Source organism: Capricornis sumatraensis, chromosome 1 (genome assembly GCF_032405125.1).
Source record: "Capricornis sumatraensis isolate serow.1 chromosome 1, serow.2, whole genome shotgun sequence".
NCBI classification, from domain to species: domain Eukaryota; kingdom Metazoa; phylum Chordata; class Mammalia; order Artiodactyla; family Bovidae; genus Capricornis; species Capricornis sumatraensis.
Window position 1 is genome coordinate 248,867,152 of NC_091069.1, and position 142,839 is coordinate 249,009,990.

Sequence of the window (142,839 nt, forward strand, 5' to 3'; positions counted from 1 at the left end):
GATAAATCATAATGGAAAAGAATATGAAAAAGAATGTATATATATGGATAATTGAGTCACTTTGCTGCATTAGGGGACATTAAACGCAACATTGTAAATGAACTATACTTCAATAAAAATTTTTTTAAAAAGAAGAATGTGCTCATATCTGTTCGTTAATTGTGACAAGTGTAACCCGTCCCTTGGACTGCAAGGAGATCCAACCAGTCCATCCTAAAGGAGATCAGTCCTGGGTGTTCTTTGGAAGGACTGATGCTAAAGCTGAAACTCCAGTACTTTGGCCACCTCATGCAAAGAGTTGACTCATTGGAAAAGACTGATGCTGGGAGGGATTAGGGGCAGGAGGAGAAGGGGACAACAGAGGATGAGATGGCTGGATGGCATCACTGACTCGATGGACACGAGTTTGAGTGAACTCTGGGAGTTGGTGATGAACAGGGAGGCCTGGCATGCTGCAATTCAAGGGGTCACAAAGAGTCAGACGCGACTGAACAACTGAACTGAGCTGAACTGAACCCACTAATGTAGGATGTTGATCACAGGGGAAATCAGTGCTGGGTCCATAAGAACTCTGTGTACTACGCCTGTCATCTCTCTGTAAATCTAAAACAGATCTAAAGTAAAATTTTATTTAAGAACATATAATGAGCATATTAAGCCTGTGACTCATAGATGTTATGAAGCGACCAGGGTACTGCAGTCAAAGCACCCGGCTCCTGCTGAAATGACTCATGATGGACCCAGGGTGGCCCCATGGGGTTCTCTCTCCAGCTCATTTCCCACCAAGATCTCGTTCTACGTGGGTGACAGGACTGGTAGGATATGAGCTCTTGGCTGCCAGGCAACCACAACACCAGCCACGTGGGAAAAGGCCACTGGAGAAGGGGATTGGCAGAGACAGACAGACAGACGTGGATGGAGACCCTGGATCCACGGCTGCCTCTAACGCCATAACAGCTCCCGGAAGTTTTATTTATGATTAAAGCAACACCTTTGCTTATATTCAAGTTGAGATTCTGTCACTTGCAAATGAAGCATCTAATGAGCCCTGGACAGGACCCATATTTTGCTGGTCTTATGTTTTAGAAAGAAAAGATATTTGGGGAACCATGTCTTTGCTCTTGTTCAGTCGTTCAGTCATTTCCAACTCTTTGTGACCCCATGGACTGCGGCACACCAGGCTTCCCTGTCCTTCATCATCTCCCAGAGCTTGCTCAAACTCATGTCCATCAAGTCAGTGAGGTGATCCAATCATCTCGTCCTCTGTCGTCCCCTTCTCCTCCTGCCTTCAATCTTTCCCAGCATCAGGATCTTTTCTAAGGAGTTGACTCTTAGCATCAGGTCGCCAAAGTATTGGAGCTTCAGCTTCATCATCAGTCCTTGCAATGAATATTCAGGGTTGATTTTCTTTAGGATTGACTGGTTTGATCTCCTTGCAGGCCAAGGGACTCTTAAGAGTCTTCTCCAACACCACAGTTCAAAAGCATCAGTTCTTTGGTGCTCAGCCTTCTTTGTTGAATTCTCGCATCCATACATGACTACTGGAAAAACTATAGCTTTGAGTATACGGACCTTTGTCAGGAACCACATCTTACGTCATCAAAAAATTAACATTTTTATGGGACGCCTCACAGATCAAAAGCTCAAATCTATTTTCTTCTGAAGCAGCAAAGTTCCCGTACACAAGGGCTCAGCACCTGTGTTCTCTCACCCTGTTTAGGATGTGGGGAGCAGCAGCTTGCCTAAGATGAAGACAATTTGAAATTTGGCTGGCAGGCTGTTAGGCTCTCTTCTACCTTTGTGCTTAAAAGGAGGGGGGGGCAGCAAATTTATGTTGAAAGAGCAATAGCAGTGACACCCTGGGCGTGTTTCATCACCCAGTGCAGAGCTGCTGCTGCACAAATGTCGCGTGAATGTGGACGGCTGGTCGCCAAGGAGATAGCCTTGAAGCAGGTGGCTCTGGGCACACACAGAGCCCCACACGTGCTCTGGCTGATGGTCAGCAGGACCGGCTCCTTGCTGGAAGGCAGGAAGGAGAGATGCAGGGGAGGTCAGGTGACTCCCATGAGAGATGGAAGCTGGCCCGGACCCCCAGCCCCAAAGCTGGATGCTGTGACCATCTCAGGGAGGAAAAGCATTGCCAACCACCCCAACACAGGAGCGGAAATTTTCTTGAGAGTATTCAATGCTCTGAAGGGGCTTCTTCAGCAGTTCTTAAATCTACACTCCCAAAGGGGAAGAAAAAATGACAACTGCCATAGCAACAGTGATCTGATGCTTGTTTTACAGAAAGCAGAACAGAGAGGTAAGAAGAAGAAGGCGTGGATGAAGTCATGCTACGCGGGGCCAAAGGCGTCTCACGTATTACACCGCTGATACTTGCAAATGCCCTACACGCCCATTTCACAGAGAAGAAAACTAAGGCTCAGGAAGGGTGAGTAATCTATCCAAGGTGGCCCAGCAAGAAAGAGCTGGACTCTAACCCCAGCTGACCACATCCAGCTGACCCAGCCTTCTCACACACATGCCTCCTGCATCTAAGTCAGCTCAGGTCACTTCACAGCTGTCTATCCTCCCGTGGCTCTGGTTACACCTAGATTAAACCCCAAACCCTGCAAGGCCATCCTATTCTGATCTCCGTCTGTCCGTCTGTCCTTCTGTCCCTGCTCCACCAACTCTCCCCGCAGCTGCCTCCAGCCTTTCCTCCCTCCTCCTGTACAGTCTCCCTTCTAACCAGTCTTCTCCTTCATTTGATTTATGTCTCTGCTGAAAGGTCATCTCCTCCGTGGTGACTTCCCTGCGCACAACATCTAAACTATCAGCCTAAGGAATCCTCTATCCTCCTTCTTGGTTTTATTTTTTCCTTTATAGGTCTTATCTTTGTCCATAATATATTTATTATTCACTTATTGTCTATCTCCCCACCAGAATATAAGTCCCAGGTACGTGTTTGTTGTCTGTCTTCCCACTAGAATTAAAGTCCCAGATCGATAGAATTTTGCCTGTCTTATACACGGATAGAGATTTTGGCAAACGTCTACTAGAAATGGCGTTTATCATACTGTTTGTATGTCCAGGGTAGGAATGAGGGGAGATGTGTACTAGCTCTTGCTTACGAATCTTCCTCTTCTGTCTTCCTGTGAGTTTGTCAGAGAGCAGGACCCAACCACACATATCTTTGCCCCGATCCCTGCTCCCGGCTCCCAGAGCCTCTCTCCTGGCCCAGTGCTTCAGCCTGATCTGTGCTCAGTGAGCATCTGTTTGCAACCATCTAAATTTGGGTCAGGTTCAGAGGTAGGGAGACCTGACAAGTCCTGCCCATCCACCCACTTCAAGGTTGGCCTTCACAAAGTTCTGATCAGAAACAGGCCACTGTAGTTTCCAATCTCTTGCAAATTCTTTTTTCTTCGCAGTTTCTTTTCAAAACTCCAGCCTCTTCTGTCGTTAAGAAAAGCATTTCCCCTCATATAAGGGTGTCACGGTGGTACGAACAGGCTCACCCTGAAGGCCAGGGCACTGGGGTTCTGGGTATGAATCCACAGCCTTTCCCCGGGGCAGGAGGCAGGGCAGGAGCACAAAAGGTGAAGCCCGGGTTAGATGGAGTTTACAGAACTAAATCAAAAGAGAGCAGAGTGTAAGACGGGTGGAGTCATAGAGCTGTGGGCTGAAGGATGTATAGACAGGGAAGCCCTACGGAGGGGACATGGCTGACAGCTGGTCTCCCAGAAGCTGCCATCAGGAAGATGCTCAGAGGATCATCCACGTGGCATGGCTCTCAGACCCAAAATATTTAAATGAGAAAATGTCAGTCACGGCTCAACTGCTAAGAAAGAAAAACCACCACCACCAACAGGAATTCTCTACTGTTAAGGTCTCTGTCTACCATTCTGTAACTTTCCAAATCTAACCTCTCTCACGTGCTAGAGGAGGGGCACTCTTGGTCTGTTCGCTGGCTTCAGCAGGAGGCAACAGAAGAAGTGGGTCGATGACGCCCTGCCCTCTCCCTTAGGGAAAGACAGAGGCCCTTCCCTTTGACCTTGGTAAACCCTTGAGGTTTGGGACACTGGGGAGGGAGAAGGACACTCTCGGGACACAGGACAGGGACTTCCTGCTGATTGGACAGGTGGCTGCTTAGGAAATTAGTCACAGATTTACAAGAGGCATGGCCCCCATCCAACTTTGAGTTTACAGAAAAGTCTCTTCCCCTGAAGGATACACCAGCTCTGGCCCCTAAACTAGCATTTTGAATAATTTTAAAGCTTTCCTAGGCACTGTGGAAGCCACCCAAAATAAATGGGAGTGTCCTCCTTGCAAAGGGCTTGCAGTGAAGTCAGAACAGTGGGATCTACATGTGTTTGCTGCTACAGGTCTGCATACGAATTAGGCTGTTGTGTCCTATTTCTGGAACTGAGATCATCAGTTTGCAGGGGAATCTACTCACAAAGGCAGACTTACTACTGAGTCACACCAAGCCAGGAGGTCATTTGAGTGCGTGAATCAGCTCCGTATTGACTTAGGTTCCCGATGCTACCAGGGCAGTCACCTTGAGACCCCTGGATGAGAACACACTCTGATACCCACCCAGAGGCCCACACAAAAAGAAACCAACTTGTTGGGCTGGTGTCTGGCGGGCGGCCATTCCCATTCACCAAAGAACTGGGGTGAGGATAGAATGAGAGTCTCACAGGAGTGAGGTGGTAAGCAGCCTCTCCCTGTGGCAGGTCTTAGCATCGTCACGAGTGAAAGTGAAAGTCGGTCAGTTTTTCCAACTTTTTGCAACCCCATGGACTATACAGTTCATGGAATTCTCCAGGCCAGAACACTGGAGTGGGTAGTCTTTCCCTTCTCCAGGGGATCTTCCTGACCCAGGAATCAAACCAGGGTCTGCTGCTTTGCAGGCAGATTTTTTCCCAGCCAAGCTACATGGGAAGCCCCATCATCGCAGGTGGCTGGACCTAAAGCACGCAAACCCCCACCTCACCCCACACTGTCCTACTCAGAGCATCCCCAGCTCTGATTCCATCGCTCCATTCCTCTTTCAATTGGGCCTGTGCACCAGGACGACCTCTGAGAACGAGGAACGTGTGGTCTAGACAGAGCCAGGGTCCTGGTGCAGCAAAAGGGCCCGAGTCCCCCAGGGCATGTGTCAGTCACTGGGAGCCCTTACCAGGTGAGTGACCTTGAGGAGCCAGCCCGGGTCACTCAAAACCTTGTAAGTGGAAGATGGGTTAGAGGACAGGAAGTTTGACAGCAGCCACGGTCCTGCGGGAGAGACAGGTTAGAGGTGGCAAGAGGTCTGTCCCCTTGAGAGGGGACAGGAAGGGCCCAGCCTCAGAACCCTGGTCGCTCCTGTTCCTGGGGTGGGTCTGGCCTCCAGCGCTGAGCCAGATCCCCAGGGCTGCAGAGCCGACTGCTGGTGGCTGCATGGGGCAGAGGCCTCCTAGGGTCAGCCCGAGGCAGCCCTTGCCTCAGAAAAACCATTTCAGCAGCCCAGCAAGACTCTTAGTACCTCTTTTCATGCTAATTAAGCCAAGGTCAAAATTTCAATACAGGCCACCAGCTTTTTAAAGGAGAATGGGACTGCCAGGTCACAGAAAAGCATTCACCCCCTGAAGACTGTTGAATGTCCTCTCGGCTCCAGGGGGAGGGGCACCCTGCTGAAGATCCCCACAATCCCCTCTTTCCCCCAAAACGGCATCACATAGTGGGCAGACGGCAGCAGCAACAGGGCACAGGGGAGCGAGGGTCACAGCAGTGCTGCTCCTCCTCAGGGAACGAGACAGCCCCGAGCTCTGACGATGGGCCAGACCCCGGAGGACTCGCCAGGCCTGGGCTAACCGTTGCTCTCGTGTTCTCATATGCTCCCGTCAGTCTTCAGAATGTCTCGGGCCAGGGGTTGCCACTCTTTTTGATCAACAAGGAGGCAGGCTCGGGAGGACATGCAAATCACCCAGGTCTGCACAGCAGGAATCACAGAGGATCCGGGGGTTCCGGGACTCTGGGGAGGAGCTCCCCACCCCTGGTCCAGAGATCCAGGGATTCAGGAAGAAGTTGTAGGTGACACCTGAATGGATGGTATGTAAGAGCCGATCTGGGGAGGACAGAGGGAGGGACGTTCTTGGCTGAAACGAGGAGCAGTCACAGCAGAGTGTCTGGTGTCTTTGGGGGATGTGGGTGGAGAAGGACAGGACAGATGGTAGATGCCCGGTGTGCCACCCTGGAGGTGGCGGGAAGTCCCCAAGGAGGCCAGCCAGGGAACTGATGGGGGCAGATGGGCCTGATAGAAAGATCCAGAAACCCACACTCAGGAAGGATCGGGAAGAGAAGGGAGGCAGGGGACCAAGTAGGAGGCCACTAAAATGGACAAGAGAGGACGGAAGCACAGCTTGACCCACCAAGACAGTCAGTGTCCATGAGAAGGTGACAGGGGAGGCCAGCTGAGGACCCTGGAGAGCAGGGTGACTCTGCACCACCGAGGAAGCAGACCTGAGTGTCTGTGTGGGCCCCGAGGGCTCCCGGCACCACACCCAGGAGGAAGACCTGCTCCTCCCCATCCAGCCACTTCGAAAGCAGGAGAATTGCTGTCCCTTGCACACGACTTACCATTTAACTCTTCCTCTGTTCCCCATTTTATGGCAAAAATACCATCACAGCATTTGAAAAACACTTAAAAAAAAATGCTTAGAACCCTACCACCCTAAGCAAACCATTTCGCCTTCTCTTCCTGAATCGGTTCAACCCTCTGCTAGGTTTCACAGAGCTTAACATGGCATGTAAACCCTGCAGAGCAGGAGCCGGTTCCGTCCACAGCCAGGCCGGTAGCACTGGGTATGCGATTCATGCCGACAAACAGGTCGGGCCTGGAACGAAGGGCCAGTGTGTCCTGACCCACCGCCTCCGCAGATCCTGCTCTGACACTGGTGGGCTCGTAACTTCCCTCGGCCTCTGCAAACTCGTCATCACTGTCGGCCTGGATATTCCCTCGGCAAATGTGCCACAATCTACTTAGCTGTCCCGATCTTTGGAAATTCAGGTCACATCTTTATTTCTTTTTTTAACCTTTCTATTATAATACATACCTCCTTTCTAAGCCGACAAGAAATCCAGAAAGCTGGTGGGAAAAGCAGAAGAGTTTTGATTACTTAAATGTGTAAAACCACATTCGGAAGATGTTACAAATGAAGAGAAAAGCTTGTAGAAAATATCTGTAAAATATACGATAGTCAAAGGGTTACTATCCTTTGTATATAAGGAGCCAGTGGAAATCGATGATGAGGAAAATCTCAGCGCCCAGCTCGTAGGCAACAAGATAACAGGTAAGAGCAGATGAGGGCACCTGTGTCTCCGCAACCCCCCTGGGATGACCATCGCGAAGGCGTGGATCTCCACCTTCTGACCTGGTGGGGCTGCGCCTTCTCTCCTGTGCCACTTGAAATATTTACAACTAGTAATAATTTTGTAATTAACAAAGCCATAAAAAGAAGTAAGTCAATATGTGCATAAATCAAATATTGTACCACCAAAACTGACACTGCCTGTGCATGAAAGCTTCAGACAGGCTAAAGGGCATATCCTTTCTCTCACTCTAGGTGCCTCCTGGCAGATGGCTTTCCCAGAAGGTGAGAGCAATTTTTGTGCGGGGGGAGGAGTCCATTTGTTATACAGACGGAAAGCAGGCTGATTCCTCCAAAAGCATCCTGTGTGTGTGTGTGTGTGTGTGTGTGTGTGTGTGTGTGTGTGCACTTGCTCAGTTGTGTTCGACTCTTTGTGATCCCCTGGACTGTAACCTGCCAAGCTCCTCTGTCCACGGAATTCTCCATGCAAGAATACTGGAGTGGGTTGCCATTTCCTTCTCCCAGGGATCTTCCCAACCCAGGGATCGAAACCGAGTCTCCTTCGTCTCCTGCACTGGGAGGCGGATTCTCTACCATGGCGCCACCTGGGAAGTAAAGCATCTTACCCTTGACCTGCTGGTTGATGTTAGTCCTCTCCCATAGTGCGTCCAGACCCCTTTTAACATGCTCCAATCCCTTGAACAAGGCCTGCCCGATGCCTTGTATGCAGTAATCACTAATGCATGTTGCTTGTTTGACAAATTCACTTTGTGGTCCCTACACGCCCGGATCAGAAGAATCAGCACAGGAAGTGGTTGGATTATTTTCAGAATAGTCATTAAAAACACCAGTTAGAGCCAAGAGAGAACAGGCAGAGGCTGCCCTTGGAGCTTGTTCCAGCAACAGCCCGCTGACCCACCCAGTCCGGGGGCACGGCTTGATCTGGCCTGGCCACACTAGACAGACGCCTCCTCCCACTGACAGCTACCCGCTCTGGACTTTTCCTGAGGACTCCGAATTTCCTTCTCCATCTCTCCATCCTTCTTGAAGGTCACCTTCCCTGGGGAGACAGAGCAGACCCTCCACTTTCTCCTCACTGTGGCTCAGCTCCCTCTCGCCAGGGATGAAGGGCTGGTGTGGGACCCTGAGACCAGCATCCAGCTCCTCAGGCCACAGTCTTGGCCCTTCTAATCTGTAGTAAGTCTCTGATACCTTAACTTGAAGTTCTTTTTTTTGATGAGGTTCTTATCACAATTAGGGGTGAGCTCTGCATACAACGGCAACCCACTCCAGTATTCTTGCCTAGGAAATCCTACGGACAGAGGAGCCTGGCAGGCCACAGTCCATGGGGTCACAAAGAGTTGGACATGACTGAGTGACTAATACTTTCTGCATACAAGGATGGGTCCTGTGCAAGCTGGGTGACACTACAAGATGTTTCAGCACACTTGGGGGCCAGAGATGGAGGCTAGACCTCCCGAGGGGCTGGCTTTTCACCTGCATGAGCTCCTTGACTTCTGCCCCGTCCCTGGGAGATTCAGGCATGATCTGACACCGCAGACAGTTGGAAATGTCCCTCCCTGTGGCTCCCCCAGGACTCTGAACTCAGTGGCCAAGTTCCCACGAGACCCCCCCAGGCCTCCAGCTCCACCCCGGCTCCTCATCCCAGCCCCCGGACCACCTGGCAGAAGCAGGCACTTCCTTGGGCTCTACCTTGATTCTGGGAACTTTCATTTACTACAATTATGGTGGCCACGCCAGGATCAGGAATAGAGGTCAAGAATACCCCGCGACAGATGTGGTGTATGCAGAGGGGAGGGCTAGCTCCTGGACCCTTACACCAGGGGCCGTGCAGGGTGAAAGAGTATGAATTTAGGTAGAATCCCATTTTTACGGAAGGAAAGGGAGACAAAACACAGATATAATGTCACTGTAAGCACTGACCCTTAATGAAAGAGTGAAAAGATCTCCAAACTGAATGCAGAATCCAACCACTTCTTGGGACTTCCCTGGTGGCTCAGCAGATAAAAATCCAGCTGCCAGTGCAGGGGACATGAGTGCAATTCCTGGTCCGGAAAGATTGTACGTGCTGTGGAGCAACTAAGCCCGTGTACCACAACTATTGAGCCTACACCCCCGAGCCTGTGCTTCACAACAAGGGAAGCCACTGCAATGAAAAGCCCACACACGGCAAAAGGAGTGGCCCCCGCTAGCTGCAACTAGAGGAAAACTAGAGGAAGCCCATGTGCAGCAATGAAGACCCAGTACAACCAAAAATGAATGAATAAAAATAAAAAAATATCCAACCACTTCTCATCCCCGTGGCCCAAACCACTGCCACTCTTCCAAAGATTATGGTCTCCCCTTGGTCCTTCCCATCAGGACATCTCCACCCAGCAGCGGCTAAACCCAAGAGGACCACCTTCCTCCTCTGCTCAGCCTCCTGCACGGCTCTATCCAGGATAGTGGAACCACGCCCCTGGTATGGCCCAGCCAAAGGCCTGCCACTTCCTGGCTCTCTGACCCCACACCCCCTGCAGGCCCCACTCCACCACCCCCACCCTTCACGCCTATGGGACAGGCCTCTGCCTGGGTCTGCTCCCTTTGCTGAAAGCCTATTTCCTCTGGTGGAAATGGACGCCCTGCTCCCTCTCTAAGCCTGTGTGCTCCTGCCCAGCCACCCTCCCAGTGTCAGCTCTGCACACCCCACAGCACACCCCTTCCCCACGTGACGTTCCCCTTTGTACTAGTTATTATCCAACATGCTACATGTTGCATTTATTTACACTGTCTCCTCTGTTTCCCACTAAGACGCCAGCTACTCCAGGCCTGGGATTTCTGTTTATTCTCCACTGAATGCCCAGGGCCTCAATCAGCGCCCACACACAGCAAGGGCACCACTGATAGATGAAGGAACCTTGGCTCCCAGGGGGCTCAGGGATGGAGTAACTGGACACAGCCTAGTCAGTCAGATACTTATGGGGCAATTACTATTCTGAATATAGAATCAGCCAGGCAGTATAAGGACCCCACCACCACCAGTGGTGTCACAGGACCTCAACCTCTGATCAGTGCTTGTGACCCTACAGAGCTGCATCCAGCCTTTGGGCTCTAGAATAATATTGTCTGGGTGAGCAAGGTCAGATGACAGTAAGACATGGAGGATAGATAAGTACCAGGCTAATGAGCCATCTGCCGGGCGATAAGGTTTCCATGCCAGGCAGCACAATAGCTCTGCAGATCAGTCTCCAGATAAATCCAGAGAACATCAGAACGTTTGACAACAAAACTAAGCTGTAATAACAGCACTCACTCCAATCTTTGGGGATGCTCATGTGTATGCTAAGTCACTCAGTCGTGTCTGACTCTGTTCGACTCCATGGACTGTAGCCCACCAGGCTCCTCTGTCCAGGGGATTCTCCAGGCAAGAATACTGGACAGGGTTACCGTACCATCCTCCAGGGGATCTGATACATTTCATAACTGTGAGTCAAGTGGCCAGCTGTGACCACCCAGGGGGTTTGATCCTCCAACCTAAAGTCCTCCTAGTTCCTCCTCTCATCCTCAGCCATGTCTAAAGCAAACCATGTGGTGCCCAGGCTCTGACATGGTCCCGTCACTGCACTGGAGACAAGAGCAAAACCATCATCATTCCTTGAGAGCCAATCGGCCCTCCCACCTCACCCCAGAGCAGGCAGGGGACATGAAGTGACATATGCTGGACCATCCAAATCTGAAGATGATGACCCCCATGCTGCACAGGGCTCCAGTCTGGCCAACTCCCCAGACTGCCAGGAGGAGTCTGGAAAGCCAGTGACCATCCACTAGGTGAGGGCCAAATGGTCAGGAAAGGAAAAGCAAAGACCACTGGTTGTGGCCATGGTCAGCCTAGCCCAGGCAGACAGGCAGGGAGGAAGGAGACCATGTGCCCCAGACACTCTCTCAGTAAGCAAACCCCAGACATTCAACAGATGGAAAGCAGTGGCTTGGAATTCTCTTAAAATGAAACAATAATTGCATTCTCTGTCTGCTTTTTACACTGGCTTCCAAAAGCAACAGGCGCTGAAAGCCCTTCAGCATCACCGCCCTCCCCCAAACTTGTTCCCACCCCCAAGAGAACTGGGGAGCCGCAGAGGCAGTCCCCACTGGGATCTGCAGGTCAAGAGCTGCCTGTAATCCCTCCCTTTTCCCCCCTACACTCCCTGTAGCAATTAACAAGGGGGGTGGCGACCAGAACAGTGCTGAAGCCAGCAAATAGCGGGTGGCTACACGAGGACAGAAATAAAATTGCCATTTCAGCTCTGGGTGCAGCTGGAAGAGGCGATCACTCTCGAGGGTGTACACAAACTTAGGGGAAGGAGGTACCTGAAGGAGAAGGAACTTTTCCCATCTCCTACTGAAATTAAATAAGGATGGCTCTCACAGCAGGGAAAGATGGATCCAGGGGATTCCCCCAGGCTTAAGTGGTCCTTGGGTCACAAATAGCTTAGGGGCCCATGCCAGCCAGGTGCCTGCTGATGGATGATGGAGCATCCACTGGCAGCAAAAGGGTCCTAATGGGGCACTGTCTTTGCAGGGAGGTGACCAGCCCTGCAGCCAGAGGGGGTCGCTATGGGAATCTAGTCACCTGAGAGGTGACCAGCCCTGCAGCCAGAGGGGGTCGCTATGGGAATCTGGTCACGTGGGCAAGCGACTAGCTTTGCAGTCAGAGGGAGTCACTCACTATGAGCACCCGTCCAGAGGGCAATCGGAGACTGGCTACCCACTTGGCCCTGATTCCCAAGGCGGCTGGAGTCAAAGGGACGATGAGGGGGCGTGCCTTAAAGTGGGAGGGGAGGAGAACGGAGTGTAAACCGGGGAGAGAGGAGAGAGGGGGCGGGAAGGAAAAGGAGGGGAGGCGGAGGAGGAGGAGCCGAGCCCGCGGCCCCGCCCGGCGGCGCGCTGGTTGGCTGGCCCCCGCGTCCGCCCGCCGCCCGCCCCCTCCTCCCACGCCCCGCCCTCCCCGCGGCGGCTGGCGTCGAGAAAGTACAGTAAAAAGTCCAAGTGCAGCGCTCGGCAAGATGGGAACCGGCTCCTCCAGCTACCGGCCCAAGGCCATCTACTTGGACATCGATGGACGCATTCAGAAGGTAGCCCCCTCCCCAGCCTCCCGCGCCGGGCTGCGAGCGCCCTCCCCGCGCGCCCCTCGCCGTGCCCGCCCGCAGGCAGCTCCTCCCCGGTGACCGCGCGGGGTCGCGGTGGCGGGTGGGGGCCGGCCAGGGGGCGCCGGCGGGGGAGGGGTCCGCGGTCCAGCGCCCGCGCGTCCGCGGAGGCGGCTGCGGCCTCCGACAACTTGGGCGGGGGGCGGCGGGGCTCCGCGGGGCAGGTGTCCCCACGCGTGGCCCGGTGGAAAGGGGCGACCGCAAGGGGAGTATTTTTTCCTTTCCTTGGGCAGAGCTTTCTTTGTAACAGATCTGGTTAGGCTGAGTTCCGACGTTCCGAGGCTGGCCCATTAAGCCTTTCATTTCCGGTGGAAGGACCCTGGAACAGTCGCCCCAGGAGCCGGTGGGCAGACCCGCGGGACGGACACCCCGGACAGGGGGGGCGGGTGGTGCCTGGAGCTCGAAGCCCCTGCGGGGGCCGGGCACCGCTTCCTGCCTAGCGGGGAGCAGGTTGGGGCGGGTGTCGCTGGAGGCTGGCACGGCAGGGGCTGTCATCTCCCACCCCTTCGGTTCCCCATCCCAGCAGGTGGGCAGCCCTGAGCCTGGAGGGGGTGACCCGGGCTGCTTCACCTCCTGGGGACTGCGGAGAGACCTGATGACCCTCCGGATGAGCTCTGCATTCAGACCATCTCCTGCTTCTGATTGGCAGAGAGGGACAAAAAGAGAGCTGGCTTGGAGGACGCTTCCCTAAGCCCCCTCTGAGGTCCTGGGGGGTGGGGGAGAGGAAGGCCACAGTGAGGGAAATGCTCCAGCTGGACACCAGGGAAGCCGTGCATCCGCCACGGCTCACTTTGCTCTTCTCAAGGCGCACCCAGAGCCGGGAAGCAGGAGGAGATGCCCCAGCCGGGCACAGAGCAGGCGCCAGGGCTTGGGTGTCTGGGGTTCTCAGACACCCTCTGCCAGCAGCCTCACTCTCGCCCCACCCCCTGCTTGATCCCAAGAAAGGAGAAGTATGGGCTCCCCTTCCCCCCCCCATAGCCCGCTTCATTGGAACCAGATAACGTGGAGCAGGGGCTCTGAAGCGAGGGCAAGTGGTCACCAGGCGCAGGACTCCCCCAGGTCCCCTGGCTTCCAGGACTGGACATCTGTGACTGCACAGGAATTTAACAGCCTCCCCAGAGGGAGAAAGGGCCCTCCGCTGAGTACTCCCATGCTCCACCATGGGCACGTGTGCACAGACATGTGCACATGGACACACACGTGTGCACATGCATCCACACACAGTGTGCACATAAAATGTGTCCACACACATACACACAGGCACACACACGTGCACACACCGCATATAGACACACAAGCGCACACAGGCAAACATACACACATACACACAAGCACACACAGGCGTGCACCACATATAGACACACATACACACAGGCAGACATACACACAGGCACACACACAAGCACAAACACACACACATGCACACACACAAAGATGCACACATACAAGCACACACATGCACACACATGCACACACCACATATAGACACACATACATATACACACAGGCAAACATACACACAGGCGCACACACACAAGCACAAACACACACGCATGCACACACACAGGCAAAGATGCACACATACAAACACACTCATGTACACACACAGGCAAAGACACACACATACACACAAGCACACACACTTTTTCTATCCCAACAGAGGAAAATTATCGAAGCTCGACCCCTTTTATCTTTTGAAAGAGGTGAGATGAGATGCTGTCAGCATCAGAAGTGACAGTTCCCTCCCAAGAATGTCCTGAAGGTTTCCTGGAGAAGTCCAGTGGGATGTGGGTGCCAAGTGGAAGACAGGCTCCTGAGGGAGGGGAGTGCTGAGTGGTGGGCTTGACTCGGCTGTACTTGGGGACATTTTGCTGCTGAGATACTCGAGGTTCTGGTGATCTCCACAAAAGCAGCCAGGCAGGCAGTCCTGGGAGACAGTGAGCACCTGTGTTCAGGAGCGGCCAGATCTGATATGGAGTGCCAACTCCACCGCTTTCTGTTATCCTGGACACCTAACCCTGAGCTCTCCTGAGCTGGCCTCCAGGCCAGTAAGGTGGGACAAGAGCGTTGTCTTTGTAGACTGTTGTGAACAGTGAAGGAGGCCAAGTAGACTGAGTGCCTGGAACCCTCTGGAACACAGCAGGTGTGATGTTCTCTGTGGTTGGTCCATGCCCTTTGATACAAACGAGAGGAGGCAGACCATGGTCCTCAGACCTCAGCCATCACTTTCACTGCTTCTTGACCTTGCTCTGTGTCCTCTGCCTTTGCTGCTGGTGCTAGGGGGCTGTGGGGTAGGGCTCCTGGCTGCACCTTTAGCCCTGGGGAGAGCTGGATCATCTGGGGTTCCGAGGGTGTGCTAGAAGTCCTAACCCCCAGCCTACCTCACACTGACACCCAGCAGCTCAGTTGGGAATTTAAATCCTGGGCTGAGAGCGCCTACAGAAACATTTTCAGTGGCCGCGGTTTCTTAAAGTCCCAGGCGCTGGATTAATTCCCAAAGTTCCCGGCATGCCGTCGTGCTCTGTCTTCCTTTCATCCATCCCTTCTCCTTTCTGGGGAAGTCACTCTTGAGGGGAGAGCCTGGGGAGGCGGGGTGGGGGGGGGGGAACCGTCGGCCCTCGGCGGCTCCCACGTTATTTCTGCACTCCGTTATTTCTGCACTCCGTCCCTCCAGTTCTCCGGCTCCTGGTCCTTCCTGTTCCCCCCAGGGAGGGCCCCAAAGGGGAGGAAGAAGGTAACATTCAGAGCAGCGGCTTCTCAGACAGTATCTGCTCCAGCACGGCCTGGGGGCAGATCTAAAGTTGTCCGAAGGGATGGCCTGCCAGTGTCCCCTCTGAGGATGTACCCTAGGGATAATGCTGTACGTGTTCCAGATTCTTAGAGAAACTGGTGGCTCCCCGGTGACTGGTTCCCTGCTTCCTTGGTATGAAGGAGACTCGAGCATACAGGTCACATCACCCGCCCAGGTACCCAGTGCGGGGCCGCCACAGGGGTCTGGGGTTCCCTTGAAGGATCCATATTCCATCTGCGGGCTTTTCCTGCAGAGGTTGTGCATAGGTGGCTTGGGGGCGGGGTGGGCAGACAGGGCTAATCTTCCCGGGTCTGGGTCCTTTCTGGGTATACCCGGAAGTGGCCTCCAAGGGGACGGAGAGGCATGCAGGGAGACAGTCCCTCCTTGGGGCCTCCACTTCCAGCCCCTCAGATCTGGATTAGTTCCCTAACCTCCCTCAGTCACGTTTCTCCACTGCCGCGTGGGGGTGCTCCTCGTCCTGCTTGTTGCAGGAATCAGAGTGGACAGGGCAAATCACTCAGTTATCCCACGTGTTCACTGAGCAGCTGCTCCTTGCTGAGGGCTGGGGTCCAGGGTGAATGGGGCATTCATGGCGCTCGGTGAGACCCACCAAGCCATGGCCCCTTTGCATAACCCCCCCCATCCTGCTTCCCCCGGGAGGGACAGACTGAACTGCTGCTGTTGCAGGGCGCCCGGTGAGGGACGGGACACAGCAGGACCCAGCTGGTGGAATGGGCTGATGCTGGCTACGTGTGGGTTTCCATGAAGAGGCTTCCTTTCTTAGGGAAGACCAGCCTGGTTGGGAAGGGGCCCTCTTCCCAGGCCAGGCAGCCTCAGGAGGACCCGGCCTGTGACTGTCGAAAGGCCAGGGCGGCAACCTTGCGCAGCCAGCTGCATCTCCGCACACCCGTCCATGTCTCCTGGTCCATGACTTGTCGGGGGCACGGGTGGGACCTGGTACCGCTCAGCACCAGCTGAAGGAGGAGGGAGTGGGAGCCGGGAACCCTCCTGTCCGGACTCCTCTCTGGAGCTGATGCATCTTACCCCCACCCAGAGGGCTTGCTGTTTCTCTCCAAGGTTTCCCCCACCTCAGAATCTGCTCCTTTCTCCCATCCGCCTCCGGAGGAGGGTTGGGCTTGGCTGGGTTGCTTGGGGCAAGACAGATGATGCCACTGGCATCAGGGAGCTTGAGGGACTCCTGCCTGGTGGCACATCTGGGTGTGGGTTTGCCCACCTTCTGAGGGAGGCCGAGTGAGGCCTTTGTGGGATCCCTGGCCCTGGGCTTGGGCTTAGTGAGAAGCCTTATCTGGGCAAGAGCAGTCATTCTGGGGACCATCGTAAGTGGCGCTGAAAGGGACCTGTTGGTGCATTGCCTGTCTAGCGATGTCCCCCCACCCCACCACCGCCGCGGGAGAGCCCCTCACCAGGTGCTCTTGGCCGCTCTGAGCTGCATCCCTGCCTCGCTCTGTAGCTGGAATCCAGGTCTCAATGGGCATCGGCCGCTTGAGTTCTGCTTGGTTGTTTCTGCCGTGAAATAATGGAACAAATGAGAAAAGCCTGGAAGGAAGAGCAGACAGAGCCCTGGGAAGTTGTTGAAATGTCAGCAGAAGGCTGTTCCCAGTTCCCGACGGTTGGTTGTGGTTGGGTCCCCCCACCTCCGCACTGGGACTGCTCCCCCTCTTGCCCCCTGGAGCTAAGCCCTCCTCTGCCGAGGCTCCTCTCCATGTGGTGCCTTCCTCTCAACCTGGCTCTGTTGCCACGTGGGGCCCCGGGCCCTGCCATGGATTCCTCGGGAGCCAGCAGTTAGCCCCTGTGGACCTTCAGGGCCAGGCCGCCATCCCCTCCCCAGTGGCTTCCCTGGGACTCAGGCCCTCCTCCCTGCTCTGGGGGCCCTGGCTCTGCCTGCCCTGCTACAGGCTCCCCATGTTCCCCGTCCTGCTCCAGCCCTGCTCCCTCCAAGGATGTCAGCCTCGCCGGCCTTTGGCACAGACACAGGCTTTGGCCTTTCAGGCTGGCTGCTCATCTTCAGGGCAGTCCTGTCCTCTGTTTGTTGAAGGGTGCCCCTGCCACAGTCTTGTCCAGTGTGATCAGTGTGGCGAGGCCTGGAGTCCTTCCCTGGCTCATGAAATGTCTCCCCTCCTGGGATGTCTGTCCGGCCACCTGGCCAAGCCCAGTGGAGGGTCCCTTTCAACCTCAGACGTGTGCTGGCTCGCCCCTCACTCAGACCCTCCCTTCCCTGCCCATCGGCAGGGTCTTGGCTCATCTGTGCAGGGATCGTCCAAAAAACCCTCCACAGTTCTCTGGGCTTTGCTGCTGTCTGGGTCCTCACATAACCACCAGGTGGACGGCGGCTCCCCTTGGTCACCCTCCAAAGGAAGTCCCAGCAAAGTCATTTCAGTTCAGTTCAGTTCAGTCGCTCAGTCGTGTCCAACTCTTTGCAACCCCATGCAGCACTCCAGGCCTCCCTGTCCATCACCAACTCCTGGAGTTCTCAGACTCACGTCCATCGAGTCAGTGATGCCATCCAGCCATCTCATCCTCTGTCGTCCCCTTCTCCTCCTGCCTCCAATCCCTCCCAGCATCAGAGTCTTTTCCAATGAGTCAACTCTTTGCATGAGGTGGCCAAAGTACTGGAGTTTCAGCTTTAGCATTATTCCTTCCAAAGAAATCTCAGGGCTGATCTCCTTCAGAATGGATTGGTTGGATCTCCTTGCAGTCCAAGGGACTCTCAAGAGTCTTCTCCAACAGCACAGTTCAAAAGCATCCATTCTTCGGCGCTCGGCCTTCTTCACAGTCCAATTCTCACATCCATACATGACCACAGGAAAAACCATAGCCTTGACTAGATGGACCTTTGTTGGCAAAGTCATTTATCTTCCTTTAAATGTTCATAATGGAAGAGCTTTAAAAGGATATTTTGAAATGGTAACACAAGCTATGGAGAAGGCAATGGCACCCCACTCCAGTACTCTTGCCTGGAAAATCCCATGGACGGAGGAGCCTGGTAGGCTGCAGTCCATGGGGTCGATGAGAGTTGGACACGACTCAGTGACTTCACTTTCACTTTTCACTTTTGTGCATTGGAGAAGGAAATGGCAACCCACTCCAGTGTTCTTGCCTGGAGAATCCCAGGGACGGGGGAGCCTGGTGGGCTGCCGTCTATGGGGTCCCACAGAGTCAGACACGACTGAAGCGACTTAGCAGCAGCAGCAGCAACAGCAGCAACACAAGCTAATTGCAGCCAAGGAAGCTGGAGAAAGGGGGTCATTCCACACCCTCTCGGGGTTTCAGTGTAAATGGAGGCAGCCCCAGTCATCATGGGGCAGAGACCCTGCCCCTCGCCCGCAATGACCCTGTCTCCAGCTGGGCTGTGAACATTGGCGCATCTCCATTTTCAGTCTCTCTTCACCACATAGATCAGACGCTAGAGTGCAGCCACCTGACTCCAGAGGGACGTACTGGTGCTCCCCAACACAGCCTCTCAGGCGCACGGTCTCATGCGTTCTAGCCCGAGGCCACAGGGGACCCAGGAGGCTGCAGATCTTCCTCCTTCTTCCCACGGGCTATGGTTGGAGGCCTCTTAAGCCAGACAGTGCCTGACACCTGGAGGCCCTGGGAGGGGGTTGGCTGGGGGCCCGAAACCCGCTAATGCCATTGGGGTTGACGGATAATGATGTGGAGACCTTGTAGGCCGAGTGCAGGGGGCAGGGCTGCTCTCCGCAGTCACCTACTTGGTGGGTGGAGGCCCTGGTGCTGGACACAGCATCTCAGTGCCCGGCTCTGCCAGGGGAAGCCCCCAGGGAGGTCACCTTCTCCTCGATGAGGTGGGTGTGATGCTGGAGCCCCGCCCCCCATGGGGTGATGCAGATGGCTCTGAAAACCACCCACATGGAGCCCAGGGCAGAGCTGGCCCCCTGCAGAGGCTCAGTGAAGTGCATCTTGTCCCCTGGCCCCCCTCCCTGTGCCCGGGACCTATCCCCTCGCAGACTCTGGAAGGAGCCTGGCAGTGCCTCGGTGTCAGTTCCGTATCTGTGAGCCCACTACGACAGATAATCACAAAGAGGGGGCAGTGCCAAGGCCCTGAGGCCCCAGGGCCCACTGCCCAGGCAGCTCCTTCTCCAGCCTGGCAGAGGCGATGCCTATTGGCAGCAGGGCTACCTCATGCCCTGAGCGAAGGCACCAGTGGTCTCGCCAGAGCCCTTATAGGCTGAGGGGCTGCTTGGCCTCAGAAACATGCAGAATACAGCCCCGGGCATCAGGGAAGAGGAGCACGGGCAGAGCGCCCCGTCAGAACCAACGTGCAGATAAGAGGTGAAAGGGATGCCTCCAGGATGCTGAGCCCTGTGCCAGCCATGGGGGCCCAGACACCAGCCCGGCTGTGGGCAGCGGGAGCTGAGTGGACAGGTAGCCTCGAGTCACTACAGGCTGGGACCCTGCACCTTTGTCCTGGGTTTACTGTCTATGATTGGCAGGCTGCACTCCTGGGGCCTGGGGGGGCAGACTTTGGCAAGAAGGTCTAAGAGGGTCCCCAGAGGACTCAGAGGGACCTCAGGTGTCCTTGTGACAAGTAGCCCAGTCCCACCCCACTGAAGGATTTCTCCATGCTCCATCTCCACCCCTCCCCTCTCAGAACAGACAGGCCATGAGATGGAAGAGGGGCCCCACAGCCCTTGCCTGGGTGGGACAGAGGCCTGGGCTCCAGGCGGGGATGGCTCACAGCCAATGGAAGGGGCACGTCAGTGGTCCAGCTCGAAAGGCGTTGACATGGAGCCTCTTGCTTGGCTCACCGGGCTGTTTCCTCATGCTTTTGTGGCTATTTGCATTTCCAGGGTTGTGAGTCTTTCTGAGAAAAGTGTATTCTAAGACCATGCACACCTGAAGATACAGCTGCAGGAGTCTAAAAAGTGCACGCATGTCTCCCTGGGCACCAGTTTACAGCTGTGCTGTGGATCACTGCACAGTGCGTTCAGCTGCCTTGGAGATGGCACCAAGCATTTTCAGTCTCAGAAAAGTAATGTCTGCAGTTGATGGTGTGGTCGCGTGCCTTGGCCCTGCTCCTGCCTGCCTGTCCCCTGCACCGGCTCCATCACCTCCGCCAGGTGCCACATCTCCTTGATTCCCAGAGCTCTTCACCCAGTGGGAACTTTTGCCCAAACAGAAACTTTCAGCACCTGACTCTGTCTGTTGGTGCTCAGTTGCCAAGTCCTGCCTGACTCTTTGTGACCCCATGGATTGCAGCACGCCAGGCTTCCCTGTGCATCACCAACTCGCGGAGCTTGCTCAAACTCATGTCCATTGAGTTGGTGATGCCATCCAACCATCTCATCCCCTGTCACCCTCTTCTCCTGCCCTCAATCTTTCCCAGCATCGGGGTCTTTTCCGGTGAGTCAGCTCTTAGCAAAAGGTGGCCAAAGTATTGGAGCTTCACCTTCAGCAGCCGACCTTCCAGTGAATGTTCACAGTTGATTTCCTTTAGGATTGACTGGTTTGATCTCCTTGCAGTCCAAGGGCCTCTCAAGAGTCTTCTCCAACACCAGAGTTTGAAAGCATCAGTTCTTCAGCACTCAGCCTTCTTTATGGTCCAACTCTCACATCCATATATGACTACTGGAAAAACCATAGCTTTGACTGTATAGACCTTTGTCGGAAGAGTGATGTGTCTGCTTTTTAACTCAGTCTAGACACGATTAAAGAAGACCCTGAATGTTCTGTTCATCTGGGTTCAGATTCCCTGCCTAATATTTTTTTTTTAATTTTTAAAAATTGTAGTAAAATACGCATAACATACAATGTTACCATCTTCACCATTTTACGTGTACCATTCAGAGGCGTTAATTCATTCGCACTGTTGTGCAACCATCCCCACCATCCATCTCCAGAACTTCTGCATTTCCCCAAATGAAACTCTGTCCCCACTAAACACTGCCTTTCTGTCCCCGTCCACAGACCCTGGCACCAGTGACTCTGTCTACTGTCTCTGTAAATCTGAACCTCTCTGGGGACCCCCTGTAGAAGGGGGAGTCGTATAGTATTTGTCCTTTCATGGCTGGCTTCTTTCCCTGCGTATCACATCCTTGAGGCTAATCCAAGTTGTGGCAGGTGTCAGAATGCTCTTCCTCTTTAAGGCTGAGTCAGATTGCCCTGTGTGGATGGACCACATCTTGCTGACCCATTTATTCATCAGTGAATCTGCCTGCTATCTTGTAAACCTGAATCATTTCCCCTCTTCTCTCCTCAGTTTGCAAAGAGTAGGTCTGTTGCAGTGGTGCATTATTGTGTCTTCTGGAAAACGTTGTGTTCCCAGAGTCCTCCCGTTTTCCAGACCTGGTTGTGTTCATCTCCGGCGGGTGTTTGCAGCGTGGTCCATGAAGTGTGATGTATTGCAGGCGGGGATGAGAGTAAACTGTTCAGGGAAGACAGATGCTTTTCTGATTGCGATTACACTCAGTCCGTTTACCGGCAGCATGACATCAGCATCAAGAGCATCAATTCAGGGAGGGGTGCAGTTTGTGTGCGTTTGTACCCGTGAGTGTGCAGGCAGGTTACGTGCCTCAGTGTCTTCATCTGTGTGCTGGGGGGAAGCAAGCGTCCACCTTGCAGGGTGGCTGTGATGAAATTCAAGTGTGTATGCCGTGTGCTGAAATGGGGTGGCGCGTGGTGTGTGCTCTGTAAGGTCACGTGGTTTTTATTTTTATTCATCTGTGTCACGGATTTGAATTGCCAGATCTCTGTGTCTTGTTGGGGGAGCCTTCCCGAGACCCCTGGCCTTGTGCGTCTCCCCATCGTTCCAGGCCCAGGGCCATATCCAGGCATGCCCCATGGAACGAAGGGCCGGGCCAGCCCCACGAGTGCGTCCCGCTCAATGACGCTGGTGACTGTGTTCCCCAGATTGGCCCCCAGGCCACACTCCCCCCATTCTTTCCAGGAAAGACGAGACCGGGAATGCCTTTCATTTATCCTCCGACTGTTTCTGAGGCGGCGCTCTGTGGGGACTGCAGTGAGGAGGGAGGGTGGGAAGAGGGCACATGACCCCCCAGTGCAGGCTCTCGGCTTGGATGCACCGGGACCACCAGCCCGGGTAGTGACGCGGGGCAGCCTGCGTGTCTGCACACGCTCCAGCTGCATTAGCGTTTCTAGGCCTCTGGTTCATTTATTCTGCTGGAAGGAGTTGTAGAGATACTCACAAACACTTAACAGTAATTTTATAGGCGGAAGAAGCCTTTTTGTGGAAGCGAGCTGTGTGTGGAGCATGCTTGGCCAGTCACTGGCCCCTGTAGCCTGGCGGGACTCGCTGTCTTCCTTTGTCCACTGACTATACCCCCCAAACCCAGGCCCTCTGCCCCTCGAGTGCAGCCTGGGAGAGCTGCCTGGTCCTATGGGGGTTCGGGGTAGGGGAGCTTCAGGGAGACAAAGTCAGAACCCACCTGTGGATGGTGGGAGTTAGGACCATTTGTCACAGGCAGATCCTCCTCAGTTTAGCCCAGAGAGAACACAGCCGCAAGGCAAGCGGCCACCACCCTCCCATCACCACGCCCAGCCCCGCAGGCTCCGGGTACCCAGCTGATGTCCAGGGGACTCAGGCATCCCTGAGACCGGCTGCACATCATATTGATTCATTCTGTAAGCAGAACATTTAGCGGAACCCAGTGACTCAGGCTGCCTTTATCCTCACAGCTTCTGCCTTGGGGATTTTTTGTTGTTGTTTTTAGTTTCACAGCGTTACAAATCACAGAAAAAGAGGCCATGCATTTGACATGATCATCTAGAGATCTTCAACAATCTCTCCACCTGCAGTTTACATTTGCAAAAGCAGCTCACGCTGAGCGTCGTTCCTTGTTACGTAAAGGCTGACTGTCAGCCGCAGCAGCCGGGTGTGGCTGGTGGCTTGTCTGGAGCCTGTCTGTTGCACGCCCCAGTTCCAGAGTGCTTTGGGGAGCAGCCCCCAAGATGTTTTTGCTCAGAGTTGTGTTATGTAAGCTTCACAGGGGGAAAACTTGAGATATGGGCAGTGCTTAAAGACTCAAAATTAATGGTCATACATACTCTAAAAAAAAATCTCTCAATGAAGCTTCTTATGTAAGCCTCAAATGTCTTACCGTTGCTGTTAATAACAGAAAAATTGAAAGCTGGAAGCAAATACAAGGAGCACTGAAACGCGTGACTCCAGGGATGGCCCAGGACGCCCCCTGGAGCCGCCAGGATGTGCAGCCGTGGCCCAGCATGCATGGGAGATCGATTCTGCATGTGGTGTTTTGAAGGCTGAGCCACAAAGAGCAGAGATGAGAGATGGCATCTGTGCCCTCTGGGCAGAGACGCACAGAATGTTCCAAGGAATGAGGGTGTGGAGGGCACTTCTGGTGGCCAAGTTATAATGGGGAAACGTGTAGAAGCAGTGAATTCCCTCCAGGAATGTTTCTTGAAGCAGTGCTGGTGGCACTGATGGAAAAGGTGGATGAGACGGGTCACGGCCTCGGGGAGTGGAGAGCACACACCTGTGCAGGTGACGCCTGGGTGGCGGAGGAGCAGCAGCCTTGTGGGTGGGTGGAGGCCGAGGGCGGCCCTTCTCAGCGCGAGACTCAGGTGCCCATCCCAGGCGCCTAGGGTGTTAAGCTCTGATCATCGGGATCCGAGTCTGTGGGCTTCGGTAAACAAGTCTGGAGGGTGTGGGCTTCATGAACTGCCAGACGCAGCTGATGTTCTGAACTACGGACATGTGGAGACTTCCTTCCACCTGACCCCTGCTCCCTGCGCCCCCATATTTCCCCCCCGGAATGTGACGGAGTGTGGAGCTCCACACCCTGGTTTTCCCAACTCATCTTATGCCCAGTTGCTCTCCTTCCAGTCCCTTCCCCGAAGCCCAGGGCCTCTCTTGGGATGGAGGACCCTGGGTCTCTCATGTTGGTGCTGTAGCCGGGGCCCTCTCTGGGTCTGGGGTCTCTGACTCTGTCTCCAGCCCTGCGGTGACCCCTCCAGCTCCCACCCTCCTCTGCAACACCAGGCTTGGCTTCTGGAAGAAGGAGCCATGGGGGTATCAGCTTTCAACCAAGTGCCGTGAGCCCCAGGCATTAGACTTTAGGAGCAGTGTACCCGAGAGGAACTGTTTGGTTCGGTGCAGAGGCTGCTCGGGTCACACGGCCTCCACATGCTGGTTGACATGGGTGCCGTGCAACCTGGGACAATGTGGGTCTCAGTGTGGCCCGGGAGACACTGCCCGGCCGATGTTACCTCAAGGACAAGCACCCCTGAAAGTCCAGCAGCACCGAGCAGAAACCCTGATCTTTGGAGGCACTTATAGCACCTGTAGGGGGGCCCTTTGGGGTTTTCTCTGGGTGGTGGACACTGGCCTCTGGCTGGGTAAGAAGCTGGACAGTGGGGTTGGAGGCTACCATTGCCCATGCCCAGAGACGTTTGTTTTCTCGCACGAAAACTATTTTTTCTTTTTCTTTCTTTTTATTTTGTATTGGAGGCTAGCTGATTAACAATGTTGTGATAGTTTCAGGTGAACAGCCAAGGGACTCAGTCATACACATACGTGTATCCATTCTCCTCCCCACGCCCCTCCCATCCAGGCGGCACATAACGTTGCATGCTCAATTTTTCTAATGAAATTTCAAACAATAAAAAGAAAAGGAAATGCAGCAGGGGATGGAGGGAAGAAGGAAGGCCTCTCTCCACTGCACTTGGAAGCTCGTCGGCTCCCCCATGCCCCACGGCCAGCTCTGTTCAGCAGCCTTCCTTCCCCGCCTCCCATCTCGATGTGATCACCGTTGCTCACCAGGGTGTCTGTTTGATGGCCCAGGTTCCTCTGGCCAGTTCCTGTCTGCCCACGTTGTCACCTCATCTTGCCTTGTTCCTGGGGGTTCCCAATGTTTTTGGTGAATTGTGTCAAAAGATAGGCCATGTTCTGACCGCACCCGCCCCCCCAACAACCTGTGAATGGACTATGTTTGGAAATAGGTTATTTGCTGATGTAAGCAAGATGAGATGAGATGGGGCTGGACTTGACTGTCCTTGAAGAAGAGGGAGATGTGCCCGTTCAGAGAACAGATGGTGGAGGCAAAGCCTGGGCTGATGCGTCCACAAGCCAAGGAGCCCCGGCGGTGCTGGCCACTGTCCAAACTGCAGAGAGACAGCATGGATCCTCCCTGAGAGTTTTCAGAAGGACCCAAACCCACCGCCACCTCTACTGCAGACTTCAGCCTCCAGAGCTGAGGATGAACTTCTGTGGGTTTAAGCTGCCCTTTTGTGGTATCTTGTTATTGGGTTGACCAAAGATTTCCTCCTGGTTTTTCACATCATTGTACAAAAAAACCCAAAAGGTCTTGGCCAATGAATACAACAGCCCCAGGAAACTCATACAGTTGCCTAATTTTAACTTAATTACCTCCTTAAAGACTTTTCTCCAAATACAGCCCGGAAAGCCTGGACCCTTCTCTGGAAAAGGCTGAAAGGCACAGCTTCCCTAGACACCCCAGATCCCCGGATCCCCGATTCATTCCTGCCAGGAAGTGATGATGGAACCGGATGCCTGCTTCCCAGGTCTGCTGAGGTCTGACCTGAGCTGGAGGGAGGGGTCCGTCCCACCTTCCAGTCCTAGGTCTCACTTTCACGTGGTTTCTTCTTGTCTTTTGCCCTTGCCCAACCCCCACCTTCTTCATCTGCTTTGAGACAGGGTGGGAGAGGCTGCGTGTTGGAACCAGGCTCCTCGTGGATGGTCCCCAGGGCCCCAGGTCCTCCCCGGCACCTTCCCTTTTGCACTCTTCCCTGCCCTGGGACACCCAGGAGCCCTGAGCCTGGAGTGGATCCCCGGGACCACATTCAGAGTTCTGCTGCAGCAGAGCACTGGGCTCTGGGTCACAAGCTGCCTCTCACTGGGGTTAGAGCTCGAGAAGGAGAGCAGATTCGAAACCTTGGGAAACGTCCTCACCTCCAGCCCTGTCTCAGCACATTTGTTATTCTTTTAGTTCGTCGCTTTCTGCATTTTCAGTCGCCTGTGATCCATTATTTATAACAATGAAGACACCAGAAGTGAAAAAAAAACACAGAGTAACCCAGAGAGATGGCAAGAGTGCTGAGTGGCTCAGCCGTGACAAATGGGTTTCGTGGGGAGAAGGCGGCTGCCGACTGGGTGGGAAATGGGCCCTGAGATCCCACTGAGCCCGAGGAGGCGGGGGTTTACAGCGTCTGGGTGGCCTAGTCCTGCTGGTGAACATCCCTAACCAGGACGGAATTCCTCCAACTGGGCACTGTTCCCTCCAGCCTCTCCACCTCCCTGCCCCACACCCACAGCAGCTCTTACGGAAGGTGGGGAAATCACAGCCTTTGACCCTCCAAGCCATCAGTGTCTCCTCTCTTCAACCTGTCCTTCCCTGGTCCAGTCCTGAAGCTTTATCCCAGTCCTGTATGCACTCCACACTTCACATAGCATCAAGGACTCCTCACTGTTGTTCAATCGCTCAGTCGTGTCCCACTCTTTGCAACCCTATGGACTACAGCACACCAGCATTCCCTGTCCTTCACCATCTCCTGGAGTTTGCTCAGACTCATATCCATTGAGTCGATGATGCCATCCAACCACCTCATCCTCTTGCCTTCAGTCTTTCCCAGCATCAGGATCTTTTCCATTGAGTCAGCTCTTTGCATCAGGTGGCCAAAGTATTGGAGCTTCGGCTTCAGCGTCAGTCCTTCCAATGAATACTCAGGGTTGATTTCCTTTAGGATTGACTGACTTGATCTCCTTGCAGTCCAAGGGACTCTCAAGAGTCTTCTCCAACACCACAGTTCCAAGGCATCAGTTCGGCACTCAGCCTTCTTTATGGTCCAGCTCTCTAAAGAACTCCTATCACCTGCAAAAGAGATTCCAGCCATCCCAGAATGAAGGTCAAGGGTGCCAGATCCCTGGGGCGTCTGTAGCAAATTGCCACAAACAGAATAACCAAGAAGAACAGAAATGTATTCTTTCTCAGTGCTAGAGGCTGAAAGTCCTAAATGAGCTTCACTGGGGTCAGAGTCAAGGTGTTGGCAGAGGCCCTGGGGGAGCATCCGTTCCCTGCCTCTTCCCGCATCTGGGGCTGCCGGCAGATCTCCGCTTGTGGCCATAGCCCTCCAGTCTTCAAGGCCAGTATCCTCCAGGTCGTGTTTGCCTCACACTCTTCACATCACCGTCTCCTCTGTGTGTTGTTAGCTCTCACCCCGCCTCCCTGGTGACTGTGATTTCACTTAGGCCCACCTACATCATCCAGCAGAGAAGGCAGTGGCACCCCACTCCAGTACTCTTGCCTGGAAAATCCCATGGACGGAGGAGCCTGGTAGGCTGCAGTCCGTGGGGTCGCCAAGAGTCGGACACGACTGAGCGACTTCACTTTCACTTTTCACTTTCATGCATTGGAGAAGGAGATGGCAACCCACTCCAGTGTGCTTGCCTGGAGAATCCCAGGGACGGGGGAGCCTGGTGGGCTGCTGTCTATAGGGTCGCACAGAGTCGGACACGACTGAAGCAACTTAGCAGCAGCAACACATCATCCAGGATTGTCTCAGGAGCCTTGATCTAAGCACACCTGCAGAGACTATAGGGCAGTATTCACAGGTTCCTGGGGTTGGGGGGAGGGTAACTCTCAGGGGCATGGGCTTTCCAGGTGGCTCAGCAATAAAGACTCCGCCTGCCAATGTCGTAGAGTCAGCTTTGATCCCTGGGTCAGGAAAATCTCCTGGAGAAGGAAATGGCTACCCATTCTGGCGTTCTTGCCTGGAGAATCCCATGGACAGAGGAGCCTGGCAGGCCACAGTCCATGGGATGATAAAGACTCGACTTAGCAACTAAACAACAACAATCTGTGGGGTGTGTTCAGTTGCTCAGTCATGTCCGATTCTTTGCGACCCTATGGACTATAGCCCACCAGGCTCCTCTGTCCATGGGATTCTCCAGGCAGGAATACTGGAGGGAGTGGGCCATTATTCAGGGACTGCAGGGATGTCAGCTACATGGTTGTAAACACATTCCAGCTTCAGCTGGCCCCACGTTTCCTGGGCTCCACAGGCTCTCTGCATGTGGTCGCTGTGCCCTAAACCCCACGGGATCGCTGGTCTGGAGTGTGCATGGGGCAGAGCGAGGGGGTCGCATCTTCCCTGCAGCCCCAGCCCGTGCCCGTGCTCCTGTGGTCCACCCGACCCTCCCGGCCGACCCTCTTTCACAGACATGTCCCGTCTGCCCTTAGTTTCATGTGTGATGTGAACATCACCGCATCCCCTGCCCCTGGCAACAGGTGACAGGACGGGCTTAGATGTCTCTCTGCTTCCCCAGCAGATCTTGCTCTGCATTTGATTGTATTAACTCATGCCATGCGAGACCAATGTGCCTCTCAAATGCTCTTGCCTAACAGACGTTTATTGAAGGCCTCCTGTGTGTTGGACCCCAGAGAAGGTGATGCTAGAGAGGTGATGTGCTTCAGAACATCAGCCTCAAGTCACCCTCCCACCCGCTGGGTTGCTTTTCCCATGGCCCAGGTTTCAGCAGAATGGAGTTTGCCTCCACCAGTGTCCCATGCTGCTTGTATGATCTTGGGCCTCAGTTTTCACATCTGTAAATGGGGCTGGTACCTGCCTGGCACACGTTTGGATCATGCTTAACACATCCCAGAAGTCTTGGGAAGTGTTCTGTAGAGGCTGTGTATCTTCCCTATGTAGCAGATGAGGAAGGTATGCATTGAAGAGGGTAAGGCATTTGCCCATGACCCTAGAGTCCATGAGAAGCAGAGCCGGTAAACCAGGAGGGCGGGCTTCAGGCCCGTGTGGCGACTGTGCCTCTCGGGGAGAAGGAATCTCACCCATGGGGTGAGGTGGTCATCCCAGCATGTGGGGCTTAGGGCAGAGGCTGCCCAAGGGAGCCCCCCAACACCCTGAAGCAGGTGGAGCTGGTGTTGTCCACTCTGAGGATGAGATGTCGGAGACTAGAGATGTTGGGAGACTTGCCTGCAGTACACAGTTTATTCAAGAAGGAACAGAGTCAGGTCCCGATGCCCAGCCTGGAGGCGTTTCCTCGGCGGGTTCCTCCCGACCTTGCAGGCTCTGCAACGAGGTTGGGATTTGGGGCCTATCTCTGCATTCACCCCAGGCTCACCCTGTCACAGCTCCAGGAGGCTTTGCACGGCGTATGCTGCCTCCCAAGTGCATCCATGATTCCTGGCCTCACCCACCGCTGGTCTCCGTCATCTGAGATGGTTTATCACACTGAGCCGCCAGCTCCTCCCCGCTCCCTCGCTCTGACCATCACCTGCCGCTGGACTGGCAGCTGCCCTTCCTTTTCAACCCTGCTCACTTGCTATGTGACCTCGGAAGAAGGGCTCCTCCCCTCTCTGAACCTTAGTATCTGCAACATAGGAATAACAGTCCCCACCATTAAAGCTTGCTTTAAGAATTGAAGACAAATAAGTGGCAAGAAAAGGGGACCATTCTCTCTTTCTTACACACACACACGTATATGCACACACTTGTTTTCAAGTCAGGATCCACAGGGTGCATTTACTTGCCATCACCCTTGGCCTCTTTCTATCCATTTTTTTCATCCCCTTTGCGTTCCTTGTCATTTATTTGTCAGGGAAGACATATTACTTATGGTCCTCAAAACATGCCCTAAAGATAGATCTCTGACATCTGAGAAATAATAAGGGAAATTGTCAGTTTTCTTTGCATCTGACAGTAGTACTGTGGCTTATCTTAAACCCTAAGAAAGAGATCTTATATTTTAGAGACCCACGCTGAAACACGAGCACGAAATAATATGTCTAAAATGAGCTTTCAGATAACCCTGATGGAGGGAGAAGCTGGGAGACAGAGAAGGCAGGATGGATCTCGTGTTGCTAATGTGGAAGTTGGGAGGTGGGCACTGAGGTTCCGTTATGCCAGGCCTTTGGCTTTTGTAGTAACAGAGCATTTCCATTATGGATAAAAGTTCTCTCTTTTTTTTTTCTTTTCAGGGAACGTACGTAATGTGTCTGGTTCAGAGTAATAAATGGTAGTTTTTTGTTTTTATTTTATATGTTTTCAAATGACAGGGCCGGAAAAATACCTCTTAAATTGGAAAGAGAAATGAGGCCTAATTCAGATTTTATCTTAGACAAAGAAGCTGTGATTGCCTGCCTGGTGGTTAGTAGTGATCCATTCTGAATGTGACACTATTGTAACATGTTCTAGAAACAAGGGGCAGGATGGAATGAACATTATACTCACCTTTATGTATGTAATTTATAATTTGAGGTAGACGGCAGAGGAATTGCAGATATACATGGTTGAATGGGGAGATGGCCTACAATCTCTCCTCTGGTGAAAATGTGTATTTCTTGAGGGAAGGTAAAAAGAAAGTTAAATGTGGGATTTGGGTCTTGGTCTCTTTGTAGCTTGTTTTATATATTAAACACTCATAATTCCCAGGTGCTGAAAAAGCAATAGAAATTCAGCTTTCAATTCCCCCAGAGATAGCAAAACCACCACTGAGTTGGCGTTCAGCTCTCCTGACAGCTGGCCTGGTGAGTGCTAACTCGTGGAGCTGGAGCATGGGCATCGGGGCCAGACTGAAATACTCTGGTTTGCTTTGAGGGAAGACAGAGCCCTATAAAAGCTTAATAGTTTATAAAAGCTATAAAAATGAATCATGGTCTGATAGACAAAGGGAAGGAATTTGGATTGGTTTGTCTTCTTCCAAGAGTGGGATCCAAATCAATATTCACTCCAAGTAGGTGATTAGAAATATCAGTAATTTAAGAACAAGGCAGACAGAATATAGATACCGCTAAGGGGGAGTGACAGCAGAAAAGAGGCCAAGTGACCACCTCTGCTTCCCATTAGGACCAATGTTAAAGTCTCATTTCAGCACTGCACGCATCTCTGGACTTGGAGCCAGGTGGCCAAGTTTATATCCAGGACCACACAGACCTGGCCAGGCCAGGTTCTCTCTGTGTCAGAGCTCTCATGTGAGAGCTGAGGGGATGATGATGCTCCAAGGACCCAGGGTCACAGGATGTAAGACGCTTGGCTCAGGTTTTGGCCAGAGTGTGAACTCAGCCACATTAGATGTTGTTGTTGGTGTTGGTGGTGATGATGATGGAGTAAGAGATGGTGGTCACGGTGGGGATGGTGGTGGTGACGGTGGAGGTGGGGGTTGGTGATGATTCAGGTGATTGCAGTGGTGGTGTTTAACCTAAAACCAGCAGGTGCAGAGTTTGTTCTTAGCATGTTGACATAGGCAGATGCTTGGGCACCGATATCCCAACATAGAAACCACCCAGAGATGCTGACATGTTGACATCAAGGCTGTGTGTCCTCGGCGCCTCTTGCTTGGGGAAGTGGCCTTGGCACGGTCAAGGGGGTGCCTCTCCATCTCCAGGGAAGATATCTGTGAATTTCAAGGGGCCCTCCTGTAATCACAGCTGCCGCTTAGCTGAGCACTTACTGTGTACTGGGCCCTCTGTATGTCATGATGAAGCCTTCACCCTGGTATGACAATGCTCACTCTGCAGGGGAAGAGTCAGAGCCTCAAGGTTAAGAATCCTGCCCTGGGCCAAGCTGGAAAAGGAGAAGCTGGGCCTGTAGTCACTCCTCTGACTCCTCCCCATCCACCCCTCTGCTCTGCATGTGTCTGGAGCAGTACGCGACCCTGGCACCAGCTCAGGGTGATCCTGGGATGTGAGACTCTGGGAACCTCAGGGGCTGCAGCCAATCCAGGGCCTACTCCGTCAGAGGGAGCCAGCTAAGGGCAGTCACTCACTTACTGTCCTTGCTCTAAGGTGCCCCCTCTGCCCTAAGGGCCAACAGTCAGTGCAGTGATTTGTATAACTTTAGCAACAGAACTGTTTTTTTTCTCAAAAACTTTACATATAGTCCTATAATATAAAGCTTATACAAACAGTTAACTGACTGTATTCAGTTCAGTTCAGTCGCTCAGTCGTGTCCAACTCTTTGTGACCCCATGTATCGCAGCACACCAGGCCTCCCTGTCCATCACCAACTCCCGGAGTTCACTCAGACTCACGTCCACCAAGTCCGTGATGCCATCCAGCCATCTCATCCTCTGTCATCCCCTTCTCCTCCTGCCCCCAAACCCTCCCAGCATCAGAGTCTTTTCCAATGAGTCAACTCTTTGCATGAGGTGGCCAAAGTACTGGAGTTTCAGCTTTAGCATCATTCCTTCCAAAGAAATCCCAGGGCTGATCTCCTTCAGAATGGACTGGTTGGATCTCCTTGCAGTCCAAGGGACTCTCAAGAGTCTTCTGCAACGCCACAGTTCAAAAGCATCAATTCTTTGGCGCTCAGCCTTCTTCACAGTCCAACTCTCACATCCATACATGACCACAGGAAAAACCATAGCCTTGACTAGACGGACCTTAGTCAGCAAAGTAATGTCTCTGCTTTCGAATATACTATCTAGGTTGGTCATACCTTTTCTTCCAAGGAGTAAGCGTTTTTTAATTTCATGGCTGCAGTCACCATCTGCAGTGATTTTGGAGCCCAAAAAATAAAGTCTGCCACTGTTTCCACTGTTTCCCCATCTATTTCCCATGAAGTGATGGGACCAGATGCCATGATCTCCGTTTTCTGAATGTTGAGCTTTAAGCCAACTTTTTCACTCTCCTGTTTCACTTTCATCAAGAGGCTTTTTAGTTCCTCTTCACTCTCTGCCATAAGAGTGGTGTCATCTGCATATCTGAGGTTATTGATATTTCTTCCGGCAGTCTTGATTCCAGCTTGTGTTTCTTCCAGTCCAGCGTTTCTCATGATGTACTCTGCATAGAAGTTAAATAAGCAGGGTGACAATATACAGCCTTGACGTACTCCTTTTCCTATTTGGAACCAGTCTGTTGTTCCATGTCCAGTTCTAACTGTTGCTTCCTGGCCTGCATACAGATTTCTCCAGAGGCAGGTCAGGTAGTCTGGTATTCCCATCTCTTTCAGAATTTTCCACAGTTGATTGTGATCCACACAGTCAAAGGCTTTGGCATAGTCAATAAAGCAGAAATAGATGTTTTTCTGGAACTGTAAAAAGCAGAAATAGATGTTTTTCTGGAACTGTATTAGTACTCATTTATTCTGTAAATTCAAATGTACAGCCCCCACTGGAGAATTACTGGGAACAGAAAGGTTCCTTGTGTGAGCCCTGAGTTTGGAATTGGGGTTTAGGCCGGCAGCCGCAGGCTTACATTGGCGTCAGCACCAGTGAGCTTCAGCTCATTTCACTGACCCCCAGAAGTCTGCATGAGGAGGGCCCTGGCCTGACCATCCTGCAGCCATGGCCAGGCCTGAAAACCCCAGCAGGGCGGCCCTACAGCTCTCTGGCCAGGAGGCATGTAGATCCGAGCCACTAGGGTCTCAGGACAGCAGTCGTGGGCAGCCTCGCGGGTGCTGACTGTGTGGACCTGACACCCAGGATGACATCTCCCTCCCCAGATGTGTTGGTATTTAAGTTATTACAGCTGCGTAACTTGCTTTAGAGGGGCTTCCCTAATGGCTCAAATGGTAAAGAATCCATCACAATGCAGGGTCCCTGGGCAGGAAGATCCGCTGCAGAAGGGAATGGCAATCCATTCTAGTATTCTTGCCTGCAAAATCCCGTGGACAGAGGAGGATGTGGGCTACATCCATGGGATTGCAAAGAGCTGAGCATGACTGAGTGACTAATACACACACACGCACACACACACACACACACATACACACACACACAGTTCAGTTCAGTTCAGTCGCTCAGTCATGTCTGACTCTTTGCAACCCCATGGACTGCAGCACACCAGGGTTCCCTGTCCATCACCAACTCCAGGAGCTTGCTCAAACTCATGTCCATCGCGTCGGTGATGCCATCCAACCATCTTATTCTCTGTCGTCCCCTTCTCCTCCCACCTTCAGTCTATCCCAGCATCAGGGTCTTTTCCAATGAGTCGGTTCTTCACATCAGGTGGCCAAAGTATTGGAGCTTCAGCTTCAGCATCAGTCCTTCCTATGAGTATTCAGGACTGATTTCCTTTAGGATTGACTGGTTGGATCTCCTTGCAGTTCAAGGGACTCTCAAGAGACTTCTCTAAAACCGCAGTCCAAAAGCATCAATTCTTTAGCGCTCAGCCTTCTTTATGGTCCAACTCTCACATCCACACATGACTACTGGAAAATCCATAGCTTTGACTAGACACTTCTTTGTTGGCAAAGTAATATTTCTGCTTTCTAATATGCTGTCTAGGTTGGTCATAGCTTTTCTTCCAAGGAGCAAGCGTCTTTTAATTTCGTGGCTGCAGTCACCATCTGCAGTGATTTTGGAGCCCCAAAAATAGTCTGTCACTGTTTCCATTGCTTCCCCATCTATTTGCCATGAAGTGATGGGACCAGATGCCATGATCTTACTTTTCTGAATGTTGAGTTTTAAGCCAACTTTTTCATTCTCCTCCCTCTCTTTCATCAAGAAGCTTTTTAGTTCCTCCTCACTTACTGTCTTTAGGGTGGTGTCATCTGCATATCTGAGGTTATTGACATTTCTCCCGGCTATCTTGATTCCAGCTTGTGCTTCATCCAGCCCAGCGTTTTGCGTGATGTTCTCTGCATATAAGGCTTCCCTTGTGGCTCAGCTGGTACAGAATCCGCCTGCAATGCTGGAGACCTGAGTTCAATCCCTGGGTTGGGAAGATTCCCTGGAGAAGGGAAAGGCTAAGCAGGGTGACACTATACAGCCTTGACATACTCCTTTCCCTTTTTGGAACCAGTCTATTGTTGCATGTCCAGTTCTAACTGTTGCTTCTTGACCTGCATACAGATAGGTCAGGTGGTCTGGGATTCCCATCTCTTAAAGAATTTTACACAGTTTGTTGTGATCCACACAGTCAAAGGCTTTGGCATAGTCAATAAAGCAAAAGTAGATGTTTTTCTGGATCTCCCTTGCTTTTTCGATGATCCAGCGGATGTTGGCAATTTGATCTCTGGTTCCTCTGCCTTTTCTAAATCCAGCCTGAACATCTGGAAGTTCACGGTTCACACACACACAGTTGCTTTATAATTTGTGTCTAAAGGAGTTTACATAGACCTACTTAAAGAAAGGAAACCTGTCACAGCGCTGGCAGACCAACGCCCCCTGTCCTCACTCCAGAGCAGTGCTGCTCAATCAGCCCCCTTCCCAAATCTGGGACACAGCTCCCGGGAGATGGTCTTGCCCCACCTGCTGATCTGGACCCCTAGGGGACCCGCCCAGGCTCCCTGCAACCCCCTAGGAGGACTCTACCTACACCCATCCTGGTCACTGAAAACCTCACTTGGGTGGGGTCTGGAAGATGCATGGGTGTGACGGGCATTAGGTTAGGGTCTGACGCTGTAGAGATTCTTCACCAGGAAGTCCCGCTGTGTGGGCGGTGAGTCTTAACTGGAACTGGTGGGGAGTGGTGGTGAGGGTGGTGGGAACCACCTTCTCTGCAGCCCCTTCTGTCTGCATGGCCTCGGGTCCCCCAGGGGCCATGGCCAGTCCCTCCAGCCCCATCTCAGCCTGGGTCCCTGCAGCTGGCACAGAACCCTGGGACCTGCTTCTTTGTCCATCCCCGGAGGTGCCTGGCTTCATCCTCCCCACCCTGTCCCCCCACCCACAGGGTCCCTGCCTCTCCCTCCCTTCTGGTTTTCTCCGGTGCTTCCGGCTCACACAGCAGCTCCCCCCATTCCTCTCCAAATGCTATTTAAATTCTGAATTTTGTCCTCTGGCTAACTGTCATTTAATTTTCTCATCCTCTTGGCTTAAAGCCAGAGTATTCTTTCCAAATAAAAATGGTAAAGACCTTTTTTTTCCCCTCTCCCAAGATTCTTATGTAAATGCAGCGCAGCCTGCTGTTAGCAGGGAATATTCATAAGTCAGGTCTGTTATTGATTATTAACATCAGCTTCTAGATCTAGGTCCCTTTTGGTTACAAAAACCCCACGTATTCATTGTAGAGTATTTGAGAACTACAGAGCAGTATAAAAAAGAAAAGAGAAGAACCCTTTCGCTCACCAGAGAGGAGAAACTGCTGCGAACATTTCAGGACCTCTCCTGCTGGTGTTGTCAGCAAGATGGAGAGGGACAGGGTCATCTTCTTTAACATAATTTTTTCTTTTGATCATTGTCACTCAGCATGACAGAAGCAGCAGTGTTCAAAATCATGATTTTAATGTCTGTATAATGTTCCATCGTGGAGACTTAGTTAAGATGCAATTGTTTTGTTGTTTTGAGACGTTTAGCTTAATTCCATTTCTCAGCAGTAGTGAACACGAAAGGAACACCTCCACTAGCTCTTCGATTGTGAAGGACCCGTGCAGGGCAGTGGTTTGGACCCAAGCCTGGGAAGTGACTAGAACACTGTCTAGCACTTCATAAATGTGTGGGTTTTTCTTTTTCTTTTTTTTTTTTTGGCCACACAGCCCAGCATGTGGGATCTTAGTTCCCTGACTAGGGATCGAACCCATGGCCCCAGCATTGGAAGTGTGGAGTCTTAACTACCAGACCACCAGGGATGTCCCCATAAATGCTCTTATTATTATTAAAGTTTGCTGTTAGTTTTAGTTTTAGATTAAAATTAAAATTTAGATTAAAATCTGTTTCTGGAAACGAGATTCTGGGTCAGAGGGCACACATGTGGCCACAGTTCTTCCCAGCAGGGCCACCTGGGCACGTATTCCTCAAAGGGTGTCCCTCTCTCCACCCCCAGCCAGAGCTGGTGTCTTCACTTTATTCGGATAAGCCCTTGGGGAAACGTGGAGATTAGCGTGTAGCTGTAAGCGATACCACGGAGGGATCTGTGTGCCCTTCGCCCCGTTTCCCCCCAGTGTGACGTCCTACACAGTTACAGTCTGGCGTCATGGCCAGGATATTACAGTGGGACAGTCCCCCGCCTTATTCAGACTTCCTCATTTCCTTGTGCTCATTTGAGGGCGTATATGGAGTTGTACAATTTAATCACATGCGTAGGGTCTGGTATCCTCCCCCAAAGTCACGGCAGAAGACAGTCCAGCCCTTTCATGACCACACCCACCTCCTTCCTCCACCCCAGCCCCTACCCCACCCCAGCGCTGTCTGTTCTAACTTTGTCATAGCAGGAATGTCATATGAGTGGAGCCATCCAGTATGTAAGCTTTGGGGGTTAACTTTTATTCACATAGCATACATCCCTTGGGATCCATCTCAGCTGTCTAGATCAATAATTCATCCACGGTGCGGATGGACCAGAGTTTGTTTAACATCCACCCGTTGAAGGGCATCTGGGTTGCTTCCAGATTTGGGCTCTCCGTCCCTTTGTCGTTCTTGCCAGTGTGATGATTTTCCTTCCATTTCGTGGAGGCCAGTGTGGATATTTTTAGAAGTCAGTACCCTCGTTTGGTTGGGTGGAGATTTCTGATGTCAGTGGGACATGCATAATTCGTCTTCATCAAGATACAAGAGTAAATACAGCTGTGGTGAAGTGTTAAATTTAAGATGCTGGGGGCTGAGATCCATAGTCCACGTGGATGGAGCAAGGAGGGGACCAGAGCCTCCAGGTCTGATCAACAGAGGAGGAAACAGAGCTGGGAACCACCTGGAGCAGCAGAGCTCGCCATGTGCCCTCGGGAAGGACAACCTGCCTTTCTCCCCTCCCTCCTTCAGGACCTCACATCCTGGTGTCTGCAGACTCCCCACCCCAACCACTCTCTTCTTCAGCTGTAGCCATTTAAAATCACTTCAGAAAAAAAAAAAAAAAACTGCACAAGAATTATAATTAGGAAGATTTTGCTCAAGATTCGTTACTCCAAGTTCAAAGATGCTCTGTGAAATTTGTTGCTAAGGCAGTTGATAAAAAATTTCACATTCAGCGTGAGCGTCACAGCAAGACAATGAACGTAATTGCATGTTTTACAGCCAACCCCAAAAGCACAACTTACCTGACACAGATAATGTTTAATGACTTTGAAAGGGAAGTAATGCCATCCTGGTTTATGAGCCCTGTGAGATGTCTCTCTCAAGAAAAAAACTGTAGCCGGCCTCGCAGAGAGAATTCCCAGGGACACACTACTCTCTCAGGAGGTCTCCGACCAGCCCTCGTCCTGCCTGGTGCCTGGTCCCTGTCCAACATCCACACACTGAACTTCTCTTTAGTGATTGCAGTGGGTTTTGGCTTTCCCAGACTGCAAAACTCAGCCCAAACCTAAATTGCCACTTGGTTATCTCATTTGTCCAGGACTGGGAGCATTTCACAGCATGGAGCCACAAATGTCGAGTGAGAAACCCACAGCTTCCAGTGGTCACTGACTTTAAGCCAACCCAAACTAGAGTTTGACAAACCCAGCAAGAAATGTTCTCAGCAGCTGCAAGGAAGTGCCTCAGATAGAGTTAGGAAACCAAGCTCAGGGCACCAAGATGTGGAAGGGCGATCATCGCAGCCCCTGAGGGTGCTCAGAGGTTGTCTTGGCTCTCTCTCAGCTTTCTAGGTTGCTCTGCTCTCTTAACCACTGCCCCTCCCATGTGGGCTCCCAGTTACTCAGCAGGGAAATAGTGTCCTCGGCAGCCACATTTGGGCCGAGTAGATGCTGAAATGGCCAGAGTTAATGGGGCAGGGACCATGACAAGTCATTTTCACCTGTGGAGCCCAAAGGGAAGGATGCTACACCCAATCTTTCTTGTGTTTGAACGCCCCAGCCACTGCCTCCAGGCTCGTTCTGTGCCGGGACTGCCGGGAGCCAGCCCTGGACTCCTCCATCTGCCACCTTAAAGAGGGGGAAGCAAAAAGACAGAGGAGAGCAGGTGATGGACATTAATACCAGCATTTTGGGAAACTTTCTTTTAAGAAGTTCCCCTGTGTGAGTCTCACATGTGGATTTCAGGTTGTGTGTGTCGGGGCCATAACCCTCAAGTGCGTACTGCAAAAATCAGAGCTGACACTGGCCAAGACGGAACACAGCATCTTTTCGTAGCAGACAAGACTGTCATGGGGCTGGCCGGCCATGTACCGACAGACAGGGGCAGGGAGTGGAGTCAGAGACCCAGCGGACAGCGTCTGAGCTGCATAAAACCCTGTGTGTCACAGTCCAGGAGGCTTCCCCACAGCAGAGTCCATTGCTGAACTGATGGCCTGGTCACTGCACAGCCACTCCAGACTGGAAGATAGGACTGCTGCTGCCGCTGCTGTTTAGTCACTCAGTCACCTCTGACTCTTTGTGGCCCCATGGACTGTAGCCCACCAGGCTCTTCTGTTCATGGGATTCCCCAGGCAAGAATACTGGAGTGGGTTGCCGTTCCTTTCTCTGGGAGATCTTCCTGATCCAGGGGTTGAACCCAGGTCTCCTGTGTCTCCTGCACTGACAGGCAGATTCTTTACCACTGAGCCACCAGGGGAACCCGAAAAATAATACACTTTGGGCTTAATTCTGCACCCTTCAGATTCACACACATGCACGCACACGCACACACATACGCAGACACAGCAGGTGAGCCAGATCACAGCCTGAATGGAGAGGCAGACTCGGGAGCCCTGGAGGGGTCCATGACCCAAGGTGGGGAAGTGGACGCAGGGCCCTCTCAGGAGGTGGAAGACCCTCCCTGTTGGGACAGGTCCTACACGCATGGGTGGGGCTGCCCCCGTCTGTGGGTGAACCTCAGGGCCTGTGCAGCTCCCTCTGAGGCCTAGAGTCCCACCCCTCCCCATTGCTGGGTGACCTGTGTCCTGCTTCTTGCCCACCCCATCAGAATCGGTTTCCACTCCGGGTCATCTCAGCCACTTTATAGTCACGCAGGTCCCCTCTCCCGTACAGTGTCCCAGTGCTGAAACACGTAGCAGTGTCTCCCGGCAAGAAGTCCTGGTTGGAACCTCTCCCGAGGAACGTGAAACCCCTTCTTGCTGGCTTGTTTGTAGGAAGACCACAGAGTGCCCGCCAGGAGCCCCGCTGGGCAATGATTAAATCTCCATCCTCCTAACCTCGAAACCAGAAACTCGATTATCTAAGCTGCCTGGGGGCTTGGACACCATCCGTCCACCTGCTTTTCAACACATGGACAGCAGTGTGTGGCTGGAACACGGGAACTTGGGGGCTGCTTTCTGCATCCTCCCCTCCATGAACCTCTGAAGGGGGTCTCCCAGGGGACAGAGAGGAAAACACAATAGGATCCCGTCCCTGGAGGAGACCTCCAGACTCAGAATGAACAAGAAGTCACCCCCAAGCCTTTAGAAACTGCCGTCCTGTCTCTCTAACCCCGAGGCCACCTGGACACGGGTTGGCAGCGCTCTGACCATCTGTCGCACAGTTGCCAGTGCTGGTTTCTAAGTGTGTTGGTGAAGGTGCTGTTGGCACCAAGAAACAGAGCCGTGCTGGTGCCAACTCGAGACACTGGGCTCTCCTGCCGCTCCCCCCGCCCCCTGTGATCTGGCCTCCCTCCCCTCTCTCTCCAGAGCCATTCCCGCAGTGATCTCACGGGTGGCCGGTGTGGTCGGCCTGGGTCCCTTACCCTGGGACTCACCTCAATTGCCACCAGCTCCAAATTGCTTAGTAAAGTCGGAAAGATCCCCTGGAGGAGGCAATGGCAACCCACTCCAGTATTCTTGCCTAGAGAATCCCATGGACAGAGGAGCCTGGCGGGCTACAGTCTGTGGGTCGCAAAGAGTTGGATACGACTGAGCAACTAAACACACACACACACACACACACAAAGAGCCTGTGTTTGGGTCACGTGTGCACTGACCAGAGGGAGGCCTGGGCTGTGGTCCTGGCTCCCTGACCGCTTGCTGGCTGGACCCAAGAGACCCTTGTCCACCTCTGTGTGTTGCTTCCCATGGGGATCCCTTGGAATGGGGCTTGGCAGGTGGTTGGCGCTCCCTGAGTGCCCATTTCCTGACTCGGCAGGCAACCAGTAGGTTCCAGCACCAGAGTTCCCTGTGACCTTCACAGGTCCCAGCTGAATACACAGAACGATCAGCGTTCTGCAGACAAGAGGCCTCTGGGTTCTCATTTGTTTCTCTTGTCTTGTGTTCATATTGCGGAGCTGCCAGTCAAACCCCATGGAAGGGTTGGGGTGATCTGTCGTGCTTACTGATGAACGGCAGCCGGTTCTGCCTCTAGTAGGATTATTCCTCTGTTAATCTTGCTGTCTCCACATCTCACTTAAAAGTTTCATTTCACCAACACTTTTTTTTTTTTAAACTGCTGTTTATTTCTGGATCGAGGATAAAGGATTTGCAGAATGATTCAGCGTGGGAACAGAGAGCCTTGTGCCCCCCTGACCAGGCTGCCTGGGGGATCTTCCCACGACAGCCACTCATTTGTGGAGCACAGGCTGCTTTCCCACGCCAGGAACAATCCGTCTAGGCCAGAAGCTTCTCCTGGCACCTGGCAAAGAGTTGGGCTGTCCGGGCGTGTCCCACGTTAGATTCGCGTGATGCTGATGTTAGGGTTCATGTGATGTTCCACCCCTAGCTTCTTACCGGTGTTGTCCCCACTAAAGGCTTCTCAACTCTTAATAATAAGGTGAAAGCCTGATCAAACACACATGTAAAGTGGCCACACATCAAAGAATTTTACCCTAACAAAGTCTTAGCTGAAGGAGGAAACTGGTAAGATGTCACAACTGGTTCAAAAGAGAAAACAAAGAACCAGGCATTTCTGTACAGTAGAGGCATGCTGAAATGGATTTACAAATGGACACAGCATGGTTTTCCATTGCAGTGGAAGACACCCAATGCGTCTTTTCTGCTTATTCCTGATTTCCTTCCAGCCCCCCACCCCCCAGCCCGGTGTAAAAAATAATCTCTAAGCCTGTTCTGGACACAGGAGAAGGCTGTTCTCCCTCCCTGGGTTGAGCTGAATCGGTCACAAGGGGCAGCGAGAAAGGCAATGTGCCCTGTGGGCGCTCCTGGACCTGTTTTGCTTCATAATTGGGCTTTTTACAGCTTCTATTATTTGCTATCCCGAGGCTAGGAAACCATCACAAAAGACTCTCGCCTCTAGATTTCAACAACAGTGCTTATAAAGTTGGGCAAACTCACTTCTTGCCGAGGTCCCCTGGATATTCCAGGCTCTGGGTCTGTCTTCCCTGGGGAGGGCCTGCTCAGCCATGACTTCCTGGAGCCACACTACACTCCTGACCAGCAGCTGGTCATGACCTGCAAGCCAGCTCGCCCCTTTCTGGAATCTTTGATCAAATCGGATGTTCACAGGCAAAGCTGCCCTATCCTCCACCCCTGCCCTTTACTGGGGTCTGGAGAAAACCCACAAAGTCAGTCTGCACCAGACGGACATGAACTTCAGAAAGGTTCAAACGGGAAAGTCAGAAATGTCCCCTCGTCAGTAGTGGGGTGGCCGGACTCCATACCTCACCCGGCACGGGCGCAGCCCTAAAGCCAAGGCATGAATGAAAGCCTGTGCCGGGGGCCCTGGAGGTGTGCTGTCCTGAGAACACGGTGGATGAGGCAAGACCCTGCTGGCAGTGGAGCTGGGAGGCCCCATGGAGAAGGTGCGCCAAGTCCTGATGGCTGGGAGGAAGAGAGGGGAGGAGAGCCACCGGGAAGCGGGCCCCCAGAACCAGAGAGGGCGGTGGGGTGGGGAGGTGCCCGTGGACTAGAGTGAAGGGGGGCTGAGAGCTTGGCCAGGACACAGGCTCCAGGGACCCACTCCAGAACCTCAGGAGCCCAGCGGGGAGATGGACCTTCCTTCTACCGTGGACGCACAGGGCAGCAGAGGCTTCTGCCCAGAAAGGCAGCACCACCAGGCCTGAGTTCTAGAAACTGAGGCAGGGTGCTGGGGCGGGAGCCTGCAGGGCCAATGCAGGGGTGCTGCGGGGGTCCTGGTGGACCTGCTCTGAGCCAGGACTGTGGCCGCTGGGTGGACAGTGCCCATCAGTGGCCCCGTCACTGGGGAGTGCAAACACCGCCTGGGATGTGGGGTGGAGTGGGCAGCCTGGATGGCAGTGCTGGCTGTGTCTCAGCATTGCCAGGCCAGTGGCACACAGGAGCTGTGGTAGTCAGGGAACGGCCACGTTTGTGGGGAAAATATCTGCTTGCTCTATTTCACTCTTTCCAATTAAAAAAAGATGCAGATTGATCTGGCTAAACGGTGCTCTGGGCACTGAAAAATCCCCACTCTGTTCAGCGTGACTCTGCCCACGTTCAGTGGAGTGGCTCTGCCCGCTCCTTTTGGTGAGCAGAGGGGCCTTACAGCCATTCCCAGGGAGAACACTGAAGGAAAACAGCTATTGTGATGAAAACAGGAGCCTTGGCAGGGACTGTCCATGCACCATCCAGGCTGTACTTGAAGCCCCCTATCCCAGGGAGCGATTCTGGAGCCCACACTCACAGTCGAGACCCCTCGGACAAAAGGTGCAGGTGTGAACGTGTTTCCTGTCCAGCGGGGACTGGACACCCAGGCCGGGTGCAGCTTTAATTGCATTGCCTGAAATTTGTTCCCTGTGTGGACCCACGGTTCCAACCACATCCTTTCTCATTGTGATTCCCTGTCTGGTTTAGTCCTGCAGCCCCAGTCCCCAAATCCTAAAAGGCAATCTTTTATTTTTAAGCTAATGACCTTAAAATTGTTTTTTAACATAATGGCCCCAGAGGTCGTTGGAGCTTCCCGCACCCACCCTGCAAGATGGGGTATCATTAAGCCGAGGTTGTGATGGTCCATCAAACGTCACCAGTGGGGCGCAGGGCAGCATGTCACCTGTAAGTGAGTTTACCTGGGTGACAGCATTGTTTCTCACAGTTCTGCAACGAACAAGAGAGTCATGTTTTTCTCAACTTGTATAAGTCAATGAGATGTGCATGTAGCATTCCAGAGCCCACGGTGATTTTGGTTTTTCTTTGTAAGATTAACCTGCAGGTCGGGAGCAGAGAGGACCCCCTGGAATCTGACATCACTGTGGAAATCAGCTGCCCACTCTGCCCACTCCTCACAGCCGTGTGCTTCTGTTTTTGCAGGTGGTCTTTAGCAAGTATTGCAACTCCAGTGATATTATGGACCTGTTCTGCATCGCTACCGGCCTGCCTCGGTGAGTGACTCAGAGTCACCCCACCAGAGGGTTGCCTTTAAATTCACCTGGAGGGGCAGGTACCTGGGAGGCCGAGTGGCCGAGTGTAGGGGATGGGAGGCCTGGAAAGGTTGATGGACTCACCTTGCACGTTGCACATGGGACCTTTCAAATCAATGGATGAGTCCCTGGAGGTTTCGGCCACCGTTGCTGGCTGCCCACCAACAACCTTAGCTGTGTTAGCGGAGTGAACCATTGGGCAGGATTAGGCAGAAACTGCTATTTTAAAAGTTTCTTTTTTTCTTTCTTTCATTTATTCTTTTGTTTTGGGAGAAAGGATAAAGAAGAGTGATAGTGTTCAGGCTGTGGTCCCCCAGATCAACGTTTAAGAAAAAAGCTGATGTGAGAAATAAGTTGAAAAGACCAGAAACCTACCCTTGAGAACCACAATCAGCAATTTGTTCTAGCAAGTGAATTTTCTGTCCTAACTTCTTGACTATAGAAAGTAATCAGGAATAACTTTGGCCTGCAATTAACTTTAAAGTTACGACTCAGGTCAAGGAGGGTGAGAAGGAAGGACAGTCAGGACCTTCCAGAGTCAGCTGAGAAAAGGAGAGTCAGATGATAGGTTACATGCCTGATATTACAGCAAGTGGCAGCTTGGAGCAGCAAGAAATGGCCCACAGTTTGGGGCATCTTTTGATAAGCAGTATGCTAAGAAATAAATATATATTTCTTTTTAGAACAATCCTGGGATTCAGGTGTCACTGCCATGGCACAAATTTTAAAAATACACAACTGAAAACCAGAGTTAAGTCATGTGATTAAGCCAACACCTTGGGTGAGAGGCCCCCCAGAGATGGAGGTTAGAGGAAGATTCAACTTATCCTCTTAAGACTGTTTAGTACGAGAGCTTTTTGCCTGTTTAGATGGACTCCCCCAGGAAATAAAAGGGAAAAGGAAACCCTGAATTCATCACCAGCTGATATAAATGTTCATTTCTACTTTACCACAGTTTTATTGAGCCTCCTAACTCAACAAATTAGACTCTCTCCAATTCCCATTTCAAATGACTTACACATCTGCTGAGCACTTAAAACTGCACGCGCAAACCGTAGTTCTGCTACCCAGCTGAGGGCCAGAGTCTCGGGGCTGAGCACTCAGAGTGCCTTGGGCAGGACCGCCTGGTGCTCAGGTTCCTACCTCAAGGGAGGCCCAAATTCAAGTGTGCACCTAGGAGACAGCATCGGGGTGAAGACAATGGCTTCTCCTGTCTTCCAGGAACACCACCATCTCCCTCCTGACCACGGATGATGCCATGGTCTCCATTGACCCCACCATGCCCGCCAATTCAGAACGGTAAGTGGCTGGCAGCCTTCATCAGCTCTTTCTCGCCATGACTGACAGCTCTCTGCAGGCACGGCAGGGTCTCCAGGGTTGTTTTCTTAATGTGCGGATGCAGGGAAATCCGCGTTTAAACCAAAGATGGGAGAGTCTGGGTAGGAGACTTCTGGTTACTGTGCAGAACTTGTCACTTTCCGGGAAAGCAGCAGCTCTAAGCGTGGCCAGGGACCTTGCTGAGGGTCCACAGGCGCCCTCTGAGGGGGTAGCTACACGTGGGGAAGCCGAGAACTAAGTGACAGCGTCAGAGCCGGCCCCTGTCCACCAGAGCAGGAGATTCCCTGACCAGAGCCCCTGGTGACACTGGGCATTGACCCCTTGAGCAAGTCCTGGAGTTGTCAAGTGCTGCCCACCGACTACTCTGCCCATGAGGGGAGGAAGCCTGGGCGCTGGAGGAACGGAACCAGGAGACGCCGGAGAGGTAGAGGCTCGGGCAGTAAACACATCTGTGAACATCAGTAGAACAGCCTGGCCGCTTGTGGCCAGAGGGAAGACGAGGACTGAGCAGGGCCACCCACTCGCGCCCCGCCCTCTGCCCAGCAACCGGAGTCCCCGGTGGTCCCCACTTTATATTTTCAGTGGGGCCAGGCAGAATCCAAACTGTGTTCCATGCGAGGCTGGGAGCAGGAGCGAGATTGGGCATGGGATGCCCCTGGGGACCCCTGCCTGTCGCTCCTGCTGCTCACTGCATCCCCCTCTGAGCGACACGGGTCAACCCAGCCATCTGGGTGGACTGATATAGCTGCTCCAGCCTGCAGGAGGGGGCATACCCAGGCAGACCTTCTCACGTCCCAGCCACCGGAGGGCCCCTGGCTGCCTGATGGCAGTCTGGAAATATTTAGGCTCCAGGGATGCAGTCCCTGGGACCTCCGATATAAGTGCCCTAAAGTTTCCCCCGACCCAAGGTGTGTGCACATCTGAGCTGAGCAAACGTCAGTTATCATTCGGGCCTGGGTGCAGGGCGCCCAGTGGCTGGCAAGGACTGCCAGTGAGAACTGCCAGGCTTTGGTGCAGAAAGCCGAGGCAGTAACAAACCCCGGGAAGTACAAAGTCCTAGAACGTTCGAACCACCTCCACTGTCCTTTGAGCTCAGTAGTGGCCGGCCAGTACTGTCCTGCCCTGAGCACTGGGTGCTTCTGCCAGGTCTCCCCTCCCCCTCCTGCTGTGTCCATCAGTCTCCTGAATTTTTAATTTCATCATCAGGAGTTTCTGCTCCCACGTGCTCTGGTGCTGATTACGCTCTGATTATCGGCTCCGGGCTCCCCGGAAGGAAGAATGCTAATTGAATCCCCAAAGACTCCAAGGACATTGTTGTAAATTGCAGCACCAGCTCCAGCCTGACCCAGATCTGTATTCATGAGGAAAGGCACGAGTGATCTGTCACCCCCGACGTCCACAAGATAAAATGATGTCATCAGAGGGGAAGTGTCCTGTCCGTGCGCTCTGGTCTCTGATGGAGCAAAGCTGCGTGTTTTCCTGAGTTAGTTAAAGCAGTTTGTAGGTTGTCTATTCTGTTTTGTCACTTCATCGTATCTCGTTTGGCACTTTATTCTGTGCCAGCCCTTGTCAATGGAGTGCAGTTTTGTTCCCCAGGAGATGCTGGGGGAAGTCTAATGTTTTGGCTGCCATAGCGGGGACAGGTGTCTAGCACCCAGAGGGCAGAGACCAGGGCTGCTGCTCCATGTCCCCGAGCCCAGGGCCAGGCCCACCCCCCACCCCAGACTCACCTGCCTGAAGGTTAATGGCGCAGAGGCTGGGAACTGGTATTAGTGGTCCCCACAGCTTTCTCTTTGCAGACCTATGCGTTGCCCCCAGGCCACCAGCCTCATGTGCATCCCCAGGAGCTGGTTGAAGCAGAGCCCCTTCCCTCCTGCTCCCCAACCCCTCCATCTGGTTCCCTAGGTCTGAGGTGGGCCCCCAGAGCTGGCATTTCCGCAGGTTCCCAGGTGGTGGTGATGTTGGCCGGGACCCCTTTGATCACCGTTCTGACCACTGAGCATCTCTGTCTACTGCCTTCACCCACTCCCTGCACGTGGGGTTGTGGACCTTTTCCATTTTTTGGAGCTTCCCCCTCCAGCTTTTCCCCGTCTGTGCTTGTTTTCTTGCTCTCAGCCCTGAAGAGGCAGTATTCCCAAGGTTTCACACCCGAGCCCCCACCCAGGCCTCCCATCTGCTCCTTTGCCTCCTGCTCTCCAGTGCCACCGTTCCAGCTGCCCCTGGGCGGTCCTGCCCATTTTATATATGCGCAGTGTGATCTAGCCCAACAGAACAGTGACCATCAGCCCTGCCTAAAGGTTTAAACCACCAGGGATCTTCAAAAAGGTGCTGATGACCAGTCCCCCACTAGGACCTAGTGCATTCAGATTTGTGAGGGATTTATTTTTAAAGCTCACCTGGTGATTCCAGGGTTTCCCTGGTGGCTCAGTGGTCAAGAATCGGCCTACAGTGCAGGAGGCCCACGTTCGATCCCTGGGTTGGGAAGACCTTCTGGAGAAGGAAATGGCAACCCACTCCCGTATTCTTGCTTGGAGAATCCCATGGTACAGTCCCTGGGGTCGCGAAGAGTCAGACAGGACTGAGGGACTAAACCACAACCACAAAGGTGATTCGAACATGCAACACCAGAATCACGGATGTAAAGTGTGGGAAACCTAAGGAACTACCCTTGACCCCGGGTGGGGGCTTAGCCCAGCGGTGACCAGAAGGTCATGTCCAGACACAGGGTTTCCCTTTTTGGAAAGTGCTGGATGAATTTTGCTCCTTCCCAGAAGATAGTCACATCAGGTTGTGTCCCTCCAGCTTCCTCCGTCTCTGAAGACCCTGCAGCCCCTCGGCCTTGCCAGCCTGGTCAGTGCCTGTCCACCCCCCACCCCCACCCCCGCCAGCCTCAAGACTCAGGAACCGTCTTGCAAGAGGGGCTCCCTGGGGGCACCAGATGATCCACCTCACCTGCCTTCTGTCCAGTTCATGCTCTCATGGGGCGTTTTCACAGCCTTTTCTCCAAATTCCAAGGACTCTTGACGGTGATCAGCTGGATACCAATCAGGAATCAGGGTCCCAGTTGCCCCGTCTCTTATACTAATCTTTTCAGCTCATTTCAAGCCAAATTTCATGACCTTCTGACTCTCTTCAAAATACTTCTTGCCTTAATGATCAGCAAATGTTTCAGACTAGCAATATAAATAACCTGGCATATATTCACCTAAGTCTGAGGGGCTCTTATCAAATAGTGGCCTGAGTGGCTTCCTCTTTCTTTCAGAAATGGTAAGAAAGCTGATTGCTAACCACCCGATTCCTGAAAGCCAGCAAACGCAAGTAGACACGTCCCAACTTTGCTCAGATCCTGCTGAGAGGGACCGAGCATCTGGTCCTTGCTGGACTGGGGACATTCTGGGTCCCATGATGTCCCACTGACAGGCATGTTGCCTCCTGAGAACACCTTCTGTTTCTGCCACTAATGCTTCAAGACCCTCATCAAAGGAGAGAAACAGGCGCTTAAATAGTTCAGGGAAAGATGGGGTGCAGGGCAGGGCATGTGGAGAGAGGGAAGAGCCAGGAGGGCACAGCAGGCGTGTGACACAATCGCTCCTTTAGGTCCAGTTTTAGCCAAGCTGTGATGCGCAAGGTGTCCACTGCATGGAATGGCTGAGCACTTGCATGGGTGGCGTATGGGACCACCTACGCCAGCTGGGAAAACGCCTCCTGGATTCCATCCTGGCTCCCACTAAACGTGTTTGAAAAGACACAGTTACATTTCAGAAAAAGACAAATACAAGTTCAAGGCAAGTGGAAAGTGGTTTATGTTGAGGGAGAAATAATGAAGCTGCAACTCATTTTCGGGCCGAGGCAGGAGTTTATTCAACTGTGGAAGCGCCGTGACTGGTTCTGAGAACATCCTGCCATTGAGAATCAAGAGGATTAAGGATGGAGGAGCCAAGTGTCCTTCTGCAGGGCCCAGCTGCGGTCAGCGTGTGCTGGGATGCACGGCTCTGCCTCTCCCCCTCACCCACCTCCCTCACCTGCTCTGCTGGTTCAGCACCACTTCCTGCACCCGCATCGGGCCTGTGGGGAGGAAGGGAGGGGAGACAGTCTTGTGGCCCCAGAGGAGGGGGAGAAAAGAGAAACCGGGATGAGGGGGAGGGAGGGAAAGCGCCAGGCTCCCTCTGTCCCCACAGCCCCAGCGTCAGTGCTGCTTATGGGGGAGGGGTGCAGAGGGAGGAGGAGAGGGGCGTGGTGACGGTCACCTCACCGTGGCTCTCCAGCCTCTCACTTGGTTACCCAGACCCCAGCCCCTCACTCCTCTCCTGGATGGGGCCAACACATGGCCCGGAGCATGCCACAACTGGTTCACAGTCAGCTCCATGCACATTCGTGGGGTTTCAGCAAGCCCCCCTCCTGGAGCTCCGTCTCCGAGAGTCTGCAAGCTGATGAAGCTGACGCCTGCTAGGGTGGGGGGAACCAGGGAAGATGGAGTCACCCTGTTCAGCCTGTCGGTGTGAGGACCAAGACTGCTGGTACTACCTTGGCCAGCCCCTCCCCGCCACGAGCTCAGCAAGTGGGACCACACTTCACACTGCACGGGTTCTGAGGAGGGTGCTCTGTGATCTGCCAGGACCCAGATGCCATTACTGTGAAGCCTCTGTAGTGAAGGTATCCACATCCCAAATAACCAGCTTCCAGGGGTCTTTGGAAGTGGCCCTTTCTCTAGGCAAGGTGCTTCCATGAGGAGGTCTGGGGGCCTTGCCCCCCCATACGCTTTTCCAGGAGGAATCAATCCCTCATTGGGAGGCCAAGATCTGAGACTCTCGTGGAGTTGTCTGTCCATCAGCCATAGTGCCATGCAGTTGTTATTTTTATACTTTATCGGCATTTTACACTGCAGACAATTTTTTACTGTGGCCTGGAAACCATTAAACCACAGGTGTGACCCCAATTAACACTGGTGGCAAAGGACCCACCTGCCAATGCAGGTTAGACGTAAGAGACGTGGATTCGATCCCTTGGTCAGAAAGATCCCCTGGAGGAGGGCACGGCAACCCACTCCAGTATTCCTGCCTGGAGAATCCTGTGGACACAGGAGCCTGGTGGGCTGAAGTCCGTGGGGCCACACAGAGTCAGGCGTGCCTGAAGGGGCTTAGCTCACACCCAGGCTCGGTGTTTGGTGCACATCCTCCCAGCGCCTGCCCTTTCTTCCTCCAGGGCTTAGCTGTCTGTCTGTCTGTGACCCTGTCTCTTGCTTCATCTCCCTAATGAGGTGTCGTGGGCATCCCTCCACCTCGGTACTTGTACACTGTCTCCATCTTTTTAACAACCTTGCGACCTTCCACAGTTCAGCTGATGCGTCATCCACCCCCAGTGGAGAGGGGCCTGAGTATTTCTTATTCATTCGAAAGGCAGCAGCCATGTCCTTTCAAGGTGTACTTGACCGTGGAACGTCGGGTCCGTGAGGGCAAAGCCTTTTTGTCTGGTTCGCTGTTATGTTACCAGAACCCAACCACACTGAGCACTCAGTGAAAAACTGTGCTGAATGAATGAACAAGTGGCATATGAAGATACCCCGGTAGGATAGGGGTGCCCAGACTCCAGGACCTAATACCTGGTGATCTGAGGTGGAGCAGATGTAATAATACTAGAAGAAAAGTGCACAATAAGTGTCACGCACTTGAATCATCCCAGAGTCACCCCCTCACCTCCCCTGTCCGTGGAAAACTGTCTTCCATGAAACCAGTCCCTGGTGCCCAAAGGTTGGGGGCCGCTGCCATAAGAATCAAAAGAGTCAATGCTTTGATTCCTAGATTCACCTGATGAGACAGTGGATTTTAAACTTGACTCCATGCGGCTCGGTTGCTCTCCCCAGGGTGCTGGCAGTCCATACTCCCACCAGCAGTACTTGTCGGAGTCTTGATTCCCTGTGCCCTGTAGCACTCTTGGCATCAGGTTCTAGAATTTTGCTAAACTGCTGGGTGAAAAAATAGCCTCTTTGTTGAGGTGCCTCTATTTTTGTTAACTGTTTTCAACCATTGCCTGTTCCTATTCTTTGCCTGTTTCCCATTGACTTAATCATCTCCCCCCACCCCCTGGGGGGTCCTTCTATGTCAGAGACCATGACCTTCAATCTGTGGTAACATCACCAGTATTCTCTCCCTACCCCCGTGGGTCTCTTGATTACTGGTGATGACATCACCAAGGTGCCAGTGCATTTTCGCCTGAGTTATTGACACCATCCTCTCTTGTGTGCATGGGGGATGCCGTCACCAGGAGCTCAAACCAAGCCAAAGTGGGAGAGCCTCCTGCATCAGCCAGGTGTCAAGGCAGACCAAGGCAACTATGCCATCCCTGCTGCATTCAACGTGCTTGTTTTATTAGCCAAATATGAACATAACAGAGGGGGTCCACTGTTGAAATAATATATTTAAAGTGTTGACAATTTCTCTGAATGAAGAAGCTCAGAACCACCAAAGAAGCTCATTTTTTAAAGGACCTAATTCACTGATGAATTCTAATTCAGCCCAAGTGCTTATCTTTTGGGCCAGATGCGCGTGGACATCTTTGACGGCGTCTTACAGTGGAACTGCCTTCTCTCTTGCAGAACTCCCTACAAAGTGAGACCCGTGGCCATCAAGCAACTCTCTGGTAAGGCCTTGCTATCATTTTTTAAATTAAAAAAACATAGGAAGCTGTAGGCTGCCCCTGGATTGAATATGTATGAGTTAAGCGTTGAATTGAAGCCCGGTACCATCACAGAATGTAAAGTCACACACTGCTGTAAAGGCAGCCATGCTGAGTACCCCCCAGGTGCCCGGCCCCCCAGAATGCCCTGTCCTGACAACCTAGCAGACGCGGGTGACACCCCACTCCTGTCTCCCTGGGCCCAATACCTGTGCTCTCCATTCAGACTGTAACGCGAGAAGTCCAGCCCTCAGGATGCCTCATAGACTCAGTGGTGTCGGTTTGTTAAAGTCCCATTGCCTTCTGGATCTTGGATCACTCCTGTTTATGTACGACATGCGTAATAATACGCTCCTATTTAAGTGTATCTTTTGATAAGGCTTTGAAAGTTTTATCCATCCTTGTCAACTGTCACCAAAACCAAGACCAGGAATGTTTTCATCACCTAAAAATGTTCTCTTGTGCCTCTTCCTGCTTAACCCCAGTCCCTCTGTTACAGGTCTGTGTCAGCCACACCCTCTCACTGAGACCACAGGTTAGATGTGTCTTTCTGAGACTTTCATAGAGAAGAAATTACACAAAATGTACCCTTTTTTGACCCAAAGTTGTTTTTGAGGCTTGTATGTATCATTCTTTCCTTTTTATTGGTGAGTACCATTCCAGGTGTGGCTGGTCTGCAGCTTATTTATCCATTCACCTGTTGAAGGACATCTGGGTTATTTCAGGTTGGGAGCTTTTATGAATAAGGCGACTATGAGTATCAAAGAACAAGCATTTACAGGGACATAACATTTTTATTCCCCTTGGAGTCAGTGGGACTGAATGGATTACCAGGTCATGTGGTTTAGTACACTTTTCATTTTATTAAAAATATATATATATATACTTCCATGCAGTTTCTTTCCTTCTAATGATCCAGATCTAATGTGCTCTCCTTCTTCTAGCTACTGAAGGAGGAAGCTTGGCTCATTGATTTTAGATCTTTCTTTTTTTATATAATAACATAAAGCTAGAGATTTCCCTCAGAGCATACTTTAGCTATATCTCACAAATTTTGATGTGCTGCATTTTCATTTTTATTCAGCTTAAAATATTTTCTAATTTACCTTGTAGTTCTTTTTCTGATCCATTTGTTATTTAGAAGTATATTATTTAATTTTCAAATATTTGGGTATTTTCCAGTCATCTTTCTGGTACTGATTTCTTTTTTAAAAATTTCTCTTTGACGGTGCTGGGTCTTCGTTGCTGTGTGAGGGCTGTTCTCTAGTTGCAGCATGGACTTACTGCCGTGCCTTCTCTTGTTGCAGAGTGGGGGTTCTAGGTGCACGGTCTTCAGTAGTTGCAGCTTGCGGACTTAGTTGTCCTGTGGCATGTTGAATCCTCCTGGACCAGTGATGGAACTCATTGCCCCTGCACTGGCAGACAGATTCTTAACCACTGGACCACCAGGAAAGTCCCTGGTATTGATTTCTGGTCAATCCTTTGTGACCATATAACTTCAGTCTTTTTTTATTTACTGAGATTCATGGTGTATCTTGGGACTTCCCTGTAGCTCAGATGGTAAAGAATCTGCCTGCAAAGCAGGAGACCTGGGTTTGATCCCTGGGTTGGGAAGATCCTCTGGAGAAGGGAATGGCAACCCACTCCAGTATTCTTGCCTGGAGAATCCCAAGGACAGAGGAGCCTGGCGGGCAACAGTCCATGGCGTCGCAAAGAGTCAGACATGACTGAGCAGCTAACGCCACCACCTTGGTGACTGTTCCGTATACACTTAAAAAACAGTGTGTACTGTTGTTACTGGGTGAAAGATTCTGTAAATGTCAGTTAGTTCAAGTTGGTTGATAGCGTGTAGTTCAAATTTTCTGTATCTTTACTTATTTCTTGTCTACTTGTCCTGTCCATTACTGAAGGATAAGAATTGCAGTATCCAACCCTGTTGTGGATATGTGGTTTCATTTCTTAGTTCTCTTGGGTTTTGCTTCATGCTTTTTCTGTTTCTATTATTGGGTACATCCTTGGGATTGTTGTGTCTTCTTGGTGAATCAACCCCTTTATTCTTATAAAAATGTGTGCTTTGTCTCTGGTGCTTTTTGCTGACATCTTCTTTACCTCATGTTGCTATCACCACTGTAGCTTTCCTGTACTCAGTGCTCCCAGTTATATCCCGTTCCCTCTTTTTGACTTTTAACGTGTTTATATTTGAAGTGGATTTCTTATTAGTTCTGGCAATTTCAGCTTTTTGGCTACGTTTTTGAGCCCTTTACAGTAAATGTAATTATCCATATGTGTGTGTGTATGTTAGTGTCTTAGTCGTGTCCAACTCTTTGTGACCACATGGACTGTAGCCCTCCAGGCTCCTCTGTCCATGGAATTCTCCAAGCAAGAATACAGGAGTGGGTTGACATGCCCTCCTCCAGGGATCAAACCCAGGTCTCCCACATTGCAGGCAGATTGTTTACCGATCGAGCTACCCAGGAAGCCCAGTTATCCATATAGTTGGGTTTAAATCTACTGAAAGTTTTTAAGCTTTACATTTACATTATATTACATTTACATTAAATGTAATTATCCATATAGTTGGTTTAAATCTACTTTCTTGTTATTCATTTTCTATTGGTCTCATTTTTCTTTTTTGATATTTTCCTCTTTCTACACTTTTTGATGCTGAACATTTCTTAATTCCATTTTTTTTTTCTTCCACTCTTGACTTATGAGCTGTGCTTTTTTGTTTTATCCCTTTGTGGCTGTTCTTGGTGTTCAATATGTAGCATCAGCTCATCACAGTCTGCCTTTAATTGTATTACTCCACTCCACAGAATACAAGGTTCTCAAAACAGTGAGCTTCCGTTTCTCCTGCCTCATTCTTTGTGCTTTATGTCATACTTTTTACTCCTACTCATGTTCTAAACCCCATAATACATGGTTATCATTTTTTGCTTTCAATAGTCAATTATATTTTCTTTCATGTCTTTGTATATCCATGTTTGCATTTTTTGTTTTGTCGTGGGTCAGCTGGATTTTGTTTTGTCCCATTAGAGAGCATGGGCTTTGTCATGGCAGATAGTTGAGTTACTTACAAGTGGGTTTGATGCCTTTGAGACTTGTCTTTTAGCTTTGCTAGGTCAGTTCTGGAGAACCCTTGCTCCAGAGAGAGTTCCATCTGGTGGCTGAGGTGCCATCCCTATGGGGTCTCCACTGACCTCCTCTGACCACCACACATTCTGCATTCCAGCTCCTTGGAGCTCAGATATTTGGAGATGAGGCTGGGGACACTGGATAAAGGTCATGGAGGCCTTGGAGGCCCATGAGGAGTTGCTGCCCTGATTCCTGTGTTGGGAGGGCAGCAGAGGTGGTGAGGAGTGACCAGACTCTGACATGTCCTGAGGGAAGAGTCATGCTTATCTCCTGGCCGGGTGGAAGTGGGATGCAAAAGAGTGAATTGTCAGAGAAGCCTTGAGTTCTGGCCTGAGCCACGGAGAGGGTGGCACTGTGGTGCTGGAGGAGACTCCTGAGAGTCCCTTGGACAGCAAGGAGATCAAACCAATAAATCCTAAAGGAAATCACCCCTGAATATTCATTGGAAAGATTGATGCTGAAGCAGAAGCTCAACTACTCTGGCCACCAAATGCGAAGAGTCGACTTATTGGAAAAGACCCCGATGCTGGGAAAGATTGAGGGCAAGAGGAGAAGAGGGTGGCAGAGGATGAGATGGTTAGATAGCATCACTGACTCTATGAACATGAGTTTGTGCAAACTCCAGGAGCTAGTGAAGGACAAGGAAGCCTGGCGTGCTGCAGTCCATGGGGGTCACAAAGAACTGGATACGACTTAGCAACTGAACAGCAACAACATGGCGAGGGTGGAACGGCAGCCCCTTGAGAGTGTGAGCAGAGGGTCAGTCTGGGCAGGGGGAATGTGGTTTAGCCTCTTGGACCTCAGTGTCTGGTAGACAGGCCTGGAGGAGCTGGCACATCTGAGCTGGGTGTGATGCCACGCCACTGGACCTTCAGCGTGGCAGGTGTTCCGCAGCCACAGACCTAATGAGCTCCTCCGTGGGTGGCGCTCCGCAGCCACGGGCCCAATGAGCTCCCTCGGGAGGAGAGGACTGCGAACTGAGCCCTGAGGCCCCACCCTGGGGACTGGATTCCCTGGGAAGGATACTCGCGACTTGACACCATCAGAAGAGGGGCCTTTTAAGAAAAAAGAGGAGAAAAAAACACGAGAGCAGGTGGATGAGATAGGGATGAGCTTCAGGAAGGGAAGACAGGGGCATGGCAGTGTAATCAGGTATTTGCAGGATTGTCTCTAGGGGAAGAAGGCAGAAGGATTTCTGTGTGACTCTCTGCCCTTTGGAGCTTGCTTGTGGGAGTTTTGACTCTGTGGCTCTCTTGTGCAAACAGCCTCCACCTCCCATCCAGTACCACCCAAACCGGCTGCCCATGGCCTCCAGCCTTCACCCTGGCTCGGTGACCGGTCCTGGCCGCACAGCCCTGAGTCAGGACCTGTCAGGAGTCTCACTTGCCCTTTAGTCATCAGGCCACATACACAATGGTGGGAAAAAGAACCCCGGGAGAGGACATGGGAGTCTTGTGCCCAGACTCACAGGCAGCTACCAGGCCTCTGGGCCTGTCCTGTCCAGAGACCCCCGCCATCTTTGCTGAGTCACACGTTTCCATAAATGCTCCTGACAGTCCTGGTGGAGCAAGCAGTGTAAAAATGCCCCCCAAGTCTTGCTGCCCTGCGATCCATGGAATTCTCCAGGCAAGAATCCTGGGGTGCACAGCCATTTTCTTCTCCAAGGGATCTTTCTGACCCAGGGATTGAACCTGGGTCTCCTGCACTGAAAGCAGATTTTTACCATCTGAGCCACCAGGGAAGCCCATTTAGATATTAGGAAACAGTGTAGAGAAGAGTATTGTGCAAAACATGGCTTTTCATAAAAGAGACAGGGGCTGCAGGGCCTGTCTTAGGAGCAGGAAACAGCCCCCACCCCACGAGGAAGGGCCGTGGAACAGCCGCATCCTCCAGAACAGAGGACCCACACGACCCGCTCCCCCGCCACCACCGTACACTGGGAAGGTCTGTGTTTACCAAACTCCGTTTCAGAAAAATGTTCCCTTTGCCGCATCCTGGGAGACAGTCACACAGAGGGACTGTTTTTCCCTTTTATGAGTAAAATAAAAGTTAACGGCAGCTACAAAACTTCCATGCATCTTTTTTTATGATGACAGCACTGTTTCTTTTGAAAACCGTCAGATTATTTGTCATTTTTATATGATGTGAGCAGATTAAACAGTGGGCTTTTCCTAATTCTGGAATACATGACTTTAGCCTCCAACCCGTGCACCGCACCCACTGTGTACCCCCACCTGCCGGTGGGGAGCAAAGAGGGCAGATAACCGTCGGAGTAGGGCCACTGCATTCTAAACCCCGTGATCAGAGCTCCCATGGGGAGGAGGGGTCCCTGGAGAGGAGGGACCTTTTCCCTTGTTGACTGAAGGCTGCCAGAGCCCCTTGCCGAAGTCAGGACTGAACGGGAAGCTGAAAGGGTTTCAGGGAGGGGCCCCGGTGCTGCCCCTAGGATGCATGGGCCACGGGGAGAGGAACGCACGTATCAGAAGGCCAGCCACCAACCAGAGGCGGATGTGCTGTAAAGGCAAAATACACACAGAATTTCGCAGGCCCAGTATGGAGAAAAGGAATATAAAATGTGTCGTGGATAATGTTTATGTTTCATGTTTTCTTATCAAGATGTAATTCACATAGCATGAAATCCTCCATTTTCAAGTGCACAAATTCTGTAGTTTGTAGCGTTTTCACTCTTGTCCCAGCATCACTGCCCACTGATGCCAGAATGTTTCCATCGCCCCCAGCAGAAGCCCCATAGCCTCCAGCAGCTCCTCCTGTCCCCTCACCCTGGCAACCGCTCGTCTGCCTGCCGTCTCCACAGACAGGCCTGTTGTGGACGTGTCATATCCTGAAGTATGGGGTCCTTCCTGCCTTCTTTCACTTGGCCTGATGTTGGCAGGGTTTTTCTGTGTTGCAGTGAAGGTCAGCGTTCATCCCATCTTGTGGAAGAGCCACGGGGTATTGATTACTCACCAGCTCATGGATGTTGGGACGCTTCCACTTTTTGGCTACTGTGAATGATGCAACTGTGAACTTTTGTGGGCAAACTTTCCAGGGGATGGTACATGTTGAAATGAGATATTTTTGAGATAAGTTGTGTGAGGTAAAGTATATCAATTAAAAAAGCAAAAGAGCCTAGCCACCTTGGAGGAAGGGTCTGAGACAAGAGCGTGTGTGAACTAAGAACTCCCTTCTCCAAGTTGAGCCCCCTAACTTCAGACGTTCTCTGCAAAGGGGGCAGGCTATAGTCTCTGAGGACTGACACCCCAAGAAGGGTCCTCCTGGTAAGAGAGGGAGTGATGGACCGCCCCTTGGGGGGACGGATACCCACCGAATTCGCAGTTGCCCAAAGGGATGCAAAGCGATGAGCTCAGCGCTCTCCTGTACCTGATCCTCCACTCACATTTCCCAGTTTAGCCTTTGCTCCTCACTTCCCTCTCCCCCAGCTTTCCTGGGATCACCTCCAAGTGCCCTGCTGGCGCCCGAGTCTTTGTCTCCAGGTCAGCTTTGGAGGATCCCAGTCTAAGAAACAGGGACTGCCCACCTACCCTCGTTCAGTGGTCAGTTGGGTGAAGTGGCCTCAGGAAAAGCGAGCCGACCACACTGCACTGCTGTTTCCCTGCAAAGCAGATGTCAGGATGCACAGTTCTGAGGATAAATGAAGTAATTCACGCAAACTGCTCAGCACGCTGCCTGCCACTCGGGGAGCACTCGCTAAATGGTGCTATCATTTAAAATGCCCTAAAGGGCATGTTTGCATGGCTGACTGCATCTCTCTGGAATTGTTGAATTTTAATAGAGCAGGAGTGCTTCCTAAGGCCTGAAACTACACACGGAGGTCTGGCTCGCTTTTCCCTTGCCAGTCAAGTTAACGCTTGACATTTGAGCACAAGCATGTTGCTTAGAAGCAATAATAATGGTTCTTAATAATATTTTCTATTTTTAGTGCAATTTCATGGCCCACAGCTCGGTCATCCTAGCCTTAGTCATCTTTACTTGCATTCTTTTGAAAACAAAAAGGGTTCAGCGTATGAAATGAAATGCTCCCACTCTCCTGTGAGGTTTCTGAGCTTAATCCACTTCTGTTTTCCGTAGCTTTATGGAACCGCATGTTCACGCACTCTGTGGGGTGGTCTAGCCAGCTTCAGGAACACTGAGGACATCACTGTCAGCAGTGTGGCAGCAAACAGGGATACTGAACACAGAATCTGCACGTGATGGCAACAGAATCTGGTCCAGTTGGCGGGTGGTGTCCACAGGCTCCACATCCACAGATGCTGAGGACCGACTCAGGATACCAAAATCATCAGCAGACTTTGGTATCCTTGGGGGGCGGGGTCTTGGAACCCATCTCCTGCGAATACCGAGGAACCACTGTGTAGTACCTCCGGGAGGCAAACCGTTCTCTCTGCCTCCAGGCGTCTGTGACAGCCACACACCCCACGCATACATCCGTGTCTCCCTAACTGTGCGCTGAGATGCACACACGTGAAGGGTCCTCTGTGATGAACTTTGATGAAAGTGCGCAGCCACCACCCCAGCCAAGACAAAGAATGTTTCCATCGTCCCAGAAAAGATTCCTTTGTGCTTCTTTTCAAGTCGGTTCCCACACACCATCAGAAGCCTCTGTGTGACTTCTTTCACCACCAGCAGATTGCTCTTTCCTGTTCTTAAATTTCATGAGAATGGAATCACACAGTGTGCCCTTTCGTGCCTGCATTCTCTCCTTCAGGATCGTGTTTTTAAGATTCACACATGTAGTTTATTTACTTTGTATCTCTGTTGTTGTTTAGTCCCTAAGTCAATGTCCATCTCTTTGCAACCCCATGGACTGCAGCATGCCAGGCTTCCCTGTCCTTCACTGTCTCCCAGAGTTGGCTCAAACTCACGTCCATTGATGATATCCAAGCCTCTCATCCTCAGTCACAACCTTCTCCCCCTGCCCCCAGTCTTTCCCAGCATCAGGGTCTTTTCCAGTGAGTCGGTTCTTCGAATCTGGTGGCCAAAGTATTGGAGCTTCAGCCTCAGTCCTTCCAATGAGTATTCAGGGTTGATTTCCTTTAGGATGGACTGGGTTGATCTCCTTGTGTCGCTGAGTAGTATTCTATTTCATGAGCGCGCCATAGCTGGCCAGTAATTCTCCTGTGGATGGACATGTCCAGCTTGGGGTTTAGCTGTGGTGAGCATTGTAATGTCTTATTATACACACATTCCTCAGTTACCTGGGTAATACCTAGAAGTGATGCTAGCCCATATGGCTAACTGTTTTCCCAGGTGGCAGTACTATTTCATGTTCCCACCAGTAGTGTATGTGTGATCCGGCTGTCATATCCAACCTAACACCAGGCATTCTGAGTGTTTTTAATTTTAGACATTCAAGTAGGCGTAAAATCTTATTTCTTTATGGTTTAAATTTACATTTCTCAGATGACTTAATAATTGCTGAGAATGTTTTCCTGGGCTTGTTGAGTACTTGAATATGCTACTTTGGAAAGTGTCTATTCCAGGCATTTTGTGCATTTTTTAGGCTGTTGTACTAGTTTTTATCACTTGTTGTTTAGTCGCACAGTAGTGTCTGACTCTTTTGGGACCCTGTGGACTGTAACCCACAAGGCTGCTCTGTCCATGAGATTTCCCAGGCAAGATTACTGGAGTGGGTTGCCATGTCCTTCTCCAGGGGATTTTCCCAACCCAGGGATCGAACTTGGATCTCCTGCATTGCAGGCATTCTTTACCACTGAGGCACCTGGGAAGCCCCAGTGTTTACCACTGGTTTATGGAAAACCATATATTCTGGATGCATTCATTTGTGAGATGTATATAGCAAATATCTTTTCCCAATTTGTGACTTACCTTTTTCATTTTCTTGAAGAGGTGATTTGATGAGCAGAAGTTTCTAAGTTGATGAAGTCAATCACGCAAGTTTTCTTGATGTATAGTACTTTCTGTGTCTTCTTTAAGAATCCTTTCTCTACCCCAAGTCATGAAGATACATTTTCTGGAAATTTAGGGTTATAGTTGGTATATTTTAATTTGTGACCCCTTTCAAATTAATCTTGTGTATGGTGTGAAGTAAGGGGTTGACAGTATTTTTTTTTCCATACATGTATCCAGTTGTCATAGCACCCCGTTTTAAAAAAGAGTTTCCTTTTCCTTTGAACCACTTTGGCATGTTTGTTGAAAATTAATCGAGTCATGTGTGGGTCCCTTTCTGGGCTGTGTTCTGTTTCGCACATCTGTTTGTCCTGACACCAAGACCACACTGCTTCAATTGCTAGAGCTTGGAATCCAGTAATCTTCCACATCTGTACTTCTTTGGGGATTATTTTGGTTCTCTGGGTCATTTTCTTTTCCCTACAAATTTTAGAATAAAGAATCAACTTGTCAGTTTCTTTCAAAAAGTCTTCTCTGAGTTAGACTTGGATTGCATTCAATATATAGATTAATTTGGGAACAATAACATCTAAGCAATATTAAATCTTCCAGCCATGAGCATGGTACATCCCTCCACTCAGCAAGACTTAGAGCTTTCAGGATGAAGGTCCTGCATATTTCTTGTTAAATCTGTTTCTCAGCATTCTCTGTTTTCTAGCATAAGTGAGATCTTATTTAATTTCCCATTTGTTTGCTTCTCTTTTATAAAAACTATAGGAGATATTTGTATATTTTTAAAATGTATATTTTAGTGGAGTATATTTGCTTTACAATGTTGTGTGTGTTAGTTCCTAGTGCACAGCAAAGGGAACCAGCTCTATGTACACATATATCCCCTCTTTTTTGGATTCTTTTCCATTTAGGTCACCACAGAGCACTGAGTAGAGTTCCCGGAGCTACATAGTAGGTTCTCATTAGTTATCTATTTTGTGTATAGTATCAAAGGGAAAAGGGGAAAGATATACCCAACTGAATGCTAAGTTCCAGAGGACAGCAAGGAAAGATAAGAAGGCCTCCTTAAATGAATAGTGCAAAGACATAGAGAAAAACAATAGAATGGGAAAGACTAGAGATCTCTTCAAGAAAACTGAAGCTGTCAAAGAAACATTTCATGAAAAGATGGGCACAATAAAAGACAGAAACAGAAGCAGGTAAGGACCTAACAGAAGCAGAAGAGATTAAAAAATAATAATAATAAATTACAATAAAAAAAAAACAAAAAAAAAAAGAAGCAGAAGAGATTGAGAAGAGGTAGCAAGAATACCCAGAAGAACTATACCAAAAAAGGTATGACCTTTTGACCTGGATAACAATAATGCGGTCACCTAGAGCTGGACATCCTGGAGTGTGAAGTCAAGTGGGCCTTAAGAAGCATTACTACTAACAAAGCTAGTGGAGGGGATGGAATTCCAGCCGAGCCATTCAAAGCCTTAAAACATGATGCTGTTCAAGTGCTACTCTCAGTGTGCTAAGGAATTTGAAAACTCAGCAGTGGCCACTGAACTAGAAAGGGTCAGTTTTCATTCCAACCCCAAAGAAGGGCAATGCCAAGGAATGTTCAAGGTACTGCACAATTGCACTCCTTTCACATTCCAGCAAGGTAATGCTCTAAATCCTTCAAGTTAGGCTTCAACAATATGTGAACCTAGAACTTCCAGATGTACAAGCTGGATTTAGAAAAGGCAAGGAACCAGAGATCAAGGTGCAAAAATTTGTTGGATCATGGAGAAAGCAAAGGAGTTCCAGAAAAACACCTGCTTCTGCTTCATTGACTACGCTAAAGTCTTTGACTGTGTGGATCACAACAAACTGCGGAAAATTCTTAAAGAGATGGGAATACCAGACCACCTTATCTGTCTCCTGAGAAACCTGTGTGCAGGTCAAGGAGCAACACTTAGAATTGGACATGGAACACCTGACTGGTTCACAATTGGGAAAGGAATACACAAGGCTATGTATTGTCCCCTTGCTTATTTAACTTCTATGCACAGTACATCATGCGAAATGCTAAGCTGGATGAATCACAAGCTGGAATCAAGGTTGCTGAGAGAAGTATCAACAACCTCAGATATGCAGATGATACCACTCCAGTGGCAGAAAGTGAGAGGAACTAAAAAGCCTCTTGATGAAGGTGAAAGAGGAAAGTGAAAGGTTGACTTTAAACTCAGCTTTCAAGAAACGAAGGTCATGGCATCTGTCCCATCACTTCATGGCAAATAGATGGGGAAAAAACTGATACAGTGACAGACTTTATTTTCTTGGGCTCCACAATCACTGTGGATGGTGACTGCAGCCATGAAATTAAAAGATGCTTGTTCCTTGGAAGGAATGCTATGACCAACCTAGACAGCATATTGAAAAGCAGAGACATCACTTTGCCAACAAAGGTCCCTCTAGTCAAAGCTATGGTTTTTCAGTAGTCATGTATGGATGTGAGAGTTGGATCATAAAGAAGGCTGAGCACCAAAGAATTGATGCTTTTGAACTGTGGTGCTAGAGAAGACTTTTGAGAGTTCCTTGGACTGCATGGAGGTCAAGCCAGTCAATCCTAAAGGAAATCAACCTTGAATATTCATTGGAAAGACTGATGCTGAGGCTCCAATATTTGGCCACCTCATGCGAAGAGCCAACTCATTGGAAAAGACCCTGATGCTGGGAAAGATTGAAGGCCAAAGGATAGGGGTCAGCAGAGGATGAGATGATTAGATAGCGTTGTCAACTCAATGGACATGAATTTGAACAAACTCCGGGAGACGGTGGAGGACAAAGGAGCATGGTGGGCTGCAATTCATAGGGTTGCAAAGAGTCGGACACAACTTAGAGACTGAACAGCAACGATCAATACCGTGTATGTGTCAGTCCCAATGTCCCAATTCATCCCCTACACACACCCCTTCCTCCTCGGTAGATATCTGTGTATCGACATAGGATCTTGTGACATTGCTTATTAGTTCGTGTTTTATTTCTGGTTATTTTACAGAATCGTAGGATTTTTCCATAGAAACAATCCTGTCTTCTAATAATGAAGACAGTGTTACTTCCTACATTCCAGTCTTTCGGGGTTTTATTTCTTTTACTTGTCTTATTGCATTGGTTGAAACTGCAATACAAGAGAGCAGACATCCTTACCTCATTCCAACCATAAGGAATATGCATCCACTTTTTTTTACCATTGGCTGTGACATGAGATATAGATTTTTCGTAGATGTCCTTTATCAGATTGAGGATGTCCTGTTCTAGTTTGCCAAGAGTTTTTTTTGTCAAATGGTCTTTGACAAAATTCTCTGTTAAATTTTGCCAGATGTTCTTTGTGTACCTACTGAGATGGGTTGAGGAAGTTTCTTTTTATTCTTAGTTTTCTAAAGGTTGTTTTCTCAATATAAAGTGAAAAGTGAAAGTGAAGTCACTCAATCATGTCCGATTCTTTGTGACTCCATGGACAGTAGCCTGCACCCAGCTCCTCCGTCCATGGGATTTTCTAGGCAAGAGTACTGGAGTGGGTTACCATTTCCTTCTATAAACAGGTGTTAAGTTTTGTTACGTGTTCTTTCTGCATCTACTGGGATGACATGATTTTTTTTTCTCCTTTATTCTGTTAAGATAGTGAATTATAGTGACTGATTTTCAAATGCTAAAACAGCTTTGCATTTCTGGGATAATTCCACTTGTATTCTCAGGAAGTATTCCTAGGAAAATATTTGGGAAGAAATTTAACAAGAGGTATACAGATCCTCTACTCGGATATAAGATGTATTCTCCTTTTATATATTGCTATATTTTATTTGTAATAATATGTCAAGGAGTTTTGTATCCATGCTTATATGGGATGTTGGCTTATGCCATTTTTCTTGTAATGTCTTTGTAAGTTTTTATAAAATATATTGGGAGGTTTGCTTTTTTCTCTATTTTCTAAAAGGTTTTATGTAATTTGGGTATTGCTACTGCTGCTGCTAAGTCACTTCAGTCATGTCTGACCCTGTGTGACCCCATAGACAGCAGCCCACCAGGCTCCTCTGTCCCTGGGATTCTCCAGGCAAAAATACCTATATTCATTTGTGTGTAATGTATTTCTTGATATGCTCAAGGTTAAGTTTATCATGTTACCTTTTTTTTTGATCTTGGGTTTGGTTTCCTGTTCCTTCTCTTCTTCCTTCTCTTGGATTCATTGGATAAATTTTGTATTCTATTTTATTTCTTCTATTGACTCTTTACCTCTACTTTTTAGCATAACTTTTAGTTGGTTGTTATATTTCACTATGTATCCTTAACCTTTTTTTTTTTAATTACAAGCTTTCTTTTTTTGGAGATCCAATAAAAAAAGCAAAGTTGAGGGAAAAGCAAGGAGAGTTCCCCCACATTCCCTCCCTATACACTCACACAGCCTCCCCCACCATCAACATCCTGCCTTAGAGCTTTACGTTCATTGTAATCAGTGAGCAACACTGACACGTCATTGTCAACCCAAAGTCCATAGTTAATATCAGGGTTCAATCTTTGTGGTATACAGTCTGGGTTTTCAGATGCATAATGACCTGCATCCACCACTACAGAGTCATACAGAGTAGTTTCTCTGCCCTAAAAGTTCTCTGTGCTTCACCTGTTCATCTATCCTTTCCCCTGGACCCCTGGCAACTACGAATCTTTTTAATGTCTTCGTAGTGGTGCCTTTTCCAGAATATCTATAGTTGGTATCATACAGTCTGCAGCCTTTTCAGATTGATTTCCTTCACTGAGGAAGTTTCCTTTATACCTTGTCATAGCGTCATAGCTCATTTCTTCTTAGTGTCGATTAACGTTCCATGAATATCCTGTAGTTTGTTTATTCCTTCACCTACTGAAGGATGTCTTGAGTGAGTCCAAGTCTGGGCCACAATGAACAGAGCTGCTGTAAACATTTGGGTGAATGTTGCCATTGGTTTTCTCTTTTATTTATTTCCTTCTTGGGTGCGCTGGCTCTTCTTTGCTGTGTGTAGGCTTTTTCTGTTTGCAGTGAGAGAGGGCTGCTCTCTGGCTGTGGTGTGTGGGCTTCTTATTGCAGTGACTTCTCTTCTTGCAGAGCCACAGGCTCTGGGGTGCTCTGGCTTCGGTAGTTGGGGTGCCTGGGCTTAGTTGCATCTAGGCATGTGGAATCATCCCAGGGATTGAACCTGTGTTCCCTGTACTGGCAGGTGGATTCTTAATCACTGGACCACCAGGGAAGCCCAGTCATTTGTCTTTTATTGATCTTGGATCCAGGATTCTTCTTCTTCTGCCTTCTCGTGGGTTTCAATTGTTTGGGGTAAATACCCAGGAGTGCAGTTGCTCAATCGTGCATTTAATTTTTTAAGAAACCACCAAACTACCTTCCAAAGTGACTGTACTATTTTGCATTTCCACCAGCAATGAATGAGAGTTCCTGTTGCCCTGCATCCTCACTAGTATTTGGTGGTGTTGGTGTTTTTGATGTTTTGTTTTGTTTTGGTTTTTTGCTATTTTTTCAATTCTAATAGGTGTGAGTGGTATCTCATTATGGTTTTAATTTGCATTTCCCTGATGCTATTGAGCATCTTTTCATATGTTTACTTGCCACATGGATATCTTTTTCTCTTGAACTGTCCTTTCAGATCTTTGCCCATTTTTAAATCATCCTTAGCTTTTTAGTCTATTTCAAATTAACGTTGTACCACTTCACATAAAAAGTAAGGACTTAGCAACAGTAGAATTCCTCCCCACAACCTTTGAGCTATTGCCACAGTTCACTTTCAGTTCAGTTCAGTTCAGTTCAGTTCAGTCGCTCAGTCGTGTCCAACTCCTTGCGACCCCATGAATCGCAGCATGCCAGGCCTCCCTGTCCATCACCAACTCCCGGAGTTCACTCAGACTCACGTCCATCAAGTCAGTGATGCCATCCAGCCATCTCATCCTCTGTCGTCCTCTTCTCCTCCTGCCCCCAATCCCTCCCAGCATCAGAGTCTTTTCCAATGAGTCAACTCTGCATGAGGTGGCCAAAGTACTGGAGTTTCAGCTTTAGCATCATTCCCTCCAAAGAAATCCCAGGGCTGATCTCCTTCAGAATGGACTGGTTGGATCTCCTTGCAGTCCAAGGGACTCTCAAGAGTCTTCTGCAATGCCACAGTTCAAAAGCATCCATTCTTCAGCACTCAGTTCTCTTCACAGTCCAACTCTCACATCCATACATGACATCTATGCTATACACTGAATGCTTGTGTCCCCCCAAAATTCACATGTTGAGATCCTAACCACCAGTGTGATAGCATTTGGAGGGGGGGCCTTTGGATGCTGAGTAGGTCATGAGAGTGGAGCCCTTATGAATAGAATTCAGTTCAGTTCAGTTGCTCAGTCATGTCCGACTTTTTGCGACCCCATGAATCGCAGCATGCCAGGCCTCCCTGTCCATCACCAACTCCTGGAGTTCACTCAAACTCATGTCCATCGAGCCAGTGATGCCATCCAGCCATCTCATCCTCTGTTGTCCCCTTTTCCTCCTGCCCCCAATCCCTCCCAGCATCAGTCTTTTCCAATGAGTCAACTCTTCACATGAGGTGGCCCAAGTACTGGAGTTTCAGTGAACAGGATTAGTGCCCTTATAAAGGAGATCCAGTATTCTTGCCTGGGAAATCCCATGGACAGAGGATCCTGGGGGGCTGCAGTCCACGGGGCCACAAAAAGTCAGACATGACTTAGCGACTAAACAACGAAAGAGACCTCAGAGAGCTCCCTTGTCCCTTCTGCCCTGTGAGGACAGTGGAGCAGTGGCCATCTATGTGCCTGGCAGTGGGCCCTCCCCAGACACTGACTCTGCTGGTGCCGTGATCTTGGACTTCAGCCCCAACACTGTGAGAAGCAAATGTCTGTTGTTTACAACCCACTGAGTCTCTGGGCGTCTGTTCCAGCAGACGGAGCAACTAAGACAATTTACATCCATTATAAAGTCCATAATACAGTATTGAGATTTTTAAACAGCCAGCTGTCTTTTGAAGAAATGATTAAAAGAAACTTAAAGATAATTTTTTTGCCAATTCTGCTGCTTTTTTCCTTTTCCTGTAGATTCCAACTCCTGAGTAGTGTTACAGCCCTTCAGCCTGAAATCTTTCTTTTTTCTTTTAACATTTCCTGAAGTACAAACTGCTAGTGACTAATTCTCTCAGCTTTTGCCTCTCTGAATTTGCCTCTGTTTTGCCCTCATTTTGAAATCTTTTTCAGGGTATAGGTTGCTGCAATCAGAGTTTGGTTTTGTTTTTCTATTTAGAAGGAGTCTAAAGATGTCCATTTATTTTTCTGGCTTCCACTGTTTCTGATGAGAAGTCAGCTTTTATTGTTTCATTTTGTTGTTATTGTTCAGTTGCTCAGTTGTGTTCAGCTCTTTGCGATCCCATGGACTGCAGCATGCTTCCATGGGGGCAGGACAGCCAGCTTCCCTGTCCTTCACCGTCTCCCTGAGTTTGCTCAGACTCGTGTCCATTGAATCCATGATGCCATCCAGCCGTCTCATCTTCCGTCATTGTTCCCCTGCAAAGGTGTCCCGTTTCTCTGGACACTTTGAAGGTGTTTTTCCTTTATCCGTGGGCTTCAGCACTTAGACCCTGCTTTGCCCTCATTTTCTTCTGGCTTATCCTGCTTGGTGTTCTTTTTTGAGCTTCCATGGTGTATAAATTTGTTTTCATTAAATTTGTAAACATTGTCACAATTATTTCATGAAGTGTATTTTATGCTCCATTCTCTCCCCTTTCTTTCTGAGACTAGTTACATGTAGTTAGAACATTTGTTCTTATCCCTCAAGTGACTGGCTCTGTTATTTTTTTAATGTTCTTCTCTTTCCGCTCTTCAGATTGGAGAGTTCCTGATGATGGATCCTCAATTTCCCTGACTGTTCTTTTTCAAACTGCTATAAGCCCATCCATGATTTTTTAATGTCAGATGTATTTTTAAATTCAACAATGTCATGTTCTTGTTTGTAGATTTTCCTCTTAAGGTCCCCTATCTGTTCACCACTCACTAGCCTCTTTGCCTTTAGTTTTTGGGTGTACTGCATGCTCACTCACGCAGTCCTGTCTGACTCTTTGTGACCGCATGGACTGTAGCCCACCAGAGTCCTCTGTCCATGGAATTTTTCAGGCAAGAATATTGGAGCTGATTTCCATTTTCTTCTCCTGGGGATCTTCCCAACCCAAGGATCGAACCCCCACCTCCCATGCTGGCACACAAATTCTTTACCACTGAGCCACCTGGTTGGCCAAAAAGTTCTTTTGGATTTTCCCATAAGATGTTATGGAAAAACCTCCATGAACTTTCTGACTAACCCAATACTTATAATTGCCACATGAAAGGCAATTATAAGTACATGCTCATTTCAACCTCTGTGTCATCTGGGGTTTTTTTATTTTTAATTTATCTTGTGCAGCCTCTACAATTATGCAGCAGATGGGGGAGAACCTTTGGTTCTATCAGTTTCTGATAGAGTTTTGCAAGAGTCCTCCTGTCAGTCCTCCTGTCAGATGAGGCCTCCATCATCCATCACCTTCTTCGATCAGAGTTGACCCTAAGAGACTTCTTGCTGACACCCATCTTCTGGGGTCATTTTGCACACCGTCAAAGCCCGGACACAGTGGTCCAGGGTGGACTCCCTGTGGCCTCACCGTAATGCTACTTTCCCACAGGGGTGTCCTATCACCAAGACACATGAAGTTATCACATAATGGACAAAGTCCCGCCAGCATGTACCATCAGTCAGCAGCTACTTCTCAGCTTCAGATTCCTCTGAGAGTGTCCTTCTCCCTCAAAAGTCCACCCCCCTCATCACACCATGGTGGCAGAGGGCGGGGGTATGTTCTCAGAGAGGAGGCCAGTATGCAGAATGTCTTTGCCCTCATGGGTCAGCGAGACACTGCCCATCTTCATTTTTTTTATGTTGATGCCTTTTAATTTTTATTGTTCATTTATTTTATTGGCGTATAGTTGCTTTACAGTGCTGTGCTAGTTTCTTCTGCATATCAAAGTGAATCAGTCACATGTATACGTATATCCCCGTTTTTTGGATTTCCTTCCTATTTAGGTCACCGCAGAGCATTGAGTAAAGTTCCCTGTGCTCTACAGTAGGTTCATTAGTTACATTTTTTCTGCCTAGTAGTGTATATATGCCAATCTCAGTCTCCCGTTTCATCCCACCCCACCTTCCACCCTCGCTGCGTTGCAAATAAGTTCATCTATTTTTATGGATTCCACACATATGCATTAATAGACAATATTTGTTTTTCTCTTACATTTTTAATGATAAAAGGTACAATTCACAAAGAAGATAGACATCATAAACCATTAGACACCTAAGAACAGAGAAACAAAGATACATAAAGCAAAAATCAGAAGAAATATAAGGGAAAAGAAAAAGATACATAATCACAGGCGACACTGCCCGTCTTTGCAGCCCACGTGGGAACATGCCTGGGGTGCACCAGGGGGTCTGGCCGAGTCACACCGAGGCTTTCTCGCTACATCAGCAGCCACTTCAGGCTCTTAGGAGCCTTACATGATCAGCATGTACAAACCATTCAGAAGAGTGCCTGGAATCTAGGAAGTGCTCCATAAAGACTGCCGTGGTTGTTGCAATTATGAAACAATAAAGTTGCATTGCTGTCTATCCCAGGAGCTACTCCCTCTGAGACATTTTTCTCAAAAACTGAGCCTAAAGGGAGAGGAGGGCAAAAGGAGGAATTGTGCCCAGACATCTGAGGTCAGACTCAGCTATGCAGAGCTCGAATCCCAGCTCCAGAACGGAAGGGGACACAGTCCAGTTCCTGCCGCCGAGGGCTGGCAGGTCTGCAGCGAGCCTGCAAGGGCTCAGCCAAGACAGCTATGTAGGAGACACTCTCCCCACATCAGATATGGTCGCCAGGGCCCCAGGGTCCCCTTCGCTTTCTTTGTCTCATCAGAACGGCTACCAGGAAGTGAAAGCATCTAGTTGAAGCCACACTGAGCCTGGAACATCCCTTTGGCCGCCAATAGCCGAGGGTGATTTCTTGGCAGGACAGACAGAGGAAACAGTGCTTGTCTCTTTAAGGAGGGAGGCCAGGCCACTGTTCATCATCCCCCTTTCTTGTGCTCCTGGGCTGTAAAGGAAGCGCCCTCCTTCTGCTCTTTGTTTTATGACCTCCATAAACAGCGAATTGCCATGACTGTGCCCGGGGCTAGAATGGCCTCGCTGGCTGGAGGGGCCAGGAGAGCAAAAGTGGAGCAGAGGTGAGTCCCCCCCTTCTTCCCTGGAGAGGGGCAATGCCACCCTCAGAAGGAGGGGTGGGAGGGGACAGACAGGAAGTCCCCTCCCGGCCCTACCTACACACAGCTCTGGAAATAAATGCACCCCCAATATTCAGGGTCTCAGATGGGGGTGATTTTCTCTAATGCAAAAGCAAGACATGCCCTTATGAAGGAATATCCATGTTTTTTTAGAAAAAGCTTTGGGAGGGAGTCAGTTAAGTATATTTTTTGAAGGGTGCTCAGGGCTTTGGGTGAGATGGATAAAGTCAGACAGTTTGTGCATCATACTGACAGCATGGAGACACAGTAAAAATATTGTGCAACACTTATACAGACGTATCAGGAGAGATTGGGACTCACGGTGGACTCCAGGCAGCACACACGTGCCCACAGGTGTTACTCATGACGCTGTTGGGGGTTGAGTTTCCAGAACCCATGCCGATGTCCCCAGGCCGCCTCCCTGCAGACACAGGTGTGGGGCCAGAGTGTTATTAGGCCTGTGGTTGTCTCCCATTTGCCCTCAGGAAGGATGGTACATGTGCCAACCAGCCTGGGTGTGCGGAGGATGGAGGAATGGCCGTGGACAGTCCAGTGTTCTGTCCACTGTTCTGTGCCACCCAGCACGGCATGGAGAGAGCAGTACCTGTCAGCTGACTGGCCTAGCTGGCCAGGGCATCGCCTTCAGCTGACCTCTGAGGTAGGAATTGGAGGGTTTGGCTGTCTTGTCAGTCAGTTAAACCTGACTTTTATGTCACTCTGCGCTGCAGATTTGTCTGAAACAAATAAACAATTCCTGGAAGGGCTGGGAGAGGCGGAGGCGGGTTCCTTGAAGCATGCACAGCAGCAGAGTCGGGCAGCAGCCTCTGGCACCGGGGGAAGGCAGGCAGGGATGCTGTTCTGGCCACTCACAGGGGCAGCTGAAGAAACACCATGAGGAAGGGTACCCATCCTGCCAGCCCACAGGCAGAGTCCTGCCCACAACCCCCGCTGGGCAACTGCACCAGTCTCCAGGGGGTGGGCTGCTCCTGATCCCTTAGTTCTGGCCCAAGTCAGGTTGAGGGCCACCCTGATAGAAGCCACAGTCCAGAAATATCCAGAAAACCCAGTTCAGATGCTGCCAGGCTGCAAGATGGTTCTGGAACTAAACGCAACTGTTCTGTAATAGGTGGGAGACTCTGGTAGCCCCAGCATCTACCCAGCAGGGCCAGTTACCCAGGAGGTCAGCGGACGAGGCCCCCAGCATATTTAAGCCAGTCCTGTCTAGGTGTGAGCAGGGAGAGAGCAGCCCAGACCTGCAGAGGCTGGTGACGAGACCTCTGTGCTGACGGCTGACCGTTTGGCCTTCATTAAATCTTTGCCTTAGTTAAAGCCACGGGCACTCATTAAATCGTGGTGAGCTTGGAGTAGCATCCTTGACATTCAGTAGCATGTCCTAGACCTGGGGACACTTCTGATGATACATCAGCTGTTCTCACGGAGCAGAGTCTTCTCTGGAGAACAAGTGGGTCACCCATGGCCGTGGGCCACCTCCGCTGCAGCCTCCATTCTGTGAGCCAGCAGGCATTCTGCTGACTCCTGTCCTCTCAGTCTTACTTCCCCTCTCGGTTGTCTCAGAAACTTCCAAAGGCTTTTCAACAGTCCAGTAGGACACCAGCATGACCCCTCGCAAAGACCCCCAGTCATGTCCAATCTTGAACTGCCAGCATCCCTGGTGTGGATGGTAATTTTATTATTATTATTTTGACAACAATGACATTTTGTGTTGGGGCATAGCCAGGTAACAATGTTGTGATAGTTTCAGGTGAACAGTGAAGGGATCCGCCATATATATACATGCTTCCATTCTCCCCCACCTCCCATCCAGGCTGGCACATGCCGTTGAGCAAAGTTCCATGTGCTATACAGCAGGTCTTGTTGGTTATCCGTTTTAAATATAGCAGTGTGCACATGGTCTTCCCAGAGTCCTCAACTATCCCTTCCCCCACCCCGGCAACCATGAGTTCATTTTCTAAGTCTGTGAGTCTCTTTCTCCTTGGTAAGTTAAGTTCATTTGTATCATTTCTTTTTAGATTCCCCATATGCGGCATGCCATATGACATTTCTCCTTCTCTGTCTGGCTCACTTCACTCAGTATGACACTCTCTAGGTCCACCCATGTGGCTGCAAATGGCCTTATTTCATTCTTTTTAATGGCTGAGTAGTCTTCCACTGTGTGTGTATATATACACACACCACAGCTTCTTTATCCATTCCTTTGTCGATGGACATTTAGGTTGTTTCAATGTCTTGGCCATTGTAGACAGTGCTTCAGTGAACATTGTGGAGAATGTATCTTTTCGGGCCATATTTTTCTCTGGATATATGCCCAGGAGTGGGATTGCAGGGTCTTATATTAGCTCTGCATTTAGTTTTTTTTAAGAACCTCCGTACTGTTCTCCATAGTGGCTATACCAATTACATTCAGTGGCTGCTTATTCTTAAAGCTATCTAAAACTCTCAAAGCAGAAGCACTTGAATATACTTTAATTTTTAAAATTCTGTATATGCCACGCAGTATCTAGCAAAGAGTGGGTTTCCTACAAGTGGCGCTAGTGGTAAAGAACCCACCTGCCAATGCAGAAGAGATGGGGGTTCGATCCCTGGGTTGAGAAGAGCCCCTGGAGAAGGAAATCGCCACCCACTCCAGTATTCTTGCCTGGAGAATTCCATGGACAGAGGAGCCTGGCAGGCTACAGTCCATGGGGCCGCCAAAAGTCAAACATGACTGAGGTGACTTAGCACGCACATACATACTGTCAGCTTTTCCTGATACAGTGTGGTTTGGCCACCAAAGTTGGGACTGACTCATATATGCAATTGAAAACTGCTTGTTGCCCCTAAATCCAGGAATTTAGGGCTACCCGAGGCTTCCAGAGGCCCTGGGGAACTGAAAAGCACCTTCAGGACACTGTAGGAAGGATGCTGCTGCTTCTCAGCCTGGACATGGTTCCCTGCCCCCACAGAGTTCAGCCTGTCACCCCAGGGACCCTGAACACACCAGGGAAGGCACTCAAAGCAAGAGAAGGTATCAGAGAGCCCGTAGCTGCCAGCAACCCTCAGTGATAGAACAGCTGCTCAGTGACCATTAGTGATGGAACAACAGCTGTGGATGCCAGGGTCCCTTAGTCATGTAACGACACCTATGCCTGCTGCTGCTTGGAAGAAAAGCTATGACAAACCTAGACAGCATATTACAAAGCAGAGACATCACTTTGCCAAAAAAGGTCCATAGAGTCAAAGCTGTGGTTTTTCTAGCAGTCATGTATGGATGTGAGAGTTGGACCATAAAGAAGGCTGAGCATCAGAGAATTGATGCTTTTGGATTGTGATGCTGGAGAAGACTCTTGAGAGTCCCTTGAACTGCAAGACTTAAACCAGTCAATCCTAAAGGAAATCAATGCTGAATATTCATTGGAAGGACTAATGCTAAAACTGAAGCGCCGGTACTTTGGCCACCTGATGCAGAGCTGACTCACTGGAAAAGACTGATGCTGGGAAAGGTTGAAGGCAAACGGAGAAGGGGGTGGCAGAGGATGAGATGGTTAGATAGCATCATCGACTTAATAGACATGAATCTGAGCAAACTCTGGGAGATAGTGGAGGATAGAGAAGCCTGGCGTGCTACAGTCCATGGGTAGCAAAGAGTCAGACACAACTTAGCAGCTGAACAACAATGGCTATTGGTGACCCTTAGTGACATAACAACACCTGTGGCTGTCAGGGACCCTTAGTGACAGAATGACAGCACCTGTGGATGCTGGCAACCTTTAATGACTTAGTATAGCAGTGGTGACAGCTAAGGCAGGAGTGCGCACCACCGGCCAGGCTCTGCCCAGAGTATTCTGCACACAGTTTAAGTTCAGAACTCCCCTGGGAGGAAGCAGTGACCTGCGGCAGGAATTCCAGCGCACTGGGGTGGGGCGGGGGAGGCACCCACTTCCTGAACAGGCTGTGTTTATGGATGTGTGGGTGTGGTTGGCCTTTTGCACAGAGGCATTTTTTTCTTTGCCCTTTCCCCTTGCCCAGGAATGTAGATTGTGCAGGATCTGAAGAAGCAGCTCTGGGCGAAATTACAGAGATGGCAGCAGAATAAGTGCCATGACCTGGGCACCGGCACCCTGGGGCTCTCTCCCTGCCAGGTTACCTTTGTGCCTGTGCCCTTTCTGAAGACATCAGATTTGTTGACATGGGTGGCACATGGGCTGAGGTGTAGCTGTTACATGGACTGGCATGTGAATATCTGACCCTCGAATTCAGCCAGGAAAAGGAAGGTATGGGATGAAGTGCTTGAAGTAGAAATTAAATTTCAGCATCAAAATCCTGTGGTTAAGACTTCTAGTGCAGGAGGTGCAGTTAGAGCCGTGGTCGGAGAGCTAAGATTCCCACATACCTCTCAGCCAAAGAATCGAAATGTAACACAGAAGCAATACTATAACAAATTCAATGAAGACTTAAAAAATAGTCCACATCAAAAAAAAAAAAAATCTTAAAAAAATCCTGTAATGTTCAAAGGAGCCCACCTCAAAAGACAAGGGAAAATTACTCCTTAACTTTTTCTTTCCATACTATCTATTAAATTTTTTGTTAAACTTTTTTTAAGTCATTATACAGTCACATGCAGTTGTAAGAAAAAATGCAGAGACCCAGGCACCCTGTACCCTTTTTGCTGGTACGGTAACACCCTTCAGACTGCAATAAGATCTCACCCCAGACACTGCTGCAGTCCAGGCACAGAGCATCTCGTCCCCCAAGGGGCCTTCGTGCTGTCCTTCCATGTTGTTCAGTGGCTAAGTTGTCGCCAACTGTTTGTGACCCCAGAGACTGCAGCATGCCAGGCTTCGCTGTCCTTGACTGTCCTGGAGTCTGCTCAGATTCATGTCCATTGAGTCGGTGATGCCATCCAACCATCTCATCCTCTGTCACCCCCTTCTCTTCCTGCCTTCAGTCTTTCCCAGCATCAGGGTCTTTTCCAATGAGTTGGCTCTTTGCATCAGGTGACTAAAGTATTGGAGCTTCAGCTTCAGCATCAGTCCTCCAGTGAGTATTCAGGACTGATTTCCTTTAGGATTCACTGATTTGATCTTCTTGCAGTCCAAGAGATTCTCAAGAGTCTTCTGTAGCACCACAGTTTGAAAGCATCAATTCTTTGGCACTCAAATTTCTTCTTGATCCAACTCTCACAGACATACCTGACTACTAGAAAAACTGTAGCATTGACTGTATAGACTTTTGTCAGCAAAGTGATGTCTCTGCTTTTTAGCAGGCTGTCTAGGTTGGTCATAGCCTTCCTTCCAAGGAGCAAGCATCTTTTCTATAGTGTCATCCAGATCCCTTTATCCACTGCCCCTTAACCCTGACACTTACTAATCTGTTCTCCATCTCTATAGTTTTGTCATTTCAAGAATGTTCTATAAATGAGTGAGTTTGGGGATTGACTCAGCATAATTTTTTCACTCAGCGTAATTCTCTAGAAATGCATCCAGGCTATTATGTGTATCACAAGTTCAGTCTTTTTTATTACTGAGTAATATTTCATGGTGTGGCCGGAACACAGTTTGTTTATTCATTCATCTACTGAAGGGCATCTGGGTTGTTTCTCGTTTAGGGCCATTAAAAATTAAAACTGTTCAGAACATTGTGTACTGACTTCTGTGTAAACATAACCTGTCACTTCTCTGTCCCAGAGGGCAGGTGCAGGTCGTACAGTAATTGTATATTTAGTTTTGTTAAGAAACTGCCAAACCCTTTTCCAGAATAGCTGTTCTGGTTTACATTCCCACCAGCAGTGTGTGAGTAAGCTAGTTTCTCCACATCTTTTCCAGCATTTGGGGTTGTCACTTTTTTTTTATTTTTTTTAGCTTTTTTGATAAGTGTGCAGTGATATTTCAGTGTGATTTCATTTGCATTTCCCAATGACTCATGTAGCTCAGCATCTCTTCATGTGCTTATCATCCATCTGTATATTCTCTTCAGTAAAATGTCTGCTCATGGCAATCCCTGGTGGTCCAGTGGTTAGGACTCAGGGCGTTCACTGTGGGGGCTGGGATTCAATCCCTGATCAGGAACCAAGATCCCACAAGCCAAAACAAGCAGATGAATAAATGTCTGTGCCCTGCCCGTTTTCAAACTGAATTGTTCTGTTTTTTTACTGTTGAGTTCTTGCTATTCTTTTCACCGTCTGTTTTCAAGTCTTTGTCAGATACGGTTTGCAAATATTTTTTTCCCCAGACTATATACCTTTTTATCTCATAGCAGAATTTTTCCCAAAGGAAAAGTTCTACCTTTGATAAAGTCCAGTTTATCAATTTTCCCTCTTATGGATTGTTTTTGTTGTCAAGTCTGAGAACCCTCTGCCTAGCCCAAGAATCTGAAGATTTTCCTCTATTTCTTTCTAAGTTTTATAGTTTCCTATTTTACATCCAGAGTCCACTTTGCCTTTGTCGTTGTTACCCAGTCACTAAGTCGTGTCTGACTCTGTGACCCCATGGACTGCAGCATACCAGGCTTCCCTGTCCTTCACTATTTCCTGGAGCTTGCTCAAACTCATGTCCATTGAGTCCGTGATGCTATCCAGCCATCTCATTGTCTGTCACCCCCTTCTCTTCCTGGCCTCAATCTTTCCCAATCACCTTTTCAGGGTGATTCCCAATGAGTTGACGCTTTGCATCAGGTGGCCGAAGTAGTGACACTTCAGCTTCAGCATCAGTCCTTCCAATGAATAGTCAGGGTTGATTTCCTTTAGGATTGACTGCTTTAATCTCCTTGCAGTCCAAGGAACTCTCAAGAGTCTCCTCCAGGGCCACAGTTCAAAAGCATCAATTCTTCAGTGCTCATGTTCTTTATGGTTCAACTCTCACATCCATACATAATTACTGGACAAACCATAACTTTAACTCTACAGACCTTTGTCAGCAAAATGATATCTCTGTTTTTTAATATGCTATCTAAGTTTGTCATAGCTTTCCTTCCAAGGAGCAAGTGTCTTTTAACTCCACAGATGCCTGCAGTCACCATCCACAGTGATTTTGGGGTCCAAGAAAATAAAATCTGTCACTGCTTCCACTTTTTCCCCATCTATTTGCCATGAAGTGATGGGACCAGATGCCATGATCTTAGTCTGAATGTTGAGTTTTAAGCCAGCGATTTCACTCTCCTCTTTCACCCTCACAAGACTCTTATGAAAATGGTAGGTCTCACCATTTATATCTTTCTTTTACCAGAGTTTTGTAGTTTTCAACACACGACTTCATCATGCTTTATTTACACTTAAGTTATTTGAGTTTTCTCAAGTGTTTATAAATGGTGCTGTGATTTTAATTTCAGTGTCTACATGGTCATTGCTAGTGTATATAAATACAGTCAATTTGTATATTTATTGTGTGTGCTGTGACCATGTTGAACTCACTTATTCTGTTTTTATATTTTGCTGAATTCTAATCACTGATATTTTGTTAAGAATCTTTGCATTCATATTAATGGCAGATATTGACTTGCAGTTTTCTTTTTTGTTGTCTTTGTTAGATTTGGTATCAGGTTAATACTAGCTTCATAAAGTGAATCAAAAAACGTACCCTTCTCTTCTATTTTCTAGAAGACATTGTTGAATTCTTGAAGGACTGATTCATTCTTCTCTAAATGTTTGGTAAAATTCTCCAGTGAAACCATTTGCGCCTGGAAATTTCTTTGGAGGGATTTTTTTTAAAATAAGGACAGTTTCCTTAAGAGTTGCAGACTGTTCACATTGTGTGCTTCATGTTGGAGGAGTGCGGTGGGTCATACTTTTCTCGGATCTGGTCCATTTTTGTCTAGGATGTCAAGATTCTGTGTTTAGAGTCGTGTTTTGTGTCTCCTTGTTGCCCTTTTGAGGCCTGCAAGGTCCGTAGTGTTGTCTCCCCTTTCATCCCAGACACTGGTGATCTGTGTCTTCTCTCTGTGTTTCTTAGTCTTGCCAGAGATTTGTCAATGTGTTGATATCTTTAAATAACCAGTCCTTTGTTTCATTGATTTCCTGTGTTGCTTTTCTGTTTTCTGTTTCACTGATTTCTGCTTTTTATTATATCCTTCCTTCTGCTGTCCTTGGGGGTTTATTTTTGCTTTTCTTTTTCTAGGTTCTTAGATTATGGCGTTAAGAGTTTTCCTCTCTGAGAATGCAAGCATACAGTGCTATAAACATTCCTCTCAGCACTGCTTTAGCTGTGTCCCACCACTAAATTTTCATGTGTTGTATTTTCGTTTTCATTCTCCTTGGCAGAAAACAACAAAATTCTGTAACGCAATTATCATTCGGTATCTATTTTTGTATCCCTAAGATTTCCTCTTTGACCCATGTATTACTTAGAAGTGTGTCATTTAGTTTCAAAGTGTTTGAAGATCTTTCTGTTACTGATTTCTAGTTTGATTCTCTTAAAGGTCACAAACCATACTCTGTTTGGTTGTGGTTCTTTTAAATTTGTTGTGGGTTTTGTGTGTGTGTGGACCAACCTATGGTCTATTTTGGTATATGCTTCATAGGCACAGGGCTTCCCTTGTGCCTCAGCTGGTAAAGAATCTGCCTGCAGTGCAGGAGACCTGGATTTGATCCCTGGGTTGGGGAGATCCCCTGGAAAAGGGAAAGGCTACCCACTCCAGTATTCTGGCCTAGAGAATTTCATGGACTGTAGAGTCCATGGAGTCGCAAAGAGTCAGACACACCTGAGCGACTTTCACTTCACTTCAGAGGCACCTGAAAAGAATGTGCATTCTGCAACTGTTGATGGACTTTTAAATATAGCTCAAGACTGAGACAGACCACTAACTCTTCAAGGTTATGTGATACACTTTTGCCCAAGATTTCAGAGTAAGTGATCTAAAATACTGCTAAGTTCACCAAGGAGGCCTATGAAGCCTTCTCACTGGTGGGTCTTGTCAATGGAGCCACCATTTTTCTTCCCTGGGGGGTCTGGTCCTCTCTGAAGGATAGAACTTTGATCAGCTCAACATGTGGCTCAATAAAGTTTCCTGGCTGACATTTTTACCCTTGCATTTCCCAGAGATATGATGGGACATCGTTTTCCTTCTTCTCATCAAGTCATAGAATGCTAAAGCCGGAGAAAACCATGGGTCATCTGGCCTACTCTTTCCTTTGGCAGGTCCTAGAGGTTATTTTAGATTATTTTTTTAAATACTTCTTTGAAATTAACAAAAGTTATTATAGAAGTATATTAGATATAGAGAAACAAAAATAAGGAAAAAAGCTTATATATAATCTTACAACCAAAAAGTAACTACTATTATTATTTTGGAGTATACTCTCCCAAGTTTTAAGAAATGGAATCACACTGTATTATGACTTTCTTAGTTTTATAATAGGCATGAACATTTTTCTAAGATATTATTCCTAGTAGCAGAATATGTTTCCACAGTACCAAGACACCATACCACATTTAAATGGTATAAGTGATGTCCATTTGATGGACATATAGGCCATTACAGTTTTCACCGTGTTAAATAACGTCGTGATGAACATCTTTTGTGTCCATATATGTGGTTTTTCCTAGAATTGGAAACAATAAATCAGAGCACGTGAACATTTTTAGCTTTTGAGCCCTGTTGCCAAATTAGACTATTGGGGATTTTGTTTGTCTGGACAGGCTTGGCTTGGTTTTGATTTGTGTCAGTTTTAGAAGCTATATGGAAGCTTATATGAGTTCAGGAGGAAGCCTTGTTTAGGTCCCCAGAGTTTTAGGGTGTGAACTAGACTGTCACCTGGAACCAAGGGGAGAGCCCACCCTTCCCAAGAGCATAGAGTGGCTGGAATGGTGCCATGCATTCCACACCTTCTATGAGGCATCCTGAACTGGGCCCAGTCAGGAAACAGGAAAATGGGCAGCTACATACAGCCTGGGGTCTGAACCTTGTAAACCCAGCCGCCCAGCCCAGTTTTATGTGCCAGGCAACAGAGGGACAAACTCGCTCACCCCAGCCGCTTCCTCTCTCTGGGACCTACCGTGAGAACAGTGTGTGTTGCACTCAAAATATCCCTTGAACTTTCCGTCATAGTAATTGCCCCCATAAAATGGACCAGGTCACCGCATGAAAGTGTCCTGTATTTAAAGACCAGTCCTGCCTGCTTTTATGGCTGGTGCTGACTGCAGGAGGTTCACAGCCCCGGCCACTCTGCTGAGGCACCAGTGAGAGCTGTCCCGGGGGAAAGGGCCTCTGAAGCTGGACGGGAAACCTGAGGCCCAGGAGAGGCCCTGCTGCTGACCAGTGGCCAGAGCACCCCTCCTCCCAGGTACCCAGGCAGCTCCTGGGCACGGTGTTGGGGTTCAGCCCATGGTCCACAGAGTGCACCCTTTTCCATCAGTCTTTCTTTTCTCATCCGCAGAGAAAGAAGAACTGATCCAGAACGTGCTGACCCAGGTGGCGGAGCAGTTCTCAAGGTACAGAATCTGGATGCATCCTTTCCAGGGCTGGGTACTCTTTCTCTTCTTGGTGGGTGGGCCCTTTGTCTTGAGGCTATCTCAGCCGGTGGGCTCTCATCTATCACTTCCCCGGAGAAGCTACCTGCCTGGTGGGGTCCTTTGGGGAATTCTGTAACTAAGCCAGCATGCATGGGGTCCAGGAGATGCTCTCCTGCTGGTGTTTTCAGAGTAAGAACCCGTGTTGCTGAGAATTTCCTCAGCTGGCTCTTCTGGGGTGAGGACTTCAGCCTACGGAAACTGACAGCAGAGATCCTGGGTGGATCTCTGGCTCACTCTTCATTCTGAGTTATTCTGCCATTCTGGAGTCAATGCTTTGCGTTTTCTCAGTTACCTCCTATGGCATCTTACTGCCCCCCGGGTAGTTGAAATGGGGAGAAGGCATAGGGTATTTTCTTAAAGCCCAAGAGTTGTTGAACTAAATGGGTTGGATCCCAGAGAAGGGCACACCAGCTGCCTAAGGTGTTCTGTGCCCAGTGGGACAGGGTGTGTGTTGGCGAGGTTGAGGGGTGGGGTGGGGTGAGTGCTGGTCCATGCCAGGGGTGAGCAGAGAACCCAGGTCCTCCCCAGAGAGCATCTGCTCACTAGCCAGGTATGGGGAGTAATCATGCCCACTCTGTGTTCCAGTCTTGAAAAATACACCTTCGAGATAATTCCAGAGTGTGTCCTTTTCCTCCTCCCCGCCCGTCTCCAACTCCCAGGAGTTCCTTAAAAGCAACTCCTCTCTTTGGGCCCCTCACCAGCCCACCTGTGGGCCTCACCATGGCAAGGAGCTGGCAGATGTTGACTGAACCCACTTTAACTTGGAGAATTTGAGGAGTTATGTTGTTTTGTTTTTTTCCTTCCCAGAGCTTTTAAAATCAACGAGCTGAAAGCCGAAGTTGCAAATCACTTGGCAGTGCTAGAGAAACGTGTCGAATGTGAGTGGCATGTTGATGCCTTTTTGCTGATGTGTCTTTTAACCCTAGTTTAAATTAAGCCACTTAAGCCATGGTGAGTGATGATGGCAGGGGAGGTGAGGCTCAGAACGAATGTCTTGTCTTTGTGAAATACTCAGTACTTACCTTTGAAGTTAACAAAGGTTAGAAGAGTGATGAATCTTAAGTGTTTTATTCTGTTTTAAAAGTAACCCAGTAACTCGCAACATGTTAGAAGTACACAGTAATTTGCAATTAGAGCACAGAGGAAACCACGGGGCTTCCTAGACCGGGCCCGCCCGGAGAGGAACCTCTGCAGAAGAGCTTGTGTGTGTCCCTTTCTACATAAATGAGAACACAGCAACCCGTACTCTGTGGTTTCAGTTTTAGGGGAAGATGTCTACTGAATGACCACCAAGGCCTGACTCAGTGACCAAGTAGCTAAAACTCCGGAAGATAACAGCTTCCAGTCAGTCACCCTTTGTGTCCCATCCGTAAAATAAGAGGCAGTGCTTGAATTCCTTGTGGTCCACAATTCCCCGCCCAGGGCCCAAAGAGATGGCTCTTTGTCAGTGTCAACGCTAATGTCAAGGTTAATGGCTCCTGGGCACTGCATTTACTGACTTGCGGAGTGAGTAAACGGACTCCAGACGTGAGGCTATCAGGATGGCATCACAGCCTCTACCTGGCTAACTCATTGAAGGTCACTTTTCATACCTTGTGTGAACTGTTTGGTTTTTTCCAAGAAAAAAAAAATCACAATTATGTCCAAAACGAATTCGCCTAAAGAATTTGAATCGTGATTTACAGTTACCCTTTTCAAAGTGCGGCAGCGTTTTTTACATCCATTTGGTCATTAGAGCTGCAAAACAGTTCTATTTTCCCCATTGGCAGTGAAAGAGCCAAAGAGATTAAGCGACCTGCTTGAGTTCATTCAGCAAATTGGAAAAGTAAATACCATAAAAAAGGCTGAGCATCGAAGAATTGATGCTTTTGAACTGTGGTGTTAGAGAAGACTCTTGAGTGTCCCTTGGACTGCAAGGAGATCAAACCAGTCAATCCTAAAGGAAATCAGTCCTGAATATTCATTGGAAGGACTGATGTTGAAGCTGCAGCTCCAGTATTTTGGCCACCTGATAGGAAGAACTGACTCACTGGAAAAGACTGATGCTGGGAAAGATTAAGGGAAAGAGGGGAAGAAGTCAAAAGAGGATGAGATGGCTGGATGGCGTCATCAATTCAATGGACATTAGTTTGAGCAAACTCCGGGAGATAGTGAAGGACAGGGAAGCCTGGCATTGTGCAGTCCATGGGGTTGCAAAGAGTTGAACAAGACTTAGTGACTGAACAACAAGCCCTGAGGTCCTAGGGCTTTCACCAGCACCTTTCACCATGAGAAGCTGGGGATTTGAGGGGAGGCTCGAGGAAGAGCAGGTTAGAAAGCTGCTGTAGCAGCTGGTCTTGTAGCCACTGCCACAGACACTAGTCGTGGCCACATTGAGCAGAAAAGAGGTTTTGCCTCTGAGGGATTTGGCAGGGGTGGGGGGTCCCCTGGGTGTTGAGAGTGTCAGGATGAGGCTCCTCAGTAGCTGTACAGCAGGAGCAATGCCCCATACCCCACATAGAGCTGATGCTGTGAGGACTCAGATCTGGCGGATCTGAGCCCCAGATGTACACTATCCCCAGCACCCCAAGATCAGTGTCGGGACCCCCCACAGCTCGTGGCCACTGCTGCAAACATCAGGCTTCTTCTCTGTTCACCAGCTGCAGGTCCAGAGTCTGGACAGAGTGGACCCCATGCCCACACACACACACACACACACACACACACACACCCCGCGCCCTACCCCTGCCCACTGCAGGGAAGGCCAGAGAAACTGAGTATGTTAGTTTCCTGTGGCTGTCATGTCAAAGCACCCAAACTAGGGGGTTGGAACAACAGGAATGAATTCTCCCACAGTCTGGAGGCCAGATGCCGAGGTCAAGGTGCCGCAGGGCCAGTCCCTCCTGGAGGGACCCTGTCCCGAGCCTGCTGTGGCTCCCAGGCTGCCCACGGGCTTGACGTGTGGCCGTCACTGCACTCAGCCTCCCCCTGCCCTCCTTTGCACTCAGGTCTCCCCTACCTTCCCGCATCAGGCACCTCTCTCTGGATTTTGAGCCCACCCTCACCCGGGACAATCCGCTCTCAGGATCCATCTCCTAAACAAGTCACAGTTGCGTTCTGGGGATCAGGATGTGAGCCTCTCCCTTCTTCAGTTGCTCAGTCATGTCCGACTCTTTGCAGCCCATGGACTGCTGAATGCCAGGTTCCTCTGCCCTTCACCATCTCCTGGAGTTTGTTCAAACTCATGTCCATTTAGTCGGTGATGCCATCCAGCCATCACGTCCTCTGTCGTCCCCTTCTCCTCCTGCCTTCAATCTTTGCCAGCATCAGGATCTTTTCCAATGAGTTGGCTCTTCACATCAGGTGGCCAAAGGATTGGAGCTGCAGCTTCAGCATCAGTCTTTCCAGTGAATATTCAGAGTTGATTTCCTTTAAGATTGACTGGTTTGATCTCCTTGCAGTCCAAGGGACCTTCAAGGGTCTCCTCCAGCACCACAGTTCAAAAGCATCGGTCTTCAGCACTCAGCCTTCTTTATGGTCCAGCTCTCACATCCGTACACGACTACTGGAAAACTATAGCTTTGACTCTATAGACCTTTGTTGGCAAAGTGATGTCTCTGCTTTTTATTACACTCTCTAGATTCATCATAGCTTTTCCCCATGTCATTGCCTGTCTCTTACGGAGGCACAATTCAACCCACTGCTGTGAGCGTTTGCTGTTTCATCTTCTGCAGTGGGAGGCAAGCCCCACTTCCCACCAAGCCCCACGGGGTAGAACTGTCCACACGTGGGAAGTGGTTCAGGCAGAGATCACAAAAAGCGTTCACTGCTGAGTCACTGCCTACACTTAAGAGAAGAGCCGTCTTCCAGTCACCACCTGGGGAGCAGATGCCTGGCGGGTGGAGGGGGGCGGCAGGTGCCTCCTGCTTCATCCTGCTTCATCCTCCTCTCCTCCAGCTCCACTGGCCCCTCCCTGTACAGAAGCCAGCCCCAGGCCTTCCATTCTTTGTACACAGGCGAGTTAAAGAGGCCGTTAATTAATTTTCAGAACTCCTGCCGAGAGCTGTGAGACTGAGGGCTTCCGGTCCCTGGGTGTGAGAGCAGCAATCAGGCAGAGAAGTGTCTGTATTTTGCCTTCAAGTGGCTCATGGATTGAGGACCATTAAAGGACAGAGCCCCAGTAACCGTCTCCCTGGCCTGTCCTTGCCCCAAATCCTCCAGAACTAGCTCGAATCTCCTCCTAGGGCTTTGTGTGAATCACAGAAGTCACACCCATGCACATAGGTTACCTGGAAGACTCGGTCCAGGCTCACGAGATCACAGTTACTCGTGTTTTTACTAGTTGTGTTCATTCTAGCACCGGAGACCTGGGCCCTGAATGGGAGGGATGGAGGGGGCTTGCATTTCTCAGGGGGAGGAGAGGGTCAGGGTTAGGGTTCCAGGCGCTTTGGTCAGCTGGATCGTTGGGGTTGGGGGGCCCTCTGGGCAGCGGGTTACCCCCAGCCCCATTTTAGTACCTCTGCCCATGTCAGCCCCCAGCACCCCCACCTCCTCCTGGCTGCCCACCATGCACAGGAATGTGGGGGTTCACACACCGCAGGAGGTGGGTCTTGTGCCCCTTGAACTCCACTTGGCTTTAGGCCTGTCCTCTCCTGACGCTTGTGGCTGACCGCTCCCTGACTCCCCAGGCTCCACCGTTAACACGGAAATGACCACAGTTGCCTCACCTGAGCTGAGCCCCCGGGGCAGGAGGGTATGAGTTCCAAAGAGCTGCCCAGATGTAGCATCTGTGCCTCCCCCAAAGACATCCCAGGGACCCTGAAAGCAGACAGGGGAGGCCCTCTGGACAGGGGTCTGGCCGTCAGACCTCTGCCATCAGTCACTTGGGGAACTAGTCACCCCAGCCTCTCAGAAGGTCAGTTCCAACCCTGCACTGCTGCCAGAATCAAGCCAGCCTGTGAAGGCTGCCAGGCTGCTCCACTAGGCCACACGTGGACACACACACGCACACATACACACAGAGGAATACACACACAGTGCGGCACACACAGAGCGGCACACACACACAAACACACACACAGAGGCATACACACACAGACACATAGAGGGACACACATACAGAGCTACAGAGGCACACACACAGACACACACACAGAGGCACACACACAGAGGCACACATAGAGACACGCACACAGACGCACACATACTCACAGAGGCATGCACACAGACACACAGAGAGACATGCACACAGAGGCACATACACACCCATACATGTAGACACACACAGAAACATGGGCACATATACTCGAAAATACACAAACCCTTACATACATACACATATGAACAGACATGCGCGCCATGCTCACACGCATACGTGCTGTGTCTGGTGTGTCTGAGCTGCTACTGACTGTTCTCTGCTTCTGAGGTCCAGAGAGGCACCAGCTAGAACTGCCCATCTGTAAACCACGTTACATTGGTTTGACTTGTGTTTGAATGGAATTTCCTGCTTTTTTTTTTAACCTTCTCAAGTGTTTAATTTTTTGGAGTCAAATATAAATTTTTCTGTGGCTGTTAATTCACCTTAAAGGCTTTCCTTCCTTTTCTACACAATGTTTTCCTTCTTCGGGAGGCTGGGGTCTCACTTAGATGGAAGGCTGTTTTAAACACAGGACACCCCGGGCCTCCTCTAGCTTCCCGGCTGGAGGTGAACCGTCCAGGGCACCCCCACCTCCCTCCCTTCCTTTCTTCTTGTTTGCAGGACAGGCCCGGGCACCCTGCAGGCACAGGGCAGCCCTGCTCCCATCCAGCCTTTGTCCTTGCCCATGCGTGCCACCTGCTTAGTCGCTCAGTCATGTCTGACTCTTTGCGACCTCATGAGCTGTAGCCCACCAGGCTCCTCTCTCCGTGGGATTCTCCAGGCAAGAATACTGGAATGGGTAACAGTTACCTTCTCCAGGGGATTTCCTGACCCAGGGATCAAACCTGTGTCTCTTAAGTCTCCTGCATTGACAGCTGGATTCTTTACCACCTGAACCTGAGTTCCATCCCTGGATCAGGAAGATCCCCTGGAAAAAGGCATGGCAACCCACACCAGTATTCTTGCTCAGAAAACCCTATGGACAGAGGAGCCTGGCGGTCTACAGTCCCTGCCCAGGCCTGGCCCAAAACCTAAAGACTGGAGAGCTGGCCCCAGGGGCCTGAGTTCACAGCCAGGTCGAGCAAATGACCCCAAAGACTGAAACCAAACCTTGCTTTTCTTTTTGTCGCTCGGGAAATGTGCTTTATGCAGATTCCTTAGCAGAGTTCTTGGCAGAAATGCTGAAACATGGCTCTATTCCTACGTGTCTGTAAACCATTTCCAAAGCTCTGCAGCCCCACCAGGGCCTGGCCTGCCCACAGTAGCCTCTCAGAAGAGCCCAGTGGGGCTGGTTGGGGGAGAGAACAGGACAGAGCTGCCTCCCTGACCACCCTCTTGCTCCTGCCCACTGAGGCCCCATTCCTGAAGCCAGCATCACTCTAAGCGAATCATTCCTGAACATTCTCCTCCAGGGTGGCTGTGACCTGCAGAGGCCCATGGAACCGCTTCTAAAGTCCGAGAGAGGCCAGCAGAGTCCATGTGATGCTCAGGCCACTAGTCTGAGGCTCTGGTCTGTGCCCACCTGTGTTTAAAGTTTGGGACTGACGAGTGGGCCGAGATGTGGGCAGCTGACATCCGTCCCCACCATGGGGCCTCACTGTGTCACCACAGGACTTGGGGGGAGGCCCAGCACAGTCGGCCTTCTCGCTCCCCCAGGATTTTCCAAAAGGGAGCCTGGTGTCCAGCGAGGCCTGGGAGGGACTGCCCCAGGTCTATGCGTGCCTGCATCCGCCCAGCGCCTCCCAGCTTCCTCCCTGCGCTCTGGCGCTTTAACCCCATGACATGTTTTCTCATCCATTGATGAATGCACTTTTTGCCACCTCATTGCTCACCGTCAATTTTCTTGGCAACCAGGCTCCATTTCATAAACATTTTTGCCGTAAATTCTGGATCTCTGAGATTCAGATAAGTGATATCATACCATGTAGCCCAAAAGACTGAATCTTAACATCACCCCCAATAAATGGCCAAGGAATCTGATCTACATCAATTCCAATACCCACTCGATCAAACATCAGGCAGCCACCAAGAGCCGTGAGTTAGTGGGCAGCTGCTAACAGGAGCATCCTTGACCTTGATGATGGAAAAAAGCAAATGAGAAAACAGAGCGGCATGATCCCCCAATTTTTTTTTAAGAAATTTTTTTGATGTGGATCATTTTTAAAGTCTTTATCTAATTTGTTATAGTATTGTTTCTATCTTATGTTTTGGTTTTTTGGCTTCGAGGTATATTGGATCTTAGCTCCCCGACCAGGTATTGAACCCTGGGCCCCCTGCGTTGAAAGACGAAGCCTTAACACTGGATTGACAGGAAAATCTCCTGTCTTTTTAAAAATAAGAGTAAATAGATAGATATTAAGAATGCACGGGGGTGGGAGAGAAATGCCTGGAGGGATACACACACACATATATATAAAATATTGTTGTTCAGTCGCTCAGTCGTGTCTGACTCTTTGCAACCCCATGGACTGCAGCGTGCCAGGCTTCCATGTGCTTCACTATCTCCAGGAGCTTGCTCAAACTCATCTCCATCGAGCTGGTGACACCGTCCAACCATGTTATCCTCTGTCATCCCCTTCTCCTCATGACTTCAGTCTTTCCCAGCATCAGGGTCTTTTCCACTGAGTTTGCTCTTGGCATCAGGTGGCCAAAGTATTGGAGCTTCAGCCTCAGCATCAGTTCCTCCAATGAATATTCAGGATTAATTTCCTAAGATTGACTGGTTTGATCTCCTTGCAGTCCAAGGAACTCTCAAGAGTCTTCTCCAACACCATATAATAGTAAATGAATTCTCTTCAGGCCCAGTGGGCTCATGGATACATTTTTAAATACTCTTCTTTGATAGGCCCTGTATTTGCTCCATTTTCTGTAGTAGTCATAGGTTATTTTGTATTCAGAAAAGTGATGCTGGAAACATAATGAGTGTAACCGTGGACCCTGCCTGGCAGGGCACCGCTGCCCGGTTTGGACTATACAGCATGGTCTGTCTCTTCCCCACATGGACCCCCTTTTTGGATCCAAGTCTATGCCACATGCCAGGTCCCTTCTCCAGCTGTATTCCCCTTTGTGAAATGTTCTGCCCTTCACGTGTTAGCAGCCCTTTCCTGGGCCCCTTCCTGCCACTGATGTTGACTCCACTGTATGTCCCAGTGACAGACACGGCTGCAGCATGGTCCCCTCCTCCGAGGGGTGAGCGTCTGCAGTGGGACCGAGGCTGAGGCATGCCCTGAGTGTGAGGCGTGCACACTCCTGGCTCCAGTGCAAACCTTTACGATGTGTGCTGCTGCACTCCTTCTTGGGAGTGGACCCAAGCTTCCGTCCACCTCGTAACAGGGTGGTGCAAGAGAAGGCTGAGAGCCTCCGACCCCAGAGGAGGATGTGGGGTCCCAGCAGGAGCTCGGAGTACCGATGTCATTTCCTCCACCCCTCCAGCTCACTGCCCCGCGTCCTGGTACAGAAGGGAGGAGGTGGTTTTTGAGCCTCTGCCTTGGCATCCCACATGGCAGAGAAGCAGGTCACCAGGACCAGATTCAAAGATCAGATCCTCCAGATTCCTGCCACATAGACGGAAGGATGCCGTGGTTTCGCAAAGCCTGGCCCCCGCTTGGCCCCTGACCCTGAAATGTTTAGAAAACCCGCCCAGGGAGGTTCTAGTTCCTGCCTGTCTGCCCAGAGCCCAGGGCGGTGCTGGGAAAATTCCCACCGCCATGAGCTCCAGAGCTGCTGACAGCTCCTCCCGGCGGGAGGGGATTAATGGAAACCAGCGGAAGTCACCGAGCTGCTCTGCTTTGTTTTTCTTTTAGAAATCATCTGCATTTTATTTTTAGCCATATTCAGAGCCACGCTGGATGAAAAGGGGGATGAGTGGCATCGTGGGTAGTATCTTTTTGCATAAAAATCGAGGTGTGATTGCAAAGTAACAAAGCTCATCTTTTTTATTTCTTATGAACTGACTCTAGCCAGAAAGCCTTTCCAAAGCTGGCAGCATTTCTGGGCTAAATATGCACCTGCCAAGTGTGTACGCCTTGAAGTTGAATACTCGCTTGTGGGTGTAAACGCCAGTTCATCCTCTGATGGAAAACAAAATAGTAGTGTGCTGACTTAAGGGACCCCCCCTCGCCCCAGCACCCCGAAGTATGACCAAGCCTGGGGCCCTTCTCCTGGCCTATTCATTTCTCACCATTTCAGGTCTGGACTTCTCCTGGTCAACTGCTCTACAGGATCTTAAAGTGCAAAGCTCCTTATCTTAATGAAATTTCCATTCTTGCTGGGAAGCTGTGATTTTGCCCCCTGAAACTTCCGTTGCATTTTAATACCCTGGGAACACTTAACCCCCCTTTTCTTTGGGGGATAAAAGACGCTCTGTCCCAGATCCTCAGCTGGTGCTTAGGGGTATGGAGAGAAAGCAAGAAGTGGGTGAGGGCAGAGTGGAGATTCATGGAGTGGGGCGGGGGAGGGGCTTCCATCCTAGAGGGACAATGGGCCTGAATGCGATGAACAGGCGTGTGTTTGGGGGCAGCTGTGTTTCAGCTGAGTGAGTGGGAGGCCAGAGAACCAGCAGGGTGGGCGGGAGTGGGAACCAGTGTCTGAGCCAGCCTCCCCTCCTTCCCACCGCGTAGTGGACATGGGAGCCGTGGTAACCCCCAGTTACCAGCCTCCCCATCCTTCGCGTGTATCCATGGTAACCTCCTTGTTTCTCTTGGTCCCCAGTGGAAGGACTAAAAGTGGTGGAGATTGAGAAATGCAAGAGTGACATTAAAAAGATGAGGGAGGAGCTGGCAGCCAGAAGCAACAGGTAAGGTGTGCGCCGGGGGAGGCGCGGGCAGACGACTCGGGGAGAGCACTGAGTAGCCATATGGGGCGGAGGGGGCCCTGGGCTTTTTTTTCCCCAGAAGCGAGGCTGAAGAATCTGGTTCAGCTGGGCTTGAGTGGGCACTGTCTGGGATCTGCTTTTTAGTTACACAGCTTTCTTCTCATAAAAGAGAGGATATGGCTGTGGGAGGCGGGGAGGATGACGTCACACAAGAAGAGAGGAAGCGTCCTGCAGAAAATGGTTAAGATTCACACCCTCGGCTGGAACAAAGTTGACATCGATTATTTTGAAAAAGCGATCAATTAAAGGAGAAGGACCTTTGGCTTCCAGAGGACGCGTGTCCTGGGGCCTCAGAGGCCCCGCTTCCATATGGACGTCCTCACAGTGCAGAGTCAGAGAAGGCAATGGCACCCCACTCCAGTATTCTTGCCTGGAAAATCCCATGGACAGGGGAGCCTGGTAGGCTGCAGTCCATGAGGTCGCGAAGAGTCGGACATGACTGAGCGACTTCACTTTCACTTTTCATTTTCATGCATTGGAGAAGGAAATGGCAACCCACTCCAGTGTTCTTGCCTGGAGAATCCCAGGGACAGGGGAGCCTGGTGGGCTGACGTCTAGGGGGTTGCACAGAGTTGGACACGACTGAAGCGACTTAGCAACAGCACAGAGTGGCCAGTTGAGGGAGCAATACCACAATCTAGACACAGAAGTCACTTGTCCCTCGGAACGAGCGTCCCATGCGTGCCCCTGGGGAGCCAGGGTGAGGTGCCCAGGCTGCCGAAATCCATGAAAAAAAACACCCCAAGCACTTCTTGGAGAGTGGGGTTTCGGATGCAGCTGGACCCCTGGCCAAACTGGGGTCAAAGCAAAGGTTCAGGTTGGGGGTGGAGATGCCCCGTTGGCTGAAATGACGTGGGACATGGTGCACATGTGGGGCACTGACTGTGTGCAGGGCTGTGATGGGTGCTCTCTGACGCGACCAGCTCCACCTGTCTGCCCTCTGGGGTTGCTTCATGCCCACGGTCAGCCAGCCAGAGCCCGCGTGGTGACAGTGTGGCCTGTCACCCCCAGAACCCCATGCCACTAAGGTGGCTGAGGTTACGCTGGGCCTAATGGGACTTAGCAGGACTCCTGGGCCCACTCACAGCCCTGTGCAAACACACCAGATCGTCTTACAAGGCCACCTCACACCCTGAAGGTCATTCCCGGAATTTTCAAAATCAAGGGCAACCTGCTTAGTGGGGAGGGTGGCTGAGTGCGGGGCCTTTGGGCCAGGAGGGGACAGGGAAGCTGGTGGTCCTGCCAGAGAGTGAGGCTGGCAGCCTTGGGGTGGGCTCGGGACTAGCCTGATGGGCTCAGAGCCACGTTGGCATGTCTTCCCAGGACCATGCCATGTTCGTGTCATACTTGTCATCTAGTTTGGGTTCTCTGAGACCAGCCTGGGACTGGTTGCCTGTGGCCCAGTGCCATGTCTGCTGCAGCGAGAGGGGACAGGGGTGCACTCTGGGCCCCATCCCGCACCTTCCGTCTGTGGAATCGCCTCACCCACAAACACGTTGCATCCATGGAGCCCACAGAGCACTTGTGGGAGACAGGTTGGCTTTTGTGAGGTGTAGTTGGTTCCCAGGTGGCGTGGTGGTAAAGAGTCTGCCTGCACCGCAGGAGATGCAGGTTTGATCCCTGGGTCGGGAAGATCCAAACTAGATCCCCTGGAAAAGGAACTGACGACCGGCTCCAGCATCCTTGCCTGGGAAACCCCATCGACAGAGGAGCCTGGCGGGCTGCAGTCCGTGAGGTTGCAGAGTCAGACGTGATGTAGCAACTGAGCACACAGGTTAGCTGAAGGTGCGCGCAGTAGGAAGGGGTTTATAAGGCAGCCTCTCAGCCCTTCTCAATAACTGACTCCTGCCACCTTCCCGGAACAGCCAGGGTGAGTCATGAGCCCCCACCAGCCAGGCCTGCCCCCGCCAGGCTGCAGGCGCCCTCGTCTGTACAGAGCCCACTGCGGGCAGGGGCAAGGCAGTGCTTCCGGTATGGTCTCTGGCACTGGCCGTTCGGATTGCAAGAGAAAAATCAGAATTTCATCCAGGTTGTGTTAGTTTCCTGCAGCTGCTATAACAAAGTACCACTAACGGAGGGCTGAAAACAGTAGTTTATTTCCCACAGTTGTGAGCGTTAGAAGTCTGAAACAAAGGTGTCAGGAAGGCCGGGCTCCCCAGGGAGGCTCTCAGGGGACCTGTTCCAGGCCTCTCTTCCAGCTTCTGGGGGTGTTGGTGATTCCTCGGGCTCCTTGGCTTGCAGGGCATCACTCCAGGGTCTGCCTGTGTCTCCACATGGCCTCTCTCTGTGTGTCTATCTCTGCGTCCAAGTGTCCCCTGTTGCCAGTCAACTCACACGGATGTGAGAGCTGGACAGTAAAGAAGGCTGAGTCCCGAAGAATGGATGCTTTTAAACTGTGGTGCTGGAGAAGACTCTTGAGCGTCCCTTGGACTGCAAGGAGATCAAACCAGTAAATCCTAAAGGAGATCAACCCTGAATATTCACTGGAAGGACCGATGCTGAAGCTGAAGCTCCAATACTTGATGCGAAACCTGATGCGAAGAGCTGACTGATTGGAAAGGACCCTGATGCTGGGAAAGATTGAGTGCAAGAGGAGAAGGGGAGGACAGAGGATGAGTTGGTTGGATGGCATCACCAATTCAGAGGACGTGAACTTGGGCAAACTCTATGAGATAATGAAGGACAGGGAACCCTGGTATGCCTCAGTCGGTGGGGAGGTTGGGGCTGAGGGTGAGGGCAAAGAATCAGATATGACTTGGCAACTGAACAGCAGCAGTCATACTGGGTGAGGTGTCACCTTCCTCCAGCATGGCCGATCTGAACTCATTACATCTGTGACAGCCCTGTTCCAAATGAGGTCACAGTCAGAGGTGCTGTTAGGACCTCAGGGTATGAGGACACATAGGGGACATAACACACCGCGTGGAGAAGACCTGCCTGATCTCAGAGCACAGGGGAGATGAGATGTCCCCTGCAGGTGCCCCTCTGGGGCAGAGACAGCTGGGCTCATCCAAGTGTTGAAGCCCCTTCCATATGCCGCCCTCTGCCAGAAGTGCATTCTTGGAGCTCACAGTGCCGTGGTAATCCAAAGAGGCGCCCTCCCTGCGTCGTAACCAAGTCTAGAGCAATGTCATCTCAGCCAGCAGTTTTCACAGCGGCCATGTAGGTGAGAGACGAGTAATTGTAACCGTTCGTTCAAAAATAGAGTAGCGTGAAGTCTCAAACATTGCCGACACAATCGGAAAAAGGAAATCTAGCCTCCTGGGCATAGGTCTGATCCACAGCAGCATCGCCCACCTGGGACCCTGGCCCAGGAGCCTGGCGGCCCCCTGTGCCCCGTACAAGCAGCCCTGCCCTTTTCTATATGGAGAAATGGACTCAGACGGAGGGTAAGTCGTTCGCATTGCCCTCAGTCTCTGTTGATGTCAGGGTTCCATCCTAACTAATCACACAGATGGTCAGGCCATTCAGCATCCTGGGACCTGGCTTGTTACCTGGGACCAGCTTTGTTACTTGGGATCACACGGCTGAGCAGCTGTTTCTGATGATGTCAGCCCAGCTGGGCAGTGGTCCTGCCTATGGTGGGGCTGAGAGAGGAACAAAGGTCCCAATCTGGGTGAGCCCAGCTCTGTACCCGCTCAGGTGGTCAGTGAGTCTGAAGTGATGACCACCTTCACCCACCCATGAGCACACCACAGTGTGGCCTTGGAGCCAGGGGTCAGCATGGACCAAAACCATCTTCCCCCAGGGAATAACAGGATAGTGGTTGGGTTGGATCAGACTCAGACCCACAGACACCCTCAGAGCGGGCAAGAGTCCCCTGAGACTCAGGCCTTGAGTTTCTCTTGGCTTTTCCCCAAGAGGAAAGAAGGCGAATTGCCCACCCAGCTGTAGGGCAAGGTCCGACCCCGCTGAGCACTTGTCCACAGAGTGGAGCCGGAAGGTTCATCCCCACGGGGCTCTGCGAGAACCCTCAGGGCAGCATCCAAGGACCCTGGAGCCTACCATCTCTGCTTCTGTCCCAAACACTGGCCTTGACCACTGGGCTGAGCCCCAGGAGAGGGAGGGCTGGGAGCGCAGAACACAAAAGCAAAAGCCAGCCCCAAATAGAAAAGGAGAGACACCATGCCAGAGGCTCTGTCAGCTGGAGGATGCTGGTTCCCGTGGCAACGGGTGCAGATGGAGCTGGCAGGGGCACCTGGACAACGTGGGCAGGCCCTGGCAGGACCTCCCAACGCTGGGGTTTTCGAGCAAGCAGAGAGATCCCAGCAGTCAAACCATCCTGGATGGCAGAAGCTCACGCAGCCCTCCTGGGAAAGGTGCACAACCAGCCTGCCCAGCATGCGTGCGGATGTTGGTTCAGAAGAGGTTAAAAGTACGGGAAGAATAATGACGATGCTGCATGTGATCTTCAGAGCATAGACAAGTTCTCACTGCTTAGATGTGTGTCAATGGAAGTTCTCATGTACAAGGGCGACCCCGGACATCATCTGGTTGGCGCGTTTTCCTGGTTCGCTTTGTTCCTCTTTTGCTCAGGCTGTCTTAAAATCTCCCTCCACACGCGAAGCTGTCCCAAGCACCTTGGATGAGTCTCCCAGGCATCGGGTGGAGGGAAGACGTGGCACACTGAGAAGATCACACTGAGCCCCTTTTTCCAAAAAAGGAGCAGGCGTGTTATTCTGAGTTTGCACGTGGTATAGCCTCCTCCTCTAACCTGCAGACGATACTGGTGGTGGGGAAGAGTCGGTAATAACTGCAGCAACCACAGTGCTCCCAGCTGAAATCCAGTCCAGAGCTTCCCAGATGTTCTTCTGTGTACAGAGGCCCAGTTTTGAAAAACAAGTATGAAATACCGCATTGTAACCTTTTTTACACTTAAAGAATTGTAAACAATCAATAGATCAAAATACAGCCTCAGACATTCTGAAGGCTGTGGTCCAACACTCATTCTCACTCACCAAATGAATGGGTTCTTTTCTTGGTAAATTGTTCTCTATTACTTTTCAGGATATACTGTAGGCAACGTTTTTTTTTTTCCCTTTTCACCCCACATTCTGTAGCTACATATAATACTTGTAATTAGAGATGATAAAACAGACCTCCCTGTCGCGGTACCATAATGATTTAAATTATTTCCCACTGGGGGACATTCAGGTAGCTTCTACTCTGGTTTTTGCAGCAGTAGATAACGCTGTGGCAAATACTTTTGAGCCGTTTGCTTGCATCTAATTCTTTTCTTAAGGTAAATTCCCCAGCGGAGGCTTGCGGCTTAAAGGATATGAGTTTCTTTATGGCTTTTACGATACGATATGAATTGCTCTCCCAGGAGATGAAACGTTATTTACAGACCTGCACGGGCTTCTGTGTTGGCCCCGTCCCCTATCTGGGAATCTCACACAAGGCAGGGGGGGGCAGAGTTTAGACACCCCCGGGGTTCCCTGTTTTGGGGGGACTGGGAGTTCCTTCAGAAGGAGTTAAGGTGCCCAGACTCCTGGAGCAGCCCCCACCTGCAGCCCCCAGATGTGTCCCCACAGGCCAGCACTCAGCCCTGACGTTAGAAGGGGGCTTCCCTCCAAAACCAGCGGGCTCCGTTTGTTCCGTTCTTGTTGCCTCGATGTTAAATGATGAAACGGAGTCAGACAGCAAATTCAGCGTGTGTGTAAGGTGTCCGTCACAGGAGGGGGTTGATGGCCTGTGGTCCACCGCACCCTGGCACCCAAGGAGGAGGTGCTTTTGGACGAGGTTGAGCTCTCTGAAGCATCGGCATTGCGTTTGTGACACGTTAGTGGAAAAGGCAAGCTGCCAGAAAGCGAGCTCAGTACAATTCCATCCTTGTTGAGCAGGACTGGGGGCTGCCCATGTGTGTCCATGCCGAGGAAGGTTCTGGAAGGATGCCCCGAACTTAACAGAAGGCATTTCCAGGCGTGAGATTTAGAGGAAAGAAGTGGGTAAAATGGGACTTACTAGTTTTTTAACTTCTATGGTTTTTTAACTTTTTAGAGTAAACGTGTCTTACCCACATCATGAGAAAAAGATTTTTAGAAGCCTCTCTAAAGTGAAGATGATGTATTTTCTGAGAGCTCAGTATCATCTCAGGAGGTCCAGCAGGGGTCCTTGGGGTTTAGCAGTGAGACGTCTCTGGCTCTGTGGCTTATTTTTCTGGAACAAATAAGACGAAAGGCATTTGTGGGGTTCAGGTTGGATTGAGTTTGGGGTGTTTTTTAGCACTGTCAATTATATTATTTTTTATCTACTACATGAGGGGCACTGTGCTAGGTTTTCTTCATGGACTAACTCTTTTTTTATGTATTTTAAACTTTTTGTTTTGTGTTGGGATAGAGCCGATTAACAGTGTTGTGATGGTTTCAGGTGAACAGCGAATGGACTCAGCCATACATGTATATATCCATTCTCCCTCCCTCTCCCATCCAGGCTGCCATGTAACGTTGAGCAGAGTCCCCTGTGCTATACAGTAGGACCTTGTTGGTTACTCATTTTAAATATAGCAGTGTGTACATGCCCATCAACGCTGGGGCTTGTTGTTTGGGCTCCAATGAGGTCCCCACAGTTAGCTGCCCAGGCTACACCAAGCCCAAGGTGGCGGTGCCAGAAGTAATCTTTGCTTTGCTCTTCAGGACCAGCTGTCCCTGCAAGTACAGTTTTTTGGATAACAACAAGAAGTTGACGCCTCGACGCGATGTCCCCTCTTACCCCAAGGTAAGATGACAGCCTGCCTGTGAAGAAACCACCATCTGTGTCCACAGCCTCAGGGCACACACCCCCACCCAGCTCTGGCCCTACCCAGGGCCTCCCTGGCCTCCCAGCCCCACTGCAGTCTGCGTGTTTGCAAAGCCAGCTCTCGCCAGGGCCCTGGCCGTGGCATGCTTCTGTTATTCTTAGGCAGAATATATTTTCTCGTTGACGTTTGTTTAGCAGAAGTGGTCCCAGACCACAGCTTACTGCCAGGAGATCATAGCTCCTCGCTAGTATCCACTCAACCCCCATCGCCAACTCGGTGAACAAACGGTTCTGACATTCAAATGTTACTTGAAAGAACTTTCATTTTTAACTAAATTATTTATAATCTGCTTCATTGCATCTCCCGTCCCTGAAGAATAGGTAATTATTATGAGAAGTTTTAGTTTTGGGTCACAGAGGATGTATCAGTTACAGGAGAGAGGCCCTTGTTAGAGCAGGCAATGCCCTGGGAGTTGGGGGGGTCTTCAGACAGCTACAAAAGACGAGTCCCATGACTGTGCTCCTCCATCTCACAATGCCTTCAGCTGGAGACTGAGCGGGATGCTGGCCCAACTGAGTTTTATATATTTGCCCACTAAGATCTGGGCTTTGCCAAGACCAAGATCCTCCAGATGGGGGCAGGGGGCTGGGGTTGCTGGCCTTGCACAAGGCCGAACCCCCAACTTGCCACCGTTCCCACAGTAGCAGAGAGCCTTCCAGAGCTGCAAGGGGTCTCCCTGACTCGGATATGAAAGACACACTGAATATTGTCCAAGGTCATCACGTGGACCCAAGTGCCCTTTCCCATAGGAATACACGGCACACACCTTGGGACCCTGCCCTGGGAGTCACAAGGCCCAGCCTGGGTCCTGAACAAAAGGCATCCATCTTCCACAGAGGTTCCTTCTAAAAACACAGACAGAAAGACCTAGGAGATGACTGGATTTAATTCCAAACACCGTGACTGTCTCGTGTCCACGGTCTTCTGTTTCCTCTGACAGCGTAGCCTAAACTCCGGTGTTCCATAGAACCCACCAGCTGTGCTGTTAGCCCACGGCTGGACTAGTGACAGGTTCCGAACACAAACCTCAAAATAGCTTCTTAGCCAGCGTTTGAATGTATGCCAGATTTTTTCCCCCTCGATTTCTTTTTTTTTTTTCTTTTTTTCTTTTTTTTTTTTTTTTTAATTTTAAAATCTTTAATTCTTACATGCGATTTCTCTGTATTGTATTTTTTAAAGTCAGGTTTCTCGGGGTGTCCCTAGCACACAGTAAGGGTCACCCTCCGCAGGTGCGAGGCACTGTCAAGCGTGGCAGGCTTACACGGCCACATGCCCTCCACCACGATCAGGGGTGAACACCGTGCCTCCCCCAGACGCCCCCTCGGCCCCTGCTCAGTCCTGAAGCGCTCCCCCAGCCCCAGCCCCACCGGTGGGGGTCCGTCCCTCTAGTGTTGCCCCTCCAGAACTCGTGGGCGTGGCCTTGAGAATGGACTTTGAGGTGTCCTGAGAGGGGTCGGGACGACGTGGAGAAGGCGTGGCAGGCCTTTGTGCGGCACAGAGGCCGGAGCCAGCTCACACTACTCCCCGTCCCTCCAGTACCTGCTGTCCCCTGAGACCATAGACGCCCTGCGGAAGCCCACCTTCGACGTCTGGCTCTGGGAGCCCAATGAGGTGAGTGCGAGAGCCACTGGAATGGGCACCAGCCTTGGGGACCGGACGGGAGGCATCCCCATCCCTCTTCTCCTTTCTCTTCTCTTCCTTTTAACTTGCTTCCCCAGTTTTGCAGCCAGGTGCCCTTTGGGCTCGGGAAGGCCCTGAGCCAGAACCAAGAAGCACATGAGCAGCGGAGCCTCACACCAGGATCTGGCTGCTCGGAAGCGCCCCCACACCCCACCACCGGGCCACATCCTGATCCCCCAGGGCAGCTGCCGAGCCCCCGTGGGAGTGAGCCTCCAGGCTTCAGGATTATTTCAGGAGGGGGCTTCCACTTGAGGTCCCGCTGAGAGTGGTCAGCCTGGGGAGCCGTGAGGACTCGAGGACCCAAGCTCTGTCGCTCGGTCATGTCTGACTCTGTGACCCATGGACTGCAGCCTGCCAGGCTCCTCTGTCCAGGGTATTGCCCAAGCCAGGGATCGAACCTGGGTCTCCTGAATTGGCAGGTGGATTCTTTACTGTGTGAGGCACCAGGGAAACCTTCAAGGACTCAGAGTAACGTCTTACAGTACGACAGTTCTTTTAAGTTTCCCTTTTGCTGAGAAAACACAAGCATGGCGACGGTTGTTTGTTTAGTCTCTTACATAATAATGTCAGATACACCCTCCTCTCTCTGAACCCCAAGAAATCACAAAGCCGCATAGACCTCAGGCCACCGAAAGCAGCGGATCCTCACCAGCTTTTCGGCCACGCAGGAGCACAGAAAGGCTCACGCTCTTGGACAAGAGCGGCAGAGCGACTTCCCCGCAGGTCCGGGAAATGGATCGTGTACCCCAGACTCTCCTGCGTGAACCACTGTCACTCGTGTGGTCTCCTGGGGTAAGAAAAGCCCCAGCAAGAGGGGCGGGGAAGCACAGATCTCGCCTCCACCCCATCCGGTCCACCCTGAGAAGAGCAGCTGGATGGCACGGGTGCTCCAAAACGTCCAACCAACCAGCACGCAGGACTGGAACTGGGAGGTCAGTGAGGAGGGGCTGTTCTAAGTGTCACCTGCCGGATCAGTGCTTGATCGAAGATGGACGTGGAGCAGGGCAGGAAGAGAAGAGTCAGGTGTTCCAGGAGAAGCATGACGGCCTCTTATCCCAGTAGCTTCCGCTGAACAGGGGACCCTGCTGGCCTGTCCACGAGCAAGTGGGCCCATGGGAGCTTAGAACACGCACCCCTGTTTCCAGCAAGTGGGCAAGTGCGCTTTGAGCACATCTCACGCTCCCCATAGTCATTTTGAGCTCAGCCCACAGGGAGAAAGAGCAAAGCTGGGGCCCTGATGGCAGAACCCTGCCATTCCTATCTCCACAGAACACAGGCTGCTTGTGGCCAGAGAGGGAACGCTCCACCTTCATGTCAGAGGTGGAAGGATCCCCGCATCCACCATGGGGAGGCAGCCTCTCTGCCCCCGTCACTCCACCTGTGGGATGTATGAGCAGGTGCTGGCAGGGCAGGGCTAAGGGGAGGGAGGCAGCCCCCCTGCAGGTGTGCTTGGCCTGAGTGGCCGTCGTCTAGCCCCAGGGTTTCACCAGCACACCTCCACGACCCCAGGGAGCCTGGGGAGGGTTCCATTGCTTCTGTAAAGTGTCTCCCAGCCCAAAGTGGCAAATCAGAAGTGCTCACAGACAGGAGCCCTGGCCTCTGGGGGTGCCATGAATTTTGAAGTATGAGCAGCAAAGATGAACAGGTACAAGGACACATCTCAAAGCTTCAGCAGCCCGAGTGGCCCCCAGCACTGCATCTGGCCACCCCCCGAGAAATCAGAGCTCCCGGGTGGTGGTGGTGGTTCACTTCCCCTCTCCACGCAGGGGTGATGCGCCCTGCATCACCCAGGGCCCAGCCCAGCGTCCTCTGATCACAGACCAGACGGGGAGATGACCTCACGCTGCTACACTCTCGCGAGGGCCAGCCTCTGAGCGCTCCCCACAGCACTGCATCTGCCCAGCCCCACCTTGAAGGCTGCGGGACCTCGCAGTCATCTCATGCGTCCTCCACGCTCACCATCACCCAGCTGCCAGCCCAGGACCCGCCGCAGCGTCCACAGCTGCCGTCATGGGAGCAGATGTACAGACGCGTCCCCCCTGCTCCGAAGCCACCACATAAGTGGCGCCAGATGGTTTTGTCTGCCGATCACCTCCGCCTCTTGACTCTGATTTCACAGCAAACATTTCAGCTCTGCGGGGTTGCCTACAGCCGCGAGTGGGCCAGTGTGGCAGGGAGCAGGGGTGTGAGAGCCACAGCCCCTCTGGTCCAGGACGGTGGGGGCATGAGCAGCTCTGGTCAGCTAGACCCTGACTAGGTGCTCATGCTGCCAGCCAAGCTGGGGTGACCCGGCCACCAGCCTGGACTCCAGCCCTCACGCCACGACCCTGCACTCCCCACGCTCTGTCAAGGGCTCCTTTAAAGCCCCGGTTTCCAAACCTTGGCACCCAGTCTGTGTCTGGGCTGTCCCCTCAAGGAAGACCAGCGTGTGGCCCCTTCAAGGACTTTCCATCTGGACATCCTCCTGGGCCCCCACTGCAGGGCTGGAGTGTTTTCCAGTTTCCCAAGTGGGTTCTTTGTGATGCCACGCAAGTCTTTGCTTCCAGAGGTATTCCTTCCGTGGCCAGCTCATCGACCCTTCATTGTAGGACTGGCTTTGCAAAACTTCCCCTGAATTGCAGTGTTTCTAGTTCTCATATATTTTGTAACAAGAAAAAGTGTTTTTTCAGCTGCACTCCCTGAATAGGTCTGCTGGGGCTGCCATAGCAAATGCCACAGACTCGGGGGTTAAATAGAAAGCTATTTTCTCACGGTCTGGAAGCTCGACCTCCGAGATCCAGGTGTGGGCAGGACTGGTCCCTCCCGAGGCCTTTCTCCTCCGCGTGTCGACAGCTGTCTCATCCTATGTCCTCATATGGACATCCCTCTGTGCGTGTCTGTGTCCTGATCTCTTCTCATAAAGACACCTGTCCTAGCAGATTAGCGCCTGCCCTGGTGACCTTGCATAACCTTAATTACATCCCTAATGGTCCTCTCTCCAAACACAGTCACGGGGGGACTTAGGGCCTCGACAGCTTGATTGGAGGGTCACGATTCAGTCCTTAACACACCCTTTTTGGGAAGAGAAGGTTGCCTGGTGAACAGAGCAGATGGGAAGTCTGTGCAGACACCAGGGCAGGGCAGGCACTGGGGCTGAGGGACACAGGTGTGGGTCCCAGGGCGGGGAGCTGGGGGACAGGGGCTGGTGTCCTGCTAAGATGATCCTAAGTCAGCCCCACTCTGAGACCTCCCGTCTCCCTGGGCTCTTCTCTCAGAAAGCAGAGCCTACTTTGCCAAGCTCTCACTTTTTAAAGATCATTTAATCTTCTTCTTGGCTTGATTAAGCTTCAAAGTTCCGAGTGGCATTTAAATAGATTGCAACAGTGACAGTAAATCCTCTCTGGGCCTGGAAGCAAAATCAACATCAAGTTGAACGGGAATTTCTGTAGAAGGCGGCTCAGTGAAATGAGGTTTGGGAAAGAGTGCTCCCCAGAAGGAAGCTCGCCTTCCAGACACTTCAGTTCATGCATAAGAAAGTGCATCGTCCCAGCGGGGCCCCTGGGGGCCCAAAGAGATGGGTTTGGGATGGATGAGTATCTGTCAATGCTGCTACTCGGCTCCTCAGCTCCCAGCCTCCGGCTCGTGCAGGGTCTGCGGGAATTGGAGGTGTCTCTCAGAACCTCAGGCCAGGATCCTGACCCACCGAGTTGGGTGCTTGTGTTTATAAATAAGTCAAGTCACTTCCAATGTGGTCATTTGGGGATAGCGCCACTTCATCTGGTCACTGTCCCTCCTGTAGAGAATGCCATTGACTTCTAACCCCGACTGCTCTTTCAAAGCCCCCACACCCCTTCTGGGGGTCCTGAAACTGCCTAGTCAACAGGCTTTGGTCCTGGGGCCCCCCGGGAGGGGACGACTCCCCTGGGGCCCAGCCTGCCATGCTGCTGACCATCCTTCTGCTCCTGCGCCCGCAGATGCTGAGCTGTCTGGAGCACATGTACCACGACCTGGGCCTGGTCAGGGACTTCAGCATCAACCCCATCACGCTCAAGAGGTGGCTGGTGAGTGTGGGCCCCTGCTGGCCCCTGAGAACAGTTTCATCGAGTTTCCCGGGAGTGGACCGTGGGGACCTTTCTTTGGACCTGGGCTTCCTACAGACAAAGGCCACACTCCTGTGAGACTCCTGCGGGGACCCATCCCCCACCAGACACTCTCTGCTCCTAAGCTTCTGTCTGTGAGCGAGAAAATAGTAGGAACCAGGGAGAGTCAGGTGAAGAGTGTGTTCTAAGCAGCATGTGTGTGGGGGGAGGGGGTGCTATGCAGGTGTATACATGTGTGTGCCAGTGTGTGTGGAGTACGTGTGTGTGTGCTTGTGTGTGAGTGCTGGTGCCTGCATCATGGGGGGCTGTGCGTGTGTCCATGTGTAAGTGTGTGTGTGCGTGTATGTGAGGTGTGCATGTGGGGGAGGGGTGTGCATGTGTGACTGAGTGTGTGTTTATCAGCAGATCTTTCCTTTTAATAAAATGCTGCTCAGAGCCAAATGTTAGAAGGCTGTGGAAAGGGACTTCCCTGTGGTCCAGTGGCTGTGATCCTGCTCCCAGTGCAGGAGATCCGGGTTCCATACCTGGTCGGGGAACTAGATCCTGCGTGCTACAACTACCGACACAGACAGATAAACAAATAGGTTTTTTAAAAACCTGTGGAAGGTTTGAGGTGGCTGGGGACCTGGCACCCCACACACAGCCCCCTTGCCCTCCCCCCAGCTTCACACCCCACTGTGGGTCTCCTGGGGACACCTTCCCCTGTGTGGCCCTTGGACACCCCTGGGCCCCTCATCCTCACCCCCAGGAAGCGGGAATGCAGTTGGATGAGGACCGGGTGGGAGTCGAGAGTTGGCATCGGGAAGAAGGTGCGGGGAGCTTGGGGAGGGTGGGCGGTGGGCACAGGGCGGACCGTCTCGTCCCGCAGCTGTGCGTGCACGACAACTACCGAAACAACCCTTTCCACAACTTCCGGCACTGCTTCTGCGTCGCCCAGATGATGTACAGCATGATCTGGTGCTGCGGGCTGCAGGTGGGTCTGCGGGCGTCCCTCCTGGAGGGGAGCTTAGGGCCGGTCGGGGGCCGTCCCCCCTGGAGGGAGCTTAGGGCGGGTCGGGGGCATCCCTCCTGGTGGGGAGCTTAGGGCCGGTCCGAGGACATCCCTCCTGGTGGGGAGCTTAGGGCCAGTCTGGGGGCATCCCTCCTGGTGGGGAGCTTAGGGCAGGTCTGGGGCGTCCGTCCTGGAGGGGAGCTTAGGGTGGGTCGGGGGCATCCCCCTTGGAGGGAGCTTAGGGCGGGGCTTGGGGGCGTCCCTCCTGGTGGGGAGCTTAGGGCGGGTCTGGGGGCATCCCTTCTGGTGGGGAGCTTAGGGCCGGTCTAGGGGCATCCCTCCTGGTGGGGAGCTTAGGGCCGGTCTGGGGGCATCCCTCCTGGTGGGGAGCTTAGGGCCGGTCTGGGGGCATCCCTCCTGGTGGGGAGCTTAGGGCGGGTCTGGGGGGCATCCCTCCTAGTGGGGAGCTTAGGGCAGGTCTCGGGGGCATCCCTCCTACTGGGGAGCTTAGGGCGGGTCTGGGGGGCATACCTCCTAGTGGGGAGCTTAGGGCCGGTCTGGGGGGCATCCTTCCTACAGGGAGCTTAGGGTAGGTCTGGGGGCATCCCACCTGGAGGGGAGCTTGGGGCAGCAGCTCCTCCAACACCTGAGGAAGCACTGCCCCTCCAGGTTGTCAGTGAACAGGTGGGTGCCCACCCTCCACCCCAGGGAGAGGCGCGTTCTCCACCAGCAGGCCAGAGCTGGGGGAGCTTCATCTCCCTGCGTCATTGCCCCACCCCCTGCCAGCCCCTCCTCACCCACCAAATCCTCTCTCCGATCCAGGAGAAGTTTTCGCAAATGGACATCCTGGTCCTGATGACCGCGGCCATCTGCCACGACTTGGATCATCCAGGCTACAATAACACGTATGTACATGGTCCTTTTCTCTTATCAAGGGCACTCTGGGTGTCAGAGTTGAGCTTTTCAGCTCAGTCCCCTGCCAGTTCCCAGCAGGAGCTGTCAGTGAAGCACTCCTGAGCCCACAGCTCCACTCCACCACTGTAGGACTTGGCCTTCCTGCCGAGGACTTTGTCCAGAGCCGGGCCTTCCCGGAAAGATGCCTAGAGCTCCCCAGACCCCAGGAGGCTGCCTCAGCCCGTTGTGGTCCTGGCTGCAAGTCTGCGTCTACACAGCAGGGCCTGGCAGCAGCAGAGCTCCCCGCCCTCTGCAGCAGGGAAGGACGTTCACACACCCGTGGACCGGGAAGGGCGGACCCCCGCCCAGTCTGTGGATCTCACTCCCCTGAGGGCAGCCTCACCAGCCTGCTTCCAGCAGGAATGAGACAGAACAAGGGCAGTGACAGCAAGAACAGGGTATGGACGCGAGGAGGCAGGGAGGGTCCAGGGCAGGCCATGGGGCCAGGAAGATAGGCCAGGCTTTGCTGGAACATTGATCCACTCCTGCCTCGGGGTGAAGGCAGAGTCCCCACCATGTCCCTGCCAGAATCCAGGCCAGGTGCTGCTGGTTTGTGTGCATAGTGATACATTGGTTGTTCTATGGAATTTGTGTGTTTGTGTGTCGAATTTTACCATGTGGGCAATGCTCTCCAACATGTCTGGGAAGCATGCTGTTGCTACTCAGGACCAGAGCGGATTCCAGGATACGGATGTCCATGCCCGGAGGAGGAGGAGGTGTCCCCGTGGGCGTCCACTCCCTCAGTTCACACTCAGATGCTATGCTAAGCGCAAGCCAGCCACAGGCCTTGCCCACAACATCTAGCCTTCCTCCCACATCCTACAGTGTCTGCAGGGTGCCTTGGCAAAGGCCTGACCACCTCGAGGGCACCTCCTCAGGGAGGACCTGAGGCTCATTGGTGGTGTCCACCGTTAGGCTGTAACAACTTGGAAGTATCTAGTCAAAGGGGCAGCTGAGACCCAGGAGAGCCGGGAGGAGTAAGTTCCCGGCATAAGCAGAGTGGGATCCCCTCCAGCAGCCCCATCGCCTCCAGCCTCTGCACCAGCACGCACGCCCCTGCACCACTGCGCCCAGTCACATGTGAATGCAAGTACCCGAAGGTTCTTTCGCTCACCAACCCCAGGTACCAGATCAACGCCCGCACGGAGCTGGCTGTCCGCTACAACGACATCTCGCCCCTAGAGAACCACCACTGTGCCGTGGCCTTCCAGATTCTCAACCAACCCGAATGCAACATCTTCTCCAACGTGTCGCCAGAGGGCTTCAAGCAAATCAGGCAGGTGTGTGGGGTGATGCTGCGCCCACTGGGGAGTGGGGGTCCCTGGGGGACAGTGAGCCCCACCAGAGAGGAGATGCCCTCTCTTCCTGTGCCTGAGGCTCCCAGGAGCTCCCGGTCTCCCACAAGGATCCTGGGGGGCCGGCCCTGCTTCCACGCCTTCTCCAAGGCCAGGTGACAATGCCCCAGGAGGAGGTGAGTGCTTGGCCTGCATGGGCAGTGTTTCATGGACCTTCAGGTCATGACTACCATTTAATTTAACCCTTTGAGATACGTCCTTTCTCATCTCGCAGCCCAGGAAACTGAGGCTGACACAGACAAGGTCACTCGCCCAAGAAAGCAGGTCCTGGACGAACACGTCTGGGACATCCAGCCCGGCAGAACCCCAACCACTGCCCCTAGGCCCTGCCCTTGTCCCCCACTGCCCCTGACCAACCAGCCTCACATCCCACTTCAGAGAAGAGACCTTTCTGCTCCTGGGTGCACATGGGGCGGGGAATGGTGGCGGCCACCTGTCCAGAGACAGAGGCTTCCAAGTCACCAAAGTCACACATACACTGCCCGCACACATACAGCAGGTCTCACTGAGCACAGCCCTGTGCCCCACCCTCTGGCATGTTCAGAGGAGGGGCAATGTCAGAGTGATCCTGGAGGGATGAGGTGGGTTGAATGATAGCCACCCCCAACTAAAAAATTAGTCAAGTCCACCTCCTGACCCCCGAGGAGCTGCGAATGTGACCTTATTTGAATAAATCTATGTAGCTATAATTAAACTAGGATCTTTAGAGGTTAGCTCAGATTATCCACATGGACCCTAAATCCAATGGCAAGTGTCCGTGTAAGGGACACACGGAGAGACACAGAGGCCGTGTGACAGCAGAGGCGGAGACGGGAGGGTGTGGACACAAACCGCGGAGCCCAGGGGCTGCCAGAAGCAAGAGGCAGGGAGTGGACCATTCCCGGAGCCTTCAGAGGGGGCACCTTGGTTCCTAGACTTGTGGCCTCCAGAGTCATGAAGAGATGCCTCCCTGCTGCTCTGTCCCCCGCGTGTAGCACTTTGCACGGCAGCCCAGGGACTCGGACAGGTGGGAGCCACGTCCTCCTTGTGGGAGTCCACACAGTGTCTCAGTGGCCTGGCTTCCAGACGCACTTGATAAAGACACACTAGAGCCCAGGGCAGGACACACTCCCTCCTCCTGGAGACCGACAGCCTCGCCTTAGCAGACAGCTGCAGGCCTGTTCCCATCCTTTCGCTTCCAGGAAATCAGAGCTCAGCCAAGGCTTAATGACAGGCCTTGCTGAGTCACCGATTCCTGGTGCAGGGCCCTCCTGTGTGCCGCCCCTGATGACTGCCAGGTGAGGAGCCCTGCCAGGAACTCAGCCCAGGGCATCCAGGCAGCTGGCCCCCTCCCCTCGTGTGAGGAGCAGTCAGAGCAGGAGGGGACACGCCCCCAGGGACGTGCCCTGCCTCCTGCCGCCCACACAGGGACACCCTGCTGCTCCTGCCGCAGACACCTTACTGACTTTAACGCTTTCTGGGGGTAAAATCCATTGTCCCGGTTTTCAGTAATGTTTTGTCCTTGAGTATCTTGAGGGATAACTCATCGCAAGAGTAGATCCTTCACTAATAGCAATTAAATCCTTACCAAGAAATGGCACAATTCAGAAAGCCAGTGATGGCCCCTCCCCAAGTACACTGTTTATCTGTACTGACTGATTTGAGTTCTGTATTTGATGTTTCTGGTGTTGTTTTCTTGGAGAAGTAGATCATACCCAGCACAGAGGTGTGCTCTGTAAATATTTGTGGGATGGATGGATGAATGGATGGATGGACAAGTGGGCGAATGGATGGATGGACGGATAGATAAGTGAGTGGATGGATGGAGGGATGAACGAGTGGGTGGACGGATGGATAAGTGAACGAGTGAATAAGTGGATGGATGAGTGGACAAGTGGAGGGATGGATGGAGAGATGGACAGATGGATGGACACTTAGATGGATAGATGGATGGATAAATAAGTGAACAAATGAATGGATGTTGGATGAGTGAACAAGTGGATGGATGTGTAGACAGATAAATTAATGGCTGGATGAGTAGGTTGATGGATGGTCATGGTTTCAAATTACTTCTACGAAACTAACATTTGGTTAACAAGATCATAAAATATTTGTATTAAAAACATTTCACTTTTGCTTACAAACTTGTTAATAGAAGAATGCTATTATTTATCATCAGACTGTTCCCAAGCAAGATATGCACGTACAGTCACATACAGATTAGATAATAAGAAAAAAATACTCTTGAAAAATGGGTCATTGATCTCCAGCAACAAGTTCTAAGAGGAACAAACCATATATCTAGATTAGTGAACTGGCAGGAAACATTTGTCCTTGGCTAAAACCGTCTGGACTTCACAAGGAGACACGCTGAGCCTCTTCTCTGCAGCTGAATGCTCCTAGTGGGCCTGGACTCACAGCCTTCTCTGGGGACACAGCCTGCATCAGGCACCCTTGGGCTCAAACCCCAGCCTTCCACTCGCCAGCTGTGACCTAGGCAAGCTCCTTAGCCTCTCCGGGTCTTAGTTTCTTTATAAAAACGAGGACAGTACCCGCCCCTGGCACCAGCATGAGGTCTGAATGAAGTGATGTGAGCAGAGGGCTCCGCATACAGTGGGTGCTCACTAATTATTGGGATCATGCCCCGTGTTAACTCTTTGCTTCCACTTCTCAGGGAATGATCACGTTAATCTTGGCCACTGACATGGCGAGGCATGCAGAAATCATGGACTCTTTCAAAGAAAAAATGGAGAATTTTGACTACAGCAACAAGGAGCACATGACCCTTGTGAGTGGGCTTTTCTTCCTTCTCTGGGGGCTGGTGGGTGATCCCCACCCCCCAGCTCAGACTGGGGACCAAGAAACCAAAGGAAAATGCATACCCTCGCCTGGAGTGAGGTATCAGCAACACCAATTTTCAAAGTCCCAGTGCTTAGCAGGGAAAGCCCCCCAACCCCCAGTAGGACCCCCTCTCCTGGTTAAAGGAATTCCTTTCCCATCCTTCCATCTCCTTCGGATTTGAATGTGATAAGTGGGCGAAGGCAGCCCCAAATGCAGAGGCCCAGCCAACACGGAGTGCCAGGCTTGGGAACAGAGGGCAGAATCCAGGGCTGCCCTGACCTTTGTGTGACTGTGCTCTCACAGGCCCACCACACGCCCTTTAACCAGCAGGGCTGTGGTTCCCACCCCTGCCTCCCCTGTGGTGTTCAGACCATGGGGTGCCGATGAAACCCCCCGGTGGTGTTTCTGGGGGCTCCAAGTAGCCTTGGTCCTTTATGTCTCAGCATAGAAAGAATGCAATGAGAGGCAAAGTTATAGATGAGAGATTAGAACAAGATGCTTGTGAGGCTTACAAGTGGGTGGGTGAGAGGATGCCACACCCTGAGAACTTGGTGGGCTCGGTTCTATAGTCAAAGGAAACGTAGGGAGAGCAGAAAAGACCACCTTCTTCGTCGTTCTGGAGTGGACATCATGCTTCCATCATCAGCTCCTCCTCCACGTCAGGTGGGGTGGGGGGAGTTTTCTTGTCCCTACACGCTTAAGCCAGGACTGCCATGCAGCACGGAAGAATGATCTCAGGTCACAGTACAATGCGGGCCTTTCACTTTGAGATGTCACCTTTCCACAAATTATTGTCTTTTATGTGTGCAGAGTATGTCTTAGGAGGCATTAACTTACTCAGCTCACTGGGCAGGATGTGGGTCGCACGCCACCGTTGCTTTTGTTTGAGGGTATGTCCCCAGGCTTCTGTAGCATGGTTTTCTTGCTAAGCAAGCCTGCTTGGTTTTGTGGTTAAGAAAACTCACTTTCTTGGGTGATCATTAACTTACAGGGGTCTCGCATATTTTTTTTCTCTACGTATAATCCATTAGAGCGTGTGTGTGTGCCTGTGTGTGTGTGTGTGCACACGCATGTGTATGTTCAGTCATATCTGACTCTGCGACCCCATGGACCGTAGCCCGCCAGGCTCCTCTGTCCATGGGATTCTCCAGGCATACTGGAGTGGGTTGTCATTTCCTTCTCCAGGGGATCTTCCCGACTCAGTACTCAAACCCATGTCTCTTGCATCTCCTGCATTGGCAGATGGATTCTTTAGCTCTTGAGCCCCCTGGGAATTAACTATTTAATCACAACTTTTTCCTTTACTCTGTCCCTGTCACCGAGGCCTGTGGGCATGCTCCCTGCTGCTGTGTGAGGGTCCCCTTCACCCCATGTTTCTAACGCACTTCTTCAGTGCTCAGGAGGCCCACTGGGTTTCTTCTCATTACCGTTTAAACCTCTGCCTCCTGACAGCGCTATCTGTCTATATTTTTTATGTATTGTCAAGATCAAAGAGATACTTCAGAGCTTTGCAGTATGTGGTTCATAAGACAAAATGCCCATGTGTTAAAGGCACTTTCCTGCCACTCAAGCCCCTCCAGGAAAGAGTCTGATCCTTGGGGGTGTGGTGATGCCCCATTCTCCCCTTGCAGTGGGAAGTGTGCCCTTGCTGGGGGGAGGGGGCACAGCAAAGCTCAGTTCCTCTCCACCTGCATTGCCCATCCTCCTCCCTGCCGGCCTGTGATGGCAAGCCCAGACCCAGAGCCCAGCAACGTGTGTCCCATGCTGCACAGCTGAGTCCAGATCCCTTCTTTCAGCTGAAGATGATACTGATCAAATGCTGTGACATCTCTAACGAGGTCCGCCCCATGGAGGTGGCAGAACCGTGGGTGGACTGTTTGTTGGAGGAATATTTCATGCAGGTAAGAGTGTCGCACAGGCCACACCTCCCGGGGCTCTTTAGCCCCAGGGTTCCTGTTTGAAATGTGACAGGGGCACCAAGGTGGCCAGTGTCAGTGCTTCTAGAAGCCTTCACAGCAGGGGCACGCCAGAAACGCGTGGGGTTGTAATTTGAAACACACAAGACAGGGATGAGCAGGAAAAGCTGATGTCAAATTGTCACCATGTTAGCAACCCTGTTACCACTGATTAACTCCCCCCACCCGATGGGAGCCTCCTGCAGGGACTGGAGCCCCTGGGTGCATGAGACCAAACAGTTATGGCTGGGGACACTCTGGGACAGGAAGCAAAGCCAGCCTAAGACGGAAAATGTCAGAAGGGACCATAAGCCTCTCTCTAGAGCAGCTTGATGAGTCTGGGGCCAGGATGAGGGGCCGCAGGCTGGGGGGTGCTGGTCTACAAGCTGCTCTGCTGCTGAGCGGCCAGCAGGGCCTGGAGCCGTTCTCCCCTCCCCTGGACACACCGTGCAGGCTCAGGGGCCCCTGGCTGGCACTTAGAGCCTCCTCATCTTCCACGTAGTCACTGCCTTCTGTGATGCGGGTGATTCTGCTAGCATGTTAGCTGTTTTTCTCTTCCTCTGAGAGCAGTGATCCCTGAAGCTCCCAGATTCCACGAGTGTTTCTTTCTTTAACATCATGTTCGGTACCTTCCCTGCAGAGTGACCGCGAGAAGTCAGAGGGCCTCCCCGTGGCCCCATTCATGGACCGGGACAAAGTGACCAAAGCCACAGCCCAGATCGGCTTCATCAAGTTCGTCCTGATCCCGATGTTTGAGACAGTGACCAAGGTGAATGACCACCTCCATGAGCTGCTGGCCCAGCAGGGAAAAATACACGTGTGCATTCACATGGACACACACACACATGGACACACTCACAGACATGCACTCACATGGACACACACAAAGGGACACACACAGACACACGACATACGCTCACACAACACACACACACATATACTCCCATGGACACACACACACACTCCCATGGACACACACTCACAAGCACATGGACACACTCACACAGGCACATGGACACACTCACACAGACACACACTCAAACACACACACATATGCAGTAGCTGCCTACCTGACACTCAACTGAAGCCCACCACACCTAACACCCGCAAGTTCAAACAGACCACCCGCCACCCCTCCTGGCCTCCGTGCCCAACCCCCAGCCCAAGCCGCAAAACCACAGAGCCTCTCGCTGCCCCTTCCTGGGCCAGGCGGCCCTCCTCCACCATGTCTATGGAGCCACCCTGACCCCCCTGCCCAGGGCACCAGCAGGGCCTTGTCAGCACCTCTCATCTCTGCCTTCAGAAGGACTTTCTGACCTGCCCGCCCCCGTCTGCCCCACGCCCACAGCGATCACCACTTTAATCCTCAGTAAGGAAGCAGTCTCTGCCTCTCTCCTGAATCTTCCATGGGTCCCCAGTGCCCCCCACCCCAGGGCACCAGCAGGGCCTTGTCAGCACCTCTCATCTCTGCCTTCAGAAGAACTTTCTGACCTGCCCGCCCCCATCTGCCCCACGCCCACAGCGATCACCACTTTAATCCTCAGTAAGGGAGCAGTCTCTGCCTCTCTCCTGAATCTTCCATGGCTCCCCACTGCCCCCAGCACAGGGCAAACCACCCGCCTTGTTGGACAGTCGCCCATCCTCTTGGGCACTTCGGCCTTACCGGAGAGCCCCGTGGCTCCTGGTCCCTCCTTCTTCAAGCCTCCACCTCTGAGCCCAGCCTGCCTTGGCCTGGGCCCCCCCGTGCTGTTCTCAGCAACCTTCCAGAACTACCTCAGCGCACCCTTCCTCAAGCCCCACAACACCCTTACCCCACAGGCGGCAGGTGCTGGCCAGCAGTGGCGATGGTGGGCCTGCCCTCCTCCCTTGCAGGAGCAGGCTAGGGCTGGGGGCTGTGTGCACAGGGCCCCGGGGGGCAGGGAGGCAGGGGATGTGCCTCCTGGCACTGAGGAGGTGGCTCCTCAGAGGGAGAGGCAGCCCCCTCAGAGCTGAGTCTCCAAGACAAAGCATGCCCACCAGGTGGACCCGGGGCCATGGGCACCGCAGGCGGGAGGCAGAGCTGCGGGTGGGGCCAGGCCCCAGCGTGGTGTGGGCAGAGGGGGTCCCGGGCCGCGTGCAGGGTGCCTTCACTCCACCCACCCATGGCTGCCCGGAGTCTGGTGGGTGAGGTTGGCGAGGTTGGCATTTGGGAGGAGAGAGTCCGCGGTGGGATCTCGGGGTTCTGGGAGGCAGAAGGAGGGAGCGGCTTCTGCCGGTCCTCTTGGAAAGTGTGAGAACAGGACACAGTGGGACTCAGAACAGGCAGGTGGGGTGCTCTGTCCCCACAGGCTCCAAGGAGCCATTGAGCAGCCAGCCTCGAGCACCTTGGATTCTGCCCCCGCCGTGACCCTGATGGAAGCTCGTCTCCCAGGTGGCTGGTTTCCTGCGATGCACTTCCCGCGAGGATGACGGCCTGTTGACAGCCATCTTTTCTCTCACAGCTCTTCCCCGTGGTTGAGGAGCTCATGCTGCAGCCGTTGTGGGAGTCCCGAGATCGCTACGAGGAGCTGAAGCAGATGGACGATGCCGTTAGGGAGGTGAGTCGCCTCTGGGAGGGCCTGGGCTCCACGGGCCCCACCCCGCTCAGCCACACCACCCAGGGGGCCTCCAACGGAGGGCATCTGTCCCACAGAGACGCCAGGCCTGATGCAGAGGTGTTCTGTCCCCAGGGAGCTCACAGCATGGGAGACACAGAGCCTTGGGAGGAGTCTGTGCCCTGAGGCCGTGGTCATCCACGGGGGTTCGAGGACATCACAGCCTCTGCCACCTGCGTCCCCTCAGAGCGGGTTTCTGGCCCCATGCAGGCCCTCCCCTCCTCCCAGGGCCGACTTTGTTCAGAAGCAAGGCCATGGAAGAGACTCCCTGTCTCTGGAAAAGCCACCACCACACCCAGCCATGGACTCTGCTAGCACCTTGAGGATCGAAAGACCCAGTGTGGCTCTAGTTGGCTACAGGGGTTGGTCCTATGTTTCAGGGAGGCTCAGAGCTGGGGTGGAGGCTTTCAGAGAAGCCACGAGAGCTGGTCTGGCCCCGGCAGGACCCCAGAGGGTGCAGACCTGCTTCAGGGCCCCCTCCCACTTGGGACCCCTGGAACCTGCCCTGTGACGTCCAGTCACTCAAGTCTGGCCTCCCCTCCATCCACCCTCCCTCCCCCTCTCTCTTGGGTGCCCAGTGCAGTGGGATCCACCTCCCTGCTGCTGCGGGCTTGGTCCCCACTGGGCCTTGCCTGGCACCCCCCGCCCACACCGAGGGCCCCCTCCCATGCCATTTGTTCTTCATACTCGCTGCAGGCGGGGCCCCCACCCTGCCTTTCAGCCAGGAACTCCCACAGTGCCTTGCTGAGCCTCCAGGTGGCTCTCCTGTCAACCTCCTTTGTGTACAATGCCAGACGCACCGTGGTGCTTTCGGGTCGATGGGCAGTCCCAGCCGGCAACCAATTTCTCTAGTCGGATTTTCCTCCCATGAAGTCACAAAACCCCAAAAGCCTAAGAGTATATGATGCAGAGAACAGATGTAAGAGGAGACGTCCCCCAGCCACGGCCCCTGACAGGAGGGCTGATGGGCCTGGTCCCCCTGGTCCAGCCTCGAGCTGTCACTGCAAACGCCTCAGCCTCCAGGTCCCAGGCTGGCTGCCCAGAAGGCCACTAGGACCCTCCACGGCCCCTTCCTGCCCCCAGAAAGAGCTGACCCACCAAAGAGGTGACAGGGCCATGGACTCAGCATCCAGCCAGTGCTCTGGGGCTGCCCCTGCAGCCGGCAAGAGCTCACTGTCCAAGACCGGACAGAGGCCACGTGGTGAGGCTCCATGGCTGGGAAGGGGAACCGTGCAGAGCTGTGTCTGGGAAGCGCCCCCAGGGCACGTCTGCTCACATGTCTTAGCACCTCCTGTCCCAGGAAGCTTTTGAGCAGACAGGCAGTCACTCACTCACTGTCCGTCACCTCTGTGTGCTCTGTCCTGGTCATAGCAGAAGGCTGAGAGCCTAACGTCTGGGAGCGCCACGTCAAGAGAGAAAAGCAGAGACCTCGGGAGACAGAGCGAAGGTAACGCTGTTCTGAATGATGTCTCGGTTGCTGTTCAGTCACTCAGTTGTGTCCAGGTCCATGCGACCTCATAGGCTGCAGCAGACCTGGCTTCCCTGTCCTTTACTCTCTTCTGGAGCTTGCTCAAACTCGTGTCCATGGAGTCAGTGATGCCATCCAGCCATCTCGTCCTCTGTCATCCCCTTCTCCTCCTGCCTTCAGTCTTACCCAGCATCAGAGTCTTTTCCAGTGAGTTGGCTCTTCACATCAGGTGGCCAAAGTATTGGAGCTTCAGCTTCAGCATCAGTCCTTCCCATGAATATTCAGGGTTGATTCCCTTTAGGATTGACTAGTTTTCAGACTGAAACGGGGACAGCGTGAAAAGCTGGGAAGGACGGAGGAAGGGAAGGAAGGGAAGAAATCTGTATGTACAAATGTTTTTAAATGGAACGTCTCTTCCTAGCATATAATCGTTACAATTAGGCTCTGAAAGAAGGAGTCATGCCTTAGTTAATGGAAAATGATCAATGATTAGCATTAGTCAGTTCAGTCGCTCAGTCATGTCTGACTCTTTGCAACCCCGTGGACTGCAGCACACCAGGCTTCCCTGTCCATCACCAGCTCCTGGAGCTTGCTCAAACTCATGCATCAAGTCGGTGATGCCATCCAACCGTCTCATCCTGATTAGCATAGGTACCACTTATAAGAGAAAACATTTTTCAAAGCTTCTCAGAAATAAAGTCTTTGCTTATGTCACTACAAGCACATCCTCTCCACTTGTGGGTCCTGGCTGTTCATTCAGTCCAGGCAGAAGGCAAACCACTTCATTCAGTCGCCATGGGGTCTGGTCACACCACATGAGTCCAGGCTTTGCTCATTACCAGCTGAGTGACACCCACAGGTGTCTCAACCTCTCTGAGCCGCAGAGCCCCAATCTCTAAACTAGAGGTAATAATCCCATTCTTCTTGTTTTAGCTGTTCAACGAGCAGAGAATCTGATACAGAAAAATTGCTCACTGTGTGTGATGCCGTGAGATTTGTGGTGTTGCCCAGAGCATTTTTGATCCCACCAACACAAACCAGCATCTTTTCCCTTTTCCACGCAGACCGTGCCTGAAGAAAGCAGAGGGCTGCAGACTTCTGCTCTGGACCCAGCCGGCCGAGCTTCGCAGGATCGTCCGTGCAGGAAAAAGTGGTCCTGAGTGCCTGCCACCACGAGATCGTTTTCTAAGAACCATTTTGTTCACTGATACAAAAAAAACAAACAAACAGGACTTCACAAGCTGTACAGAATTTTTATTTTTAAACTGTCTTTTAAATAATATATTCTTATACAGAAATGGGTCTGATTTTTTTTTTGGTGGAGTTGGGTATATCCTGGGCTGCTTCAGGAATCTCCCCAGTGCCCACGTGAGACAAGGACACTGTGCTCTCCTCACCTGTGTGTCTTAGAGCAATGGCCTGAGTGACTTGCTGAGTGCCTCCATGTAATTCGGCATTAGATGTCAGCTCAGTGCCTGGAGCGTTGGGGACATGCCTGTCCTCCTTGTGAGTTGCTAGGGGGACGTTGGAGGCTGTGCTCGGGGACACAGGACTGGAGGTGGCTTGGTCAGGCTGCAGGCAGTGTGAGCCAAGAAATCCATGTGGGACACAGACAACCACAGGCTTGAGCCTGTTTCCAGGGGTGGGGATTCCACATCAAAATGGGCACGTAGGACAAGGAGCCTATTTACTCAGCACTTTTCAGGATCCCTGTCTCAGGGAACGATTGGCCCCATCTCAGGTCCTTCTGCTGCTGCTTCTGTTTTAGGGACAAGCACTGAGGATGTTCTGGGTGGACTGGCGCCCACAAGGGGAGACCCAGCCCCATCTAGTTCGCAGCCCACCCCCTCCCCTTGTACATTTAGACCCCTCAGTTCTCCCCAGAGCTGTGGGTTCCGTCTCTGTCCCCCTGATAACATCTGCTCTAAAAACTGACTTTAGGGGCCATTGGCATAGTCTGAGCTCTGTGGACATTTCATTTGTGTGTTGGTTCAGTTTTCTTGGAGCATCTGTTCCCTCTGGTGAACTCCAGAATATTACTTATTTGAATAATTCATTTTGGGGCTGTGAAATGTTCCATCTCTTCTTGAGTTCAGTTCTGTACCAGAGAGGGACCTTGGGTTCCACATCTCTTCTTAGTTTTGTTTATCATTTTAATGTTGCTGAAGCCACCGCAGCTTAGGTTAAACTACAACCCAAACTTAGCAGGTGTTTAGATAAGATGCCTTCAGCCTGCGTGTCCTCAGGTGCCGGCGTCTTATCATCTGCTGTCCCCATCGGTGAGGCTGTGCTCTGAACAGCACCTTGTGTCTGCTGCATGCTGAATACCTGGCTCACCAAACTCTGCCTCAATCAAGTTTCCCACGGTGATTACTGAATTTAACACTTGTGCACACACATGCACATATGCACACAATCACACATAGGTCCACACACACGGCTACATAAGCATACATGTGCTTGCATACATGTATACATGTGTCCACATATGGACACTGAGGCCCCATACACATGTTTACGTATACATGCAGCATACATACATTGCTTACATATACACTGAGCCCTGTACACACATGCTTACATATACATGTAGAATATGTGCAACATACATACATGTTTACATATGGACTGACGCCCCATACACATATGCTTACATGTACACTGAGGACTCATACATACATGCTTACATACGTGTGTAGCATATACACAACACAATACACATGCTTACATATCCATCCAATCACATGTATGATCCATGCATACACACATAAACATATGCATGTACAATCACACATATGCACAGGTGCTCACATAATGCTTAGGTGTGCAATGTAAACATCACGTGTATACATGGACATGTGATCATATTAAGGCATGTGTCCACACACATGTGCATATACATAATCACAGATGTCCACAGACACATATGGTCATACATGTTGTACACGTGTGTATATGCACACATATACATTTATATTCATACAATCACATGTACACTTGCGTGTATACACACTCTAACACACTTCCTCTGCCTTACTGGGTGCAGGTTACACCAAGTCCTGGAACAGGGAAACCAAGAAAGAAGAGGAGAGACTCCTGACAGCGCCTGCGACAGTCCAGGTGTTTGTGTCAACAGCCTGGCTTCCTTAATGGGATGCCTTAACGGCTGCCCCAACCCCCAGGCCAGGGGGCCAGGCCACACAGCAGAAGGCTAGTGGTGGGTGGACGGAACCATCGTCCTTGCCTTCCCCAGTCCGGGGAAAAATCGTCTTTCATGAAACCCATCCTGGTGCCAAAAGGGTTGGGGACCACTGCCTTAGAGCATCAGGGGCCCACTGGATGCTGTTCCCAGCCTTCTGCTTCAGAAGTGCTTCCACACTGCAGGTAGATCCTACGCCATGAGATTGCTGAGGCCCCTTCCTGAGTCGCCTCTCACACGGAGACGTCCCCTCCCTTTAAATTGCAGAGAAGATGCCAGCCAGCGCCCCACTGCACAGACCAGCCCCAGAGCCCACGGGCCCTGTCCACCCAGGTCAGCCTGCACACCAGGACCCGGAATGCCTCCTGCCCCGGGACACCCCACATGCTGGCCGAGAGACCACGTACCAAGTGCAGGGTGAGAGGAGGAGGTGGCCTCCCTCTGATCTCAGTGGAGGATAAAGCCGAGCCTCACAGGGAGCAGGTGGCGGAGACACAGCAGTGTCCTGACCTGCACGCAGCACGAGACAACCGGCCCGTCCTGCTCCCCAGTCACAGCTCCACTACAGTGTGTTCATACAAGGGGACAACACAGCGCTATTTTCTACGGTATCTCTCCCCAAGAACTTCCCCGAGCATGGGTCAAACACTGGGGCTTGGTTCTGAGAGCGCTCTGTCCTGGGAACCCAGCTCATGCCGTCAGAAAGGCCATGCAGCTGCTTGGGAGTTCAGCTGTGACCTTGCCACCAAGAAGGGAGAAAGGAGAGGTGTCTGTCTGCATGGTGCCCCTGTGGCTGAATACCCCCACCCCATCTCTTAGACCACGGACATCTCCTGTGGGCTCCTCTATCCGTGGACTCCTCCATTTATGGGCTCATCCATCCATGGGCTCCTCCATCTGTGGGTTCACCCATCCGTGGGCTCCTCCACCCATGATATCTGAAGCCAGAATGACGTCTTTAACTAAATCACATGGGAACATCCATTCAGCGTGAGGGTTGAATGAACACTAAACACACACAGTACTTCATCCTGAATAAACAGCCATTAGAGGAAGATAAACAGCCACCGGTGGGAACTGTGGGCTCACAGGTTTCCTCTGGCGAGAAGAGCGGCTGCTCTATGGGGCCAGGCATCACGGAGCTGCCCCGCCCGGTGGGTCAGTGGCCACAGGAATTGCTGCATCCCTCCTCACCCCAGGGCAGCGGAGGCACCGGTTCCCCACCTCCACTCAGGAGAGGGCCCCAGACATGAAACCTCACTCTTATTGCTCCTCCACTGTTACCGTGAGGGGAGTTTTTACAATTCAAACCAAAAGAATTTAACTGTAATTTGTCTAGAGGGCAGGTGAAACCATCGCCCTGGATTTTGAGGGGACATTCTCCATTAGGAAAGGACGGTCTAACAAGAGTGCTAGGGATTTGGGGTCCCCTGTGTCTTCAGGCAGTTTTTCCCGGAGGCAGGCTGGGTTTCCAACCCACCTCGGGGAAGACAGAGGGCCAGTGGGTCCCACAGAGTCTCGGGAGCTCGGGGATGGGTGTCTCCGGTAGGAGACAGCTTCTGGTGGAGGGTGGGGGGTGAGTCCCCTTGTCATAGGCTGAGTTATGTCCCATGCAATTTATCATCTAAAAACCCTCACTCCCCAGCACCTCAGAAAGTGGCAGCATTTGGAGGTAGGATGGATAAAGAGGTAATTATGTTAAAATGAGGTCATTGGCGTATATCCTAACCCACGACAGCTGTGTCTGTATACGAGGCAGGGATCACCACACCAACTCGCACAGGGGGACACGGATGGACAGATGGACATGTGGGGACGCAGGAGGAGATGGTCTCCACATGCCCAGGAGAGAGCCCTTGGGGGGATCAGCTCCGCCCACACCTTGACCTTGTGACCTTCCCACACAGCTCCCATCACTGTGTCCTGGCGGCCAGCATGGGGCCAGCACACTGGAGAACTCAAGACAGAGTGAAACGGGGACCCTGGGCAGCCCCAGAATGTGCTGCAGCCCTGCAGCCGCCCCTCCTCTCTCCGGATCACTGCTTGTCCATCGAGAGGCCTGTCCAGCACCGGCGGTCTCCACAGAGGTGTCCGCTTGGGCAGAGGCATCAGCTGCACCCCCCAGAGACACCTGGCCAGGCTTCCCCAGCCCCGAGGGGCCCTGAGAGCCGGGAGACAGGACTGAGGGCATCAGGACAAGAGTGGACGTGCTGAGATGAATGAGGCCCTTTGGAGATGCCCAGGAGTCAAGGCCATGTCCACCCTGCTGGGCCTCCTTGCTCAGGGGCCCCTGACTCATCCTCAGCCAAGGAGCCCAAACCAAATCCCCGCCTCGGAGCCTCTGCTGCAGAAGCCGATTTAGGTTCCGGCTGAAACAGGCAGACGGGTAGACATCTTCTTATTTTTCCTGTAGTTTCCAAATTTTCTACAGTGACTGGTTTTACTATTCTAAATAAATAAATTTTATTTATTAAATGGGACATGGAAAAGGCAGGACTCTCCATGGGGGAAATTTTGGTGCCCGAGGTGGGAGGTATAAGGGGCAGAGGGACTTTCCCATCTCAATCTCTGCACACATGCCCAGTGCCTCACACCCCGGGACTCACAGTGACCCCAAAGCCAAATAGTGGCCCCGGGTTCTCGGTGACAGACATGCCCAGGGTTTGGGGACCAAACTGTATTTTCCAAACCTTCACATACACAGGTAGGAAAAAATTCCTTCCCCTGATTAAGTTCTGGTTCTTCCTTTTGAAAAAAACAGGACCCCCTCATGGCAGCACCAGCAGGACAGGCTTGGCCCCCGCTGCAGGCACCACCCTGCCCTTCTCTCGCTCCCCAACCCTTCCATGTGCGCTGAGGCCCCTTGGTGTCTACCCCCTCGGCGCTCTGGGCCAGCAGAGAAACCAGAGAGGAGCCACGTCCAGCAGCCCTGGGGTCTGTACACGGCTTGTGGCACACAGGGTGGCTGGAACCCATGGTCCTGCTGCCCCCAGTGATTTGGGGTGACTCATGTTGTGTGCAATGACCTTTAATCATTGTTTTAAAATGGTTTGCCAAGACCCCACACACTCTGGGGCGACTCTGGTGACCACTAACAGATTACGGTCTCAGACACTTACCAATCAAGGAATGAATTTTGAGATTGTGGTCGTTAACCTCGACAATCACTAAGAGGAAAAGTGCTGCGAAGGGTGTGTGTGTGAGTGGTGGGGGGAAGCGCACTCTTGCAGGCATGTATGTTTGTGTAAGCATGTGTGTGACTGTGTGTGTGTGTGAGCATGAGGGGGCAAGGTGCACTTACAGGCACATGTGTGTGTGTGGGTTAGCATGTGTGTGTGTGCACATATGTGAGCATATGTTGAACTCACTTCCAGCTGAGAGGAACAATGCCCCAAAGATGGAACGATGGCACACATCCACTCTTGGCACAGTTTTCAGACCTGGCAGTGAACGGGGCAAAAACAGGAACATCTGGGTTTCATTCAGAAACAAAGGGACAGGTGTGAAGAGAGGCAGTGGAGGGGGACATGGTCCCTCCCGGGCAGTGTCCTGCAATGATTTGTGGTCATGAGAACTCTCAACTAATTTCTACTGTTTTCCTTAATGGTATTAATAATTCTACGAAAGCTTCAAGATGCACTGCTGCTGCTGCTGCTAAGTCGCTTCAGTCGTGTCTGACTCTGTGCGACCCCATAGACGGCAGCCCACCAGGCTCCCCCGTCCCTGGGGTTCTCCAGGCAAGAACACTGGAGTGGGTTGCCATTTCCTTCTCCAGTGCATGAAAGTGAAAAGTGAAAGTGAAGTCGCTCAGTCATGTCCGACTCTTCATGACCCCATGGACTGCAGCCTACCAGGCTCCTCCACCCATGGGATTTTCCAGGCAAGAGTACTGGAGTGGGGTGCCATCACCTTCTCCGTCAAGATGCACTAGATATGCTGATTAGAGTGAAACAGAGGAGAGGCTCGTAACTGGGGCCACTGACTCCGCTGCCTGCCTCACTGCTGCTGAGATGCCCAGAGGCACCTGCCCTTAACTAGCTGACATGTGTCCCACAGATGCTAATGGACCCTGGGCAGTGGTGGGCAGCGTGGCTCATAGCACCCACCTCCATGGAAACGGCTACCGGTTGCACAGGTCAAGGCTGCCTGCTGGGCTGATGTATGCACAGTGCTGACCACGGTCTACCAATCGGCAAGGAACTGCACAGAAACGTTAATGTTTATAGATTGCCAGCTGTGCTGCAACGAGCCCATCTGCCCTGAATGAAGCCCTGCGAGGCTCCGAGAAACCCAGCCAGCCTCCTCCAAGCCAGCTTGCTCCTCCCTCCTGCGCCGGCCCAGCTTCTACCATCAGGATGCACCACTGTCCAGAGGCTACCTGCTTCTGCAAAGAACCTGGCAGGATTGGGTTTTGACCCTTTGGATTCCTCTTCTCACGAATTGTGTGGAGCCTAACAGCCCACCTGCTGTATTTGTGTCCTGGAGCTGTTGTGACAAAGTGCCCCAAGCTCGGCAACTTAAAAACAACAGGAAGGACTCCCCCCGGTGGTCCAGTGGTTAAGACTCCGCACTTCAAATGCAGGGGGTGCAAGTTTGATCCCTAGTTGGGGAACTAAGATTCAACATATCACCTGCTACTGCTGCTAAGTCACTTCAGTCATGTCCGACTCTGCGTGACCCCATAGACGGCAGCCCACCAGGCTCCCCTGTCCCGGGGATTCTCCAAGCAAGAACACTGGGATGGGTTGCCATTTCCTTCTCCAATGCATGAAAGTGAAAAGTGAAAGTGAAGTCGCTCAGTTGTGTCCGACTGTTCGCGACCTCATGGACTGCAGCCTACCAGGCCGTCCATGGGATTTTCCAGGCAAAAGGACTGGAGTGGAGTGCCATTGCCTTCTCCACCAGAACTGCCCATAAAAAGAAAAAAAAAAAAAAAAACAAGAGTTGATTCTCTCACAGTTGAGGCAGCCATAAGTCCAAAATCAAGCTGTGGTCAGTCACTCTGCAGACTCTAGCGGAGAACCCTCCATCAGCTCAGCTCTTCCCAGGTCGGCAGCTGCCAGCAGTCCTCGCTAGTCCCTGGCTCATGGGGCAACAAACACCCCAGTATCTGTCTCCCCGTCACATGGCCTTCTCCTCTGGTCTCCACACCCAACTTTCCTTCTCCTTCTGAGGACACCAGCCATTGGATGAGGGCCCAGCCCAACCCAGGTTGACCTCACCTTCACTTATGGCATCTGTGAAGATATTTCCAAATCAGGTTACACTCACAGGTATAAGCGGTTTTGATCTTTGAGGGGAGACACAATTCCACCCCCTACGCCCTCACAGTCTGAGCTTTCCCATCTGTCCATTCCCACCTCTCTGGCTCGTTGTGAGAATTAACTCAACAGCCTGTGCCAAGTGCTCTGCAGAGGGTGGTACCCAGCTCTCCTAGAGCATCAGGTACCCTCAGGAGCTGCCTGCCCTGCCTCTCTCATGGCTTAAGGCATCACTGCAGAAGGCCATCAGTGATGTTACCCCCTAGCAGGGGGTAGCTCTGTTACTTGGGGGAATCTTCTCTTGATCAGGCTCCCTCAAAAGAGCTAGGATCCAAAGAAGGCAAAAGGCAAGTGCCTGTAAGGAAAGGAGACCGGCAGATCCAGGGCAGAAGCAGGGGCGGGCCAGTGGGGTCTCTCTGAGAGGACTGGGCACTGAGTAAAGCGTGACTCAAAAGAGAACTGATTGAAACAGGTCAGAATGAAAAGGATGGATGGGACATAAAAATCCAGGAAAATAAATAATGACCCTCTGCTAGATCAAACTCAAACCTGAAATGTCACCTTCAACCATCTGGATACAAACGGGAAGTGTGTCAGTCAGATCTAGCTGTGTAACAAATGCCCTAAAATTTAATGACTTGAAACAATGTTTGGACTTCCCCAGTGGTCCAGTGGCTAAGACTCCATGCTCCCAATGCAGGGGGCTCAGATCTGGGAACTAAGGTCTCACATGCAGCAGGGAAGACCCCACATGCTGCGCCTGGTGCAGCCAAATACATAAATAAATAGTTTATAAAAGGAGAAAAGGAGAAGCAACAGCATTTATTATTAATATTTCTCAGGGCTTCGTGGGCTGACCAGCCAGGATGGTTGGTCTGTCCCAGCTCAGCTGGAGCTGGCTGGGTGTACATGGCCTTGCTCACACATCAGGCAGTGCTTGGCATCAGCTGAAGTTGCAGCCACACGTGTCTATCATGGTGTTGTAGGTTAACAAAGCATGGTTTGTTGATATGGCAGCAATGTGGTCCCAGCAGTGAGAGAGCGTAAACCCCAGGACCCAAGTACTTTCCAAGTCTGATCAAGCCTCACAGCCACCCTGTCCCCTTAGCCACAGCAAGTCACTTGGCCATGCCTGGATTTAAGGGGTGGAAAACTAGATTTTTCTTCATGACAGAGCTGCCAAGAACACCGGGCCTTTTGCCATCTACCAGAGCAGGGACGACTGCGTTGTAGAACACAGCTGGCCTTATTCTCCAGGCTCCTCTGGACACCTGTTTCCTCCTCGACCACCAAGCTCCCCACCCCATCAGTTTTGCTAACCCTCCCACAAGTTACTTGATTTCAGGTGTGAAGGCACAAGACCAGTCCTGTGGAGAGCAGCTGAGAAGTTATCGTCACATCCCAGGGCTGTGATTCTAGAATGTCCATTGAGGAGATTCAACTAATGAAGCTCTTGAAAGCTTCCCTGTGGTCCTTGGAGTGACTGCCCCAGGCCCACTGTGGGCTCTGCTATCAGTGTGCCCCCAGTGACAATGGGTCTGTTTGTCCCAACTATGAGAATCAGGTAAGCCTTACACCCAGCTGGCCAGGCCTGTGAGCAGGCGACATCTGGTACTATTGTGCGCGTGTGTTATTGCTCATTTGTGTCCGATTTTTGTGACCCATAGACCTTAGCCCGCCAGGCCCCTCTCTGTCCATGGGATTTCCCAGGCAAGAGTACTTAAAGTGGGTTGCCATTTCCTCCTCCAGGAGATCTTCCTGACCCAGGGATTGAACACAGGTCTCCCGCATTGCAGGCTGATTCTTTACTGTCTGAGCCATCAGGGAAGCCTAGTACCATTTCATCTCACCAGAATGTACACAGGTTTGTTTATTCCACTGAGCCACCAGGGGTACTTAAGAAAAGTGTAGAGGATTTTAAGACATTATTCTGCAACAAAAGCCTATAATCAAGGGATTCTTAAAAATGAACGTGAGGTTTTATATTGAACCCCTAAAGGCTCACAAAAAGTGCCATATTTGGCCTTTCAAATGGTGGGAGGGCAAGGTGACTGGGAAGTTCAAAAATTTAGAGTTTTCAGGCAGCCGTAAGACAAGCAGATAATAGCGTCTTAAGAGAGGGAGAAACTTCAGGTAAACCAGGAAACATCTATAGGCTTTGACATGCTGCAGCCGAACAATTGTGTCTCCAGGGCATTTTGTTTTACTGGAAAGTGTTTATTAGAGAGTGTTAGATTGGGCAAGGCAGATACAAATGGTTTGTACATTCCAATCCCTATTGTGTTGAAAAATGTTAAAAGGTATTTCACACCTTACTTCTGGGTGAAATGACAAGCGATATTTTTCTAGCACACTTTCCTCATTTTCTACAATGAACGTATATCACTTTTTCACCAGCAGATAGCCATGAACAATACTATATGTTGATGGGGTAACTTGGCCAAGACTCAGGGGCTGGGCAGATGGTAGGTAAGAAGCTGGCAAGACTGGATCACAGCCCCTGTACATGGAACCCAGAGCCCGAGCTGTCAGCAGGGGCATCTCCAAGCCTCTAAGTAGGTGGTAATGGTTTTCTTTATTGTCCGAGAAACCCAGCCCCATAAAGGTAAAAGCGGCCCCACTCTCGGGTCAGGAGCCCCACCCTGGACACACTGCAGGCCATGGAGTCCGAACTCCCCACTGGGACTGCAGACAAGGGGTGTCCCCCAGGACTCCCCAAATGAGAGCGTGATTATGGAGCAGGTGTTGAGGGCTTAATTCTACTGAGAATCGCTGGTGCATAGTTAGAGGTTTAACTGCCCAGAATCAGTCATGCAAACTTGAAATGAGTGAGGTAAGTGTGAAGTTTGTGGGAATAAACATGAGGGTTGAGTCTGCTTCTTAAATAACTGCCTCGTATTTATTTTTATTCTCTTGGGCACATTAGAAGTCTAACCTTGCTCATGACCTTCTGCGCCTACGTGGCACCTGCCTGATACGAGCAGGTGGTCAGACCCCTCATTCCACCAGGACCTTCTAGGTCAGGTCAGGTCAGTCCTTTTATTAGAATTGCAAGAAAAAATCCAATAAGCGTTAGGAACCTTTTTTAGAAATCTCATTCTCCGAAGCTAATCTCTGACCAGTGAGCTGTCCTCACTGGTATCTCAAGAAAACACCTGAGTTCTGGGGCAGGGGTGAGGACCGGCACCAGGAAATGCAAGGGAGGCAAATTCTCTGCTCCTTGATGGTACCCAACCTGGGCAGGTGAGATGTGCCAGGATGTTTGATGAACACGAGTGAGGGAGTGAATGATGAACAATTGAGAGGCAGATTCTAGGGATGTTGCTTATGCAGCTAACCTAGTGGAATCATCGGGTCTACTGGTCAAGCTTTCCTCTGAAACTGTTACTAGCACAGCATTAAAACTGGCTTAAAGAAAGCTTGGAAGGGCGAGTGAGAATAGAGATGCGTGGTTCTCCCTGAAGATGAGACACTCATTTCTGATAGGACTTCACAAAACCCCCTGGAAAAAACTCATGGAGTTTTCTTGATCTGCTGTGATGGGCTATCTGCTGCTCTAGCTGAACAGATTCTCCACGTGTTTGTCTTTAGGAAAAACACGTCTGCTTTTGTTCAGAAATGAAGGGGTATAAAGAAGGCACACATGACTGCAGAAAGACCAAAAAGCGTGTTTCCCCCTGTTCATAAAGGTTTCTCTCAGAGGCAAAAGCTGCTCTCGCTGCTGCAGGCGGTTCCAACAGAAACGGACCTTCCTCTGCCTCCGCTCAGGCCACTGCATCCCAAACCTGGCTGCTGACAACCGAGGGGACAACTCTGCTGCCACAGAGTCAAGCAGCCCCCAGGGAGAGGGGCGAGATGATGTAAACCCATGAGGTCTGAGCTTCTGTCTTCCTTTCTGACCGAAGCTGGCCTGTGAGTCATCGTCCCTCACTGCCTGCATCCACAGGCTTATGGGGGAAGACCCCTTGCTGCCGGGGCAGTTGGTCACTTTCACCGAGTGCTGCTTCCTGGGGAAGGAAGCCCCCCAATTCCTGGAGGGAGCCCCCCCCCACTCAAGGTGAGGCACCTGGGTCTGGTCTTTCTGGGGTCCAGTTAAGGCTATGGACACAGCACCGTAGCTCTTGGGGCCTCCATGGGGTGGGCCTGGCCCCCACCAGCCCCTCCAGCAGAGTCTCCTGTGTGTGTGTGCTAAGTTGCTTCAGTCTTGTCCGACTCTTTGCGACCCTATGGACTGTAGCCCACCAGGCTCCTCTGTCCATGGGATTCTCCAGGCAAGAATACTGGAATGGGTTGCCATGCCCTATTCCAGGGGATCTTCCCCACCCGGGATCGAACCTGCCTCTTATGTCTCCTGCATCGGCAGGCAGGTTCTTTGCCACTGAGCCACCTGGGAAGCCCAGGACCTCCTTGGGTCCCTGTGAATGCCACACCAGTGGAGTCAGTGCTGACCAGAACAGGAGGCCCTTGTCATCACGGCCAAGGGTTCAGTGACCAGTCAGTACACAGGCTATGTCCAAAGTCCCCAAGACTCTTTCCAGCTCGAGGCCTGTCCTCACCCTGGGACACCCTCCCAGCCCGCGGGCTGCCCCCAGAAGCAGCATTCACAGCCAACAGGTGAAAGATTTTCTCTGCAGGGAGCCTTGCTGGGCTCACATCTTCATGCCCCGGGCTGATCCAGCCTGAATTGCTGAGGGCCTAGAGGGAGAGAGCAAATTAGCCAAGATGGCAGTGGTCAGGCTCTCTTGCCCCACGTTTTGTAAATAGTGATGTAACAGCTGAGATCATTTAGAGCGCTACTCACGTGCATGGTGGTGTGGCCCCATATAAGCGCCATCTGGGACGCTCTAGTAGGCGAGACGAGCCTAGTGCTGTGTTAGCCAGTAGAGAGTAAAGTGTGCCCGAGTTACAGCTGCATCTGCTCTGCCAGCCAGGAGAGACTCAACACATCTGCAAGTTCCTGAGGTTCCTTGCGTTTTCTTCCAGCTTCCCCACCTGTGCCTTGTCTACCCTGGGTTCAGCCAAGTGTCAACAGAGAGACAGAACCCGACTGGGTCAGCCAGTGCCCCCTCGAGGTCAAAGGGATGCAGAATTGGTCTGCCTCACTGAGAGTTCTCCCATTTCTGGGACGCTGAGGAACCATGTGCACTCCATGAGATTAGCTTCTCTCTGATGTTACAACCAGGAAAAATTACTTTTATTTTTTACCACACCACATAGCTTGTGGGACCTAAGTTCCCCGCCCAGGGATTGAACCTGTGCCCTTGGCAGTGAGAGCAGAATCCCAACCACTGGATTGCCCCAAAAGGATGTCCCCAAAAGAACTTTTTTTTAATTAAACTTTTTATTTTGAGGCAATTGTGAGTTCCCCTGCAGCTGTAAGAAAGAACACAGAGGGCTGCCATGTGGCCTTTACCCAGATCCCCCTGATGTGGTAACATCTTACAGAAATCTGTACCGAATCACCACCCAGCTGTCGACATGTTGACCAACACAGTCCAGACAAGTAGCATTCCACCCCCATGAGGGGCCTTCTGCTGCCCTTTCATAGCCTCACCCTCTTTCCTTCCACCTCGCCCCCACCCCCTGACAACCCGTAGTCCGTTCTCTATCTCTATAATTGCATCATGAGTGTTCTATAAATGAAGTCACATAGTACGTGGTCTTTGGGGGTTGACTTAGTTAACTCGGCATCATTCCCTGCAGGTTAATCCAGGTGCTTGTGTGCAACAGGGATTTCTTCCTCTTTAAGAGATTTTGGTGTACCTACTTTTGTCTGTGCTGGTCTCCGTTGCTGCGTGTGGACTTCCTCTAGTTGCAGGGAGCAGGGGCTATTCTCTAGCTGCAGAGTGCGGGCTTCTCATTGCAGCGGCTTCTCTTGTTGTGGAGGATGGGCTCTAGGACACACAGGCCTCAGCAGCTGTGGCTCCCAAGATCTAGACATTCGGCTCAATAGTTGTGGTGCCCGGGCTTAGTTGCTCCACGGCATGTGGGATCTCATTAGATCAGGGATCGAACCCGTGTCTCCTGTATTAGCAGGCAGATTCTTTACCGCTGAGCCACCAGGGAAGCCCAGGAATTTGTTCCTTTTTATGGCTGAGTCGTGCTCCACAAACTGAGTGCATCACAGTTTAACTGTTCTCCTGTTGAAGGGCATCTGGGCTGATTCCAGTTTTTGGCTGTTATGAATAAAGCTGCCTCAGACATTCACCAACATACTGTGCGTGAATATGATATTTCATCTCTCTAGGATGAATGCCCAGGAGTGTATTTATTAGATCATGTGCCGAGTGTATGTTTGCTTTTATAAGAAGCGGTCAAATCATTTTCCAGAACGGTTATACCTACACCTTTCCACTTGCAATGGCCAAGTGGCCCAGTTCCTCCACATTTTCTTTAGTAACTGGTGTTGTCACTGTTCAATTTTGCTTTGGTGAGAGGCCACTGTGGCTCTAGTCTGCATGCCCGTGATGGCTAACCACATCTGAAAAGATGTGCTCCGTGTACGCTCATTAGCAAAATGTGTGTTATGTCTTTGGCTCACTTTCAAAGCTGTTTGGGTATTGTTGTGGCTTTACTGTTTTCATTGCTGAGTTTTGGGAGTTCTCTGTATATTCTAGATTCTGTCAGATATGCAGTTTACAAATACTCTCTTCCATCTGCAGCCAATCTTTTCATCCTCTTGACAGCATCTTTCACAGAGCAAATATTTTTAATTTTTTAATATTTTTTTTAATTTATTTGGCTGTACAGGTCTTAGTTGCAGCATGCAGGATCTCTCATTCCAGTATACAAACACTTAGTTGCGGCATGTGGGATCTAGTTCCCCAACCAGTGATTGAACACGGGCCCTGCACTGGGAGTGTAGTCTTAGCCACTGGACCAAGAGAAGTCCCCAAATATTTTTAATTTTGATTAAGTCCAAATTATCCATTTTTCCTATCACCAATCTTGCTTTTGACATAAAGTCTAGGAACTCTCTGCCTATCCCCAGATGCTGAAAGTTTTCTTTTTTAATTTTTTTCCTGAAAATCATATGGCTTTACATTTTAATCCAGTCCATTTGGGGTTCCCTTTCCCATGAAGTGTGAGGCTTAGTCTAAGGCTTGCTTTTCTCCGCCACAGATGTCCAATTGCTCTAGCACCATTTGTTGACCAGGTTATTGTTCCTCCAAGAAACTGCTTTTACTCTTTGTCATAAGTCAGTTGGGCATATTCGTGTGGGTCTATCTCTGGCTTTTCTGTTCCATTCCATTGATCTCTGCATCTATGCCCTCACCAATATCACAATCTCAATTACTGTAACTAAAAGTCTTAAAATCAGATGGACTGATTCCTCTCATCTTACATTCTTTTTCAAAAATATTTAGCTATTTAGCTTTTTGAAGTACTTCCCAGATGGGGCAGTGGTAAAGAATCTGCCTGCCAACGCAGGAGATGCAAGAGACACAGGTTCAATCCCTGGGTTGGGAATATCCCCTGGAAGAGTAAATGGCAACCCACTCCAGTATTTTTGCCTGGGAAATTCCAAGGACAGAGGAGCTTGCCGGGCTACAGGCCACAGGGTCACTCAGACACAACTGAGTGTCTGAGCATGCACACCCACATATGCTAGTTTTCTTGCTGTTTCTTGGTGGCTAAGTCATGGCCAACTCTTTGCGACACCATGGGCTGCAGCATGCCAGGCTCCTCTGTCCTCCAAGATCTTTACTCAAACTCATGTCCATTGAGTCGGTGATGCCATCCAACCATCTCATCTTCTGTTGCCCCCTTTTCCTCCTGCCCTCAATCTTTTCTAGCATCAGGGTCTTTTCCAGTGAGTTGGCGCTTCTCATTTTTTTACCTTTCTATATAAATTTTAGAATCATATTTTCTGTATCTATAAAATACTGTCCGTATTTTGATAAGAATTGCATTAAACATATACTTCAACTTGGGGAAACCTGACATCCTTACCATACCACCTCCTGCAGACCTTGGTGCGGGGCATGGGCCATCTGGCCAGGAGCCTGGCTGGTTGGGGTGTGTTGTTGCCATGGTTACCTCAGAGCCTTGTAATTTCCAGGCCTAGGAAGTTCTGTCTACTTATTCTATTGGTTACTCAGCAAGAGGCACAGAAATCTCCAGCTGTAATTGTGGTTTATTTCAAGGTTCAGTTCTTTCAGGCTTTTCTTCATGTGTTTTGAAGCTCTGATGTTAGGACTGACACATTTAGGAATGTGATATCTTCTTGATAGCTTGACCCCTTCATATTTGTGTAATGTTTCTCTTTATCTCTAGTAATAGTCCTTGTACTGAAATCGACACTGTCTGATATTAACACTCCAGGCCATGCTTGACCTCTGCAACAGTCCATACTCTGTCTGTGGAGTGTTTTTCTCTCTAAATAAATCCACTTCTTACGTATCACTGTGTCTCTGAATTCTTTCTGCAATGAGACATCAAGAACCTGAGTTTCATTAGGTCCTGAAATCAGCTACGCTAACTCCTGCTCATCATCAACACCACTGGGGACATCTTCTGTGCCATTTCTTTGTGACAGTTTTTTTTTTTTTTGGTACTAACAGGAGAAATCGATGGCACCCCACTCCAGTACTCTTGCCTGGAAAATCCCATGGACGGAGGAGCCTGGTGGGCTGCAGTCCATGGGATCGCAAAGAGTCAGACACGACTGAGTGACTTCACTTTCACGTTTTACTTTCATGCATTGAAGAAGGAAATGGCAACCCACTCCAGTGTTCTTGCCTGGAGAATCCCAGGGATGGGGGAGCCTGGTGAGCTGCCATCTATGGGGTCGCACAAAGTTGGACATGACTGAAGTGACTTAGCAGCAGCAGCAGCACTTCGTTGGGAAACAACCTTGGAAGTGATAGCATCTAAAATTGAACGAAGGCCTCCACCCAGGTGGAGGACGGTGACTGCAGGTTGAGCACAAGCATGTGAATAACATGGTTGGATGGCATCACCAACTCAATGGACATGAGTCTGAGCAAACTCCAGGAGATGGTGAAGGAGGGGGAAGCTTGGCATGCTGCAATCCATGGGGTCACAAAGAGTTGGGCACAACCAAGTGACTCAACAAGTGTGTAGACACCAGACTGGTTGGAACCAGAAGCCTGATGATTGAGGTGCATGGAACACCACCCTGTTCCCTCCCCACCAACCAGGCAGAGGAAATTCACACACACTGCAGCCCTTCCTCCAACTGTTTATAAAAGCTCTTCCCTGAAACGTTTCATGGAGTCTGGGCTTCCTGAGCACAAGCTACCTGTTCTCCTTGGTTGGTCCTGCAATAAACCTTTCTCAGGGTCAAAAAACAAAAAGCACTCCAGCTTTTTTTTTGTTTTTTAATCTACACAGTATATCTTGTTCTGTCCTTAGAGCTTCCCTGGTGGTTCAGACAGTGGAATCTGCCTGCAGTGCAGGAGACCCAGGCTCAATCCCTGGGTTGGGAAGATCCCCTGGAGAAGGGCATGGCAACCCATTCCAGTATTCCTGCCTGGAGAATCCCATGAACAGAGGAGCCTGGTGGGCAACAGTCCATGGGGTTGCAAAGAGTCTGACATAACGGAGCAACTAACTCTTTCTTTTTTCAATCTGTCCTTATACTTAAAATGACTTCTAGATAACATATAGAGAATAGCACTCACAACACATGAAACTGAATGTTTTTTAAAGAAGCAGACTTTTTTAAAAGCTAACAAAAATTTTAGATCTATTTGTTATGATTTATTGAAATAAAAAATTAACACAATGATTATACAACAAACCAGACACAGCCGAAGAGAGAATTAATGAACTGGAGGCTAGATCTATAACATAGGCAGATGACGGTTGAAAATTATTAAAGAAAACCTTAGACAAGGCAGATACAGTGAGAAGCTCTAACACATTTTCTAAGAGGGTAAGGAAGAGGCAATATTCAAAGACAAGAGAATTTTTTAGACTTGGAAAAACTGTACGAAACTGCGCTTTTGTTGGATATTGCATTACAAGCTGGTTATAGGAGTGGATTAAAGGTAATAGAGGCTTGTTTTCTGTCATGTTAAGAAATCTGGGGACTTCCCTGGTGGTCCAATGGCTAAGACTCTACACTTCCAATGCAGGGGACCCAGGTTCAATCCCTGACCAGGGAACTAAGACCTCACATGCCTCAATGAAGATCTTGCATGCCGCAATTAAGATCCAGTACAGGCAAATACAAACAAATCTCTTAAGAGAAGAAGTCTGCAGATTGACAGTTGTGGGTCAGACATGAAATAAGCCTCTTGCCAGTCTCACAACTCCTCAAGGCCCCAGTGGTGTCTCTTTGAAATGCAGTCATCATCAAGGAGGATAATATACCATCTTACAGTTTCCTAGGAGGAGAGACACCCAAGCCTCAGTTGGCACCCAGCTCCACATCACAAATCCTACCTCCAGTCACCAAGGTAGAAGCAACTGAGCTGCTTCATTCTAGAAACATGACTATAATGGGTTACTAGAGATATCAGTCTGAGTCACTACCTGTCTGACTTATAGCAGGCCGGGTGTAAGATAAAAGGATTGGTTCCTATAGTTTGTGGGTCAGAGTTCTTTTCTATATATGATCTGGCCATTGTCCGTTTATATATTCAGTCTCTCAGCATTCATCATCAAGGTCATCTCATGGTCCCAATATGGGGACAGTAGATCCAGCCATTGTGACACATTCTAGGTAGAAAGAAAATAAGCTGAAGGTCAGAGAGCATGTCTCCTGGGTGAGTCTCTTTGCAGGACTTTTCATCATGAGGTTCCTCCCAGACACATTTTGCTTAGATTTTTCCAGTACTCCCCACCATCAGGGAGGCAGAGAAATGGGGTTGTTTACTTGGCCCAAGAGTGCTCCCCTAAAATGAGACCTGCTGAAGGAAATAAAATGAGAATGGATACAGGACAGGCAAATGGCAACCTCTTTTATACCATCAGATTGAAAAATGGAAGAATAAATCTGTCTTTAAAAGTGTATTTATGAAAAATGCATCACTGAACAGAGTCTTGAACGTATTCTTCAGTATAAACTGTTTTACAACAATTATGTTAATAAAGAGCTGGTTGATCATAACTCTTCCTAGTCAAGGTCACAGGCTATAAACACTCCCCAGGGTCTCCTCCAAAGCCCTCCATCTCTTAAATCCTTCTATCCCCAGGGCACTGAGGCAAAGATAGAAGAACAATCTGAGTATACTGATATGAACACAAATTGAAAACTGCTCAGCTAAAATGGAATAGTTCAAAGAAACCATAAATTCAGGGATTTGGTCATTTGGCAAATTGACTCTTCAGAGAACTGGCTTTTAGCAACTGCCCAAGAGCAAGAAGTGAGTTCAAGCAGAAGAGAACATCATGGTGGTTGGGGGGGCAGAGGAGGGGCGGGGTCTGTCCAAGATTTCCGGGGCTTCCCTGCAGCTCAGAGGGTCCTGCCTGCACTCAGGGGGAGTCCCAGGGCTGGAAGGTTGGCTCCACTGAACAGCGATCGCTCTCTTTGAAGTGGGCAATTTACGTCCTTCTGAAAACAAGGAAATGAAATTCAAGCTGAAAAACCTGAGTTCAGGAGAGACAGCAAATTCTGAAGAAATGCAAGAAAATGTGTCCTTTGCACTTTTGAGACCAAGTGTGCTTTTAAATGGGGCCCCTTGGCAGCCAGGAAAGCAGGATGAACTTCACTGGGGAAAACACTTACCGGAGGAAAGAGGCCAGGAAAGGCTGTCACAGCCTTCTCGGCAGCCCCTCTACCCCGGCCTCTGGGGCAGGCAGCTTTCTGTCCATTGCAACCACCGTCTTGGGAAGTGAGAGCGCCTGCATGCACTTCCCTCCCCTGTGAGGGGGCCAGATGCTACTTGCACACATGCACTTGTGCACCCACCCAGTCGCACGTGTGCCACATGTGTGTGCACACACACACGTGCGTGCCACTCACCATCCTTCCCTGGGGTTTTCCATTTTCTCGCCTGCTGGGACTGGATTAGGAGGTGCTCTCTGGTTCTGCTTGGTGTGATTTGTTCTGCACTTTCCTCAGTGCAGCCCCATCCGCAGAGCCTGCTCCTTCCATGTGAGATGCAGGTTCCCACCCGACTCAGGGAATACTTGGGGTCCTCCTGCCACCAAGTCTCCCACAGAAAAAAAATTGTTCACAGTCCTCCATCAGAAACTTATTTTTCTCATTAAGGAAGCGTCCATCATTAAAATGCAAAATGGAAAGAAGGAGGGTGCAAGCAGTAACTTCCAATCAAGAAAAAAATCAAAAGTGCCTCTGATTCTGGAAGAAGGGAAAATGGAAAACCTCAGGGCAGAAAGAAGTCTTGCCTGGTCCTGATTTGATGGAAGAGTTGGAGGCATGAATATTAAGAAGACAGAATAGGAGAGTATTGGATTGGAAGCTTTTTAAAGGAAAAAAAAAAAAGTTGGTGAGTTGATGCATCATTGACAGTTCACTGGGAATCAGTCTTCTAATCACACCAGACCTGGGTTCAATCCGTGGGTTGGGAAGATGCCCTGGAGAAGGGCAGGGCAACCCCCTCCAGTATTCTTGCCTGGAGAATCCCATGGATAGAGGAGCCTGGTGGGCTACAGTCTCTGGGGTCACAAAGAGTCGGACACAACTAGCCACACAGCACAGAACCTGACGAGAGAGCTTTGGGAGGAAGAGATCAAGTCCCAGTGCAGGCTGGAGAGAGCCACAAAACACATCTCTCTTGCACGACCTTGTGGTGATGTCCTTGGGAAACCACTGACTTGGAGAAAAAGAGGCCTCAAGGGGGTAGTAGCAAGGCGCTGGGGAGGGAGGCAGTGAAGATGGGCTCCCAGGGCACCAGCCACAGGGGAGTGATTTCTGCTGAGATTATGGGTTTTGCCTGGGAAGCCAAACAGCCAGGTCCAAATTCAGGATCGATTATTGCTTCCCAGGTGGTGCTTCCCACCTGCCTGCCAATGCAGGAGACATGAGATACAGGTTTGATCCCTGGGTGGGGAAGATCCCCTGGAAGAAGACATGGCAACCCACTCCAGTATTCTTGCCTGGAGAATCCCATGGACAGAGGACTACAGTCCATAGGGTCTCACAGAGTCAGACATGACTGAAGCGACTTAGCCTGCATTGCTAACCTCCAGGGCCTCAGCTGCCCTGCTTTAAAGGAGGGAACAGAATTGCATCCATCTGGTCATCAGAATTGAGCAAGTGAATCTCCAACAGCCAATGATTTAGTCAATCATGCTTCAGTGACGAAGCCAGACTAAAAAAACCCACGGAAGGAGTTGGAGAGCTTCCAGGTGGACCTGACCAAACAGCGGGAAGGTGACGTAACTCACCTCCACAGGGGAAGAGACTCCTGCACTCAGGACCCCTTTGGACCTCACCGTGGGAACCTCCTCCCCTGGCAGTTCATCTGTAGCCCTTATGAAAAACTGGCAGATGTGAGTAAAGTGCTTCCTGAGTTCTGTGAGCTGTTCTAGGAAATGATCGAAACCAAGGAGGGGGTGGTAGGACCCCCTGATTTATAGCCAGGTCAAAGTGTGGGCCCCTGGGGACCCACTCCTTGGGGTTGGCATCCACAGTGGGGCTCATCTCTTGAGGCTGAGCCATTAATCTGTGGGGTCTTAGCTAATGCTGTGTGCTGTCAGACCTGAGTTAAACTGTGGGACAGCTGGTGTCAGAGCTGGAGAATTGGTTGAAATGGGGAAAAACCCACGTGTTTGGCATCAGAGTGAAGAGTAGGGAGTCAAAAACGGAAGTTTCTCTTTACGTAGAGACTGGAAGCAGCCTGGTGACAGGCTAGGGCTGGGGGACAGGGAGTGACTCTTAGTGGGTGCGGGGGTCCTTTCTGGGTAGTGAGATGTTTGCAATTAGAGGAGGTGGTATTTGCTCAACACTGAATGGACTAAATGTGACTGTACTTGTTCCCATGGTTAATTGCTATGTATATTTTCAGTGAGTAGTGGTCTCTGCTCTCAAGACTCAATCTACTTGAGAAGAAAAAGCATTGACTCAGCGCACAGTCTGTTCCTGCGGGAAGCAATGAAGAGAAACACCAACCCCAGCCCATCCTTAGCTGCAGCCTCAGTCCCTCCGTTTGGCCCAACCTCTCCGGTCACTTCAGTTCTAAGATTGGCTGAGGACAGCCCGCCGAGGTGCCCACCCTGACCCAGCTCTTTCCCAGGGCCTGCTTGCAGGTATGTGCTTTTCCTTATTCTCTGGGTTTAGGTTTTTTGCCCCATTTCTTTTTCCTCTGCTCTTTGAGAGGCACATACTTAACCCTGCTCTAGTTTCTCAGTGGTGCCATTGTGTTTTTAACTGTACACTCAGATTAACAAAATCTCAAATTACTAACTCTGCCCTCCTGCAAAATGTGAACACCTCGGGGTCTTTTGCTCCAGTTGTCGCCTTTCATTTGTGTGTTATTTTTGCCCAGTGTCTTGGAATCTACTCTGGCGTTTTAACAGCCCAAAGTCGACTGTGACCATTGTTACTTTTCACAGTCATTACTGTGTACATACACCACTCCTCTCGTCTCTCTCTGCATCTGAGCATTCTTCCTCTGGCTGTCTAGCTCCTTTGATGGTTAACTCCCTTTGTTTTCATTTGAAAATGTCCTTTTTTTCCCTGCAAACTTGTGAAATAATTTGGGCTTCCCTGGTGGCTCTGATGGTAAAGAATCTGCCTGCAATGTAGGAGATGGAGGTTCCATCCCTGGGTCAGGAAGATCCCCTGGAGAGGGGAATGGCTACCCACTCCAGTCTTCTTGCCTGGAGAACTCTGTGAACAGAGGAGCCTGGCGGGCTATCGTCCATGGGGTTGCAAAGAGTCAGACACGACTGAGTGACTAACACAAAAACCTTTGCTGTTGAGATGTCAACTGTTAGTCCATCATTACCATCAGGGTCATTTAGCTTTTCTCTCCATGTGCTTTAAAATGAGTACCTGAGCATGGTGGGAAAGCCACAGAGAGGAATGAGGCAGAGATCAGGCAAGAGGAGTTTAAAATGAACTCAAGTATAAAATAAACTTAATTTTCACATCTGAAGATGGGCTGGAGCAAGAAAAAATTTAAAAAGAGGTGGTATGGGAGGAGTATGATGAATGGAAAGCCAGTGGGGAATGAATTGTTCATTGGTTTTTCTTGCTCTGTTCCTCTTATCCGTGGCTTGCTGAGTTACTCTGGGGCTGGGGCAAGTGGACCTAAGAACAGTAGACCTTGTGTGGTTGCTATGAGGACAAAATGAGTTAATATTTGTAAAACATTTAGAGCAAGGTTTGACATATAATTTTTTACATGTTCATTAAATAAGCATCTTCCTGCTCTGTCATCCTTGGTGCAGTGCCTCATGGGCCAAAATGGCTGCTGGAGCACCAGCCATCACAACTGCATGCCAGAAAGGAAGATAGGACACAACATTTCCTCTCACTTTGGGGAAATGCAATCCTCTGGCTAGGCAGCCACATGCCCAGCTAAATCAGGATTCCATCACCGAGGAGAAACATTCATTTTTATCATATGCTGCTGAGCATTCATCTCACTAAATAATGTCATTTTTCTTTAATGACAAATCCTCATCTCCATTTTAATAGGATCTTTCTACCTGAGTTATTTGTTCCTTCTCCCCTTAAGAAATTATGCCAGAGAAACAATCAAGTGTGTTCATCCACATCCCACACACTACCTCAGGCTCCCTGGAAAAGCCCACTCCACCCGCTGTAGCTCAGTTTCCATGAATGACTTTAGGGGAAGCAGAAGAAACACACCCCCAGCCCCCAGCCAACTCGGAGGGGGCACACCTGGTGGAAGAGGCTGGACCGATGCTGAGCCTGACCAGTCCTGTCCTTCCCACCTTCATGACTGAGTGATTCAATGCGAGGAAGAGGTAGTTATTCCACCGTGGTTTTCCTTCTGTAACAAATATCCTGTGTTTTATCAAACTGTGGTACTAAAAGAAGAGAAATCAAATATTGGAAAGAGGGAAATGGTGTGTCTGTATGGGAGAGGAGAGATGGGTAAAAAGCCAATCAATCTAAAGGAAAGGGGCAGGGGAGAGGGGCGCGAAAGGAGACGCCAGTGAAAATGGATGCAATAGATAGAAAACGCCAAACAAGACGGACAGCCTTAGTGCTAAGGTTCCAGTAATCACATTTCTTGTAAATATAGTGGGCTTGTCAGCTATAAGACAAGTTTCTTAGAGTAGAAAAAATACCGCCATCTGCTATTTACAAGAGACTTACCTAAAATATAATGTAGAAAAGGATTAAGGGAAGAGTTGGAAACAGACCAAGAAAGAAAGAAAGCTGATACCGCAGTGTTGATACCAAGTGGCTTTGCAGCAAAGACACTAAATAGAGATAACGAAGGCCCTTGTTTGGTAGTAAAAGGAACAATTCCTTAGGGAAGACAAACTTTGTGAGCTGCTGGGTAAATGTTTTCAAAGTATAAAAAGCCCAAATACATGGATGATATTAATAGGTCCTCAGCTACTTCCCCTCCCTCACTTAATAATTAAGTCTGAAAGCCAGACTGGGCAAGGCAGGGGTGGAGCCCAGAGTGTGGGTGGGGGGCTGCATGAAGGGCAACACTGAGGGGCACAGGAGGGCACCTGGGGACCAGCCGGGGAGAGGAAGGGTCTGTGCTGGTGAGCCCATGGTGTCAGCGACCTGGACAGGATTTTGGAGTCCAGCAAAATGAGGATGCAGCCATGGGGTGTGGTCCTTGTAGGGCCCTGATGCAGAGTTCCAAGATGCAACATGTACTTATATAGAAATGCACCCATGTAGAATGGTGTGTATTCAGGCACCTATTTCCTTGCTCTGTCCCGAGAGGCCTCTATAGCAATGAGCACATCCAGCGCCCAGATCTTGGTTTCCAAATACCACTCTCCAGTATGTGGAACCAGCACCCCTTGGAGAAATAGCTGATGCTAGGACTTAGGAGAAAGGAGCAAGATGAGCCTGAAATCTTTTTGTATCAGAAAGAGAGAGCGCAAAGAATGATCGAACACAGCCAAAGAGATACAGGAGGTGGGTCGAAGCCACTCTCACTGGCCAAATCAGGCACAGTTTCAACTTCTCCACATCTCACCAACACTTGTTTTGTTTGCTCATTTTGGTTATAACGACCATCCTAATGGGTGTGAGGTGGTATCTTACTGCAGTTTTGATGTGCATTTCCTTAATGATCAGCGATGTTGAGCATCTTTTCATGTACTTATTAGCCATTACATATCCTTAGAGAAATGTCTACTCGAGTCCTTCATCTATTTATGAATCACGTTGTTTTATATTAATCCCTTACCAGATATGATTTGCAAATATCTTCTTCCATTCTGTAATTGCCTTTTTACTCTGAGAGTGTCATTTGCACAACTTTTTTTCAGGTTTTTATTTAAAACTTATTGTAATGGGGCCCATTGCAAAAGGAGAGGGTGAAGGGAGGG

At 50.9% G+C, this 142,839-nt stretch overlaps 1 protein-coding gene and 1 non-coding gene across 3 annotated transcripts; both read left to right on the forward strand.

The window, feature by feature from the left end:
• The first annotated feature begins 12,365 nt into the window (after positions 1-12,365).
• PDE9A (phosphodiesterase 9A) lies at positions 12,366-118,178 on the forward strand. Of its 2 annotated transcripts, none has more exons than XM_068964768.1 (19): positions 12,366-12,463; positions 44,249-44,319; positions 45,580-45,657; positions 52,289-52,332; positions 82,088-82,142; positions 83,031-83,101; positions 92,050-92,134; positions 98,848-98,929; positions 100,548-100,622; positions 104,645-104,731; positions 105,639-105,743; positions 106,584-106,666; positions 107,839-107,995; positions 110,724-110,837; positions 112,687-112,791; positions 113,486-113,614; positions 115,326-115,421; positions 116,850-116,925; positions 118,011-118,178. In XM_068964768.1, exons 1-19 carry the CDS (start codon positions 12,395-12,397, stop codon positions 118,019-118,021), a joined length of 1,593 nt encoding a protein of 530 aa, XP_068820869.1. In that variant the 5' UTR covers positions 12,366-12,394; the 3' UTR covers positions 118,022-118,178. The 2 variants fall into 2 exon arrangements, with proteins under 2 accessions (XP_068820869.1, XP_068820878.1); XM_068964777.1 differs by having other exon boundaries at positions 116,853-116,925.
• Positions 118,179-135,466: 17,288 nt separating this feature from the next.
• On the forward strand, positions 135,467-135,539 carry TRNAG-UCC (transfer RNA glycine (anticodon UCC)). The gene has a single exon. It is a non-coding gene; the product is annotated as a tRNA-Gly (tRNA).
• The last annotated feature ends 7,300 nt before the right edge of the window (positions 135,540-142,839 follow it).

Excerpts from the sequence above, each read along its gene's own strand:
- PDE9A (XM_068964768.1), top strand. The coding sequence starts at position 12,395 with ATGGGAACCGGCTCCTCCAGCTACCGGCCCAAGGCCATCTACTTGGAC. Across the intron at positions 44,320-45,579 it reads ATCGCTACCGGCCTGCCTCG|GAACACCACCATCTCCCTCC; the intron begins GTGAGTGACTCA and ends CCTGTCTTCCAG. Across the intron at positions 92,135-98,847 it reads CTGGCAGCCAGAAGCAACAG|GACCAGCTGTCCCTGCAAGT; the intron begins GTAAGGTGTGCG and ends TTTGCTCTTCAG.